This window comes from Carassius carassius, chromosome 48 (assembly GCF_963082965.1).
Source record: "Carassius carassius chromosome 48, fCarCar2.1, whole genome shotgun sequence".
Lineage (NCBI taxonomy): Eukaryota > Metazoa > Chordata > Actinopteri > Cypriniformes > Cyprinidae > Carassius > Carassius carassius.
The window spans coordinates 23,125,185-23,269,363 of record NC_081802.1 but is presented as its reverse complement, the minus strand read 5'-3'; the positions used below and the strand labels follow the sequence as shown (position 1 = coordinate 23,269,363).

At 38.6% G+C, this 144,179-nt stretch overlaps 1 protein-coding gene, 1 long non-coding RNA gene and 5 pseudogenes across 2 annotated transcripts; 1 reads left to right on the top strand and 6 right to left on the bottom strand.

The window, feature by feature from the left end:
* Window positions 1-35,447: 35,447 nt before the first annotated feature.
* LOC132132021 (5S ribosomal RNA) lies at window positions 35,448-35,566 on the bottom strand (annotated as a pseudogene).
* A 5,345-nt stretch (window positions 35,567-40,911) lies between these two features.
* LOC132132018 (5S ribosomal RNA) lies at window positions 40,912-41,030 on the top strand (annotated as a pseudogene).
* Window positions 41,031-65,694: 24,664 nt separating this feature from the next.
* LOC132132001 (5S ribosomal RNA) lies at window positions 65,695-65,813 on the bottom strand (annotated as a pseudogene).
* Window positions 65,814-66,033: 220 nt separating this feature from the next.
* On the bottom strand, window positions 66,034-66,152 carry LOC132132015 (5S ribosomal RNA; annotated as a pseudogene).
* A 4,859-nt stretch (window positions 66,153-71,011) lies between these two features.
* On the bottom strand, window positions 71,012-74,108 carry LOC132131316 (sterile alpha motif domain-containing protein 3-like). The gene is made up of 4 exons (XM_059543341.1): window positions 73,119-74,108; window positions 72,772-72,930; window positions 71,467-71,556; window positions 71,012-71,326 (listed from the first exon to the last, which is right to left on the bottom strand). The coding sequence occupies exons 1-4, from the start codon at window positions 74,088-74,090 to the stop codon at window positions 71,012-71,014; spliced, it is 1,536 nt and encodes a 511-aa protein (XP_059399324.1). The 5' UTR covers window positions 74,091-74,108.
* Window positions 74,109-103,112: 29,004 nt separating this feature from the next.
* Window positions 103,113-103,830, bottom strand: LOC132131133 (uncharacterized). Its single transcript, XR_009428851.1, has 3 exons — window positions 103,681-103,830; window positions 103,561-103,632; window positions 103,113-103,271 (listed from the first exon to the last, which is right to left on the bottom strand). It is a non-coding gene; the product is annotated as an uncharacterized LOC132131133 (long non-coding RNA).
* Window positions 103,831-136,029: 32,199 nt separating this feature from the next.
* LOC132132012 (5S ribosomal RNA) lies at window positions 136,030-136,148 on the bottom strand (annotated as a pseudogene).
* Window positions 136,149-144,179: the final 8,031 nt, after the last annotated feature.

Below are 144,179 nucleotides of genomic sequence, written 5' to 3'. Positions count from 1 at the left end.
TTTCGAGCATGTTTAGGCTCTCAAAAATGCGATTCATCTTAGAGAAGAATAATAATAATAAAAATAATAATAATAATAATAATAAATGGAGCAATTCCAAGAGGGTCCTCACACCATCGGTGCTCGGGCCCTAATTAAAGCTGCAAGCAGCGATGAACGGGCCCTCGCACCCGGGCTCACCGGCAGCGAGTGGCTTTAGTAAATAGGTGAACGGTGAGAAATATGCATTTAAACTCATAAATATAAGTGGAATATATCAATGTTTATTCCATATATGTGCCAATCTTTCTGTTGCCAGCAGGTGGTGCTATCATTATAGTGGAATATTGGCCTTCAGATGTGTTCAGGCCAGGACTCTTATCGAACATGCAGAGTCTGGGGAAGATCGAACATTTTATGCCTGAGTTACAACAACTTCTCTTGCTGTGGCGAGACATCAAATTTTGTCATGGGGCCATGGACACGCCCTTTAACAAAAACTGAAGATCTCCGCAATTTAACATTGCACAGGCCTTTAGATTAGACTGACCACAAAAAATACATTAATGTCAAAAGATTTCTAGGAGTAGTTTGTCACAGCGTAAAACATGTCACTTCCTGTTGCCAGCAGGTGGCACTATGACTATAACTGAATATGGGCATGTAGATCTGTTAAGGGCAGAAGTCTTATCTAACATGTGAAGTTTGGGGCAGATTGGACATTGTATGTCTGAGTTTCAGCAACTTCCTTTTTCATGGCGAAACATCAAAATTTGCCAGGCCGCCATGGACACGCCCTTTAACGAAACCTCAAGATCTTCGCAATTTAACATCGCGAAGGCCTTTAGATTTAACTGACCAAGTTTGGTGTTGATCTGAATAAATCTCTAGGAGGAGTTTGTTAAAGTACAACCCCTGAAAATGGCAAAAACAACGCCAATTTTGCAGAGAAAATTTCTAAATAACCGACTTCCTGTTGGGATTCGGATTTCATACCAAGAGACTTTTTTGTAGGTATTGGTGTGTTACATGTGTGTACCGATTTTTGTACATGTACGTGAAACATAGCTTGAGGCGCACTCCGTTGAAAGTGTATATGCACTCAGTTGAAAGTGTATAGGTGGAGCTATCGAGCCATTTTGCCACACCCAATGGAATATTGGCCTTCAGATCTGTTCAGGCCAGGACCCTTATCACACATGTGAAGTTTGCGCAAGATCGGACATTTAATGCCTGAGTTATAACATGTTTTATTCCCATTGCGACACATCGAACTTCGTCACGGCGCCATGGACACGCCTTTTAACGAAAACTCAAGATCTTCACAACTAAACATCACACAGGTCTTTAGATTAGACTGACCACAAAAATAACATTGATGTCATAAAATTTCAAGGAGTAGTTTGTCGCAGCGTAAAACATGTCACTTCCTGTTGCCAGCAGGTGGCGCTATGACTATAACTGAATATGGGCATGTAGATCTGTTAAGGGCAGAAGTCTTATCTAACATGTGAAGTTTGGGGCAGATTGGACATTGTATGTCTGAGTTACAGCAACTTCCTTTTTCATGGCGAAACATCGAAATTTGTCAGGCCGCCATGGACACGCCCTTTAACGAAAACTCAAAATCTTCGCAATTTAACATCGCAAAGGCCTTTAGATTAGGCATACCAACTTTGGTGTTGATCTGAATGAATCTCTAGGAGGAGTTCGTTAAAATACTATGCATGGAAATGACAAAAATGACACAAAATTTGCTCATAAAATAAAATATAACCGACTTCCTGTTGGGTTTCGGATTTTGCTCCAAGAGACTTTTTTGTAGGTATTGGAGAGATACATGTGTATACTGATTTTCATACATGTACATGAAACGTAGCTCGTGGCGCACACCGTTGAAAGTGTATAGGTGGCGCTGTCGAGCCATTTTGCCACACCCGATGGAATATTGGCCTACAGATGTGTTCAGGCGAGGACTCTTATCACACATGTGAAGTTTGGGAAAGATCGGACATTTTATGCCTGAGTTATAACATCTTTTATTCCCATGGCGAGACTTTTAATTTTGTCATGGCGCCATGGACACGCCCCTTAACGAAAACTCAAGATCTTCACAATTTAACATTGCACAGGCCTTTAGATTAGACTGACCATAAAACAGACATTGATGTCAAAAGATTTCTAGGAGTAGTGTGTCGAAGTGTAAAATATGTCACTTCCTGTTGCCTATAGGTGGCGCTATGTCTATAACTGAATATGGGCATGTAAATATGTTCAGGTCAGGAGTCTTATTAAACATGTGAAGTTTTGGGCACATTGGACATTGTATGTCTGAGTTATAGCAACTTCATTTTTCATGGCGAATCATCGAAATTCGCCAGGCCGCCACGGACACGCCCTTTAACGAAAACTCAAAATCTTCGCAATTTAACATCGCAAAGGCCTTTAGATTAGGCATACCAACTTTGGTGTTGATCTGAATGAATCTCTAGGAGGAGTTCGTTAAAATACAACGCATGGAACTGACAAAAATGACACAAAATTTGCTCATAAAATTAAAAATAACCGACTTCCTGTTGGGTATCGGATTTTGCTCCAAGAGACTTTTTTTTAGGTATTGGAGAGATACATGTGTATACCGATTTTCATAAATGTACGTGAAACGTAGCTCGAGGCGCACACCGTTGAACGTGTATAGGTGGTGCTGTCGAGCCATTTTGCCACTCCCACATCAGACGTAAATTTTCGCCAGTTCAGAGGTGTGTGCAAAGTTTCATGACTTTTCGAGCATGTTTAGGCTCTCAAACATGCGATTCATCTTGGAGAATAATAATAATAATAATAATAATAATAATAATAATTAAAGCTGCAAGCAGCGATGAACGGGCCCTTGCACCCGGGCTCACCGCCAGCGAGAGGCTTTAGTAAATTGGCGAACGGCGAGATATATGCATTTAAAGTCGTAAATATAAGTGGAATATGTCAAAATCATTTATATGTGCCAGTCTTCTTGTTGCCAGCAGGTGGCGCTATCATTATAATGGAATATTGGCCTTCAGATGTGTTCAGGCCAGGACTCTTATCACAAATGTGAAGTTTGGGGAAGATCGGACATTTTATGCCTGAGTTACAACAACTTCTTTTCCTGTGGCAAGACATCAAATTTTGTCATGGTGCCATGGACGCACCCTTTAACAAAAACTCAAGATTGCCACAATTTAACATTACACCGGCCTTTAGATTAGACTGACCACAAAAATACATTAATGTCAAAAAATCTCTAGTAGTTTGTCTCAGCGTAAAATATGTCACTTCCTGTTGCCAGCAGGTGGCGCTATGACCATAATTGAATATGGGCATGTAGATCTGTTAAGGGCAGAAGTCTTATCTAACATGCGAAGTTTGGGGCAGATTGGACATTGTATGTCTGAGTTACAGCAACTTCCTTTTTCATGGCGAAACATCGAAATTTGCCAGGCCGCCATGGACACTCCCTTTAACGAAATCTCAAGATCTTCCCAATTTAACTTCGCAAAGGCCTTTAGATGTAACTGACCAAGTTTGATGTTGATCTGAATAAATCTCTAGGAGGAGTTCGTTAAAGTACAACCCCTGAAAATGCCAAAAACAACACCAATTTTGCACAGAACATTCTAAATAACTGACTTCCTGTTTGGATTCGGATTTCGTACCAAGAGACTTTTTCGTAGATATTGGTGTGTTACATGTTTGTTCCGATTTTTGTACATGTACGTGAAACATAGCTTGAGGCGCACTCCGTTGAATGTGTATATGCACTCAGTTGAAAGTGTATAGGTGGCGCTATCGAGCCATTTTGCCACACCCAATGGAATATTGGCCTTCAGATCTGTTCAGGCCAGGACCCTTATCACACATGTGAAGTTTGGGCAAGATCGGACATTTTATGCCTGAGTTATAACATCTTTTATTCCCATGGCGACACATCGAACTTCGTCACAGCGCCATGGACACGCCTTTTAACGAAAACTCAAGATCTTCACAACTAAACATCACACAGGTCTTTAGATTAGACTGACCACAAAAATAACATCGATGTCATAAAATGTCTAGGAGTAGTGTGTCGAAGTGTAAAATATGTCACTTCCTGTTGCCTATAGGTGGCGCTATGACTATAACTGAATATGGGCATGTAAATATGTTCAGGTCAGGAGTCTTATTAAACATGTGAAGTTTTGGGCACATTGGACATTGTATGTCTGAGTTATAGCAACTTCATTTTTCATGGCGAATCATCGAAATTTGTCAGGCCGCCATGGACACGCCCTTTAACGAAACCTCAAGTCCTTCGCAATTTAACATCGCAAATGGCTTTAGATTACACTGACCAAGTTTGGTGTTCATCTGAATAAATCTCTAGGAGGAGTTCGTTAAAGTACAACCCCTGAAAATGGCAAAAACAACACCAATTTTGCAGGGAAAATTCAAAATAACCGACTTCCTGTTGGGATTAGGATTTCGTACCAAGAGACTTTTTTGTAGGTATTGGTGTGTTACATGTGTGTACCAATTTTTGTACATGTACGTGAAACATAGCTCGAGGTGCACTCCGTTGAAAGTGTATAGGTGGCGCTATCGAGCCATTTTGCCACACCCGATGGAATATTGGCCTTCAGATCTGTTCAGGCCAGGACTTTTATCACACTTGTGAAGTTTGGGGAAGATCGGACATTTTATGCCTGAGTTATAACATCTTTTATTCCCATGGCGAGACTTTGAATTTTGTCACGGCGCCATGAAAACGCCCCTTAACGAAAACTCAAGATCTTCACAATTTAACATTGCACAGGCCTTTAGATTATACTGAACATAAAAAAGACATTGATGTCAAAAAATTTCTAGGAGTAGTCTGTCGAAGTGTAAAATATGTCACTTCCTGTTGCCTATAGGTGGCGCTATGACTATAACTGAATATGGGCATGTAAATATGTTCAGGTCAGGAGTCTTATTAAACATGTGAAGTTTTGGGCACATTGGACATTGTATGTCTGAGTTATAGCAACTTCATTTTTCATGGCGAATCATCGAAATTTGCCAGGCAGCCACGAACACGCCCTATAACGAAAACTCAAAATCTTCGCAATTTAACATCGCAAAGGCCTTTAGATTAGGCATACCAACTTTGGTGTTGATCTGAATTAATCTCTAGGAGGAGTTCGTTAAAATACAACGCATGGAAATGGCAAAAATGACACAAAATTTGCTCATAATATTAAAAATAACCGACTTCCTGTTGGGTTTAGAATTTTGCTCTAAGAGACTTTTTTGTAGGTATTGGAGAGTTATATGTGTGTACCGATTTTCATACATGTACGTGAAACATAGCTCGAGGCGCACACCGTTGAACATGTATAGGTGGCGCTGTCGAGCCATTTTGCCACACCCACTTCTGAAACCCATATCAGATGTACATTTTAGCCGGTTCTGAGGTGTGTGCAAAGTTTCATGACTTTTTGAGTATGTTTAGGCCTTCAAAAATGCGATTCATTCTGGAGAAGAATAATAATAATAATAATTAAAGCTGCAAGCAGCGATGAACGGGCCCTCGCACCCGGGCTCACCGGCAGCGAGTGGCTTTAGTAAATAGGTGAACGGTGAGAAATATGCATTTAAACTCATAAATATAAGTAGAATATATCAATGTTTATTCCATATATGTTCCAATCTTCCTGTTGCCAGCAGGTGGCGCTATCATTATAATGGAATATTGGCCTTCAGATGTGTTCAGGGCTGCACTCTTATCGAACATGTGAAGTTTGGGGAAGATCAAACATTTTATGCCTGAGTTACAACAACTTCTCTTGCTGTGGCGAGACATCAAATTTTGTCATTTTTGCCATGGACACGCTCTTTAACAAAAACTCAAGATTGCCACAATTTAACATTACACAGGCCTTTAGATTAGACTGACCACAATCATAGATTAATGTCAAAAAATCTCTTGGAGTAGTTTGTCTCAGCGTAAAATATGTCACTTCCTGTTGCCAGCAGGTGGCACTATGACTATAATTGAATATGGGCATGTAGATCTGTTAAGGGCAGAAGTCTTATCTAACATGCGAAGTTTGGGGCAGATTGGACAATGTATGTCTGAGTTACAGCAACTTCCTTTTTCATGGCGAAACATCGAAATTTGTCAGGCCGCCATGGACACTCCCTTTAACGAAATCTCAAGATCTTCCCAATTTAACATCGCAAAGGCCTTTAGATTTAACTGACCAAGTTTGATGTTGATCTGAATAAATCTCTAGGAGGAGTTCGTTAAAGTACAACCCCTGAAAATGCCAAAAACAACACCAATTTTGCAGAGAAAATTCTAAATAACTGACTTCCTGTTTGGATTCGGATTTTGTACCAAGAGACTTTTTCGTAGATATAGGTGTGTTACATGTGTGTACCGATTTTTGTACATGTACGTGAAACATAGCTCGAGGTGCACTCCGTTGAAAGTGTATAGGTGGCGCTATCGAGCCATTTTGCCACACCCAATGGAATATTGGCCTTCAGATCTGTTCAGGCCAGGACCCTTATCACACATGTGAAGTTTGGGCAAGATCGGACATTTTATGCCTGAGTTATAACATCTTTTATTCCCATGGCGACACATCAAACTTCGTCACGGCGCCATGGACACGTCTTTTAACGAAAACTCAAGATCTTCACAACTAAACATCACACAGGTCTTTAGATTAGACTGACCACAAAAATAACATTGATGTCATAAAATTTCTAGGAGTAGTTTGTCGCAGTGTAAAATATTTAACTTCCTGTTGCCAATAGGTGGCGCTATGACTATAACTGAATATTGGCATGTAGATCTGTTCAGGTCAAGAGTCTTATCCAACATGTGAAGTTTGGGGCAGATTGGATATTGTATGTCTGAGTTACAGCAACTTCCTTTTTCATGGCAAAACATCGAAATTTGTCAGGCCGCCATGGACACGCCCTTTAACGAAACCTCAAGTCCTTCGCAATTTAACATCGCAAAGGCCTTTAGATTTAACTGACCAAGTTTGGTGTTCATCCGAATAAATCTCTAGGAGGAGTTCGTTAAAGTGCAACCCCTGAAAATGGCAAAAACAATGCCAATTTTGCAGGGAAATTTTAAAATAACTGACTTCCTGTTGTGATTAGGATTTCGTACCAAGAGACTTTTTTGTAGGTACTGGTGTGTTACATGTGTGTACCGATTTTTGTACATGGACTTTAAACGGAGCTCGAGGCGCGCTATGTTGAAAGTGTTTAGGTGGCGCTATCGAGACATTTTGCCACACCCGATGGAATATTGGCCTACAGATGTGTTCAGGCCAGGACTATTATCACACATGTGTAGTTTGGGTAAGATCGGACATTTTATGCCTGAGTTATAACATATTTTATTCCCTTGGCGAGACATCGAACTTCGTCATGGCGCCATGGACACGCCTTTTAACGAAAACTCAAGATCTTCACAATTTAACATCGCACAGGCCTTTAGATTAGACTGACCACAAAAAAGACATTGATGTCATAAAAGTTCTAGGAGTAGTTAGTCGCAGTGTAAAATATGTCACTTCCTGTTGCCTATAGGTGGCGCTATGACTATAACTGAATATGGGCATGTCAAGCTGTTCAGGTCAGGAGTCTTATTAAACATATGAAGTTTTGGACACATTGGACATTGTATGTGTGAGTTATAGCAACTTCATTTTTCATGGCGAATCATCGAAATTCGCCAGGCCGCCACGGACACGCCCTTTAACGAAAACTCAAAATCTTCACAATTTAACATCGCAAAGGCCTTTAGATTAGGCATACCAACTTTGGTGTTGATCTGAATTAATCTCTAGGAGGAGTTCGTTAAAATACAACGCATGGAAATGACAAAAATGACACAAAATTTGCTCATAAAATTAAAAATAACCGACTTCCTGTTGGGTTTCGGATTTTGCTCCAAGAGACTTTTTTGTAGGTATTGGAGAGATACATGTGTATACCAATTTTCATATATGTACGTGAAACGTAGCTCGAGGCGCACACCGTTGAATGTGTATAGGTGGCGCTGTCGAGCCATTTTGCCACACCCACTTCTGAAACCCATATCAGACGTAAATTTTCGCCAGTTCTGAGGTGTGTGCAAAGTTTCATGACTTTTTGAGCATGTTTAGGCTCTCAAAAATTCGATTCATCTTAGAGAATAATAATAATAATAATAATAATAATAATAATTAAAGCTGCAAGCAGCGATGAACGGGCCCTCGCACCTGGGCTCACCGGCAGCGAGTGGCTTTAGTAAATAGGTGAACGGTGAGAAATATGCATTTAAACTCATAAATATAAGTGGAATATATCAATGTTTATTCCATATATGTGCCAATCTTTCTGTTGCCAGCAGGTGGCGCTATCATTATAGTGGAAAATTGGCCTTCAGATGTGTTCAGGCCAGGACTCTTATCGAACATGCAGAGTCTGGGGAAGATCGAACATTTTATGCCTGAGTTACAACAACTTCTCTTGCTGTGGCGAGACATCAAATTTTGTCATGGCGCCATGGACACGCCCTTTAACAAAAACTGAAGATCTCCACAATTTAACATTGCACAGGCCTTTAGATTAGACTGACCACAAAAAAATACATTAATTTCAAAAAATTTCTAGGAGTAGTTTGTCGCAGCGTAAAACATGTCACTTCCTGTTGCCAGCAGGTGGCACTATGACTATAACTGAATATGGGCATGTAGATCTGTTAAGGGCAGAAGTCTTATCTAACATGTGAAGTTTGGGGCAGATTGGACATTGTATGTCTGAGTTACAGCAACTTCCTTTTTCATGGCGAAACATCGAAATTTGTCAGGCCGCCATGGACACTCCCTTTAACGAAACCTCAAGATCTTCCCAATTTACCTTCGCAAAGGCCTTTAGATTTAACTGACCAAGTTTGATGTTGATCTGAATAAATCTCTAGGAGGAGTTCGTTAAAGTACAACCCCTGAAAATGCCAAAAACAACACCAATTTTGCAGAGAAAATTCTAAATAACTGACTTCCTGTTTGGATTCGGATTTTGTACCAAGAGACTTTTTCGTAGATATTGGTGTGTTACATGTGTGTACCGATTTTTGTACATGTACGTGAAACATAGCTTGAGGCGCACTCCGTTAAAAGTGTATATGCACTCTGTTGAAAATGTATAGGTGGCGCTATCGAGGCATTTTGCCACACCCAATGGAATATTGGCCTTCAGATCTGTTCAGGCCAGGACCCTTATCACACATGTGAAGTTTGGGCAAGATCGGACATTTTATGCCTGAGTTATAACATCTTTTATTCCCATGGCGACACATCAAACTTCGTCACGGCGCCATGGACACGCCTTTTAACGAAAACTCAAGATCTTCACAACTAAACATCACACAGGTCTTTAGATTAGACTGACCACAAAAATAACATTGATGTCATAAAATTTCTAGGAGTAGTTTGTCGCAGTGTAAAATATTTCACTTCCTGTTGCCAATAGGTGGCGCTATGACTATAACTGAATATTGGCATGTAGATCTGTTCAGGTCAAAAGTCTTATCCAACATGTGAAGTTTGGGGCAGATTGGACATTGTATGTCTGAGTTACAGCAACTTCCTTTTTCATGGCGAAACATCGAAATTTGTCAGGCCGCCATGGACACGCCCTTTAACGAAACCTCAAGTCCTTCACAATTTAACATCGCAAATGGCTTTAGATTACACTGACCAAGTTTGGTGTTCATCTGAATAAATCTCTAGGAGGAGTTCGTTAAAGTACAACCCCTGAAAATGGCAAAAACAACGCCAATTTTGCAGGGAAATTTCAAAATAACCGACTTCCTGTTGGGATTAGGATTTCGTACCAAGAGACTTTTTTGTAGGTACTGGTGTGTTACATGTGTGTACCGATTTTTGTACATGTACTTGAAACGGAGCTCGAGGCGCGCTATGTTGAAAGTGTATAGGTGGCGCTATCGAGCCATTTTGCCACACCCGATGGAATATTGGCCTACAGATGTGTTCAGGCCAGGACTCTTATCACACATGTGAAGTTTGGGGAAGATCGGACATTTTATGCCTGAGTTATAACATATTATATTCCCTTGGCGAGACATCGAACTTCTTCATTGCGCCATGGACACGCCTTTTAACGAAAACTCAAGATCTTCACAATTTAACATCGCACAGGCCTTTAGATTAGACTGACCATAAAAAAGACATTGATGTCATAAAATTTCTAGGAGTAGTTAGTCGCAGTGTAAAATATGTCACTTCCTGTTGCCTATAGGTGGCGCTATGACTATAACTGAATATGGGCATGTGTATCTGTTCAGGTCAGGAGTCTTATTAAACATGTGAAGTTTTGGACACATTGGACATTGTATGTCTGAGTTATAGCAACTTCATTTTTCATGGCGAATCATCGAAATTCGCCAGGCCACCACGGACACGCCCTTTAACGAAAACTCAAAATCATCGCAATTTAACATCGCAAAGGCCTTTAGATTAGGCATACCAACTTTGGTGTTGATCTTAATTAATCTCTAGGAGGAGTTCGTTAAAATACAACGCATGGAAATGACAAAAATGACACAAAATTTGCTCATAAAATTAAAAATAACCGACTTCCTTTTGGGTTTCGGATTTTGCTTCAAGAGACTTTTTTGTAGGTATTGGAGAGAAACATGTGTATACCAATTTTCATACATGTACGTGAAACGTAGCTTGAGGCGCACACTGTTGAACGTGTATAGGTGGCGCTGTCGAGCCATTTTGCCACACCCACTTCTGAAACCCATATCAGACGTAAATTTTCGCCAGTTCTGAGGTGTGTGCAAAGTTTCATGACTTTTCGAGCATGTTTAGGCTCTCAAAAATGCGATTCATCTTAGAGAAGAATAATAATAATAATAATTAAAGCTGCAAGCAGCGATGAACGGGCCCTCGCACCCGGGCTCACCGCCAGCGAGAGGCTTTAGTAAATTGGCGAACGGTGAGATATATGCATTTAAAGTCGTAAATATAAGTGGAATATGTCAAAATCATTTATATGTGCCAGTCTTCCTGTTGCCAGCAGGTGGCGCTATCATTATAATGGAATATTGGCCTTCAGATGTGTTCAGGGCTGCACTCTTAACGAACATGTGGAGTTTGGGGAAGATTGAACATTTTATGCCTGAGTTACTACAACAACTCTTGCTGTGGCGAGACATCAAATTTTGTCATGGCGCCATGGACACGCCCTTTAACAAAAACTGAAGATCTCCACAATTTAACATTGCACAGGCCTTTAGATTAGAACTGACAACAAAAATACATTAATGTCAAAAGATTTCTAGGAGTAGTTTGTCGCAGCGTAAAACATGTCACTTCCTGTTGCCAGCAGGTGGCGTTATGACTATAACTGAATATGGGCATGTAGATCTGTTAAGAGCAGAAGTCTTATCTAACATGTGAAGATTGGGGCAGATTGGACATTGTATGTCTGAGTTACAGCAACTTCCTTTTTCATGGCGAAACATCGAAATTTGTCAGGCCGCCATTGACACGCCCTTTAACGAAACCTCAAGATCTTCGCAATTTAACATCGCAAAGGCCTTTAGATTTAACTGACCAAGTTTGGTGTTGATCTGAATAAATCTCTCTAGGAGGAGTTCGTTAAAGTACAACCCCTGAAAATGCCAAAAACAACACCAATTTTGCAGAGAAAATTCTAAATAACTGACTTCCTGTTTGGATTCGGATTTTGTACCAAGAGACTTTTTCGTAGATATTGGTGTGTTACATGTGTGTACCGATTTTTGTACATGTACGTGAAACATAGCTTGAGGCGCACTCCGTTAAAAGTGTATATGCACTCTGTTGAAAATGTATAGGTGGCGCTATCGAGCCATTTTGCCACACCCAATGGAATATTGGCCTTCAGATCTGTTCAGGCCAGGACCCTTATCACACATGTGAAGTTTGGGCAAGATCGGACATTTTATGCCTGAGTTATAACATCTTTTATTCCCATGGCGACACATCGAACTTCGTCACGGCGTCATGGACACGCCTTTAACGAAAACTCAAGATCTTCACAACTAAACATCACACAGGTCTTTAGATTAGACTGACCACAAAAATAACATTGATGTCATAAAATTTCTAGGAGTAGTTTGTCGCAGTGTAAAATATTTCACTTCCTGTTGCCAATAGGTGGTGCTATGACTATAACTGAATATTGGCATGTAGATCTGTTCAGGTCAAGAGTCTTATCCAACATGTGAAGTTTGGGGCAGATTGGACTTTGTATGTCTGAGTTACAGCAACTTCCTTTTTCATGGCGAAACATCGAAATTTGTCAGGCCGCCATGGACACGCCCTTTAACAAGACCTCAAGTCCTTCGCAATTTAACATCGCAAATGGCTTTAGATTACACTGACCAAGTTTGGTGTTCATCCGAATAAATCTCTAGGAGGAGTTCGTTAAAGTACAACCCCTGAAAATGGCAAAAACAACGCCAATTTTGCAGGGAAATTTCAAAATAACCGACTTCCTGTTGGGATTCCTATTAGGATTTCGTACCAAGAGACTTTTTTGTAGGTACTGGTGTGTTACATGTGTGTACCGATTTTTGTACATGTACTTGAAACGGAGCTCGAGGCGCGCTATGTTGAAAGTGTATAGGTGGCGCTATCGAGCCATTTTGCCACACCCTATGGAATATTGGCCTACAGATGTGTTCAGGCCAGGACTCTTATCACACATGTGAAGTTTGGGCAAGATCGGACATTTTATGCCTGAGTTATAACATCTTTTATTCCCTTTGCGAGACATCGAACTTCGTCATGGCGCCATGGACACGCCTTTTAACGAAAACTCAAGATCTTCACAATTTAACATCGCACAGGCCTTTAGATTAGACTGACCACAACAAAGACATTGATGTCATAAAGTTTCTAGGAGTAGTTAGTCGCAGTGTAAAATATGTCACTTCCTGTTGCCTATAGGTGGCGCTATGACTATAACTGAATATGGGCATGTCAATCTGTTCAGGTCAGGAGTCTTATTAAACATGTGAAGTTTTGGACACATTGGACATTGTATGTCTGAGTTATAGCAACTTCTTTTTTCATGGCGAATCATCGAAATTCGCCAGGCCGCCACGGACACGCCCTTTAACGAAAACTCAAAATCTTCGCAATTTAACATCGCAAAGGCCTTTAGATTAGGCATACCAACTTTGGTGTTGATCTGAATTAATCTCTAGGAGGAGTTCGTTAAAATACAACGCATGGAAATGACAAAAATGACACAAAATTTGCTCATAAAATTAAAAATAACCGACTTCCTGTTGGGTTTTGGATTTTGCTCCAAGATATTTTTTTGTAGTTATTGGAGAGTTACATGTGTGTACCGATTTTCATACATGTACGTGAAACATAGCTCGAGGCGCACACCGTTGAACGTGTATAGGTGGCGCTGTCGAGCCATTTTGCCACACCCACTTCTGAAACCCATATCAGATGTACATTTTCGCCGGTTCTGAGGTGTGTGCAAAGTTTCATGACTTTTTGAGTATGTTTAGGCCCTCAAAAATGCGATTCATCCTGGAGAATAATAATAATAATAATAATAAAAATAATAATAATAATAATAATAATAATAATAATAATAATAAATGGAGCAATTCCAAGAGGGTCCTCACACCATCGGTGATCGGGCCCTAATAATAATAATAATAATAAAAAACGGAGCAATTCCAAGAGGGTCCTCACACCATCGGTGCTCGGGCCCTAATTAAAGCTGCAAGCAGCGATGAACGGGCCCTCGCACCCGGGCTCACCGGCAGCGAGTGGCTCTAGTAAATAGGTGAACGGTGAGAAATATGCGTTTAAACTCATAAATATAAGTAGAATATATCCATGTTTATTCCATATATGTGCAAATCTTGCTGTTGCCAGCAGGTGGCGTTATCACTATAATGGAATATTGGCCTTCAGATGTGTTCAGGGCTGCACTCTTATCGAACATGTGAAGTTTGGGGAAGATCAAACATTTTATGCCCGAGTTACAACAACTTCTCTTGCTGTGGCGAGACATCAAATTGTGTCATTTTTGCCATGGACACGCTCTTCAACAAAAACTCAAGATTGCCACAATTTAACAGTACACAGGCCTTTAGATTAGACTGACCACAAAAATACATTAATGTCAAAAAATCTCTAGGAGTAGTTTGTCTCAGCGTAAAATATGTCACTTCCTGTTGCCAGCAGGTCGCGCTATGACTATAATTGAATATGGGCATGTAGATCTGTTAAGGGCAGAAGTCTTATCTAACATTCAAAGTTTGGGGCAGATTGGACATTGTATGTCTGAGTTACAGCAACTTCCTTTTTCATGGCGAAACATCGAAATTTGTCAGGCCGCCATGGACACTCCCTTTAACGAAACCTCAAGATCTTCCCAATTTAACTTCGCAAAGACCTTTAGATTTAACTGACCAAGTTTGATGTTGATCTGAATAAATCTCTAGGAGGAGTTCGTTAAAGTACAACCCCTGAAAATGCCAAAAACAACACCAATTTTGCAGAAAAAATTCTAAATAACTCACTTCCTGTTTGGATTCGGATTTTGTACCAAGAGACTTTTTCGTAGATATTGGTGTGGTACATGTGTGTACCGATTTTTGTACATGTACGTGAAACATACCTTGAGGCGCACTCCGTTAAAAGTGTATATGCACTCTGTTGAAAATGTATAGGTGGCGTTATCGAGCCATTTTGCCACACCCAATGGAATATTGGCCTTCAGATCTGTTCAGGCCAGGACCCTTATCACACATGTGAAGTTTGGGCAAGATCGGACATTTTATGCCTGAGTTATAACATCTTTTATTCCCATGGCGACACATCAAACTTCGTCACGGCGCCATGGACACGCCTTTTAACGAAAACTCAAGATCTTCACAACTAAACATCACACAGGTCTTTAGATTAGACTGACCACAAAAATAACATTGATTTCATAAAATTTCTAGGAGTAGTTTGTCGCAGTGTAAAATATTTCACTTCCTGTTGCCAATAGGTGGCGCTATGACTATAACTGAATATTGGCATGTAGATCTGTTCAGGTCAAGAGTCTTATCCAACATGTAAAGTTTGGGGCAGATTGGACATTGTATGTCTGAGTTACAGCAACTTCCTTTTTCATGGCGAAACATCGAAATTTGTCAGGCCGCCATGGACACGCCCTTTAACGAAACCTCAAGTCCTTCGCAATTTAACATCGCAAATGGCTTTAGATTACACTGACCAAGTTTGGTGTTCATCCGAATAAATCTCTAGGAGGAGTTCGTTAAAGTACAACCCCTGAAAATGGCAAAAACAACACTATTTTGCAGAGAAATTTCAAAATAACCGACTTCCTGTTGGGATTAGGATTTCGTACCAAGATACTTTTTTGTAGGTACTGGTGTGTTACATGTGTGTACCGATTTTTGTACATGGACTTTAAACGGAGCTCGAGGCGCACACCGTTGAACGTGTATAGGTGGCGCTGTCGAGCCATTTTGCCACACCCACATCAGACGTAAATTTTCGCCAGTTCTGAGGTGTGTGCAAAGTTTCATGACTTTTCGAGCATGTTTAGGCTCTCAAAAATGCGATTCATCTTAGAGAATAATAATAATAATAATAATAATAATAATAATAATAATAATAATAATAATAATAATAATAATAAATGGAGCAATTCCAAGAGGGTCCTCACACCATCGGTGCTCGGGCCCTAATAATAATAATAATAATAATAATAATAATAATAATAAACGGAGCAATTCCAAGAGGGTCCTCACACCATCGGTGCTCGGGCCCTAATAATAAACGGAGCAATTCCAAGAGGGTCCTCACTCCTCGGTGCTCGGGCCCTAATTAAAGCTGCAAGCAGCGATGAACGGGCCCTCGCACCCGGGCTCACCGGCAGCGAGTGGCTTTAGTAAATAGGTGAACGGTGAGAAATATGCATTTAAACTCATAAATATAATTAGAATATATCAATGTTTATTCCATTTATGTTCCAATCTTCCTGTTGCCAGCAGGTGGCGCTATCATTATAATGGAATATTGGCCTTCAGATGTGTTCAGGGCTGCACTCTTATCGAACATGTGAAGTTTGGGGAAGATCAAACATTTTATGCCTGAGTTACAACAACTTCTCTTGCTGTGGCGAGACATCAAATTTTGTCATTTTTGCCATGGACACGCTCTTTAACAAAAACTCAAGATTGCCACAATTTAACATTACACAGGCCTTTAGATTAGACTGACCACAAAAATACATTAATGTCAAAAAATCTCTAGGAGTAGTTTATCTCAGTGTAAAATATGTCACTTCCTGTTGCCAGCAGGTGGCGCTATGACTATAATTGAATATGGGCATGTAGATCTGTTAAGGGCAGAAGTCTTATCTAACATGCAAAGTTTAGGGCAGATTGGACATTGTATGTCTGAGTTACAGCAACTTCCTTTTCATGGCGAAACATCAAAATTTGTCAGGCCGCCATGGACACTCCCTTTAACGAAATCTCAAGATCTTCCCAATTTAACATCGCAAAGGCCTTTAGATTTAACTGACCAAGTTTGATGCTGATCTGAATAAATCTCTAGGAGGAGTTCGTTAAAGTACAACCCCTGAAAATGCCAAAAACAACACCAATTTTGCAGAGACCATTCTAAATAACTGACTTCCTGTTTGGATTCGGATTTCGTACCAAGAGACTTTTTCGTAGATATTGGTGTGTTACATGTGTGTACCGATTTTTGTACATGTACGTGAAACATAGCTTGATGCGCACTCCATTGAAAGTGTATATGCACTCAGTTGAAAGTGTATAGGTGGCGCTATCAAGCCATTTTGCCACACCCAATGGAATATTGGCCTTCAGATCTGTTCAGGCCAGGACCCTTATCACACATGTGAAGTTAGGGGAAGATCGGACATTTTATACCTGAGTTATAACATCTTTTATTCCCATGGCGAGACTTTGAATTTTGTCACGGCGCCATGGACACGCCCCTTAACGAAAACTCAAGATCTTCACAATTTAACATTGCACAGGCCTTTAGATTATAAAAAAGACATTGATGTCAATAAATTTCTAGGAGTAGTCTGTCGAAGTGTAAAATATGTCACTTCCTGTTGCCTATAGGTGGCGCTATGACTATAACTGAATATGGGCATGTCAATCTGTTCAGGTCAGGAGTCTTATTAAACATGTGAAGTTTTGGACACATTGGACATTGTATGTCTGAGTTATAGCAACTTCATTTTTCATGGCGAATCATCGAAATTCGCCAGGCCGCCACGGACACGCCCTTTAACGAAAACTCAAAATCTTCGCAATTTAACATCGCAAAGGCCTTTAGATTAGGCATACCAACTTTGGTGTTGATCTGAATTAATCTCTAGGAGGAGTTCGTTAAAATACAACGCATGGAAATGACAAAAATGACACAAAATTTGCTCATAAAATTAAAAATAACCGACTTCCTGTTGGGTTTCGGATTATGCTCCAAGAGACTTTTTTGTAGGTATTGGAGAGATACATGTGTATACCAATTTTCATATATGTACGTGAAATGTAGCTCGAGGCGCACACCGTTGAACGTGTATAGGTGGCGCTGTCGAGCCATTTTGCCACACCCACTTCTGAAACCCATATCAGACGTAAATTTTCGCCAGTTCTGAGGTGTGTGCAAAGTTTCATGACTGTGAGCATGTTTAGGCTCTCAAAAATGCGATTCATCTTAGAGAATAATAATAATAATAATAATAATAATAATAATAATAATTAAAGCTGCAAGCAGCGATGAACGGGCCCTCGCACCCGGGCTCACCAGCAGCGAGTGGCTCTAGTAAATAGGTGAACGGTGAGAAATATGCGTTTAAACTCATAAATATAAGTAGAATATATCAATGTTTATTCCATATATGTGCCAATCTTCCTGTTGCTAGCAGGTGGCACTATCATTATAATGAAATATTGGCCTTCAGATGTGTTCAGGGCTGCACTCTTATCGAACATGTGAAGTTTGGGAAAGATCAAACATTTTATGCCTGAGTTACAACAACTTCTCTTGCTGTGGCGAGACATAAAATTTTGTCATTTTTGCCATGGACACGCTCTTTAACAAAAACTCAAGATTGCCACAATTTAACATTACACAGGCCTTTAGATTAGACTGACCACAAAAAAAAAAAAAAACATTAATGTCAAAAAATCTCTAGGAGTAGTTTGTCTCAGTGTAAAATATGTCACTTTCTTTTGCCAGCAGGTGGCGCTATGACTATAATTGAATATGGGCATGTAGATCTATTAAGAGCAGAAGTCTTATCTAACATGCAAAGTTTGGGGCAGATTGGACATTGTATGTCTGAGTTACAGCAACTTCCTTTTTCATGGCGAAACATCGAAATTTGTCAGACCGCCATGGACACTCTCTTTAACGAAACCTCAAGATCTTCCCAATTTAACTTTGCAAAGGCCTTTAGATTAAACTGACCAAGTTTGATGTTGATCTAAACAAATCTCTAGGAGGAGTTCGTTAAAGTACAACCCCTGAAAATGCCAAAAACAACACCAATTTTGCAGAGAAAATTCTAAATAGCTGACTTCCTGTTTGGATTCGGATTTCGTACCAAGAGACTTTTTCGTAGATATTGGTGTGTTACATGTGTGTACCGATTTTTGTACATGTACGTGAAACATAGCTTGAGGCGCACTCCGTTGAAAGTGTATATGCACTCAGTTCAAAGTGTATAGGTGGCGCTATCGAGCAATTTTGCCACACCCAATGGAATTTTGGCCTTCAGATCTGTTCAGGCCAGGACCCTTATCACACATGTGAAGTTTGGGCAAGATCGGACATTTTATGCCTGAGTTATAACATCTTTTATTCCCATGGCGACACATCAAATTCGTCACGGCGCCATGGACACGCCTTTTAACGAAAACTCAAGATCTTCACAACTAAACACCACACAGGTCTTTAGATTAGACTGAAAACAAAAATAACATTGATGTCATAAAATTTCTAGGAGTAGTTTGTCGAAGTGTAAAATATTTCACTTCCTGTTGCCAATAGGTGGCGCTATGACTATAACTGAATATTGGCATGTAGATCTGTTCAGGTCAAGAGTCTTATCCAACATGTGAAGTTTGGGGCAGATTGGACATTGTATGTCGGAGTTACAGCAACTTCCTTTTTCATGGCGAAACATCGAAATTTGTCAGGCCGCCATGGACACGCCCTTTAACGAAACCTCAAGTCCTTCGCAATTTAACATCGCAAATGGCTTTAAATTACACTGACCAAGTTTGGTGTTCATCTGAATAAATCTCTAGGAGGAGTTCGTTAAAGTACAACCCCTGAAAATGGCAAAAACAACACCAATTTTGCAGGGAAAATTCAAAATAACCGACTTCCTGTTGGGATTAGGATTTCGTACCAAGAGACTTTTTTGTAGGTATTGGTGTGTTACATGTGTGTACCAATTTTTGTACATGTACGTGAAACATAGCTCGAGGTGCACTCCGTTGAAAGTGTATAGGTGGCGCTATCGAGCCATTTTGCCACACCCGATGGAATATTGGCCTTCAGATCTGTTCAGGCCAGGACTTTTATCACACATGTGAAGTTTGGGGAAGTTCGGACATTTTATGCCTGAGTTATAACATCTTTTATTCCCATGGCGAGACTTTGAATTTTGTCACGGCGCCTTGGACACGCCCCTTAACGAAAACTCAAGATCTTCGCAATTTAACATCGCAAAGGCCTTTAGATTACGCATACCAACTTTGGTGTTGATCTGAATTAATCTCTAGGAGGAGTTCGTTAAAATACAACGCATGGAAATGACAAAAATGACACAAAATTTGCTCATAAAATTAAAAATAACCGACTTCCTGTTGGGTTTCGGATTTTGCTGCAAGAGAATTTTTTGTAGGTATTGGATAGATACATGTGTATACCAATTTTCATACATGTACGTGAAACGTTGCTCGAGACGCACACTGTTGAACGTGTATAGGTGGCGCTGTCGAGCCATTTTGCCACACCCACTTCTGAAACCCATATCAGACGTAAATTTTCGCCAGTTCTGAGCTGTGTGCAAAGTTTCATGACTTTTCGAGCATGTTTAGGCTCTCAAAAATGCGATTCATCTTAGAGAATAATAATAATAATTATAATAATAATAATAATAATAATAATAATAATAAACGGAGCAATTCCAAGAGGGTCCTCACACCATCGGTGCTCGGGCCCTAATAATAATAATAATAATAATAAACGGAGCAATTCCAAGAGGGTCCTCACACCATCGGTGCTCGGGCCCTAATAATTAAAGCTGCAAGCAGCGATGAACGGGCCCTCGCACCCGGGCTCACCGGCAGCGAGTGGCTTTAGTAAATAGGTGAACGGTGAGAAATATGCATTTAAACTCATAAATATAAGTAGAATATATCAATGTTTATTCCATATATGTTCCAATCTTCCTGTTGCCAGCAGGTGGCACTATCATTATAATGGAATATTGGCCTTCAGATGTGTTCAGGGCTGCACTCTTATCGAACATGTGAAGTTTGGGGAAGATCAAACATTTTATGCCTGAGTTACAACAACTTCTCTTGCTGTGGCGAGACATCAAATTTTGTCATTTTTGCCATGGACACGCTCTTTAACAAAAACTCAAGATTGCCACAATTTAACATTACACAGGCCTTTAGATTAGACTGACCACAAAAATACATTAATGTCAAAAAATCTCTAGGAGTAGTTTGTCTCAGCATAAAATATGACACTTCCTGCTGCCAGCAGGTGGCGCTATGACTATAATTGAATATGGGCATGTAGATATGTTAAGGGCAGAAGTCTTATCTAACATGCAAAGTTTGGGGCAGATTGGACATTGTATGTCTGAGTTACAGCAACTTCCTTTTTCATGACGAAACATCGAAATTTGTCAGGCCGCCATGGACACTCCCTTTAACGAAATCTCAAGATCTTCCCAATTTAACATCGCAAAGTCCTTTAGATTTAACTGACCAAGTTTGATGCTGATCTGTATAAATCTCTAGGAGGAGTTCGTTAAAGTACAACCCCTGAAAATGCCAAAAACAACACCAATTTTGCAGAGAACATTCTAAATAACTGACTTCCTGTTTGGATTCGGATTTCGTACCAAGAGACTTTTCGTAGATATTGGTGTGTTACATGTGTGTACCGATTTTTGTACATGTACGTGAAACATAGCTTGATGCGCACTCCATTGAAAGTGTATATGCACTCTGTTAAAAGTGTATAGGTGGCGCTATCGAGCCATTTTGCCACACCCAATGGAATATTGGCCTTCAAATCTGTTCAGGCCAGGACCCTTATCACACATGTGAAGTTTGGGCAAGATCGGACATTTTATGCCTGAGTTATAACATCTTTTATTCCCTAGGCGACACATCAAACTTCGTCACGGTGCCATGGACACGCCTTTTAACAAAAACTCAAGATTGCCACAATTTAACATTACAAAGGCCTTTAGATTAGACTGACCACAAAAATACATTAATGTCAAAAAATCTCTAGGAGTAGTTTGTCTCAGCGTAAAATAAGTCACTTCCTGTTGCCAGCAGGTGGTGCTATGACTATAATTGAATATGGGCATGTAGATCTGTTAAGGGCAGAAGTCTTATCTAACATGCAAAGTTTGGGGCAGATTGGACATTGTATGTCTGCGTTACAGCAACTTCCTTTTTCATGGCGAAACATCGAAATTTGTCAGGCCGCCATGGACACTCCCTTCAACGAAATCTCAAGATCTATCCAATTTAACATCGCAAAGGCCTTTAGAATTAACTGACCAAGTTTGATGCTGATCTGAATAAATCTCTAGGAGGAGTTCGTTAAAGTACAACCCCTGAAAATGCTAAAAACAACAATTTTGCAGAGAACATTGTAAATAACGGACTTCCTGTTTGGATTCGGATTTCGTACCAAGAGACTTTTTCGTAGATATTGGTGTGTAACATGCGTGTACCGATTTTTGTACATGTACGTGAAACATAGCTTGAGGCGTACTCCGTTGAAAGTGTATATGCCATCAGTTGAAAGTGTATAGGTGGCGCTATAGAGCCATTTTGCCACACCCAATGGAATTTTGGCCTTTAGATCTGTTCAGGCCAGGACCCTTATCACACATGTGAAGTTTGGGCAAGATCGGACATTTTATGCCTGAGTTATAACATCTTTTATTCCCATGGCGACACATCGAACTTCGTCACGGCGCCATGGACACGCCTTTTAACGAAAACTCATGATCTTCACAACTAAACATCACACAGGTCTTTAGATTAGACTGACCACAAAAATAACATTGATGTCATAAAATTTCTAGGAGTAGTTTGTCGCAGTGTAAAATATTTCACTTCCTGTTGCCAATAGGTGGCGCTATGACTATAACTGAATATTGGCATGTAGATCTGTTCAGGTCAATAGTCTTATCCAACATGTGAAGTTTGGGGCAGATTGGACATTGTATGTCTGAGTTACAGCAACTTCCTTTTTCATGGCGAAACATCGAAATTTGTCAGGCCGCCATGGACACGCCCTTTAACGAAACCTCAATTCCTTCGCAATTTAACATCGCAAATGGCTTTAGATTACACTGACCAAGTTTGGTGTTCATCTGAATAAATCTCTAGGAGGAGTTCGTTAAAGTACAATCCCTGAAAATGGCAAAAACAACACCAATTTTGCAGGGAAAATTTAAAATAACCGACTTCCTGTTGGGATTAGGATATCGTACCAAGACACTTTTTTGTAGGTTTTGGTGTGTTACATGTGTGTACCAATTTTTGTACATGTACGTGAAACATAGCTCGAGGCGCACTCCATTGAAAGTGTATAGGTGGCGCTATCGAGCCATTTTGCCACACCCGATGGAATATTGGCCTTCAGATCTGTTCAGGCCAGGACTTTTATCACAAATGTGAAGTTTTGGGAAGATCGGACATTTTATGCCTGAGTTATAACATCTTTTATTCCAATGGCGAGACTTTGATGTTTGTCACGGCGCCATGGACACACCCCTTAACGAAAACTCAAGATTGCCACAATTTAACATTACACAGGCCTTTAGATTAGACTGACCACAAATATACATTAATGTCAAAAAATCTCTAGGAGTAGTTTGTCTCAGCGTAAAATATGTCACTTCCTGTTGCCAGCAGGTGGCGCTATGACTATAATTGAATATGGGCATGTAGATCTGTTAAGGGCAGAAGTCTTATCTAACATGTGAAGTTTGGGGCAGATTGGACATTGTATGTCTGAGTTACAGCAACTTCCTTTTTCATGGCGAAACATCGAAATTTGCCAGGCCACCATGGACACTCCCTTTAACGAAATCTCAAGATCTTCCCAATTTAACTTCGCAAAGGCCTTTAGATTTAACTGACCAAGTTTGGTGTTGATTTGAATAAATCTCTAGGAGGAGTTCGTTAAAGTACAAAAAATGAATGTTTTTTGAACATTCCAAATGAAAATGCCAAAAACAACACCAATTTTGCAGAAAAAAACCTAAATAACTGACTTCCTTTTTGGATTCGGATTTCGTACCAAGAGACTTTTTCGTAGATATTGGTGTGTTACATGTGTGTACCGATTTTTGTACATGTACGTGAAACATAGCTTGAGGCGCACTCCGTTGAAAGTGTATATGCACTCAGTTGAAAGTGTATAGGTGGCGCTATCGAGCCATTTTGCCACACCCAATGGAATTTTGGCCTTCAGATCTGTTCAGGCCAGGACTCTTATCACACATGTGAAGTTTGGGCAAGATCGGACATTTTATGCCTGAGTTATAACATCTTTAATTCACATGGCGACACATCGAACTTCGTCATGGCGCCATGGACACGCCTTTTAAGGAAAACTCAAGATCTTCAAAACTAAACATCACACAGGTCTTTAGATTAGACTGACCACAAAAATAACATTGATGTCATAAAATTTCTAGGAGTAATTTGTCGCAGTGTAAAATATTTCCCTTCCTGTTGCCAATAGGTGGCGCTATGACTATAACTGAATATGGGCATGTAAATATGTTCAGGTCAGGAGTCGTATTAAACATGTGAAGTTTTGGGCAGATTGGACATTGTTTCTCTGAGTTATAACAACTTCCTTTTTCACGGCGAAACATCGAAATTTGTCAGGCCGCCATGGACACACCCTTTAACGAAACCTCAAGTCCTTCGCAATTCAACATCACAAAGGCCGTTACATTAGGCATACCAACTTTGGTGTTGATCTGAATGAATCTCTAGGAGGAGTTCATTAAAATACAACGCATGGAAATGACAAAAATGACACAAAATTTGCTCATAAAATTAAAAATAACCGACTTCCTGTTGGGTTTCGGATTTCGTACCAATAGACTTTTTTGTAGGTACTGGTTTCTTACATGTGTGTACCGATTTTTGTACATGTACTTGAAACGGAGCTCGAGGCGCGCTATGTTGAAAGTGTATAGGTGGCGCTATCGAGCCATTTTGCCACACCCGATGGAATATTGGCCTACAGATGTGTTCAGGCCAGGACTATTATCACACATGTGAAGTTTGGGGAAGATCGGACATTTTATGCCTGAGTTATTACATATTTTATTCCCTTGGCGAGACATCGAACTTCGTCATGGCGCCATGGACACGCCTTTTAACGAAAACTCAAGATCTTCACAATTTAACATCGCACAGGCCTTTAGATTAGACTGACCACAAAAAAGACATTGATGTCATAAAATTTCTAGGAGTAGTCTGTCGAAGTGTAAAATATGCCACTTCCTGTTGCCTATAGGTGGCGCTATGACTATAACTGAATATGGGCATGTCAATCTGTTCAGGTCAGGAGTCTTATTAAACATGTGAAGTTTTGGACACATTGGACATTGTATGTGTGAGTTATAGCAACTTCATTTTTCATGGCGAATCATCGAAATTCGCCAGGCCGCCACGGACACGCCCTTTAACGAAAACTCAAAATCTTCGCAATTTAACATCGCAAAGGCCTTTAGATTAGGCATACCAACTTTGGTGTTGATCTGAATTAATCTCTAGGAGGAGTTCGTTAAAATACAACGCATGGAAATGACAAAAATGACACAAAATTTGCTCATAAAATTAAAAATAACCGACTTCCTGTTGGGTTTCGGATTTTGCTCCAAGAGACTTTTTTGTAGGTATTGGAGAGATACATGTGTATACCAATTTTCATATATGTACGTGAAACGTAGCTCGAGGCGCACACCGTTGAACGTGTATAGGTGGCGCTGTCGAGCCATTTTGCCACACCCACTTGTGAAACCCATATCAGACGTAAATTTTCGCCAGTTCTGAGGTGTGTGCAAAGTTTCATGACTTTTCGAGCATGTTTAGGCTCTCAAAAATGCGATTCATCTTAGAGAATAATAATAATAATAATAATAATAATAATAATAATAATAATAATAATAATAATAATAATAATAAACTGAGCAATTCCAAGAGGGTCCTCACACCATCGGTGCTCGGGCCCTAATAATAATAAACGGAGCAATTCCAAGAGGGTCCTCACACCATCGGTGCTCGGGCCCTAATAATAATAATAAACGGAGCAATTCCAAGAGGGTCCTCACACCATCGGTGCTCGGGCCCTAATAATAATAATAATAATAATAATAATAAACGGAGCAATTCCAAGAGGGTCCTCACACCATCGGTGCTCGGGCCCTAATAATAAACGGAGCAATTCCAAGAGGGTCCTCACACCATCGGGCCCTAATAATAATAATAATAATAATAATAATAATAATAATAATAATAATAATAATAATAATAATAATAAACAAAGCAGATACAAGAGGGTCCTCGCACCTCGGTGCTCGGGCCCTAAATATTGGGGATCTGGGTAGGTGTGGATTTTAATAAAGCAGATGTTTTTAACTGGGAGGGAGTTTTAAAAGGAATTGAAAGAAGACTGAGATTTTGGAAATTAAGAAATGTAACATTAAAGGGGTAAGTATTGGTGATAAATGCGTTAATGCTTTCTAAAATTTGGTATGTGCTGAGTGTAACCTCATTGCCCTCTGAGTATTTTAAAAGAATAAACGAAAGTGTTTTAGATTTTTTTATGGGGAAAGGGAAGAATGAAAATAGCTTATAATACACTTATTGGAGGAACTGAAATGGGAGGACTGGGGCTTTTAGATCCCCTTCTAAGGATGAAAACTTTAAGGATCAAAGTAGTGAACAATTTTGTTGATGTAAAGAGAAAAGCAATGTGGAAAAATGTAATGGATTTTTTTATAAAAAAATGTGGATATTTTAACATGGAAAATAATGTATTGTGGATGAAAACCAAAAAAGATATGTTGAAAGGGTTACCAAAATTCTATGAGGAAGTTTTAGAAGCATGGGGAGAATTTTTAGATAATGTATTAATTATACCAAAAGGAAGAGCACAATTGCTAGAACAACCATTATTTTTTAAATCAAAATATCACAAGGGAGGGAACTATGATTTATTATAAGAAATGGTGGGATGTAGGTATAAGGCAAATAAAAGATGTGTTGTATGAAGTAATAGAAGGATATCTTCCGTTGCAAGCAATTGTTGATACAATATTTGAAAAAGAAGGAAAGGTTGGAAAAGGAACACTGGTTAAACAATATGATGTTTTGAAGAAAGCTATACCAAATGAATGGTTGGAAAGAATTGAAAAGAATGAAGAAGGAGATGAGGAAGGCATGCCTAAATTGTATTTAAAAAAGAAAAATGGGGATAATAGGTTATTTATTGAATGTAAAGTGAGAGAAATGTATTTGTTGTTTAGAGAAATGGCTTTTATCAAACCTGTGGCAAATAATCTTTGGAAAGAAAGATATGAGGATTTAAGTGAAGGTGAGATATGGATGAATGTAGGAATGAAGTATATGGACCCAACTCTAGAGAATTTTAACTTTTTATTGAAGCATAATTGTATGTTAACAGAAATGAGGTTACAAAAAATTGGGATAGAAAGCGATGCAAAGTGTAGAGTATGTAAAAAATGTGAAGGACTATTGCATTTGTTTATATATTGTGAAAAATTGAGAGTTTTTATGGGAAAAATAAAAAATATAGTGAAGTCAATGTTGAAAGACAAATATGATGAAGACATGACAGAAAACAAGTAGGAAAATTGTTTTTATTTGGTTTTAATGGTAAAGAATGCAATGTGTTAGTTTTAATTTTTTTGATAACAATTGCAAAACATGCAATATGGTTGAGAAGAAACATAGCAAAATATGAGAAACGAGAAGTTTATGTATGGATTATGTTTAAGAATAAAATGCAATTTACTGTAAAGCTGTTGAGGGAATATTTTTAATGAACGATAAAGAGGATGATTTTATTCAAATGTTTGTTGAAGGAAACACTATGTTAGAGTATAAAATAGATGGTGTAACTTGGACATGGGAGAAATTTGAATGATCTTTATTGTTTTTGTTATTGTCTCTTTTGTTTGTTATGGTTCTGTGGAAAATGTGTACAATGTTTTTAATGTAATCTTTTAAATTTGTTAATAAAAAAAAAAATAAAAAAATCTCGTCTGATCTCGGAAGCTAAGCAGGTTTGGGCCTGGTTAGTACTTGGATGGGAGACCGCCTGGGAATACTAGGTGCTGTAAGCATTTAAAAAAAAAAAAAAAAATTCTCGACTGCCATGCGGGAGTATGTGATGAACTGATATGGACAAAAGTATCTCTGCGCAAAGAGGTCAATATAAAAAGTGAGAGGCGTTAACTTCTGTGGCCACCAGCTCCATTAAGAACTACAGTGCATCTCAGCCTCCTGGACTGCACCAGATTTGTCAATTCTTGCTGGGAGATATTCCCCCGCTCTTCCACCAAGCCACTGTCCATCTGTGAACCTGTAGCACTGTCTTAGGGATCTCACATTACTGACCTTGCACTTTATTCCACTTTCATTCAGGTCAGCATTGACCCTGGACATATTTCTTCTGGTGTTTTTCAGAGACAACAAACTGGTCAGTTTACTGTCATTAGTTAATTTAACCCTGACCTTTCTTGCCTGCCGCCTGCTTATTGCATTCAGGAGTTTTTCACAGCTGAATGAAAAAGCACGTACAGACTGGATTATGAGAAATCCTACCACGGCACACTCAAAACAAGCTCCTTCAAGCCAATTACGCTTCAGTTTCATTTTAAAGAACTGCACTTCTGAAGTAACAAGACTCACTGCTTTGCACTGGCCGGGAATCAAACCCAGGTCTCTCAAGTCGAACGCAACAATTCTGCCACTGAACCACCAATGCATAAAGCTCAGCTTGTGACACTTCAGGGCATTCTTTAAGCAGATGATCTGGGCTCATGCACAGCTTACAGGTCTTCACCTGGTGGCTGTGCATCACCCTAAAGTACTGCGGCCCTTCTGCTGTTTCCTGCTTTGTGCTGTAGGGCAATGATGCCACCTCCTTGGGGAATCTCACTTTTAAAAACCTTGTTCCATCCTTTATTCCAGTGCCCGGGTAGCATCTAGACGGGCAGGTGCATGAAGGAAACAACATAATCTCTATTTTGCAGTTTCTTTATCTCACAGTTCACTCCTTTAATTAACAATCCCTCAGTCAGTTCATCACATGTTTCTTCTTTTTCCATTGTCAGTTCATATTCCTTTCCTTCTCTTGGCCTTAGTGCTAATATTTTACCATATCCACATTTTTCCGTCACCGCTTTAATAATATCCACAGCTCTCACCTCATTTATGTTCTCCACATTCACAATCATAGTTTCCTCCTTTAAGTATTTCCTTTCACCAAATTTATCTCTTGCATCTTGTTTTTTACCGTGTCCTGCTCGTTGTCGATACTCCAGTCCAGGGTCGTTTGCCATGCGTGTCTCTCCAGCCAGTCCAGTGTGGTTTGCCATGCGTGTCTCTCCAGCCAGTCCAGTGTGGTTTGCCATGCGTGTCTCTCCAGCCAGTCCAGTGTGGTTTGCCATGCGTGTCTCTCCAGCCAGTCCAGTGTGGTTTGCCATGCGTGTCTCTCCAGCCAGTCCAGTGTGGTTTGCCATACGTGTCTTTCCAGCCATTCCAGTGTCGTTTGCCATGCGTATCTCTCCAGCCAGTCCTGTGTCGTTTGCCAATAATCTTAAAATGCACATTATCTAAAAATTTTCCCCATGCTCTCATCAGTTCTTTATAAAATTCTGGCAGCCCCTCCGTCATCCAATTTTTTTTTTCATCCATAAAATGTTGTCCCCCAGATTAAAATGACTACACTTGTTTAAAAAATGCCCCATTGTTCTTTTCCATGCTGCTTTATTTTCTTCGTCTAGATATTTGCTTATGATTTTCACCCTTAAACTGTTCTTTCTTTGCTCCACGTCCATTAGCCCTAGCCCCCCCTTTCCCCACTGCTCCTATTAAAGTGTTATATGCAATTCTCGGTGGCTTTCCTTCCCAAAAAATTCTAAAAAACATTTTTTTCAACCTTTTTTCTGTCCACAACGGCATTGAAGCCACATATAAAATATGCCATAACTTAGAAACCATTAAAACATTCAAAATTAAAACCCTACCCTTCAAAGTTAAGGACATTAATCTCCAAAAATTCAACCTTCTCTCGATCCCTCCTAACATCTCCTCCCACATAATTCCTTCTGCTTTGGTTTCATCCCTCCCCATTAAAACACCTAAAATCTTTATTTCATTCATTTCCTTAAAATTAAAGTGCCCAGTTAAAACCTCACTTCCCCTGAATCTCATGTATACCAGCCTGATCTCACAATCAAAACATACATATTTAGACCTAAATTAAAACTGTCCAATACGTATGTGCCTTTACGTATTTACAGTGTCATTTACGTATTATCTGGACGTAATTACAGGTTCGACACGTATCGAAATTTACATAAAAACAACCTCAAATTTGTACAGATAGAACGTGGCTCTATGGCTCTCACCAGCATAGCAATGTCCTTGTTCTTTTCTGTCTGGCCTGGAATTCGATGCAAATGCCATTTCTTCAGCATCTTCACATGAAATATTTGAAGAGGCTGGTTTCTTTAGGGAATTTCGACCTGATAGGTCACCGGACCTACCTTCTTCTTTATCTGGTACGGGCCTTGCGACTTTGCTAACAGCTTATTGTCAGATGTTGGAAGCAACAATAGGACATCCTCACCTGGTTCAAAGCTTCGTGATCTAGCCATCTTGTCGTACCAGTGTTTCTGCTGTACTTGGGACTTTACCAGGTTTTCTCTTGCCAAGGCAGTATTCTGTTGAAGTTTCTCCCTCATTTTCATCACGTACTTGAGGATGTTCATTCTCTTTGGGTTGTCTGTTGCCTCCCAGCTCTCTTTCAGTACATCTAGAGGACCTCTTACTTGGTGGGCGTATAGCAGTTCAAACGGCGAGAATCCTGTAGAAGCCTGGGGTACTTCACGGTAGGCGAAAAGGAGGTACGGCAGCCATTTATCCCAGTCCTTGCCAGAGTCTGAAACAAACTTCTTTAACATATTCTTTAGAGTCTGATTGAACCTTTCAACAAGACCATCAGTCTGAGGGTGATATGGGGTTGTTCGTACTCTCTTAATGCCCAATAGCTGATAAACTTGATGCAGTGTGTGACTCATAAAGTTAGTGCCCTGGTCTGTCAGAACCTCTTTTGGTATTCCTACTTGCGAAAAGAATTTTAACAAGGCTGAAGCTATTTGCTTAGCAGTAACATCTCTTAAGGGATATGCTTCAGGGTACCTTGTGGCATAATCTGAGATTACTAGAATAAACCTGTTCCCTGTCTGGCTTCTCTCAACTGGTCCAACAACATTCACTCCTATTCTCTCAAAAGGAACATCAATCACAGGCAAAGGGATTAGTTTTGCAATGGCAGGAGTCCAACCCACAGTGAGTTGGCAATCGGGACATGTCTGGCAGTATTCTTTAATGTCTGTGTACATTCTGTGCCAATAAAATATTTTAGAGATTCTCAAACATGTCTTTGCGAACCCTAAATGACCTGACCATGGAAAGGAATGACCTAACTGCAACACCTCACTTCTTTGTGCTTTAGGTACAACTAGCCGAAGATCCCCCTCCTTAGTTTGCTTATACAGGAGTTCATGTTTTAACACAAAGGGATCATCAAGTAAAACATCAGCGTCATCCTTCTGCTTAACCTGTTCAAGACATGTGGCAAGGGTTGGGTCTCCCCTTTGCAGCTGGGCTAGACCATTGGGAATCACACTGTCTGACTCACATAATTCAGGTTCAGCAACATCCTCGTTAGCATGTTCTGAGGTGTCAATAAACCCTGATACCCAATCTCTACGTTGTTGTAACCTGTTGTCTTTTGTTGGTCCTGACTCCCTCTCAATATCCACAGAACTAAAAGGCAAGGTTTGCAATGGATTATCTGGGTATGGGTTGAGTTTTGTCTGTACTACTTGCTTTGACTGAGCCCTTATCTGTGCCAAGGAGTATGGGATAGGGAAGAGTCTCAGCAATTCCAACCTTCATCAAATAAGACTGATTTAAGACCTCTATATACACTTCTGCTGTAGGCAATGGAGTGTTGTCTCCATGTACACAACAAACAGTAACCGTCTCTACATCATTCCAGTTTTGTCTGGGCACAAATCTGCTCTGTACTAATGTATATGTACAACTAGTACCTACCAAGGCTAAAACTGGTCTACCATTTAACAAGACAGATCTAACTGGCTGTGAGTTGCATTTCCCGGGGGATGACTGAACTGGATGAGGGACATAACAAAGGCTTGCTGTTTTGGGTTTCTTCAGGGGGCAAAGAGGTCTAGTATGTCCTGGCTGACCACAATCATAACATACAACATCATCCTTAACTACACTCTGTGAAGTTACATGCGGAGTAGTGGCTTTACTTTGAGGGAGTCTTAGGATCCTGTCTTGAGAGTTTGAACCCCCCCCAAATCCCACAGACTTACCCCTGATCGAAGTGAGGATTCCAGCATAGCAAAAGTGTCCTGTTCCTTTTCAGGCTGTGATATATGCCTCCGCCAGTCTGGCAGTCTCAGCAGCAGTCATTGGATCATGCTCCTTGACCCAAGTCCGCACGTCTGGGTACAAGACCCTTAGTGCCTCCATAATATCCTCTTTATTGCTGCTGGCGTAGTGCACCCACTTGCAAAACAGGTCTTTCAGTCTGATGTAAAGCTCAAGTGGTGACTCATCCCCAGGGGTGTTTAAGTTACGGAACCTCAGTCTATAAGTTTCTGCATTGATTTCATACTTTTTCAGTATTGCGGTCTTAACAACATCATAGTCTTGTGTACGTGAAGGGTCCATTGCAACAAACGCCGATCTGGCCTTACGGTATGAGGTGAATTGCCCAGTCTTCTTTAGGCCACTGGTACACCTCTGCCAGTCTCTCAAATGTCAGCAAATAGTGCTCAATATCATCAGAGTCCTCCAGTCTCGCAAGCCGTGGCTCCCGGTCTAACACCCTCGGCACTGGTTTGTCGCACCTTGCTCCATGACTGATACGTTCCACGTCCAGTTGCATCTGCGTGACTTGGTGAATGAGCACTTTAAAATTTTGTTCTCGTCGAATTGTCTCTCTCTCTTGTCGATCGTCCCGATCCTTTTGATATTCCATAAAGGACTTGAACATCTGCGCCAGAGCCGTAACGCCAGAGCCGTAACAGCAGTATCAGCTCCAACCCCAAAAACCATTTTAGAGTGCACTCCACTTTCATCTGGATCATCCTCGACTTCACTCTGGTCCACATCTGGCCTTGTTTTTTCATCAGGCTGATTCCTTGTCTTTGGTGGCATTGTAAAAACAATAATGTCCACATCACCTCAGCGGTACAAAAAAAAACTTCTGACACCAACTGTAACAGAGACAGTGGTGTGCCAACTGCTACATGGTGTTCAAGCAGTGGCGGCACCCCTGCTCTGGATGTACCGGCCCATGGAGCCGTGAAAAAAAATGAAGTGACATGCTGATAAAGTTAAAAAGTTGGTGTTTATTCCAAAATGTGAAAAACAAAGATTTTCCAAAAGAATGCAAATGATATTTACAGTGTAACTCAAAAAGTATAAAAAAAAAAATATATATAAATAAATAAATAAATATATATATATATATATATATATATATATATATATATATATATATATATATATATATATAGAGAGAGAGAGAGAGAGAGAGAGAGAGAGAGGAAAAAACTGTTATAGACCCAACTGCTATAGAACTGCTATAGACCCAAAAATCAAGCAAGCAACTTCATTGACTCACTCTACGAGCCTCCTTACCAGACTGAGAGAAACACTTAAAAAGTATAAGCCCCTCCCACTAGGACTAAACCATTAAATAATTGATGGTAACAAATAAGTTCAAGAAAGACAAAACAATTAAATAGCGATTTAACTGTAACAAAGGCATAACTATTAGAACCAAAAAATATACAGAAATATACAACCATTTCAAACCACACCAACTAAATTCATTATTACGGTTTACCAAAGCATCAAACAAACACCAATCTCCCCCTCCAGCATGAGACCAATTAAGTGTGCCTTCTTTTGGCGGGAAACAGGTATTTAAAAATGGTGGCAATGTGGTGCCCGGGTTTCTCTGTTTGTTATGAGGAAATGTTCCAGTACGTAAGTATGATTGTTTACTTTATGTAAGTGGATGATTGAAAACAATAAACGTTTAACATGCCAACCGGTCTTGTTTGTATTCTCAACCATACACAAATGAACATAATTGTAAGGATGAAAGAACCTGAGATACTTTGATCTCCTGAGAAACAGACAATACAAACATACACGGGCATCTTCGAGACACCCCACAGAGTGGAGGAGCAGGAGACCTCCTCCCCTTCTTGCCATTTGTTTCATTTTAAATCCCTTCACCCATTCTTCCTTCTACTCAGTCTGCTCAAAATGATTACATGAAAATGTCAATGCAAGTGAACTAACAGTCATGTCTGGTATCATTTGAAATGTCTCAGTGCAACTGGTAAAATGGTCTCAATCTCACAAAAGTAGATTAGAAGATAATACAGATCCGAAGAGTCAAGAGATATCTTGATTACTGTGATGGGAGTGCCCTTTCCTAGGGTCCTCCATGTAAATTACCCTTTATTCCCTTTGAGTTGTAAAACCACCCAGGCTTGGGACCTGAGTTAATGCAAATTCCAATTGTTTGTTCCTGTCTCCCTCTCGGGGGATGTTTTGTCTTGGTCTGAGGTATTTAAACGATTACAGCAAGAGGATCAGGGCGATTTCTGTAGCCAGAAAGCCCGTAGTGTGTTGTGTGTCTCTTCACTTCATACTATGTATTTTCTAAGGTCAGGTATGCATATTTTACTTTTAGATTCATCTTTGAGAATTTGATGTTTTGTATTGATATGATTTGATGTGTTTCAATTGGATATGTAATTGGCAGAATACATATTTACCTGACTGATAATACATTGTTACATTTGATTTTATTCTGTTTTACTCTGAAATTATTGACTCTAGTAGATTACGTTGAATCCTTGTTAGCGACATGAGCACCCGAATGAACAAGTTAATATAAACTAAAGAGTTTAACCAGAATAATCATATGTCAGAAGAATAGGCCTACTAATTAGAAACAGACGTACCACCAATTTGCATTCCAACCTAAATTCGAGGTCATATTAAAATGGAGTCAGATTAAATAATAATACAATGGAGTCAGATTAAATGATAAAATGGAGTCAGATTTGAGTTTAACCTAAAATGAATAACTCTATGCGCTGAAAGACCGAACACACAGGAAACCTTCATCCAGCACCGGATACCTTCCTTGGGCCGAGTGCGTGGACCTTACATAATAAACTTATTGACTCACAAAGTGTTAACCTAAAAAAAATGGTGAGAACAAAACAAATATGTGTTGTTGTATGAAAAGTGTATGTATGCCTAGTGTGTTGTGTTCTAAGTCTTAGTGCCAAAGTCTCTAGTCACAGTGGCCCACTGTGACAAGGCCCAAACCTGCTTTGCCTCTGAAATCAGGCAGAGACTCTTTTTTTTGGAAGATTATTATATAATTTGTGATAAATTCCAAAAGTTTACAGCACCTGGTATTCGCAGGTGGTCTCCCTTCCAAGTACTAACCAGGCCCAAACTTGCTTTGTCTCTGAAATCTGGCAGAGACTCTTTTTTTTGTAAGATTATTCTATAATTTGTGAAAAAAGTCTAAAATTTTACAGCACCTTGTATTCCCAGGCGGCCTCCCTTCCAAGTACTAACCAGGCCCAAACCTGCTTTGCCTCTGAAATCTGGCAGAGAGGTTTTTTTTTTTACGATTATTATATAATTAGTGAAAAAATCCAAAAGTTTACAGCACCTGGTATTCCCAAGCGGTCTCCCATCCAAGAACTAACCAGGCCCAAACCTACTTAGTTTCCGAGATCAGACAAGACCAGGCATAGTCAGGTTGGTTTGGCCGTAAGCGAAGGCTGCTTCTTCTTCTTCTTCTTCTTCTTCTTCTTCTTCTTCTTTGGGATTTTACGGCAGCCGGCATCCAAAAAAAAGGTGCATTGCTGCCATCTACGGGGCTAATATCTCATCGTACTATATTCGGCTATAAAGCCCAGTGTCTAATAAAAAAATTTTTTTGTTTTCCCCTCCTACTTGACCCTATTTCTAAAATACTTTTCAAAGACACTTCTTTTAAACCAAATTCACACAATTCTCTAATAAGAACTTGCCTTTGGAGATCATAATTTTTACAATATATCAAAACATGTTGTACCGTCTCAGATTCCTTACATGAACACAAGCCACTCTGGTGTTTTACTAAAATAAATAAAGTGCTGTTTAGCAACGTGTGACCTATCCTCATTCTGGAAAATATCACCTGCTCTTTACGTTTCATTCCTTCTCTTTTAAAAACATTAACTGAGTCACTTACCCTACATAGACAATGAAAATAAGTGCCTCCCTTTGTTTTCTTGTTCCCAGATCTGTTGCCATTTTAAAATTGTTTCCTGCCACACAATACTTTTACCCTCCCCCTTGGATAAGTTTATATTAACATCTATATTTTCCTTTTGAGCAGCTTCTTTGGCCAACTTGTCAACCTTTTCATTTGTTACAATACCTACATGAGCTGGGACCCATATGAATGATATTTCTACTCCTCTAATTTTCACATCTCTAATTGCCAAAAGAATATCATACACAAGATCTTGCCGACTCTTTGATGATCCTTTCTCAGTACTATTAATAGCTGACACAGAGTCACTACATATTAACACTTTTTGATTTTGAATCTGTTCAGTCCATTGTACTGCCATTAAGATTGCATATAATTCAACTGTAAATACACTTAGAAAATTTGATGTTCTCTTAAAAGCTTGAACATTCCACCTCTGAACAACAAAAGCTGCTCCTGTAGCACCCGTTTCTTGATCCTTAGACCCATCAGTGAAAATTAATATGTATTCCTGATATCTTTCTCTTATATGATGCTGGAACTCATGTACCAAATTTGACTCTGGATTTTTTAACTTAATCCCAAGTATCTCTAAGTTAGTCTTTGGAACCTCCATCTGCCATAAAGGAACTGAAGGCCACAGTACTCCTGGACAAAAATTCTTATCATGTATAGACATTTCCTGTGCCAATGCCTCACCCGTCCATCCAAAACTAGGAAGTCTTGCCACCTCTCTCTCCCAGCTTGACTGAAATGCTATTTTAACTGGATGATCAATCCTTTGACCCATCAAGTTGATCCAATAATTAGCCTGCAGCTGCTTTCTTCTTAAAAAGAGTGGCATTTCTCCTATTTCTACCTGTAATGAACATACTGGAGAAGATCGCACAGCTCCTGTACATATTCTTAATGCTTTAGCTTGGACTATATCTAACTCAGCTAAAACTGACTTGGCTGCAGATCCATAAACCAAACACCCATATTCAATTCTTGCTCTGATTAAATATATATAAATTTGCTTCAAAGAACCTACATCTGCTCCCCATTCTGTTCCAGCCAGACATCTCATTAAATTCATTACCTTTTTACATTTCTCTATTACTTTTACTTTTCTTTTTATATTTCTCTGTTACTTACATGGACTCACTCCATGTAAGTCTAGTGTCAAAGACCACCCCAAGAAATTTAAAACTTTTAACCCTTTCCAAATTCCTACCATACAACTCCAATTGTATACTTTCATCAACTTTCTTCCTAGTAAAAAACATAACCTTAGTCTTCTCAATAGAAAATCTAAAACCCCATTTCCTTCCCCACTCCTCCACTATGGTTAGAGCTTCCTGTACCTTCTTCACAGTATACTTCACATTTCTCCCCTTTTTCCATATGCTACCATCATCTGCAAATAGTGACTTTCCAATTTCTGGCTGAACATTAGAAAAAACATCATTAATCATTATGTTGAACAATAATGGACTAATGACACTACCTTGAGGTGTCCCATTTTCTACCAAACATCTTCTAGATGTTTCCATCCCAATTTTCACCTGGATACTTCTATTATTTAAAAAGTCCATTACCCAGTTAAACATATTTCCCTTAACTCCAAGCATATGCATTTTGATTAAAAGACCCTCTACCCATAACATGTCGTACGCTTTTTCCACATCTAAAAATACTGCCACAACAGTCTCTTTTTTAAACTGTGCTTTTCTTATTTCATCCTCAAGACATATAATAGAATCAATAGTGCTTCTTCCCTTTCTAAAACCACTCTGACAACTAACCATCAGCCCCCTTTCTTCCATGAAGTGCATTAACCTTTCATTCACCAATCTTTCCATTAACTTACCTAAGTGAGAAGTCAACGCTATTGGTCTATAGCTCACTGGATTACTAGGATCTTTTCCCGGTTTTCTTATTGGAATAATAACTGCCTCCTTCCATCCTGCTGGAATCTTTCCTTCCTCCCAAACTTTATTAAATACACTTAAAACCTTCTGAATTCCCTTCTCACTCAACTTTCTTAACATGCTATAACAAATTTCATCTTTACCAGGAGCTGAATTCCTACACTTATCCAACGCATTTCTTAACTCTCTCATTGTGAATGGAACATTATATTTATCCTTTATTTTTCCCTTCTTTTGAATAACCCCAGCATATAAACTCCTTGTTTCTTCCCTACCCCTTCTTTCTTCTTCTGATAAATTACTGGAACTATGTACCTTTCTCAGTGTATTCACCATCATTTCTGCTTTCTCTAGGTTTGTTATAGCCACCCGTTCACCATCTAAAAGGATTGGATAATTCCAATCTCTTCTATTACCGTCCATTTTCTTGATCATTTGCCACACATTATTTATACTAATATTACTTCCAATTGAGCTACAATATTCTCTCCAGTATGATCTTTTTCTTTGCCTTATGGTCTTTCTCACCATTGCTTGTGCCTGCTTATATTCAATCAAATGTTGAAAGTTATGAGTTCTTTTTAACCTTCTAAAAGCTCTGTTCCTTTCCCTAACTACCTCATCACATTTAACATTCCACCATGGAACCACTTTTCTTTTGAACTTTTTGGTATTGTATCCACTGCAGCCATATAAATACTTTGTCTCAACTCAATTCAATCACCTTCCCATTATTATCTGTTTTCCCCCCTCCCCACAGTGTATTATGAGCATTAAAATCACCACACCATACCACATTATGCCTATCATGGCCTTCTATTTCCTCTAGTTCACTTAATTCTAGCTGTTTACAAGGGTTATAATAATTTATTACTACTATTTTCTTTTTGTCTGCCCATACTTCCATTACCACATATTCTTGCTCCTTTCCTGTACCCAACACCCTACAAGGTACACCCTTCTTTACAAAAGTAGCACAACCCCCACCATTTCCTTGCTCTCTGTCTCGTCTGCTAACAATATAATTAGCTAACACAAAATCAAATCTAGGTTTTAACCACGTTTCTTGAATACACATTACATCTGGTTTTACACTTCTACTCTCTATAAACTGTTTAAAATCTTGTCCATTTGCCAACAAACTCCTTGCATTCCATTGTAGAATGAGCATAATAAATAAGATCATCCTTTACCTGCTTCTTGGCTTGAATGTACAATAAGACAGTCCCTGATTTCTTTCTTTTCTCCTGTTCTCTAAGTTCTTGCCTCTGAATCCATACATTCCCTGTTGTTATTTCTCTTCTATCATTTCCTTCATTAATCCCCTTTGTTTGCTCCACTCTTTTAATTGCTTCTGCGTAAGGAACTCTTTCCTTCCTTTTCACATTCTGAATCTCAGTCTCCCTTCTCATTACTTCACATCCCCAGTAGGCCGCACTGTGTCCTCCTCCACAGTTACAACATTTAGGTCTAACCCCCTCTCCACATTCCCCATAATCATGCTCCCCACCACATCTAGCACACCTTTTAATCCCTTTACACAGATTAGCAACATGACCAAACTTCGGACACTTGTAACATCTTGTTGGTTTATGAGTAAACTCTCTTACTCTATATCTCATATACCCAAAGTGTAATTCTGTAGGCAATTATTTTGAGCTAAATTGTATCAACACTGACTCAGATTCTTTTTTCTCAACCCCCTTGGTTAAACGCTTTGCGCTCTGAACAAAATCATATTTTTCTTTTAAGTTTTTGACCAGTTCCTTCATCTCAACTGCTAAAGGAATCCCATAAATCACTCCTTTACTTCCTTGTTGTTCACCTACTTTCACCACTTTTACTACCACTACTTTCCCAACCGTTTGCAGTTTTAAAGCTCTTCCCACCTGCTCTTCAGAGATACATCCAATTAGTAAATTACCATCATTTAGAACTCTAGCATATTTAACCTCGCCAACCTGATTTTTAATTATTTTCGTCAATTTTAATGGATCCAAATTCTTCACTCCTGGCTCTTCAAACCTCACAACAACATTCCAATTCTCATCACCGTCTTTCAATCCTCTACTCCGCTTTGCTTTATTTCTCCTCCTTGTCTGCCAATTCCCTTCATCTTGTTCCAAATCATCCATACTACAACAACTATCTTCCTGACTGTTTGCCATGATAGAGAATATAAGCAAGCGTATCGTATACCGGACCTATACAGGCCGTCGGCCGATACTCCCGCTAAATACCCTCTACTCACAAACAAACCTCACTGAACAAACAAATTAAACTGTGAATAACTAGTCAACAAGACCAACGACACAGCAAAACAAAAACAGCTAGTCAGCTCCTACTGCCTCGTTTTCAGCGTCCTCTGTCCGCCTCCCCTTCCCGGCACCAAAGCGAAGGCTGCTGCAAAGAGAGGGCTATTTAAAGATCAGCCACTCTAATCGGTAGAGCATTTTATAAGAAGGGAAGAAAATGCAAAAGCTTAAAGCAACTGGCTTTTCCAGGCGGTCTAACATCCAAGTACTAAGCAGGCCCAAACCTGCTTTGCCTCTGAAATCAGGCAGAGACTCTTTTTTTTTTTTTTTTGTAAGATTATTATATAATTTGTGATAAACTCCAAAAGTTTACAGCACTTGGTATTCGCAGGTGGTCTCCCTTCCAAGTACTAACCAGGCCCAAACTTGGTTTGTCTCTGAAATCTGGCAGAGACTCTTTTTTTTTGTAAGATTATTCTATAATTTGTGAAAATAATCTAAAATTTTACAGCACCTTGTATTCCCAGGCGGCCTCCCTTCCAAGTACTAACCAGGCCCAAACCTGCTTTGTAAACTTTTTTTTAAAGCAAAGAGAAGCTTAATTAAGCTTTGGCATTTTCTTCCATTCTTATAAAATGCTCTACCGATTAGAGTGGCTAATCTTTAAATAGCCTTCTCTTTGCAGCCGCCTTCGCTTACCGCCAAACCAACCTGGCTAAGCCTGGTCTTGTCTGATCTCGGAAGCTAAGCAGGTTTGGGTCTGGTTAGTTCTTGGATGGGAGAACGCCTGGGAATACCAGGTGCTGTAAACTTTTGGATTTTTTCACTAATTATATAATAATCTAAAAAAAAAGTGTCTCTGCCCGATTTCAGAGGCAAAGCAGGTTTGGGCCTGGTTAATACTTGGATGTTAGACCACCTGGAAAGCCAGTTGCTTTAAGCTTTTGCATTTTCTTCCCTTCTTAAGAAAGGGATATTAAGAAACTGCAAAACAGAGACTATGTTGTCTCTTTCATGCATCTGCCTGTCTACCTTGCTGATGAAGAGATTTTAAATAAACTGGAGGTTTGGGGGGTTTCCCCAATTTCAAAAATAAAGCGGCGTGTTTATTCGGGCACCAGCATTGAGGATGGGACAAGATATATAAAGGCGCGGTTTCCGAAAGAGGTGGCCTCCCTACCCTACAGCACAAAAATAGAAACGGCAGAGGGTCCACAATACTTTCGGGTGATGCACAGCCATCAGGTGAAGACTTGTCGGCTGTGCATGAGCCCAGACCATGTGGTGAAGGACTGCCCGGAGTTTAAGTGCCATAAATGCGAGGAAAGAGGCCACTTCGCGAGAAACTGCAACGCTGTGACGTGCCCGGAGTGCAATTTGGTTTTAAATAAGTGTGAGTGTTGGATGCAGGGTGAGGAGGAGGAGCAGCAGGTGGGCGGGCAGGTGCATGAAAGTGAAAATGAGCAGCGAGACGATGGAGAAAGTGTACGAGATGAAGGACTGGAATTAAATAAGAATATAGAACATCAGAAAGAGTGTAACGAACCGATCATACTAACACAACAGGATGGTGGAATTTGGACACAGATGGATTTGACTGACAGTTTGCAAAATGCTTTGGATAATGTGGAACTGGATGATAAAAGGAATAAAGTACTGAGTGATGCACAACAGGAGGGAATTTTATGCACACCGATGGATGTGACGGACAGTGTGCAAAAGGAGATGGACCCTGTGGAACTTAATTATGAGAGTAATGAGAATGTTTCTGCTACAAAAAAAAATGAACAAGGACAAGAAAATGAGGAAACGCAAGGGAAATCATCAAAAAGAAGAAGATCTGTAAAGGTAATACCCAATTTATATAATGCAAGAAAAAGAGTGCTTAAAGAAGAGGGTATTGAGTGTACAAATAAGTATGAGTTGCTAAAGGGTTTGGAGGAGATGGACTGAGATGATGGATCTTATGTATGTTTTTATATGTTTTATGCTGTTAAGAATAGTGACTTTTAATGCTAGAGGGCTGTCAGACATAGGACAATTTGAAAAAGTGAAAGAAATGTGTAAAGGAGAAGATGTGATTTTATTACAAGAAACTACCTGGAGGGAAGAGTACATGACTGAAATAAGGAAAAGGTGGAGCGGAGAGATTTTATATAACAATGGTGATGGGAGGCTTGGAAGAGGAGTTGCAGTTTTAATAAAAGAAAACAGTGGGGTATCATGTAAAACAATATATAATGACGTAGATGGGAAATGTATTGCGGTTGAAATGGAGTATGAGGAGAAAAAAGTTATTGTAGTTAATATTCATGCACCGACTGTAGAGAATGAAAAAAAGGAATATTTTAATGTATTAAGAGAATTTCTAAAGAAACATAAAGAAGTTATTATGATGGGTGATTTTAATACCGTTTTCAGTAAATTAGAAATGGGAGAGGGAATGGTTTTTAAAAATGATAAAGGAAGAAAAGAACTGAAATTATTAATGGAAGAAAATAATATAATTGATGTATGGAGAGAAAGAAACGAAAAAAAGAAAGAATATTCAAGGAGGCAATTAGTGGGTAATTTTATGCGTAAAACAAGGATTGATTTTATTTTATGTACAAGGAACATTGAAGGATTTATCGGTAATATTAAATATGAAGAATCAAGCTTAAGTGACCATAAACCAATTTTTATGCAAGTAGACTGGAGTTCAGTGAAAAGAGGGCCGGGGGTATGGGTTTTAAATGCAGAGGTTTTGAAGAATGAGGACTATGTGTTAAGTATTAAAGAAAAGGAGAATGGAATGTACAGCGAAGATAAAAGGATATGGTGGGAAAATGTTAAATATTTAGTTAAAAAATTCACAATAAAGTACAGTAAATTAATACAGATATGTAAGAGGAAGAAGGAGAGCGAAATAAGTGGAAAATTGGAAAATGAATTAAATGAGAATGGGAAAGATATACAAAAAATAAAAGAATTGGAGGGAATATTGAAAGAAATGAAAGAGGAAAAATATGAAGGGGCAAGACTAAGAAGTAAAGCTAAATATACTGTGGAGGGAGAAAAATGTACAAATTTTTTTTTGATTTAGAAAAAATAAGAGGGAAGGCTGGAATGATTAAAGAAATAAGAGGGAAAAATGGTGTAGTGGTGGAAACTAATGAGGAAATATTAAAAGAAATAAAAGCATACTATGAGAACCTGTTAAGTACTGAGGGGGTGGTGGAAGAAGAGAAACTGGAGTTACTGAAGCGAATAAAAGCGACAGTAGGAGAAGTAGACAAAAAAGAGTGTGATGAAGAGACAAGAGAAGAAGAGATTAAAAGAGCAATAAGTGAATTAAACAAAAAGAAAAGTCCAGGTGTAGATGGTTTGGGGATTGAATTTTATAAAATTTGTTAAAGATTTTTTAACTAGCATTTTAAAAGAAGTATATGTAGAGGTGTTTAAGAAAGGAGAATTAAAACAAAAAATGGGAATGGGTTTAATGAAATTGATATACAAGAGAAAAGGAGAGAAGACGGATTTAAAGAACTACAGACCGATTACAATGCTGAATTCTGATTTAAAGATTTTATCTAAAATTTTAGCCAACAGATTGAAAGAAGTCATGCCGAGTATAATTAAAACTAACCAAGTGTACGGAGTGAAAGGGAGAGACACTCCAATTTTATGAAATGGATTAGGATTTTATACAAAGGCGCAATAACAAAAATTAAATGTAATGGGGGTTTTAACACAGTGTTTTAAAATTACAAGATCAATAAGACAAGGATGTCCGTTGTCAGCTCTTTTATATTCTTTAGTTGTGGAACCTTTGGGATTGGCTGTAAAACATGAAGAGGGGATAAAAGGGATAGGCATCGAGGGAGGGGAAAGTAAAATTTTTCAGTACGCGGATGACACAACATTATTGTTAAAAAATCTGAAGAGTGTGGGAAATGCAATGCAAATTGTACAAAAGTATTGTAGGGGATCAGGAGCTAAAGTAAATGAGGACAAAACGCTGTATATGAGATTTGGAGGGGCACCGGTTTTAACAGAACATTTTACTTTTAAGGAAACTAAAGAAATGAAGATTTTAGATGTTTTAATGGGGAGGGATGAAAAGAAAGCAGAAGAAACTATGTGGGAAGAAGCTTTAGGAGGGATTGAAAGAAGATTGAATTTTTGGAGAATGAGAACATTAGCTTTGAAAGGGAAGGTTTTAGTTCTTAATGTTTTAATGGTTTCGAAATTGTGGTATATTTTATATGTGTCATCTATGCCGTTGTGGACAGAAAAAAAGGCTGAAAAAATGTTTTTTAGATTTTTTATGGGAAGGGAAGCCACCAAGAATAGCACACAACACTTTAATAGGAGCAGTGAAGAAGGGAGGACTGGGGTTAATGGATGTGGAACAAAGAAAGAACAGCTTGAGAGTGAAAATAATAAAAAAGTACTTGGATGAAGAAAACAAAGTGGCATGGAAGAGAACAATGGGGAATTTTTTAAGTAAGTGTAGTAATTTTAATTTGGGGGACAACATTTTATGGATGAAAGTAAAAAAATGGATGACGGAGGGGCTGCCAGATTTTTATAAAGAACTCATGGGGGCATGGGGCAAATCTTTTACGAATGAGCATTTTAAGCCACAAGGCAGAGAGAACATTTTAAATCAGCCTTTATTCTTAAACAACTGCATTTTAAGTCAAGGGAAGGAGGTTTTTTTAAGAAGTGGTGGGATGTGGGAATCACGAAAGTCAGAGATGTTTTATATGAATTCAAAGAGGGGTTTTTACCAGCATAGGCGCCGATTTATGTTTTTCTCCGTGAGTGCTCAAGGGCGCACGCCATTTAAAAAAATAAAAAATAGACTAGGCTATTCAAAAAATATTGCATTTCAGAACCTTAGGCTAATGGACAGCGGCCGATACAAACAAACACAACAGCGTCACTTCTCAAAAATACAAACAGGATTGGAGATGAAAAGTTTAACTGACACGTAACCGCTAATGCGTTCAGCTTCTTGGGAAATTAATGTTTTGTAAATATTGATTAAAAAACTATTGCGAAAGGACAGCGTTTCCATTAACCGATTGTTGCGACTAAAATAATGAGTTTCTGGGAATGTCTACCTCATTTATGTTTCGAGGTTTGTTTTGATAGTGGCATGGCTTTTCTTTGAGGTTTCGAATCCATTATTCATATAGTATTATAGTATAATAAATTTTATGTATTTAACAAAGAACTCGTATTCTGTCCAAAAGTAGGCTACTTTTGTGTCCATTAGTTTTTCCTCTTTTAAACCGTATAAAGGCCTATACTTGAGCAGAAAAATGTTCCCATTTAAACCCTGTTACGAACTTTAAGGAGTCTAGGGAATGTACCGTAACATTTACATATTAACGTACTGCTGGGTATGAAATGAGGTGGAAGAACATGACAGACAAAACTTTGAAAGAGAAAAAATACTGGACGTTTATTCACAAAAAGCCAAAGCCACTAGATCCAGTAAAATAACAATAATAATGTGCGCTATGTACAAGGTGAAAATGTAAACAAACAAACAATAAAATGGGAAAGAACGAAAGCGGCGCCAAAGGAAAGAACAAAATATAAGAAAACAATCCTTAATCTAAACCTAATCTAACCAAAGCAAAATGTAGAAAATAAACCGAAATCTTTAGTGCATCCGGCACCTTAACTAAACTGTCTAACAAAAACAGAAATACAATGTGTGGCGCTCACTTCTTACCTAGTGTGTCTATACAATATGTACAGTGTATATCGCGAAATACTGACCTGCGTTCTCTTCCCTCTGTACTACCAGCTGTTACTCAAGGTCTCATAGCGAACGAATAACATAGACAACACATCAAGATCAAAGCACATAGCTTATTATCTGAGAGGGCACTTGTGGTGGATGTCGATATATCAATATTAATAGGTTTGGCTTTTTTTATAACAAATCTGTCCATTTTAGTCTGATTAATGATTAGTGATTACGGAAAGCAGTAAATGATTACATACTCGCACGGCACTGTATAGTGGGGGATGGGACGTTTTCAGAAACGCTGTGATTGGTGGATAGGATATGGAACATGCATGCGACTGGTTATGTCACTGTCACTGACAACAACATAACCAATCACAGTGTGGCAGACGCTTCATAGCGCCAACTGCAATGTTTAATTTTAAATAAATGTAGCCTACTGGCAGTCTGGCACACGTGGGTGCTCATTTTCCGTGGGTGCTCTCTATTTTCCGTGGGTGCTCGAGCCCCGGAGCACCCACGGTATCGGCGCCTATGTTTACCAGTGCAATACATTGAGGATGTGATGGAGGAGGCAAAGGAGGATTATAGCAGACGAGAGATAACAAATAAGTATGACGTAATTAAGAATGCAATACCTCAAGAGTGGATAAAGAGAATTGACAACATGGAAGAAGAGAAACCTGGGAAAGATGTGTATGTGAGGCTGGGGGAAAAATTGTGTGCTTTTAATGAATGTACTGTGAAAATATTTTATTGTGTTTTTAGAGTTACTGTTTTTAAGAAACCTGTTGTAAACGAATACTGGATACGGATGTTCAATGATGTAAAAGAAGAGAATATATGGGGGAACATGAATGGTAAAATTGTACAGAGGAAACTGGAGAATATGGAGTATTTTATCAGGAACAAAGCAGTGTTCACAGATGTGATTTTAAACAAAATTGGGATGGAGGAAAGTGCCACATGTAAAGTATGCCAAGATGCAGATGAAGGGTTTTTACACTTGTTTTTATATTGTGAGGAGCTGAAAACTTTTAATGAGAGATGTAAAAACATGATTTTACATGATTTTGAGAGGAGTTGAAATTGGGAAATTTGAATGGGAAAAGGTGTTCATGTTGGGAATTAATGAAAATTGTAAAAACAAGAAGATCATTAATTTACTTGTGATGTTGATGAAAAGTGCGGTATGGGAAAGAAGAGTAGTGGTGAAAAAGGAAAATGTTTTAATTGATGTGTGGAAAATGTTTAGGAGAAAAGTTGAGAAATATGTTGAATGTCTGTTTTATTATTTTAAGTTGGAGGGAACAATGAATCTTTTTAATTATGTTTTTACTCAGGAGGTCTTAAAGGTTTTAAATGACCTGGGGATGGAATTGTCATTTTTAAAAGATTAAACTATTTAATGAGTGTTTTTTTTTAAGTTATTATTTCTAAGAGGTCTGACAGCCCAAAATTTTAAGAGTGTTTATGTTAAAGAAAGCATATTATGTATATTGGTATGTTAATAATTGATATGTATGTTTGAATTAATTAATTTCTTTAATAAAAAAAAAAAAAAAAAAAAAAAGGCTATGCCCGATCTCGTCTGATCTCGGAAGCTAAGCAGGTTTGGTCCTGGTTAGTTCTTGGATGGGAGAACGCCTGGGAATGCCAGGTGATGTAAACCTTTGGGTTTTTTCACTAATTATTTAATAATCTAAAAAAAAAAAAAGAGTCTCAGCCAGATTTCAGAGGCAAAGCAGGTTTGGGCCTGGTTAATACTTGGAAGGGAGGCCGCCTGGGAATACAATGTGCTGTAAACCTTTAGATTTTTTTCACAAATTATAGAATAATCTTACAAAAAAAAAGAGTGTAATGGCCTTCCCCTTTAATTTGTTTTGCTTGGCGTCACCACTAGATGGCGAAATACCCTTATTGTATATAAGGGAGAGGAAACGAAGCAAGAGTATTTTCATGTTTGTTCTTGAGCTAACAAGCTTGAGAAAAATGGTTTAAGCTTTAGTATCTCTTTGGCAAGCAGAGCGAGGTATGTTAGTTTGTTTTCTATGTATTTCTTTGGTGTCATTTGTTGTTTAATTTGAACAATGTTAAATGTGTAGTGAATGTTTGTTTGCTTGTTTGTTTTTGAGTTTATTTTGCTTTGATATTTATGTATTGTTTTTGTCTTCTTTGTAGTTTTACGGTGCCACCATGCTGTGATACTATAATAGTGCTATGAAGTTAATGTGTAAACACAGTGTTGTGATGCATGGAGAACATTTGCAACAAAGAATTGAGACAACGATCACTTCAGCAATGATTTTAAAATTGCATCTTAAAATAAATATGTTTCTTTTCTAAAAATGTTTCTTTTCTATGAGCTGAAGGGCCGCTACAAAGAGTCTCTGCCAGATTTCAGACGCAAAGCAGGTTTGGGCCTGGTTAATACTTGGATGTTAGACTGACTGGAAAAGCCAGATGCTTTAAGCTTTTGCATTTTCTTCCCTTCTTATTAAATGCTCTACCGATTAGAGTGGCTGATCTTTAAATAGCCCTCTCTTTGCAGCAGCCTTCGTTTACGGCCATACCAACCTGATGGCGCTAGAGAGCTACAGGAAGTGTTTGGCTGCAGTTGGGAGAGGAAGGCTCTCCTCCATTTTGTGTTTTTCTATTTGTGGTTGTTTTGTTTGTTTTGTGAATCTGTGTTTTTTTTTGTGGCATTTTTTTCTTTTTTGAAAACCACCTAACAGCAGCATATCGCTGTCTGGAGGGTGGTTGATCATTTTTTTCTCCAAAATGGACGGATTATATGGTAACGACTCGGAACTGGCTGGAGAGACTCGAATGGCAAATGACAATGGACTGGCTTTAGGAACACGCACGGCAAACGACACTGGACTGGAGAAGCGACAAAGAGCTGGAAATGGAAAAGATCAAGAAGCAAGGAAAAGATTTGGTGAAAGAAAATATTTAAAGGAGGCAACAGTGATCGTGAGTACAGAGAATGTGATTGGTGTGAGAGGAGAGGATATAATTAAAGCAATCTCAGAAAAAATTGGAAGTGGAAAGTTGTTGGCTGTAAGACCCAGACAAGGCAAAGAATATGAACTGACATTGGAACAGGAAGAAATGTCTGACATTTTAATCAATGGATTGACAATAAAGGGAGTGGACTGTAAGTAAAAAAAGTAAAAAAAAATGCAAAATAAAGATTACGTTGTTTCCTTCATGCACCTGCCTGTCTACCTGGAGGATAAGGAAATTTTGGACAAATTGGAAGGATGGGGGGTATCCCCCTTATCTAAAATCAAAAGAAGGTGCTATCCGGGCACTGACATTGAAGACGGTACAAGATTTGTAAAGGTAAGGTTTCCCAAAGAAGTGACATCACTCCCTTATAGCACAAAGATGGAAACAGCAGAAGGCCCGCAGTACTTTAGGGTGATGCACAGCCACCAGGTGAAGACTTGTAGGCTGTGCATGAGCCAGGGCCGGCCCTGACCAATTTGCTGCCCTAGGCAAGATTTTACCTGGCGCCCCATGCATCACAGCCCATTTCACCCTGTCATTGTGTTCATGATTTAGCATATATATATATATATATATATATATATATATATTAGTGCTGTCAACGTTAACGCGTTAACGCATGCGATTAATTTTTGTCTGGTTTAACGTGTCAAAATATTTAACGCAATTAACGCAGCATCCGTATTTTCTGCCATCCGTTGGCTAGCTTTACATTATATGATCACGCTCTTATTCATTTAAATGCTTTTAAACATTTCAAGCGCGGCAAGACAAAAGAGAATGCGCTGTCTGTGAATGCCCTTATGTGACACATACACACGTACACACACACACACACACACACACATACACACACACACATACACACACATGCATAGACAGGGCGCCAGAATCCAGTTCTCTTAAGCGTTTGAACTAACAATAAACATCCCAAAGTGCCAGTTTTGTCGATTATCCTCATAAGAGCAATCTTAAATGATTTATATAAAGTCTAAAATGAACAAAAAGAGTTGTGAGAGAATGAGGCGAGATCCATAGACCGTATATAAACGGTGAGATCCACGTGTCTTTCTGCTCTTAAAGGGACAGCAGCCAATAATGCTTCCTGTCAGTAAAGTTAAAGAACAAAGGGAACAGAGAAAATGACTCGCTGCTCTTGACTAAATAACTTTTGTAGCTTTAATAAGAATTAACTATTTAATGTATAGTTTATGCAGTGCAGACTATACATATGCATATATAGACTATATGACTGTGACTATGCATATAACTTTATTAAATTTATGTATATTTCCTAACTGTTAAGACAGGAAGGGCAGGAGTAAACATGACATTTATTATGGGTTTATGTTAGCATTGTTTTAAGTTTACTTAAATTAAAAACTGTTATAGTTTTGAAGCCTAATAATAAATGTAAAAATTAAAAAAAAAAAAAAAAATCAGTAGCTGTATTAATATCAGAAATACTGGCCTTCATTCATAAAAAGATGTCATTTAAACAAGTATTTAAATTTAACTGTGAAATTATTACATCAAAAAATATATTAAAAACGTACAAAAACATTTCTTTTTTTATTGCGATTAATTGCGATTAATCACAGAAACAATGTGTGATTAATCTAGTTAAAGTTTTTAATCGATTGACAGCACTAATATATATATATATATATATATATATCTATACACACACACACACACACACATTACAGAAGAACTGTTTCCAACACTCATAATAAATCCTCATATTAGAATGATTTCTAAAGGATCATGTGATAAACCGGATGTTACACTGAAGAATGGAGTAATGATGCTGAAAATTCAGCTTTGCATCACAGAAATAAAAGATTATTTAAAGTATAATAAATTGAAAACAAATTATTTTAAATTGTAATAATATATCACAATATTACATTTTTTTCTGTATTTTTGATCAAATAAATGCAGGCTTGATGAGCAGAAGAAACTTCTTTCAAAAACATTAAAAATAGTAATGTTTCCAAACTTTTGGCCTGTACTTTATCCCCCCAAAACTGCACAGCTGTAGAGTAAAACATTAATAAAAAAGTGATAATAAAAAATGCGTCTTAAAACTGACATGATTGTACAAAATCACAGTCTGGGGACTCAGAACTCAGAACAACTGCTAACATTAAGTTTAAGGTAAAAATAACTGCCATGAAATTATAGTATCTTACTCCTATGCAATAAATTGTTCATTCACTGCATCTCTTTACCTCTGTCTTTATCCTCTTCTCTTCTTTTTGGCACTGTATCTATCGCAGACTATGCTCATTTATAATGTGTCATGTAAATTTGGCCCTCCGTCACAATCAGGAAACTTTCACCGTGTCTAGAACTGGCGCAAGCTGCCAGGCCCGTTTCTACGAGCTGTGTGTTAACAAAAGCAGTGCTATCTACATTGGATGCGGCGTCGGGCACGCTACACAACAAATTACCAACAACTGATCGTGCGCGCGCTCTGTTTCTGACGCACTTCAAGCACTCGATGGGCGGGGGAAGATTGAAGAGCCGGACTTTTTTTTTTTTTTTTGCTTTATTTGGTAGTATTTCGAATTAATGGTTTTTAAATAGTAGCCTTTTATAAAAAAAAATGTAAAAAAAAAAAAAAAAAAAAAATTCACTCGTTCACTCATTCTGGCGCCCCTATGGATGAGTGGCGCCCTTAGCATTTGCCTATACTGCCTATGCCGCGGGCCGGCCCTGGCATGAGCCCAGAACATCTACTGAAAGAGTGCCCAGAATTCAAGTGCTGTCAGGTGTCCGGATTGCCAAGAAATTTTAAATAAATGTGAATGCTGGATGGAGGGAGTGGTAGGTGGAAGGGAAGAACAGGTGGACAGACAGGTGCATGAAGGAAACAATGATGAAGAAGGACATTGTGATGAAAGACAAGAAGAGGACAAATTACACTTTTGCTAGAAACATGCTAGCAACATGCCAATCATGCTAGCAACATGCTAGTCGCATGCTAATCATGCTTGAAACATTTTAACAGCATGCTAGTCATGCTAGAAACATGCTAGCAACATGCTAATCATGCTAGAAACATGCTAACAACATGCTAATCATGCTAAAATCATGGTAGCAACATGTTAGTCGCATGCTAATCATGCTAGAAACATGTTAGCGACATGCTAGCAACATGCTAATCATGCTAGAGACATGCTAGCGACATGCTAGCAACATGCTAATCATGCTAAAATCATGCTAGAAACATGATAACGACATGCTAACAATATGCTAATCATGCTAGAAATATGCTAGCAACATGCTAATCATGTTAAAATCATGCTAGCAACAAGCTAGTCGCATGCTTGTCATGCTAGCAACATGCTAATCATGCTCGCAACATGCTAGTCGAATGCTAATCATGCTAGAAAAATGCTAACAACATGCTAGTCGCATGCTAGAAACATGCTAATCATGCTAGAAACATGCTAGCGACATGTTAGCAATATGCTAATCATGCTAGAAACATGCTAGCAACATGCTAATCATGGTAAAATCATGCTAGCAACATGCTAATCATGTTAGAAACATGTTATCAACATGCTCATTATGCTAGAAACATACTAACGACATGCTAGCAATATGCTAATCATGCTAGAAATATGCTAGCAACATGCTAATCATGGTAAAATCATGCTAGCAACATGGTAGTCGCATGCTAATCATGCTAGAAACATGCTAACAACATGTTAATCATGCTTAAATCATGATAGCAACATACTAATCATGTTAGCAAACATGCTAGTCGAATGCTAATCATGCTAGAAACATGTTAACAACATGCTAGCAACATGTTAATAATGCTAGAAACATGCTAGCGACACGCTAGCCACATGCTAATCATGCTAGAAACATGCTAGCAACATGCTAATCATACTAAAATCATGCTAGCAACATGCTAGTCGCATGCTAGTCATGCTAGAAAAATGCTAACAACATGTTAATCATGTTAAAATCATGCTAGCAACATGCTAATCGCATGCTAATCATGCTAGAAAATGTTAACAACATACTAGTCACATGCTAGTAATGCTAGAAACATGCTAGTCGCATGCTAATCATGCTAGAAACATGCTAGCATCATGTTAATAATGCTAAAATAATGCTAGCAAAATGCTAGTCGCATGCTAGAAACATGCTAGCAACATGCTAATCATGCTAGCAACATGCTAGTCGCATGCTAGTCATGCTAGAAACATGATAACAACATGCTAATCATTCTAGCAACATGCTAGTCGCATGCTAGTCATGCAAGAAACATGCTAGAAACATGCTAGCAACATGCTAATCATGCTAGCAACATGCTAATCATGCCAAAATCATGCTAGCAACATGTTAGTCACATGCTAATCATTCTAGAAACATGCTAGCAACATGCTAATCATGCTAGGGACATGCTAGCGACATGCTAGCAACATGCTAATCATGCTAAATTCATGCTAGCAACATGCTAGTTGCATACTAGTCATGCTAGCAACATCCTATTAACATGCTAATCATGTTATTAACATACTAGTCTCATGCTAGTCATGGTAGAAACATGCTAGCGACATGCTAACAAAATGTTAATCATGCTAAGGACATGTTAGCGACATGCTAGCAACATGTTAGTCACATGCTAATCATGCTAGAAACATGCTAGTGACATGCTAGCATTATGCTAATCATGCTAAGGACATGCTAATGACATGCTAATCATGCTAAAATCATGCTAGCAACATGCTAGTCGCATGCTAGTCATGCTAGAAACATCCTAGCAACATGCTAATCATGTTAGCAACATAATAGTTGCATGCTAGTCATGGTAGAAACATGCTAATCATGCTAGAAACATGTTAGCGACATGCTAGCCATATGCTAATCATGCTAGCAACATGTTAGTTGCATGCTAATCATGCTAGAAACATGATAGCGACATGCTAGCAAAATGTTATTCGTATGCTAATCATGCTAGAAACATGCTAGCCACATGCTAGTCGCATGCTAATCATGTTAGAAACATGTTAACAACATGCTAGCAACATGTTAATCATGCTGGAAAAACATGCTAACGACATTCTAATCATGGTAAAATCATGCTAGCAACATGCTAGTCGCATGCTTGTCATGCTAGAAACATGCTATCAACATGTTAATCATGCTAGAAACATGCTAGCAACATGCTAGTCACATGCTAATCATGCTAGTTGCATGCTAATCATGCTAGAAACATGCTAGCATCATGCTTATCATGCTAAAATCATGCTAGCAACATGCTAGAAACATGCTAATCATGTTAGAAACAAGCTAATGACATGCTAGTCGCATGCTAATCATGCTAGCAACATGCTAGTTGAATGCTAATCATGCTAGAAACATGTTAACAACATGCTAGCAACATGTTAATCAAGCTAGAAACATGCTAGCAACATGCTAATCATTGTAAAATCATGCTAGTCGCATGCTAGTCATGCTAGGAACATGCTAGCATCATGCTAAAATCATGCTAGCAACATGCTAGTCGCATGCTAGTCATGCTAGAAACATGCTAATCATGCTAACGACATGCTAGTCGCATGCTAGTCATGCTAGAAACATGCTAGCAACATGCTAGCGACATGCTACCAACATGCTAATCATGCAAGAAACATGCTAATCATGCTAAAATCATGCTAGCAACATGATAGGCGCATGCTAATCATGCTATAAACATTCTAGCAACATGCTAATCATGCTAGAAGAATGCTAATCATGCTAGAAACATGATAGCAACATGCTAATCATGCTAAAATTATGCTAGAAACATGCTAGTCGCATGCTAATCATGCTAGAAACATGCTAGCAACATGCTAATCATGCTAGAAACATGCTAGTCGCATGCTAATCATGCTAAAAACATGCTAGCAACATGCTAATCATGCTAAAATCATGCTACCAAAATGCTAGTCGCATGCTAGTCATGCTAGAAACATGCTAATCATGCTAACAACGTGCTAGCAACATGCTACTAACTTGCTAATCATGCTAGTGACATGTCTAGTCACTTGCTAATTATGTTAGCGACATGCTAGCAACATGCTAATCATGCTAGAAAAATGCTAGTCAAATGCTAATCATGCTAGAAACATGCTAATCATGCTAGCAACTTGTTAGTCGCATACTAATCATGCTAGAAACATGCTAGAGACATGCTAGTAACTTCTTAATCATACTAGCGACATGGCTAGTCACTTGCTAATCATGCTAGCGACATGCTAGTCACTTGTTAATCACTGTCTATTTTAAACTTTTTAAACTTTTAAATCTTTTTAAACTTTTCACATTTTCAAACTTTTCAAACTTTTTTATCTAGTTTGAATTGTTTTTTTTTAAAAATCTATTCCCTTAAAATCTGATAAAACATTTTCACATTCCCTAAACTAAACCCCATTCTTTTATCTTGATTAACAAAATACACTTCAGTCTTTCCTTCCTCTTTTTCTTCCTTCTGTATTTCATTTATCCACGCTTTTGGTATTGCACTTTTCATTTCTTTATATTGCTTCTTTACATTGTTTATGTCATACTCTTCTTTGGCTTCTTCCAACTCATCAATAATTACTTGCACTGGTAAAAAAAAAAACTCTCTTATCTCATACATAATATCCCTTAATCTTGCAATCCCAACCTCCCACCATTTTTTTTTAATATTTATTTCCCACTTTTCACAATATGCTTATTAAAAAACAATGGTTGGTTTAAAATTTTGGTTTGGTTTAAAAAAACTTCTTTATAAAAATCTGGTATTCTTTCAAACATCCATGTTTTCATTTTCATCCATAAAACACTGTCCCCTAGTTTCACGTTACCACATTTGTCCAAATAGTATTTCATTGTATCTTTCCATTCTCCTTGTTCTTGATCACCTATATACTTTTTCACAACTTTAATTCTCATACTTTTCTTTTTTAATTCTACATCAGATAATCCCATTCCTCCTTTATCAGCCTGTCCTATCAGAGTGTTATAAGCAACTCTTGGGGGTTTCTTCTCCCAAATAAAATCTAAAACACATATTTTTATTCTTACTTCCACCCATCTTGGCATTGCGCTCACCATTAAAATATACCACATTTTGGATAACATTAAAGCATTAACCACTAAAATTTTCCCTTTCAAACTTAAAAATCTTCCCCTCCAAAAAATTAATCTCCTTTCCATTTCCCCCAACAACTTTTCAAACATTCTTTCTCTTGCCCCTTTCTTGTCTTTTCCTAAAGTCACACCCAAAATTTTTGTTTCCTTCACCTCCTCAAAATTAAAAACTCCTCCTAAATTTGGTACCTTTCCAAACTTCATGTACACAGTTTTTTCTTCATTAACTCTTGCACCTGTACCTTTACCATACCTCTCTACATTTCTCATTACCTCCTTCATACTGTCTAAGTCTTTTAAAATCAGTGTTGTGTCATCTGCATATTGGAATATCTTTTTCTCTTCTTTACCTTCTTCCATTTTAATACCTTGAATGCTTTTAATTTCTTAATCATTAAACCTAAAGGTTCTGCTACCAAAGTATATAGCTGTGCAGAGAGTGGACATCCTTGTCTTATTGACCTTGTTATTTTAAAAGGTTCTGTTAAGAAACCATTACACGTCACTCTTGTCATTATGTTGTTATATAAAATTTTTATCCATTCGTTAAAATTTTTTCCAAACCCAAAACGTTCTAAAATTGCAAATAAAACACCATGTTCTACCCTAACAAAAGCCTTTTCAAAATCTAAATTAACAACATATCCATCCTTCTGTGTTTCATTTAAATAGCTTATTATGTCTCTTACACCACTCGTCATATCAGCAATATCTCCCCTTCTTACACCATATGCCCGATTAGTCACTATAATTTTGGGTAAAACATTTTTCATTCTGTTTGCAAGGATTTTAGCTAGTATTTTTAAATCTGTGTTTAACATTGTCATTGGCCTAAAATTACTCAAATTATTTTTACTTCCTTTCCATTTACAAATTAATTTCATCAACCCTATACTCATCCTCTGATCCATTTCTCTTTTATTAAAATCTCCTAATATACTTGTGACGGTGGATTAAGGAAAGTCTGGAAGCAGATGCGAGTTAACAGATTTAATGGGCTGAGAGGAATACAAATACACAAACAAACAAAGATGCTGAGGAGACGACATGAGGAATCCGGATGATGGCGGAGAGAGGGTGAGTAGTCCGGTTGATGACGGCGAGTAGGCAGCAGGAGAGGATGGCACAGGAACTGCGGGGAATAGAGCCGAAGGTAAGTGTCCGTGGCTGAGTGAACGTGCGGAGAGTGGATGAGGTTCTAGGGAAAACACAGACATCCAACGCATACAACACTAAAGCCAGACGAACAGGGTAACCACATCAAACAAGTAACAACGATCTCACAAACACAAGACGTGAGACAAGCCAATATATAGTGGATGAGTAATGAGTGGCAGCTGTTGCTGATGACAATTAACGGAGACGCCCACAAGCTAATCAGTGCAGACGCGAAACACACAGATTTCACCACAAAGTGCAAACACCCCGAGATCACGGTTTACCAACCGTGACAGGTCCCCACCCCCCCCCCCCCCCCCCCCTCTAAGAACTCCTCCTGGAGTTCCCAGAAGGGCCTACCTGCTGATTGTCATCATCAATAAGGGAGTGATCCAATATGTCCCTAGCAGGTACCCAATTCCTCTCCTCCAGACCGTAACCTTCCAAGTCCACCAGATACTGGAATCCTCGTCCCCTCCGTCTCGAGTCCAGAATACAATTAACCGAATATGTCGGTTCCCCATCTACAAGACGCGGCGGCGGGGGAACCGGAGTAGGCGGATTAATACTTGCATAAAACACGGGTTTAATTTTGGACACATGAAAGGCGGGGTGTATCCTCTTGTACGCAGGAGGTAGTTTGAGGCGGACTGTCACCGGACTAATGATCTTGGTGATAGTGAATGGGCCGATAAATTTGGGAGCTAATTTATTAGACACTGATCACAGAGGAATGTTACTGGTAGAAAGCCACACTTTTTGACCCACGACGTAAACGGGAGGCTTTGACCGGTGGCGATCGGCCTTGGCCTTAGTGCGCTCCCTCACCCAGAGCAGAGTCTCGCGGGCTCTGGTCCAGGTGCGGTGACACCTTTGGACAAACGCGTGAGCGGAGGGAACCTCGACTTCAGATTCCAGACTAGGAAAGGGTGGTGGCTGGTACCCTACACTACACTGAAATGGAGAGAGGCCCATAGCTGACAATGGCAACGAATTGTGGGCGTACTCCACCATAGAAAGTTGTTGACTCCAGGAAGAAGGATTCTTTGAGACCAAACATCGCAACGTCCTCTCTAAATCTTGGTTGGCTCGCTCAGATTGTCCGTTGCTTTGGGGATAATAACCCGAAGACAAGCTAACGGACGCTCCTAACAATTTGCAAAACTCTTTCCAAAATTTGGATATAAACTGAGATACCCTGTCCGAAACCACGTCTACCAGGAGGCCATGAAGCCGAAAGACGTGATCTAGAACAGTGACCGCTGCCTCCTTGGCTGTCGGTAATTTGGGCAAGGGAATGAAATGTGCCGCCTTCGAGAACCGGTCCACTACGGTCAAAACGACCGTCATGCCATTAGAGGGCGGCAGGGCGGTAACAAAATCTAGAGCGATGTGGGACCAGGGTCTCGAAGGGACAGACAGCGGTTGAAGAAGCCCATCAGGAGGTCGGTTAGATGACTTACCACTGGCACAAACTGAGCAAGCCAAAACAAAATCGCGGGCGTCGCGAGCCATCTGTAGCCACCAGAATCGTTGTCTAACTAACCCATTAGTTTTACTTATCCCTGGGTGACAAGCCACATTAGAACAATGAGCCCACTGGACAACTTCAGACCTTAACTCCTCCGGCACAAATAAACGGTTCGGTGGGCAACCGGACGGAGGCGTTACCCCTTCTAAGGCCGTCTTGACCTTCGACTCGACCTCCCATACGAATGCTGAGACCACTAATTTCTCAGGTAAAATACACTCGGGAGTCACCGGATGGGCGGAGGGATCAAAAAGACGTGATAAAGAGTCGGGTTTGACATTCTTGGAACCCGGGCGGTACGATAGGGTTAATTCAAAACGACCAAAAAAAAGTGCCCACCGAGCCTGCCTGGAATTGAGTCTTTTGGCAGTTCTAATGTATTTTAAGTTCTTATGATCGGTCCAAACAATAAAGGGAACCCCTGAACCCTCCAACCAGTGACGCCATTCCTCTAATGATAATTTGACCGCCAACAACTCTCTATTGCCAATGTCATAATTACGTTCGGCAGGAGATAGTCGATGTGAGAAAAACGCGCAAGGATGTACCTTATCGTCCGAAGCAGCACGTTGGGACAACACTGCTCCTACCCCCACCTCTGATGCATTGACCTCCACCACGAACTGCCATGTGGGATCAGGGGCCACAAGGATGGGAGCCGAAACGAAGCGGTTCTTGAGGTTAGTGAACGCAGCCTCAGCTGCGTCCGACCACCTGAACGGAGTACTGGGAGAGTTCAAGGCTATCAGAGGTGAGGCTAGTTGGCTGAAATTACGTATGAAACGCCGATCGAAATTGGCGAACCCCAGAAACCGCTGTAGGACCTAACGGGAATCTGGAGATGGCCAATCTATCACAGCCTTAACCTTGTCAGGGTCCATACATATTCCCTCGGACGAGACAATATACCCTAGGAAGGGAACAGACTGTGCATGGAATACGCATTTCTCCGCCTTGACAAAAAGCCCATTCTCAAGTAACCTCTGGAACACTCGTCTGACGTGTTCAACGTGTTCCTGGAGAGATGAAGAAAAGATCAGTATGTCATCCAGGTAAACATAGATAAACTGATCTACCATATCTCTCAACACGTCATTCACGGATGCTTGGAAAACCCCGGGCGAGTTGGAGAGCCCGAACGGCATGACCAAGTACTCAAAGTGCCCTCTAGGGGTATTAAAGGCGGTTTTCCATTCACCCCCCCTCCTGATGCGGACCAAATGATAAGCATTGCGTAAATCCAATTTTGTGAATATGTATGCTCCCTGCAACCTCTCGAAAGCTGAAGTCATGAGTGGTAAAGGATAGGTATTCTTAATAGTGATGTTGTTCAGCAGTAATCAATGCAAGGTCGCAGAGAACCATCCTTCTTACCCTCAAAAAAGAACCCCGTCCCCGCTGGAGAAGAGGAAGGACGGATGAACCCAGAGGCTAAGGAATCAGAAATGTATTTCTCCATGGCCTCCCTCTCAGGAATAGAAAGAGAGTATAACTTGATACTAAGTCTGTGGCACAGTCGTAGGGACGATGCGGAGGGAGAGAAGCAGCACGGGACTTACTGAACACTTCCTTCAGGTCCAGATACTCAACGGGCACGTTTGGCAGAACCATGTTCTCCTTATGAAAGACAGAAACAGGGACAACAGAACAAGCAGAAACCAGACAAGACTCATGACATCTTTCACTCCACAATGTGACAGTGTTAGAACCCCATTCCACTCGTGGATTATGCTTGGATAACCAGGGGTGACCTAAAACAATGGGAGCAACAGGGGAGTCCATGAGAAAAAAGGATATGGTTTCTTGATGGTTTCCAGATGTGAGCAGTGTGATGGGTTCTGTATGGTGTGTGATGTGAGGCAGTTCCTGGCCGTTGAGTGCGGTGACATGGATGGGGAGAGACACAGGAAGAACAGGAATGTTCAGGTGATGTGCAAGTGAAGAATCAATGAAATTACCTTTGGCTCCGGAGTCCAGAAGGGCGTGACACTCGTGATGTTGATTCTTCCACCGCAGTTTCACCGGAAGCAGGGTCGATGATGTAGGTGAGGACTTCTCAGCGGAGATCCCACCCGATAGTAGCCTCAAGTTTTCTATCGGGCTAGCTCTTTTACCGGGCATGAGTAGGTGTTATGAGCAGAGCCTCCACAGTACGAACACAGTCCTTGGGACCTCCGCCGTTCCCTCTCCCTCCGGGACAGCCGAGCTCTACCCATCTGCATGGGCTCATGGTCGTCGACAGAACCAACCGTGTTCTCTCGACTCAAGCGCCCCCTAACAGGAGAGATGGTAGATCTTGAAGGACTGGGTTGGCGGCCCAGGCGATTAATCCGTGCATCAAATCATAGAGCCAGTTCAATGAGTCCGTTGAGAGTGGGGGGCAGCTCGAGGAGGTAGATCTCTTGCTGAACACGGTCGGATAACCCATGCAGGAATCTATTCCACTGCGCCGCCTCGTTCCACTGGCACGCGGCCGCCAGGGTGCGGAACTCGATGGAGTAGTCGGTTACTGAGGAAGAGCCTTGACGGAGTTCTGAGAGTCGATGAGCGGATTCCCTGCCGGTTGCGGCCCGGTTGAAAACTCTCCTCATTTCCTCAGAGAGGGCGTGGAACGAGGCACAACACGGGTGTTGGTTTTCCCACACCGCCGTCCCCCATAAGGCCGCCTTGCCAGACAATAATGTGAGCGTGAACGCTACTTTAGAATTCTTAGTAGCGAAGGTGCGGGGCTGTAGGGCGAAATGCATTGAACACTTAGTTAAGAAAGTTCTACAAAACGCTGGCTCACCCGCATAGTTCTCTGGTGCCGGAAGTAGCGGCTCAGGCCAGAAGTGGTCCTGGGGAATCTCCCGGGGTACGGACGGCGCAGGCGGTGCGATGGGAGCAGTGGGAGACGTTAGTTGATGGATCTGCTGGGTGAGCTCGGACACCTGTGCCACCAGCGCTTGGACAGCACGTCCGGTGTTCGAGATGCTCTCCTGCTGCTGATCCATTCTTTTGGCGCTGTGATACATGAAATCCGTGAGTGTATTGGTGCTCGCTGCTTCCATGGTGGTGAGATCGTTATGTGACGGTGGATTAAGGAAAGTCTAGAAGCAGATGCGAGTTAACAGATTTAATGGGCTGAGAGGAATACAAATACACAAGCAAACAAAGATGCTGAGGAGACGACACTTCGTGGTGGTGGGAAGGAGGTGAGGAATCCGGATGATGGCGGAGAGAGGGTGAGTAGTCCGGATGATGGCGGCGAGTAGGCTGCAGGAGAGGATGGCACAGGAACTGCGGGGAATAGAGCCGAAGGTAAGTGTCCGTGGCTGAATGAACGTGCGGAGAGTGGATAAGGTTCTAGGGAAAACACAGACATCCAACGCATACAACACTAAAGCCAGACGAACAGGGTAACCACATCAAACAAGTAACAACGATCTCACAAACACAAGACGTGAGACAAGCCAATATAAAATGGATGAGTAATGAGTGGCATCTGTTGCTGATGACAATTAACGGAGACGCCCACAAGCTAATCAGTGCAGACGCGAAACACACAGATTTCACCACAAAGTGCAAACACCCTGAGATCACGGTTTACCAGCCGTGACAATACTTCCTTTAAAATCCCACTTATCTTCTCTTGAAAAACTTTATAAAATTAATTTACTATCCCATCTGTCCCCGGGCTTTTGTTCCCTTTTCAAACTATTGATAGCTTGTACAATATCCTCTTCACTAATTTCTTTATAACATTCCTCTTTATCTCCTCTACTTACTTTAGCTGTAACACTCTCTAATAACTGACTCTTCTCTTTTTCGTCGATTCCTTTTGTTTTAAAAAGCCCCTCATAATACTCTTTCACTTCTGTTAAAATTCCACTTATATCTTTCACTATTTATCCTTTTTTATTTTGTAATTCTTTTATTAACTTTGCTTTGCCTCAAACTTTGTACATTTTTCTCCTGCAATTGTGTTTTTTGCCTTGCTCCTTATAATTGCTCCTTTACACTTTTCTTCCTCAATTTTCCGTAACTCTTCCTCCAAAAGTATTATCTGTTTTATCTTTAATTCACTTTTATTTGTCTCTTCTCTGAGTTTTTTCCTTATTTCCAGCTCCTTTGCTTTTTTAACTTTCTGTACCAGTTTGCTATAGTTTATAGAATATTTTCTTATTTCATACTTTACATTTTGCCACCATAATCGTTTATCTTCAAAGTACATTCCGTCCTCTTTTTCTTGGTCTAATATTTCCTCAATTCTTATTCTATAACTTTCACATGTGAAAATTTCTGAATTTAGTATCCACACTCCAGGCCCTTTTTTTTCTTTACTAAAATCAATATTCCATAAAAGCATTTTGTGATCACTCAAGCTGGTATCCTTATAACAAATGTCCCCCAGAAAATATTCCATATCCCTTTCACTTAACATAAAATCGATTCTTGTCTGACACATAAAATTCCCAACCAGTTGTCTTCTGGAAAAGTCTCTTTTCCTTTCATTGTTTTCCCTCCAAACATCTATCAAATTTCTCTCCTCCATCATTTCTTTTAACTCTTTCCTTACCATATCTGTTCTAAAAACCATCCCATCTGCCATGTCCATCTTACTAAAAACAGTATTAAAATCCCCAACTAAAATTACTTTTTTATATGTCTTTTATATATATTTTATATTTTTATATGTCTTTATAAAAATCCTTAATCCCTCAAAAAAACACTTTTTTTCTCCCTCTTGAGTGGGTGCATGCAAATTAATTATCACAAATTCATTATCATCTTTCTTAATATTAATCCCAACACATTTGCTTTTTTGTCATTATAGACATCATATGAATTAATTTCAACGTTTTCCTTTATTAAAATGGCTACCCCCCTTCCTATCCTTCCATCACCATTATTATAAAACATTTGTCCTTTCCATTTCTTTTTCACATCCTCAATCATTTCGTCTTTCCAGTTTGTTTCTTGTAAAATTATAACATCCTGTTTTTTGCATATTTCTTTTACCATCTCAAATTTCTTTACACTCATTAAACCTCTTGCATTTAAACTCACAAAGTTTAAATCCATACCAATAAAAAATAAACATTTAAAACCATTCATCTTCAGTCTCTCTCACAATCTTGTTCTTGTACCAATCCCAACTTCTTTTTGTCTATTTCAGTCATCTTTTTCTTTGGATTTGGATTTGGCTTTACCTTCATTGATTTTCTTCTTATCATTTTTCCAACCTTTTCTCTTTCTTTCCTTGCCTCCTGTTGTTCCATATCCAGTTCCTCCACCTTGTCACTCCCCTCTTCATCATTTACTTCCTTGTCATTTGCAACATTCTGTTCCTCTCCCTCCGCTGTATCATCCTCCATTCTGTCTACTTCTCCGTCCTGGTGACTTTGGTCCTTCAACTTCTGATTTTCCATATATTCTATTTGCTTTTGTTGTTTGTTTTCCATCGGTTCAAAAGTCTCTGTGGTTTCTGCAAGCTCATCTTGCACCTGCCTATCCATACTTTGTTGCTCTTCTGATTCCTTCTTGTTACCTTCCATCCAGCATTCACATATGTTAAGAGGTTTGCCACTGTCTGGACATTCAATTGCTGTACAGTCTCTGGAGAAATGTCCTTGATCTTTACATTTAAAACATTTGATCTCAGGAAAGTCTATGTTCTGGACTTAAACACAATCTACAAGTTTTGACCTGCCTACTGTGTATTATCCTGAAGTACTGTGAGCCTTCAGTTGTCTCAAACCTTGTACTGTATGGCAATGATGCCACCTCCTTTGGGCACTTGACCTTAACAAATCTTGTCCCATCCTCTATCTCTGTTCCTGGATAAAACCTCCTCCTTATCTCTGTTATGGGAGTAACTCCCCATTCTTCCAATTTCAAGGTTATGTCGTCATCATCTAGATACACAGGCAGATGCATGAACGAGACTACATATTCTCTGTCCTGGAGTTTTTTAACATCACATATTTGTCCTTTAATTTGCAAACCATTTAACAGTCCATAACAAACTTCCTCCATTTCAAAAGTCACTTCACATTGTTTATTAGTCTTTGGTCTTACTGCAATCATTTTTTCCATGCTTACTTTTTCCTTTATTTATTTTATTTCCTTAAGCACTTTACTGATGTCAATTATTGCTGTAGCTTATTTTGAATAGATCCTTTGTTTCTTCATTTCTTTCGCCATCATCCCTTCTCCTTGTCTTAATCCTTTTCCTTGGTCAATTGCATTAACTTGTTTCAAATTCGTTGCCAGTTGTGAAACAAGCAGTTGATCCATTTCACTCTTTCTGAATAAAAAATAAAAAATTAAACCACTCCCCAGACAGCATGAAGCTGCTGGTTTGTGGTTTAAAACTTATTAAATAGATAAAGAAAAACTCCTCTTACAATTCAGTCTTTCAAACAAACAATACAAGAGTTAGCTTCCGTCCTTTCTACACATACTTGCACTGCCTGGATTGTACCACTACAATGAACAGGAGTGCACAGGTAGGTATGGCCGTAAGCGAAGGCTGCTGCAAAGAGAAGGCTATTTAAAGATCAGCCACTCTAATCGGTAGAGCATTTTATAAGAAGGGAAGAAAATGCAAAAGCTTAAAGCAACTGGCTTTCCCATGTGGTCTCCCTTCCAAGTACTAACCAGGCCCAAACCTGCTTTGCCTCTGAAATCTGGCAGAGACTCTTTTTTTTTCTTTTTTTTTTTTTAAAGATTATTATATAATTTGTGATAAATTCCAAAAGTTTACAGCACCTGGTATTCCCAGGCGGTCTCCCTTCCAAGTACTAACCAGGCCCAAACCTGCTTTGCCTCTGAAATCTGGCAGAGACTCTTTTTTTTTTTTTTTAAGATTATTATATAATAAGTGAAAAAATCCAAAAGTTTACAGCACCTGGTATTCTCAGGTGGTCTCCCATCCAAGAACTAACCAGGCCCAAACCTGCTTAGCTTCCGAGATCAGACAAGACCTGGCATAGCCAGTTTGGTTTGGCCGTAAGCCAAGATGCTGCAAAGAGAGGGCTATTTAAAGATCAGCCACTCTAATCGGTAGAGCATTTTATAAGAAGGGAAGAAAATGCAAAAGCTTAAAGCAACTGGCTTTTCCAGGCGGCCTAACATCCAAGTATTAACCAGGCCCAAACCTGCTTTGCCTCTGAAATCTGGCAGAGACTCTTTTTTTTTTGTAAGATTATTTTATAATTTGTGAAAAAATTCAAAAAGTTTACAGCACCTGGTATTCCCCGGCGGTCTCCCATCCAAGAACTAACCAGGCCCAAACATTTTTAGCTTCCGAGATCAGACAAGACCAGGCATAGCCAGGTTGGTTTGGCCATAAGCGAGGGCTGCTGCAAAGAGAGTGATATTTGAAGATCAGCCACTCTAATCGGTAGAGCATTTTATAAGAAGGGAAGAAAATGCAAAAGCTTAAAGCAACTGGCTTTCCCATGTGGTCTCCCTTCCAAGTACTAACCAGGCCCAAACCTGCTTTGCCTCTAAAATCTGGAAGAGAATCTTTTTTTTTTTTTAAGATTATTTTATAATTTATGAAAAAAATCTAAAAGTTTACAGCACCTGGTATTCCCCGGCGGTCTCCCATCCAAGAACTAACCAGGCCCAAACCTGCTTAGCTTCCAAGGTCAGACAAGACCAGGCATAGCCTTTTTTTTATTAAAGAAATTAATCAATTCAAACATACATATCAATTATTAACATACAAAGATATATAATATGCTTTCTTTAACATAAACACTCCTAGAATTTTGGGCTGTCAGACATCTTACAAATAATAATTAAAAAAGCACATATTACATTAATCTTTTAAAAATGGCAATTCCATCCCCAGGTCATTTAAAACCTTTAAGACCTCCTGAGTAAAAACATAATTTAAAAAATCCATTGTTCCCTCCAACTTAAAATAATAAAACAGACATTCAACATATCTCAACTTTTCTCCTAAACATTTTCCACACATCAATTAAAACATTTTCCTTTTTCACCACTACTCTTCTTTCCCATACCGCACTTTTCATCAACATCACAAGTAAATTAATGATCTTCTTGTTTTTACAATTTTCATTAATTCCCAACATGAACACCTTTTCCCACTCAAATTTCCCAATTTCAACTCCTCTCAAAATCATGTAAAATCATGTTTTTACATCTCTCATTAAAAGTTTTCAGCTCCTCACAATATAAAAACAAGTGTAAAAACCCTTCATCTGCATCTTGGCATACTTAACATGTGGCACTTCCCTCCATCCCAATTTTGTTTAAAATCACATCTGTGAACACTGCTTTGTTCCTGATAAAATACTCCATATTCTCCAGTTTCCTCTGTACAATTTTACCATTCATGTTCCCCCATATATTCTCTTCTTTTACATCATTGAACATCCGTATCCAGTATTCGTTTACAACAGGTTTCTTAAAAACAGTAACTCTAAAAACACAATAAAACATTTTCACAGTACATTCATTAAAAGCACCCAGTTTTTCCTCCAGCCTCACATACACATCTTTCCCAGGTTTCTCTTCTTCCATGTTGTCAATTCTCTTTATCCACTCTTAATTAAATCATATTTGTTTGTAATCTCTTGTCTGCTATAATCCTCCTTTGCCTCCTCCATCACATCCACAATGTATTGCACTGGTAAAAACCCCTCTTTGAATTCATATAAAACATCTCTGACTTTCGTGATTCCCACATCCCACCACTTCTTAAAAAAACCTCCTTCCCTTGACTTAAAATGCAGTTGTTTAAGAATAAAGGCTGATTTAAAATGTTCTCTCTGCCTTGTGGCTTAAAATGCACATTAGTTAAAAATTTGCCCCATGCCCCCATCAGTTCTTTATAAAAATCTGGCAGCCCCTCCGTCATACAATTTTTGACTTTCATCCATAAAATGTTGTCCCCCAAATTAAGATTACTACACTTAAAAAAATGCCCCATTGTTCTCTTCCATGCTACTTCGTTTTCTTCATCCAAGTACTTTTTTATTATTTTCACTCTCAAGCTGTTCTTTCTTTGTTCCACATCCATTAACCCCAGTCCTCCCTTCTTCACTGCTCCTATTAAAGTGTTGTGTGCTATTCTTGGTGGCTTCCCTTGCCATAAAAGATTTAAACAACATTTTTTCAGCATTTTTTCTACCCACAACGGCATTTATGGCACATATAAAATATACCACAATTTAGAAACCATTAAAACATTAAGAACTAAAACCTTCCCTTTCAAAGCTAATGTTCTCATTCTCTGAAAATTCAATCTTCTTTCAATCCCTCCTAATGCTTCTTCCCACATTGTTTCTTCTGCTTTTTTTTCATCCCTCCCCATTAAAACATCTAAAATCTTCATTTCTTTAGTTTCCTTAAAAGTAAAATGTTCTGTTAAAACCGGTGCCCCTCCAAATCTCATATACAGCGTTTTGTCCTCATTTACTTTAGCTCCTGATCCCCTACAATACTTTTGTACAATTTGCATTGCATTTTCCACACTCTTCAGATCTTTTAACAATAACGTTGTGTCATCCGCGTACTGAAAAATTTTACTTTCCCCTCCCTCGATGCCTATCCCTTTTATCCCCTCTTCATGTTTTACAGCCAATCCCAAAGGTTCCACAACTAAAGAATATAAAAGAGCTGACAACAGACATCCTTTTAATCTGTTGGCTAAAATTTTAGATAAAATCTTTAAATCAGTATTCAGCATTGTAATCGGTCTGTAGTTTTTTAAATCTGTCTTCTCTCCTTTTCTCTTGTATATCAATTTCATTAAACCCATTCCCATTCTTTGATTTAATTCTCCTTTCTTAAACACATCTACATATACTTCTTTTAAAATGCTAGTTAAAGAATCTTTAAAAACGATATAAAATTCACTCCCCAGACCATCTACACCTGGACTTTTCTTTTTGTTTAATTCACTTATTGCTCTTTTAATCTCTTCTTCTCTTATCTCTTCATCACACTCTTTTTTGTCTACTTCTCCTACTGTCGCTTTTATTCGCTTCAGTAACTCCAGTTTCTCTTCTTCCACCACCCCCTCAGTACTTAACAGGTTCTCATAGTATGCTTTTATTTCTTTTAATATTTCCTCATTCGTTTCCACCACTACACCATTTTTTCCTCTTATTTCTTTAATCATTCCAGCCTTCCCTCTTATTTTTTCTAAATCAAAAAAAAAATTTGTACATTTTTCACCCTCCACAGTATATTTAGCTTTCCTTCTTAGTCTTTTTGTGTGGCTTACATAGCTTTGTGCTAGTAGCCATTTTGTGCCTTGGACTACACTACATGGACTTTTATTTTGGCTCATCCACTAGCAACTAGCCACAGGAAACAATTGTAACAATGTTTAAGCACTATTTGCAGCAAAGCAGGTGGCTTTCTCATAGCTGCTACCAGCTAGCTACCACTAGCTGCGGTTACAGCTATCACTGCTTGTCGCCACCAGCTACTGCCTTTACCATCAAGCTGCTGCCTGCTTTAAACTCTTTTATCAGGCTCTGCCTACCTCAGCTGTGGCCCTCACATCCTTACTACCTCACTGCCTGCCTACTAAGGACTCAGCTCCCCCCATCCCACCAGTTTATCGTCTGCTGCAGCCTTAGTAGCTACAGCTTCAGCTGGTTGAACCAACCGACTGTCATCGGCTACAGCCACAGTTGCCTCCATCTTTGGGCGGTTATCTGTTTAAAGTCTCAGCTGCATCTTCCACAGTTGGACTTATCGTCTGCTACGGCATCAGCTGCCTCCGTCACTGGTCTGGTCGTCAGTTGCCTTACACTGTAAAAAATGATTTGTTGACAGAACTTGACTTGGTCAAGTCATCTTATTGCATTGACTCAGTTAAGTTTAGCCAACATTAGGAGTTAAGTTCACTCAACTTATATGGATTTGTTGAAATAACTTGCAGTAAATTGGGCCAACGTACTGTATCAATTAATAAGCATTTAGATTTTTTTGTTAAGTCAACTTAAAAACATATTGGTTGAACTTAATTTTTCATGTTTTCACAACCATTAACCAAGTCTAATTGACATAAAATAGTAATTTTTCATCAACATCACAACTTAACTTTTTGAGTTTACTAGACTTCATTGCTTGCTTTGACAAGAAGTTCTAGATATCTACCTGGAACCAGATTTTTAAATGAAATCAAGACAGCTGCAAAATTTAAACTCTCAGCATTTATTTTTTAAACAGATGCACTGCACCCAAAAACTATTAGCTTGCAAAGATATGAAAACATCACAAGAAAAACCCTCACATATATTCAGCTCACACAAGCATGTGCAAACTTCTTTATGCACAGACCCATTCTTAGAGAATAGTACAAATAACTCTCCTTGTCACTATCAGATATTTTCATTGCAGGAACAGGAGTACATGAAGAATTCACTATAAGCTGTTTAACAACTTCAAATAAAATAGTGTCTTCAATTCCCAATCAAACGTCAAACATGACAAGGAAAGAGAAGCAGGACAAGGGAACAATTCTTTTTAGAATACCAATGTTAAAATATACAGCTCACAGAAACACGTGCAAACTTCTCTATGCACAGACCCATTTTAAGGCCAAAATAGTACAAATAACTCTCCTTGTCATTATCAGATATTTTCCTTACAGGAACAAGTGTACATGAAGAATTCACAATAAAAGCGGTGTTGAAAAAATTCACATTAAACTGTCTAAAAACAGTGTCTTCAATTGTAATTCGTAGAAACATGACAAGGAAAGAGAAGCAGGACAAGGTAACAAGAAAACAGTCTGTTTGAAAAAAAAAAAAAAAATCTAGAATACCAATGTTAAAATATATAGCTTAAAGAAACACGTGCAAACTTCTCTATGCACAGACCCATTTTAGAGCCAAAATAGTACAATAGTACAATAGTATAACTCTCCTTGTCATTATCAGATACTTTCCTTACAGGAACAAGAGTACATGAAGAATTCACTATAAAGCTGTGTTTAACAACTTAAAATAAAATAATGTCTTCAATTCCCAATCAAACGTCAAACATCAGAAGGAAAGAGAAGCAGGACAAGGTAACAAGAAACAGTCTGTTTGAAAAACAATTCAAAAAATACCAATGTTACACTTAAAACAATGAAATCTAAAATAACAATGATCTTAATATTTAAAACAGTGTAACAGTTTAAGTGCTAATAGTAGCAAGAAGGAGAAAATAGTTTCTTATCTCAGCAACTTGCTCTTCAAAGAGTGAACTCTTGCGGTGCATGAGTCTGATCCAACTCCAATGAACAGGCACTGTATCACTTCAAAAGTGAATTTTAATTCCTTTGGGTTGTCAAGGTTTAATGCATACACCAGGCCCATTAGGTTCAGAAAAGCATTAGGTATGTCACTCAGGTGACGCATCACCACTTCTTCCTCAATCACCAGGGCAACGTCATTGTAGAATTCTGGGAGAGGCTCAATCACATTTTCCACAACCACTAGGATTCCGATCACCACACCCTTGATCACATCCTCTTCACGGTCACTGGGCTTTGTAGAATGAAAACAAAATTAAGGTACTATTACTTAAAACCAATTTCACAATCAATTTAAAAAGTCCCCACACCCCTGCAAATTAAGAGATCTAATGTTCAATTTTCCCTTGTTTAGCCTTAAAGGTTTCACCTTACCTCACATATCTTCATGAATTTAGAAGGAGTCTCTCGCATATACCACGGTAGGCCAAGCAATGCTGCAGTCCTCATTCTTTGGTTTGTTGTCTGTAAAATATAGAATGATTAAAGTACCTGCTTTATTGGTTCAATCCTTTGTTTTTCTTTTCATTTATCCTTTCGCCCCCTCCCTGTCTTGAAAAATAAAAACATTAGTTTAAATTTAATAGTGGATGTAACCAGCTCATGTCACTTAACCAGGAGTGTCTAAGGCTGCTTTCACACTGGGATCGTTTGTTGCGGTCTTATGGACTCCGAGCCCGAGCGCGATTGTTTCCGGTGACCCCCGCAGCATTGCTCTGGTTTCACACTCAACTGGATTCTATCAAACCCTGGTGCGTTATTACGTCATCACAAACGTGCATGACGCATGATAGAAAACAGAACGTGGGTCAATATATAGTTTTTTTTTTTATTAATTCAGTGCTATTATGCGCAGCTGAGTGAACAACACAGGTTTACTGTGTGTGTGATGCATAAGGTGGTTTTCTGCTGCTTGCAAACAAACTCTTTTGAGGAGACAGTGGATTTACAAATTTGTTGTCCTGATTCCACACGCTATGCACGAACACACTGAAGGCTAACTCTTGCTCGTATTCAAGGCAAATCATCAACACTATCATCCCTTACATGTATTCTATTTAACTAAATGCATCATAATAAGCTTTAAACGCATGCGCAGGTCACATTACTTCCTGAACAAGTGCGCACCCGAGTCCGTGTTGCTTTCCTCCAGGTAGTCTTGGCTTCGGTACCCCAGTGCACACCCGAGTCCACATGACAAAATCATAATGTGAACGCTGTCATGTGGACTCTGGTGTGCACTGGGGTACCGAAGCCAAGACTACCTGGAGGAAGTGGTCTTTGTTCGAACCGTGCCGTGGTTCGGGTGAATGTGAAAGCAACACGGACTCGGGTGCGCACTTTTTCAGGAAGTTCTTCTGTCATGCCATTTGATCAAAAGACTGGTAAGAACCAATGAGGCTTCATATTTATGTAGTAGCTAATACAATAAAACATCATTGTAAACAAAGACTGACATTTTTATGTTTTCATCATACAAAGACATTGTATGATTTCAGAAGACTTTGAATATGACATGGAAATTGAATATGTTACTTTTTAGATGCTTACTCTGAAGTCATTGTATGAAAAGATGTCGCTATCAATAGGTTTATGATGCGAGTAGTGAGTAAGTGAGTAAATTATCACAGAATTGTCATTTTGTGGAGAGAAAGACTGCTTTAAAATAAATTGACTCACATTCTTATCAAGGCTCTCCAGTATTGAAGTGATTTCTGGAATGTCCTCATAACGCTTTGATCGGAATAACTGTATCAGCTTTGATAGATGACCATCTAGGCCTTCCAAAAAGGACTTGCTCAGATCCTTTGACACAAGCCTGGTGAATTCTTTGCTGATCTATAAAAACATAAATACATTTACAAATTGAACAAAGGGACAGTCTTAAAACATTAACAAGTTAAAAAAAAATCACTCAACATAATCTTAGGATATTAAGTTTGCCCATATCTTTCTAATAGAACAGCACAACTTTCACAGCCCAAGATTTTCTGATTAAAGCACATAGAAACAAATAAACAATTTACCTGTCTCTCAGTGAAAATTGCTGGCCATCGGATTTTCATTTGTGACACTGGTGGCTCGTCATCAACGACTTCTTGCCTTCTCAAAGAATACGTGCTGCTCATAGCAGCATCAACAAATGTAATGTCTGGAGTCCTCTTCATCATCTCCACAGCCATTTGCTCTCTTTCCTTTTCTAGACTTTCCCGGTCTTTGCCCTGAGGTAGATCTGGTAGAAAATTAGTTTCACAGCATCTTGGTTTCTTGACTTTGTTTCGCTTTCCTCTTGTCTCCCCAAGACCTCTCCTTTCAGAATTCACTTTCAGTTCCTGACAACCAGCATCTCTCAGCTTTTGTCTGTAGTTGCCCATTTTAAACTTCAAACTAATTTTCCACCCATACCACCCAGATGTGGAGCTTGGCTCTTTGAGACAGGGGTGTTTTTCAATTAAGGCAGCCGCTACACTCTCAATCTCTTCATTCCCAGGATAGGCTTTGTATGAGTATATATTTTCTGCGAGTTTCTCAAGAATTTCAATCTTAATGTCTCTGGGAATTGACAGAAGTGTTCCATCCTTTCGAAATGCCTCATTACCTTGTCTTAGCCTCAGCTCCACATCATAAGTAAAAACAGGGATGGGAAAGGTGGTTGGCCATGGCTGCGAACGGGCGGCAGATAACTCTGAATGGATGCTGGGTGAAGAAGTTGATGGAGATGAAGATTCACCTAAAATTGTAGTGTCTAAACTGGAGTCTGACAATGTATCTGGAAAGGTGAAAAGGACCTTCAGTGTCACCTTGTCTTTGGGCAGATCAGCTACGCAGGTAAGGTTACAGAAATCATGGAAGTCTTCATCTTCATATTGAAGGTCAAAAGAATCTTTCAGCTGGAGCTTGCTTTTGAGTTCAAGCTTGAGGCCATTAACAGAATCTGGAACAGGATCAAGTCTAACTTTTTGAATGTTCTGTGGGGAGATGATCACGCGGAACAACATTTTGAAGTAGGAATAGAAAATTCCAGGGTTTCTCTCCAACTGGGTAAAAAGATGTTATTAATTTGATTGATGATTACATATTTTAATGTGAACACCTAAAAAAAAATCAAATGTACCTTAGTGAAGCAAGAAGGTTTTTGGTGTGATATTTAACTTGCCAGCTCTGACATAAGGATAAAGTGGATGGTATCCATTAAGCTCCTGGTGTTCCACAACCTGCAGTTCAGAAGTGCAATAACTCGTTAGCTCATAACTTCGCAAATGCTCTATGTACCAGGCTTTGAAGGGTTTGAGGATGAATGACACTTTGTTGTTCACAATTATCATTTTAACAATCTCGCCAAAGTCGGGCAGTCCACTGGTGAACCCTACAGACAAAAACATTCCCTCCGAGTACTTGGTACCATAGATGCATGCATGGGTTGAAAGAAGTACAGTGTTTATGTTTCCATATTTATGCTCAATGGCCTGCCTCACTGAACGTTCAAGTGTGTCAGGTGAAACGACAGCAACGCGTCCTACTTCTAGATCAGGTTTGAAAACACTTGGCAAATCCAAGAAGTAAGCCAAAGCAAGCTGATGCTTTTTGGCCTGAGTAAACAAGACATTCTTGAAGTTTTTACTATCATGTACAACTCTCTTAAAGAATTTGTGCTTCCCCTCAAAGCGAATAGTCCAAAAATCTGTAAGAGGCCCAAATCGACGAATCATCTCAGGATAGTGTTCCAAGAAGTGATGTTTGGGGAGAATATGGAAATCTGGGAAACACTGTTTGAGCAAGCACCTGTGTTCTGAGATTTTGGACTCCAAGTAGCACAATGTCTCATCAGAAAATTGTCCAGTAGCTAGGAGCTCAACAATATCTTTCAGATCTAGTAAGATTTGCCAAGTTTTGTCTCCTTCTGGTACTCTGTGACCCATCATCAATGGCAGTAGCCTTAACAGAGTCCAGTTTTCATGGCAGTTTCCACCAATTGAATGTTTTGACACAAAAGTCTTTGAAATTTGTTGTGGTTTGTTTGTTTTGTCAGTAAACTTGAAAGGAAAAGATTTGATGACAGCGTTAAGGTCATCTAATGTGAAGTACCTTTTGGAAATAAAGGACTTTATGCAAAGACTTAACTCTGTTGGTACTATACCTTCAAACAGGTCGTGCATAAAATCGGGAGGAAACCCTTGAACTGTGTGGAAATAATTCAGTTTCTCAAGAACACAGTCTCTCTTTACTCCATTCAGGGAAACCAGTGAATTCATCTTCAATTCATCAAGGGTTTGTTTGTGAGTTTCAATCGTCCTGAGTGGAAACACCCCCTCTCTGACTTCATGCAAGTCAATATCCTTGCGACTAGCTAGGCAAAATCTGCAGAATTTATCTACATTAAAATTTTCTTGGAAGCCAGCTAGCGAGTGGGCCCCCAAGTTGTCCGCTGACACATACAACACAGAACCCTTGACACTTGTTCCCAGTTTTTGAACATACAATCCTTCCTCTTCAAGGACTTGAATGTCCTTAATGAGTGGTTGAAAAATGGCATCATAGCCATAAATCTTTACATCACTGCTATTACACAGACAAGCCAGATAAATTGATTGTACCGAAGACCTACACTGTGCTGGCAAGTTTGATATTAACCAATACACTGCACAGACCTTATGCTTTTTTTTGGATGTGCCCAGTGGGTTACATACCTCATAGTCATCTATATACACCCCAAGTGCAATGTTTAGACTCTCTGAGGAGAGCAAAGGATTCCCTTTGCAGCACAGTCCATCTCTGTATGTTTTAATCTGACCGGACTGGTCAGCAGTTTCCTGCAGGATTTTATCCAAAATGTCATCACAGTTCAACAACTCAGTCAAAACTTCCAAAATTGGAATATAAACAAACTTTCTTTGGGAGGACGATTCTAACAAATATTCAACTGGCTCAATTACTTTGAAGTTGTCCTTGTAATAATTGATTCTTTTGTATTCGGTTGCAAAAGGGCCACTCTTTGAAATGGAAGTTAGGGGATTTGTTTTTTCAACTATCTCAGCTAAGGCAGCAGTCAATTCATTGGTTAATAAACAATTGTGCTTAACCAATACACTTTCAATTATTTTTAGAGTGAACTCTTGCACAATTGAATAAACACTGCAAAGCTCATTTACAATTTCCTGTGTGGTGGCCTTTGAGACGTGTAAAGTTGTTTGCATGCGAAGTAACAGTGATGCTACTTTGTGTTTTATCAAATCCTGTAGGTCTTCAACATCTATGTCACTATCTACTGTTGAGCAATCCGGGCTGAATGAATGGGTTTCGGAGTCTGCACTTTCAGGGTTTGAATCATCAGGAATGCAAGTTTGATATAAGTCTGTTCGAAAATCTTGAAAAGTGCTGTGGTGATGATTCCTACTTTTGTGAGCACGGAAAGTGCTGCACACACTGCTCTGGAAACTACAGTTTTGAAACGGGCACGTCACTGACTCTTTCTTTTTAATGTGTGTTGTAAGATGAGCAAAATACTGTGAAATACTGCAAGCCTCTGAAAAATTACACAGGTCACAGTTCACATTTGATGTTGCTTTAAGCAATTTTGAGGAGGCTTGAAGACATTGACTATGTTCGCAGGTTAAATGCTTCTTCAGAGACAGTTCACTCCTAAATGTGCATACACAATCTTTATAGATGCATGGGAGTGGACAGTGACTTGCCTGATGACAGTGTTTAAGCTTGTAGTGTGTGATTAGGGCACGCTGGTTGGGCGAGGAAAATCTGCAAATCTTGCAACACCACCTCATTGATTTCTGCTTCCACTCTGCTTGCACTATACCGATCCTGCAAATAAAAAAATAAAAAAGTAAAACTCCATCCAAGTACACATATACATGTTACATACAGAAATATTCACTGAACATAGGGCTGCACAACTATTCAAATATCTAATTGTGATTACGGATGCCACGATAATGTAATTGTTTAAACAAGAACGCAAAACAATAGGAACTACCAGTGACGTAAGTGTACTCTGAAATAAAAAGTCCCTCACCTGTCAGCCGTTATACTGCGCTAGTAGCGCAGTGCGCACACTCTTTAATTGCACCCTGTGTATTACTTCACTACATAAGAAACTATGAGCATGCAACGTTGATACATTGTAAATTAGAAAGTCTCAAAATAAAAAGTAAAATACCACGTTACTACTAGGACGCCGTGTTAGCTAAAAAAGATTTGCTTGCAGGTATGATGTTCATTCTATTAATCAGGAGTTTCCGTCTTGTATTAACAGTTTTAGTAAGTATAGTGTATTTACCATGGTAAGTATTGTTTCCATAACCCAAAAATACCAATTTATGTTCACTTTGTCTTATTTTGTATATAGCCTGATAATAACTTTGTATTTTAAAAGACTGTGGTAAATCCAACATTGTTTTAACAAAACTAGTTTGGGACTGCTATTAAATAGCTTAACCTTGTTAAGTGTTTATTTATCAGTATTAGTCATATTCTTACAATTTATGTTTATGTTAAGTAAAGGGGGACAGTACTTGTTTAAGTCTACAATTTTTGTGTAAACAAATTTATTATAATAGGCATAAAAAATTACCATGGAAAAATTTGGGTGCCATGGGCAAACGAGTTGAGAACCACTGTGATAAAGCTAGGCTATCCAAAACATCATTCAATAATTTGTCATTAATAATCACCCATTACAATTTTAAGGGAATAATCGACAATTAGGCTATGATTTTTTGTCACAATAGTGCAGCCCTAAAACATCTTACTGCCCAAATACAATTATGAGGAACTAAAAAAATTAAAACTTCTTATTTCTATTTCTGGTGATACATTTAATGTTACACTAATGATGTTGCTAATAAAATTGAGCAGTGCTGTAAATATAGCTTTTATTAGGCTATGTGAAAATGTTTTATATAAATAACGTAATCCTGAAATTCATGATTCTTCAGGGCTTCACAGGTAACACAATCGGCATAAAAGTTGATTCATGTGATTATGAACTACAAAAAGTTGACATTATACTAATACAAAATCATGGCAAGTTACCTAGGCCTACAGAAGACGCACCATTTGCACGTGCTCAAAAACATTATGCTATGTCATTTGAAAAAAAATAACAACTGGGCATTAAACAGAAGTAAATCAAGCATTTTTATTCGTAATGGTAAACATAAATATGGACTCGCGGCGGAGCTTCAGATATTAACGTTACTGGTCATTCTGTGTTTCTAACGATAATGAGATCCGATCAAGAACACGCTAAAAAGTAATTTATATGTACACTTTTTTATCTATTTACCAACATTAACGTATACTAGTGAAAGACGACTTCTCTTTCTGCTCACGTCTCGACAGCAGCTCGGTGTCTAACACACTGTATAGCTAGAAAAAATGTGCGTGCCAGTGCGTGTAGCTCCTGATTAACGTTACAAATCAAGTTGTCTTAGTTTGTCAAATGTGATAGCATGAAATCAATACGCGGTCGGTGAGCGCAAATGAAACAAGCCTAATTTTTACATGAAAGAAAGAACAAATCAGGGTATACTTACTATAAAAATCCATCTGTAGTCATTCAAATAAGAGCTCCGTCGTCTTTTTCCTCGCATCAGCAACTCATGTCGTGATCTCGTCTTCTCGTGTAGAAAATGGCGATGGCGCGTTCTGGCTCAAATTCGTTAAAATAGTACGTCATCATGACGTAGAGTTTCTGGCACATGCGCAGAAAATATAAAATTGAAAGAACCTATGTTTTGTTGTTATATGAACACGTTATTTTAAGTTTTCCATTTCCCTTCAAGTTGAGGTTGTTATAACTCATCCTATTGTGTAGTAAGACGCTGCAAGTTGACAGGACATGATTTTACTTTTCCACCTGACTAAAACTCAGAATCACTTTTTACAGTGTAGGTGCTGCTTTCTCCACCACCGCACTTGTCGTCTGCTAAGGTCTCCGCTGGTTTTATCGCTGGAATTGTCGTCTGCTACAGCCTTGGTTTGCCTTTCACCACTATCAGGCTGTCACCGGCTACATCCTCAGCTGTCTCCAATACTGGACGGACGTCTGTTTCAGCCTCAGCTGCCTTTCACCACCACCTAGCTATAGTCTTGTTTCAACCTAACGGTCTTCTGTTAACTCCTAATTAACTATTTCTATTTCACCTTTTGTTATGCAAAGCTGTCTGTCTAGTGTTTTAAAAAAAAGACACTTTTTTATCCTTCTGATCCCCCTTAATAGTGGGGTTGTACATTTACAGTCAGAAAATGATTTCATCAAAAGGGAGTTCCCTTATGTAGTCTCAAGACCTGAAATCTTTTCCATGGTCCAATTTAAATTACAGGGGCCAAGTCATTCATTTATGTTTGTTTATAAGGCTAAACATCTACTCCACGTTCACTGCCTCTCCATTTTGAAGGATTGGTTTATTGTCTCTGCAGACTCAATTCCTGTATTTTTTTCTATCATTAAATTCTAGATCTGGGACTTTCTGCTGCAAATCAGCTAAGTCTAGACTCCTTGTTATTATTTTATTACTAATCTCTGGAAATGTTCAGCCTAATCCGGGTCCTGATAGCCTTACGATATGTGATACACCTGAAGATTTTAAATCAAGGTCTGGCCTGGGTATTATTCATCTCAATGTTTGGAGTTTAATGTCCAAACTGGATATGGTCATTTTATGGGTCAAGTCTGATGCTGACATTGTAGTTTTATCTGAAACCTGGCTGACTAAATCTGTCCTTGATAAAGATATTGGCATCGATGGGTATAATGTGTATCATTCAGATCGCCCCAAAAGAGGGGGAGGTGTTGCTTTTTACATCAAATCCAAATTTAATTCTAGTTTGGTGCTCTCAAAATCGGTGTGTAAACAATTTGAGTTTTTGGCCTTGGACCTTGAAGTCTCAAAAGACCACCAAATTAGGTTGGTTGGTTGGTTGTTATAGAACTCAATCTGCATCAAATGACTCTTCATCTACATTAATCAAATTTGTTAAGTCAAGTTATTTGTAATGACACTATTGTTGTTGGTGATCTGAACTGGGACTGGCTAAGGCCAATATCGGATGCTTTTAAAGAGCAGTGTGACAGTTTAAATTTGACTCAATTAATTAACACTCCTACTCGGCCAAATCCTAAATGTCCGGAGAAATCATCACTCATTGATTTAATCCTGACCAATGTCCCTTTTAAGTTCTCTGTAATAGGTGTTTTTGCTAATGATGTGAGTGATCACTGTGTAATTGCTGCTGTCAGAGGTACTAAGTCTGCACCTCGTATTGTTAAAAGGCGAAATATGAAAATGTTTGTTGAGCAGGGTTTTTTTATATGATTTATTTTATTTTGACTGGAGTAGAATTGCCTTGATTGATGATGTGGAATTAGCCCTGACTTTTTTTCAAAACAGTTTTCTTGATATTCTGAACAGACATGCACCTATTCGTAAATTTAGAATTAAGGGTCGGGACAATCCCTGGTTTACTCCTGAGATTTCTAATTTGCTCCACGAAAGAAATGTAGCCTGGGCAAAAGCAAGGAGTTCAGATACTGATGCTGACTGGGTTGTGTTCAGACGGTTGCGAAGCAGTTTCACTTCACTTTTCAGAAAAGCTAAAGCTGAATTTTATTTATCTGAAACTACAGAGAATCTAAATAACCCAAAAAAAATTCTGGAAAACTATTAAGTCATTATCTTCATCAACTAAACCAACAGGCTTTCCTTTGTCTTTAGTTAAGAATGGTGTATCTATATCTGACAAAGTAGAAATGTTAAATTGTTTTAATGAGCATTTCATATCATCTGGACTTTTGTTTAATTCTGTTGCCCCCATAGTGTCTTTAAATGACACCTTTATTACTGCCGACAAAACTTTCAGTTTTAGCTCTTTCTCTGTTGCTGATGTTCATAAAGCCTTGAAACAATTGAATCCTCGAAAACCTGCGGGCCCCGATCACTTAGAACCTTTCTTTTTGAAATTGGCTGCAGATATACTAGCTGAACCTCTGACTCATCTTTTTAATCTTTCACTGGTCACAAACAAAATTCCCAAGGTATGGAAGTCTGCTTATGTTTTACCACTCTTGAAAGGAGGTGACCCTACCTTGCCAAATAATTACAGACCCATCTCCAAACTTTCAGCTTTGGCTAAAGTGTTGGAAAATTTAGTTGGTGAACAAGTGAAAGAGTATTTAAATGCTCAGTTTTATCTAAGCATCAATCTGGTTTTAGGAAAAAACAGCACTACCACTCTATAAAAGTAATTATTGATATAGTCAAAGCGCTTGATGATAAGAAACACTGTGTGTCTATGTTCATTGATTTGTCCAAAGCATTTGACACTGTTTACCATAGTATACTAGTTCAGAGACTGATCAGTATAGGTATGTCTCAGCACTCTGTGGGCTGGTTTATCAACTACCTCGCTGATAGGACTCAAGCTACACAAGTTGATGGCCTAACGTCAAACATGCATTTATCTGTAAAGGGGTCCCGCAGGGCTCCATTCTTGGGCCACTTTTATTTACTATTTATATAAACTGTCTTGGGGAAAATGTCCAACATGCATCTTTCCATTTTTTTTAGCAGATGATACAGTCATTTATTGTTGTGCTGCTACCATTAGGAAGGCCTATGAATACTTGCATCTGCTTTCGATAGAGTGCAAGCACAGCTTTGACATTTAAAGCTTGTGCTTAATGCAGAGAAGACCAAAGTAATGGTCTTTTCAAACTCAAGGAAAAATGAGTTAGACCTGAATATTGTTACTTATCAGGGTAAAACAATTAAGGTAGTTTCATCTTATAAATATTTAGGATTTTTAATTGATGATCACCTTTCTTTTAAGCCTCATATACAGAATTTAGTAAAAAAGTTGAAATTGAATCTAGGTTTTTTCTTTCGGAACAAATCTTGTTTTACTTATTCTGCCAGAAAAAGGTTAGTCGAGGCTAAATTTCTCTCAATGATTGGATTATGGAGATCTGTTGTATATGAATGCCCCATCAAAGTGTCTTCAGATGTTGGATACTGTGTTTCATGGAACATTAAGGTTTATTTCAAATTGTAGACCCCTCACTCATCACTGTACACTTTACTCCACAGTGAATTTGCCCTCTCTGTCAAATCGCCGGCTTACTCACTGTAAGGGAAACAAGTCAATTTAGCTCAAAGGGAATCATTTAAGATTTTAAAGGGAATTTGAACAGAATCACTGTTTCACGGCTGAACACTGAGACGCCCTGCGATTCACTGAACGAGCCATTTAACATCAAATCTGCGCTGGATATTAATATCCAAAGTATAGCAAAAACACTATCAATTAGCACAGTAACAAGATCGGCAGTTTAAGACATTAACTTGTAAGCACAAAACACAAGATACTTCTCTTTTCAATATGAATAAGGCTTTATTAGATAAATCTAAGACATATAAACTAATCTAACACACAAACGCACGCACGCACACATTCACACAAGTTGCAGGAAGATCGAAAGTTAGGGAAAGATGAGTTTAAGAGAATGGAAATATGGAATCCCAAGTTTACAGCAATACGTTAAATTGCATAGACATGAACAGCCATCAATCACTTAATCAACCCTCGCATTGAGTTCCTCAATGAGGTTAAAATTATATTAGATACACCAGCACAAATGTCTGAAGGTACATTGCCTGTGTAAAGTTGTCGCTGATTGGCTGGAAGTTCAGTAGTCGCTGAAGTGGTCTTGGGAAGGCCCGTGGTGGGGCGTTGGCTGAAGGTGCAGAGTTGTGTGCGCTGGTTGAAGTTGAACGTGCAGACGAGGTCAGACGGCATTACAAAACTTAACTCAGAACACGAAACTCTCAAACGAAAAAAAGAAAAGAAATAAAGTTTGACGAGACTAGGTGGTGTTCCTTCTCATCGTGGCTAAGTAGCAGCAGGCGTGCAGGCTAAAGCACGCTGGAACCGCGCTCAAAGAACAGTGATGACAAACAGCATGGCTAAAATCTAAAGCTAAGAAGCAAAGCTAAAAGCAGGCATGACTGATAGCAAAAGCTAAACGCTAGAGACTAAAAGCAGACATGACTAATAGCAGAAGCAAAGTTAGAGACTAAAAGCAGGCATGACTAGTAGCAGAAGCAAAGCTAGAGACTAAAAGCCAGATTTTATGGTGTCCTGGGTATTTAAACTGGCCTGTTGGCCACACCTCAAAAGTTGTCTTGACCAATCAGATATAGTCTTGGCTGGGGGGTATCATAAATCATATGTTTATCTTACCAAGCATGTGGTCCGAATTTTCCCGCTCTTACAGGGTCTAATTTTGGACATGATTCCTATGACACAAAAATGATACATTTGACAAATTTTTGATTGTCTGGACTAATTCAAGCAAGCAGATTAGATTACATAGGTACTAGACATGACTATGTATCCTTAAGCTATCCCATAGTTATTAAAAGACATACACAATAAGTGATTATAACGTGATAGTCAAATGTGTGGGTTACACATTAATGAATGTGGAGTGAAGCGATGGACTGATTCGTTTATAAGTCTTTTTGAGTTCATTCTGGTCCATATATATGTACAAAAGACAGTTTATTTGCCATTCTCTTGACAAAGACTTCTATGGAGACCAGAGGTTCAAAGCCCCCTTCCCCCTTAGGAATTTCAGTCTGGTTCTGTTAGGTGGGGGAAGTCCATGGAAGTGTTTAACTCTGGGTTTACATGTGATGTCCAGCGTTGCATTTCCATTACGAACAACAAATTTGACACCAAATTTCTCTCCTTCGAATTGAAATTGTAAATAATTGTTCTAGTGGTGTTAATGTTGAAAGCTGTTCTGTGAACGAGTTGGTTGCTCATCTTGCTTGGGACTTGTGGCACAGAATGTTTTATGACTTCCTGAGGAATTCGGCTCGTGTTTCAAACACAGCCCTGATCGACTCTTTAATTTGTCTGGTTCGAGTCATTTCTGCTACATATCCCCCTTTCGATCGGCGAGGTGTTTAGCTGAAGACATCGTCGATCGCTGGAGAAACAAAGGCAGAAGAAGCGGACAAATACAGCAAACATCAAGACAACACCTCCATGACAGTTACTGTACTGGTGCAGGCATCAGGTTATTTAGGTACACGTGGTTAAGTTCAATTAGTCAATGTAGTTTAGCACATTGAGGATAGTTTTGTTGAGGATTGTTTTATTTTGATTCATCAATCAAATTTGTGTTTAACTTTGTTTGGCTCTTCTAGGTTGTCTTACTTTACACGTTTACCGTTAGTTTTCTAGTAATCTCATTTTCAATTAAATGAATTGACCTATCATGCATGGAGCTCTCTGGCTGGTGGATATTAGGTGTTCAGAGTCAATCCTAATATTCAATTCAATTCAATTCAAGTTTATTTGTATAGCGCTTTTTACAATACAAATCGTTACAAAGCAACTTTACAGAAAATTATGTTTCTACAATATTTAGTAGTAGCTAGTAGTTTGTGCACGTTTGACAGGATTTTAGAAAAAATAAAAAATAATAATAATAATACAAGACGTAGTCAGCTAGACGATGAACTATCAATATTATTAATTAATAGTTATTATATGATGCAGTCACACATGTAGCAATAATTGTTAGTTCTGTTTGTTGATTCAAGGTTAGGATCATCTGGGGTCCTCTGAGGGTCAGCATCATCTCTTCTCAGGTGTTCTGGATCCAGACTGGAGCTTGTGTAAATCCTAATTACAAACCATAGAAACAAAATAGAGACATCATTAGCATAGCTGCTGATCCAACAAAGTAAAATTAGTTTAACTCAAGCTAAAGAATAAAAATGCACATTTGATCAGATGCAACTACACTCACAATTTAAAAGATACATTATTCGTATGCTTGGCGAAAGAGATGTGTTTGTAATCTAGATTTAGAGAGTGTGTCTGAACCCCGAACATTATCAGGAAGGCTATTCCAGAGTTTGGGAGCCAAATGTGAAAAAGCTCTACCTCCTTTAGTGGACTTTGCTATCCTAGGAACTACCAAAAGTCCGGCGTTTTTTGACCTTAGGGTGCGTGATGGGTTGTAGCGTGGTAGAAGGCTAGTTAGGTACGCAGGAGCTAAACCATTTAGGGCCTTATAGGTAAGTAATGATAATTTGTAACTGATACGGAACTTAATAGGTAGCCAGTGCAGAGACTGTAAAATTGGGGTAATATGATCATATTTTCTTGACCTCGTAAGGACTCTAGCTGCTGCATTTTGGACTACCTGTAGCTTGTTTATTGACGAAGCAGGACAACCACCTAGAAAATCTAGGTGGTTGCAATCTACAAGATTCTGTGTGGTGTTTTTTGGTCCAATAATTAATATCTCTGTCTTATCCGAATTTAATTGGAGAAAATTATTTGTCATCCAATCTTTTACATTTTTAACACACTCTGTTAGCTTAGATAATTGGGAAGTTTCATCTGGTCTCGTTGAGATATATAGCTGTGTATCATCAGCATAACAGTGGAAGCTAATTCCGTATTTTCTAATAATATTACCAAGGGGCAACATGTATATTGCAAATAGAAGGGGACCTAGGACGGATCCTTGTGGCACTCCATATTTTACTGATGATAAATGAGATGACACCCCATTTAAGTAAACAAAATGGTAGCGATCGGACAGGTAGGATCTAAACCATCTTAGAGCCTGCCCTTGAATACCTGTATAGTTTTGTAATCGATCTATGAGTATGTCATGATCTATGGTGTCGAATGCAGCACTAAGATCAAGTAAGACTAGAAATAAGATGCAGCCTTGATCTGACGCAAGGAGCAGGTCATTTGTAATTTTAACAAGTGCAGTTTCTGTGCTATGGTGGGGCCTAAAACCTGACTGAAATTCTTCATACAGATCATTTTTATGCAGGAAGGTGCTCAATTGAGCAGACACAACTTTTTCTAAAATTTTAGACATAAATGGAAGATTTGAAATAGGCCTATAATTTACCAGTACACTAGGATCTAGTTTTGGTTTCTTAATAAGAGGCTTGATAACCGCCAGCTTGAATGGTTTTGTGACGTGACCTAAAGATGACGACGAGTTAATGATATTGAGAAGCGGTTCTTCGGCTACAGGTAACAGCTCTTTTAGTAATTTAGTGGGTAAAGGATCTAATAAACATGTTGTTGGTTTAGATACAGTGATAAGTTTATTTAGCTCTTCCTGTCCTATATTTGTAAAGCACTGCAGTTTATCTTTGGGTGCAATGGATGAAACTGAAGTGTTAGACGCTGTAGAATCTACATTCGCTATTGTATTTCTAATGTTATCTATTTTATCAGTGAAGAAATTCATAAACTCATTACTATTTAACGTTGGTGGAATATTTGAATCAGGTGGCATCTGGTAATTTGTTAATTTAGCCACTGTGCTAAATAAAAATCTTGGATTGTTTTGGTTATTTTCAATGAGTTTGTGGATATGCTCTGCCCTAGCAGTTTTTAGAGCCTGTCTATAGCTGGACATACCGTTTTTCCATGCAATTCTAAAAACTTCCAAGTTAGTTTTCCTCCATTTGCGTTCAGGACTACGAGTTACTTTCTTGAGAGAGTGAGTATTACTGTTATACCATGGCACGGTACGTTTTTCTCTAACCTTTTTCAATTTGATGGGGGCAACAGCTTCTAATGTATTAGAGAAAATAGTGCCCATGTTGTCAGTAATTTCGTCTAATTCATGTGTATTTTTGGGTACAAATAGCAGTTGAGATAGATCAGGCAGGTTATTTGCGAATCTTTCTTTGGTGGCTGGAACAATAGTTCTGCCCAGACGGTAACGCTGAGACATATAGTTAATATCAGTTATACGCAGCATGCACGATACAAGGAAATGGTCTGTAATATCATCACTTTGGGGTACAATATCTATAGCAGTAAGATCGATTCCATGCTATATAATTAAATCTAGTGTATGATTAAAACGATGAGTGGGCCCGGTGACATTTTGCTTGACTCCAAAGGAGTTTATTAGGTCAGTAAACGCAAGTCCTAATGTATCATTTGCATTATCAATGTGAATATTAAAATCTCCCATGATTAGCGCCTTATCAATTGTAACTAGAAGGTCTGAGAGGAAATCTGCAAATTCTTTTAGGAATTCTGTACACGGCCCTGGTGGTCTATACACAGTAGCCAGAGCAAGAGATACATTATATTTCTTTTGCATGTCTGAAAGTGTAACATTAAGCAGAAGTATTTCAAAAGAGTTAAACCTGTATCCTGTTTTCTGGGTAACATTGAGAATATCACTATATATTGTTGCAACACCTCCGCCACGACCAGTCTGACGGGGCTCATGCTTATAACAGTAGTTCGGTGGAGTAGACTCATTTAGACCAAAATAATCATTTGGTTTTAGTCAGGTTTCAGTCAAGCAGAGTACATCAAAACTATTTTCTGTGATCATTTCATTTACAATAACTGCTTTGGGTGTGAGTGATCTAATATTTATGAGCCCAAACTTTAAAAATTGTTTTTGTTCATTTACTTTACATTTTTCTGGTTTAATTACGATAAGATTTTTTCTAGATTCTACATTATATTTTGACCTCACTATTCGGGGAACAGACACAGTCTTAATAGTTTTTACAGCGCAAGTACTTTTATCATTTAAGCGGGTGGAACAAAACTCATCATAATAGTTATTAGAGAATTGTCTTACTAGTCACATGGAGCGAAGTGTCCTGGAGATGTTGTCAGAGAGCAGCTCCGCTCCGACTCTGCTGGGATGTAATCCATCAGCGCGAAACAGCCTAGGACGCTCCCAGAAAAGATTCCAGTTATTAACAAATAGCAGTTTCTGTTCTTTACACCATGACAACAACCATTCATTTAAAGCAAAAAGTCTACTGTCCTCGTCGATACGTGGGCAGTGGTCCTGACACGACGATCGTTGCCGCGGGCGTCGTGCTGCGAACCAGACCTTTGACCCCTGCAGGGTGTCTAGGTGTTTCACCTACTCAGGAAAGAGGGGAAGGCGAAGGATAGGTAAAAGAAGAACAAAACAAAAACAAAGCTGCTGTTTGTTTTCCGAGCATGGGTTAACTACTATTGAGCTAGGATGTCAGGTGCAGCTAGTGTGTCATGAACCTTAACTTAGTGTCAGGTGTTCTACCTATTGTGGGGATGGCTGCACGTTTCTCCATGGTGGGTATGTGTAACTTTTTTACGCTAAAAGTTGCATATTCTACCTGTGGGAAGAATACGTTTGTTGAATGTGTTATCAGTAGATGTGGTTACCTCTGGGTGTAGGTAATGTTGTGTGTGTGTGGTCAGATCTGTTCAAGTCTGTGTTGTCTCCCCCTTTTTCTAGTATGTCACTGAAGACTGACTCTCTGCAACCTTGGCTTGGATGAGGGCGTGTCCATGGTCTAATGGGGGTCAGTCCAGCAAGGCAGGAAGTTCTTTAGCAGACAGTCGGAGGCAGTTTGGCATGGCTGTGTGAAGCTGGGTAGCAAAACTTTGTCTCCTATGTTGCATTCTTCTTGTGGTGCCTTCTTGCTGTAGCAGACTTTCTGACCTTCTGTGCTCTGGTGGTTGCTGTTGCACAGACAGGGAATGTGGTTCTTGGAGTTGGAGTTCATTTGACAGTTTGTTAGTGACTGAGGTGATGTCCTTTGGTACCTCAGATTTTTCATCAATGGTTGGCCGTGAAAGACTTGTTCGTTCTGGGTCGTTGTTGAACAGGTGCTTGTCATCTCTGATGTGGTGCACCAGGTGACCACCGGCCTTCCGTTCTGTCGCTGGTCACAGCGAGCACGACTCAACTTTGCGGTCATATGCATGTGAATTGTCTTGAAGGAACTCTCTCTGTTGTTTCATGACTTGTTCCATGTCTTCTGATGGTAAGCTGTCATGTTCTTGTGCATACTCAGCACTGTGCATGTCTGAGTGGTGCTGAGGTGGGTTTTGTTGTCGCTTACCCACCCGTGTTGCTCTTGGATGAGTCAGGTGATTACCTTTGGATATCTGGTTAGGTTTCCAGATGTTATCCTTTTGGTTTCTTGAGAAGCGTGGCTGGTCCCATGGATTTTTCCAGCAGTTCGGCTGAAAACGGTCGTGGATATGGGCGTCACGCTCTCTGTGCTCTTGATGAAAGCCTCTGGCGTTGTGATGCCACTGGGTGTCGTCCAGTGCAAGGCTTGAGTCTTTGTTGACAGAGTTCAAGAGTGTGGAGGTTCTGTTACCTTTCTTTGAGGCCATCTTCTGTTTGTTATAGGCCTTCTGTGTAAGGTCACACAACTGTTGGATGGTCATGGAGTTCGGACAGGCCATGACACCTAGATGGTGACTGACTCCAGGGTGCAGATTCTTTAGGAAGAGGGTTTTGAAGTTCACATCCTCTTCAAGGTCAGGGTTGTTGTGTGCACCAAAGTAGGCTTGTCGGAGTCGGTTGTAGAAAGCTTGTGGAGTCTCTTGTCGACCTTGTTTGGTTTCCAAGGCGGTCAACAGTCCATGTTCAGACTCTGGGTCTGTAAACTCTTTAATCAGGACCTCACGAAGTCGCTGGTAGTTTGACTTGGTTTGACTGGGCTGTCGATCTAGAAAGTTTCATACCTCGGGACTGGACGTGGCTCTAAGGAGGTATAACCAGTCTCTGTCAGTCACATGAGGTCTCATTTCCAGATGAAATTCAATATCTTGCAGGTAAGCCTGGATGTCTTGGCCCTCTGTGGAGTTCGGGTTGAACCTGCTGATGTTTTTAGACAGTTTGTTAAGGTCTTTGATGGTCATCCCGTGTGCAGCTCCAAGGTCTTGGACGGGAGGTTTTCTTTCGTTGGCAGGAAAGGGTTGTGTGGTGAAGGCAGGTGAGGTTTTGGGTTGTGGCCCTTCGCTCCTTTCATCATATGCCAGTTCTTTGACGTGGGACTCTGTTCTGCTCAGCAGTGATGAGGCTAGTAGATGTTTCTCTTTTCTTGGCTCTTGTTTCTGCTTGTAAGCATTTTGGAGTTCTTTTCTAACCATGTAGAGCTCATCGTTGGTATCGTCTAGTTGTTGGGTCAGATTGTCCGTTTCAGTTCTGTACCTTTCAAGGTGTTCTTCCAAAGCACTAATTTCAGAATTCTTGTTGCTGATGTCGATCTTGGCTTTCTCTAGTAGCTGTTTGGCATACTGGAGTCTGTTTACCAGGTCTTTCTGAGCAGCCGTTGTATGTTGCTGGTCGAGCTGAGCTGCTGCCAGGGCTGCTTGGAGCTTAACATGTTCCGTTATTTCCTGCTCCCTCTCGCTGGGTGCTTTGAGTTGATCTTGAACTTTCACTTCCAGCTTGTCTATGCGACGTTGAGCACGTGTCAGCTCCTCTTGAAGATGGGTGATGTGCTTGTCGCTCAGTTTCAGCTGGGTTGTGAAGGCATAGCTTAGTGAGCTTGTGATCTTGAGTAGCTCCTTGTGGTTGTTGTTCTGGCTTGAATCTTGTGTCAGGAATCTTCTCAGGATTAGGATTATTATTAAAAATAATAACAGTTCAAATGTCTTTGGAGTGAGGCTGTCTGTCATGTCTGTCATGCCAAGTGTTCAAATCTTCCCCATGGGCAATGGGGTCTGCAGTCTGCGGCATGTTGGCACGCTAGGGAGAAGAGGGACTGACTATGTGTTGTGGGACAACTAAGTGTTGTATCAGTGATTGTGAACCACTAGTGAAGTGTGGTGATGACTGTGTTGGTCTCAGGGTGTCTAAGTAGACTAGAGATGCGAAGACTTTGTTACTCTAATGAGGAAGAGGAAAAGAGAGAAAGAGGTGAAAAACAAATTCAATGACAAGCAAAAATTTATGTTTTTCAAATTAGGAAATTTATTTTTTTTAATTAAATGTTATCAAAAAAGTAAACAATATTATTATATTTCTTGTTTTGGACAAAAGAATACAATAATAATGCTGATATCTCTTTCCTTAGTCTGACAAGATTGACACCGTACACCTTACAGTTGGACCGCTCACCAGGGAGGCTGCGAGGGCGACAGTTGTTCAACACGTATCTCTATTAAATAGATCTCAACGTTGGATGAGATGCTAAAACTTGGATTGCGTTTCCAAATGTAGGGAGGTTAGGAAGAACAAAGGAGAGGTTGATTACAATCAAAATTCATAAGGATGATTCGTCGTCTTTGGCACGATTGTGTATTTAATTCACTTAGAATTGATTGATTGTTCTTACATGTCCTACAAATGTAAAAAGAGAAGAGGAAAGTAAAGGAGAGAGGACGGAGATGGTAAGTCTCAGTAGCGGTTATCTCAACTATAAGGAGAGCGTTGTTTTAGTTGCTAAACAACTAATCAAACAAAATAAACTTTAAGTGAAAGAGAGTTGTCTTTCTAATTTATTTGAACTCGTAGTGAGGGATAACAATGTCTCCGTTAGGGCTCAGGTGTGTCGTTCCCAAGCTAGGGTAAAGAAATGGTAAGAAAAAGTAAAATTATAAAAAATAATAAATGGGCAAAATATGCAAAAATGAAATTAGAGGAAATCAATAAGTAAAACAATAGTGGTTAAGTGTATAACCAAAACAGGAAGAGGGGTTAAACGCAATCAAATAAGTAAAGGTCTGAATAGCATATATTCAGATGGGTAATAATTAACTTAGAGCAATAAAAGAGAAAGAGACTAACAAGTGTTAGTTAAGATGTTTAAAGGGTTAAATCACGTTGCCCAAACACACACTATTCATCCACTGGATGGTAATGCTAACTGCTAACCTTTGAGGCTACTGGCTTTAGAATAGACTTCAATGTAAATACAATGGTTTCATTAGCTAAGCAACACCGTGGAGTTTGTTTACACTAGTTTCGATGCGCTGCGCGTTCGCAGTGCAATGTTGCTCCGGAAGTATGTTAAGGCTTCCGTGTCACGGTCGTCACTGTGGCAACCAAAACACACTCGAGTGAATTAACTTTAGCACATGAATTGTTGCATTGGACGTACATTTAAACATATAACATGAAATGTCGGCTCATTTCAACACTGTACACATTACAACACCGCTTTTAGTTGGTTTTGCGATGTGGCACTTAAACTTTCAGTTCGTATTAAATTTAAAAATTAAAAAAAAATTAAAATTTAGAGTTAAATTGATCTTGTTTCAAATAGCAGCTTCCTGCTGTAGTTAAGGGAACACAGTGATGGCGATCTGAATCTCCGTGCCAGTTTTTCTGGGCACAAACACAAAAGGTTTCCTTCACTGTTGGTACACAGTTAAAACTTACTTGATCAAGCTTTTAAAACACTCCCATTCAAATTACTCTCGGACACACGTAGTGTTACGCGAGATTGCATTCACTTTGTGAACGGACACAGACAGGCAAACATTATTCTCTAATGTTAAACTTGGGGGAGTCAAATATCAAATTTGATTCGGCAGTGGAACACGCACTGGTAATCAAACTATGAATACTGAGGCTTGATACATAGATTGAAGAACACGCTCAAAACTATTCTTTATTCGCCGATTTATATCCCTTTGAATCACAGCAGTTTAGCTTTTGAGAGGCACTGGAACACGCAGTGAAATCAAATCAGCTATAAGCAAGGCCTTACAAAAATGAGGAACACGCTCAATTTCTACCTTATTGTACGATCTCAGATGTTTACTTTTAAGTTCACTTACTGCTGTTAACAATGGAGAAGCGGACTCGAGTTACACTCCCATCTGCTTTCATTCATCTAAGCGGTCGCGCGCTGCTTACGTCACGGGTCACACACACACAAACACACACACACGTCTCGCTAGCTTCTCATCTTTAATCCGCGGCAAAATAAAAGATTAAATAACTTGGTTTATGCTCACAATTTAGATTGAACTGCCCGCATTCTCCACCATAAATATGTAAGGGAAACAGGTCAAAAGTTGTCTTGACCAATCAGATATAGTCTTGGCTGGGGGGTATCATAAATCATGTTTATCTTACCAAGCATGTGGTCCGAATTTTCCAGCTCTTGCAGGGTCTAATTTTGGACATGATTCCTATGACACAAAAATGATACATTTGACAAATTTTTGATTGTCTGGACTAATTCAAGCAAGCAGATTCGATTACATAGATACTAGACATGACTATGTATCCTTAAGCTATCCCATAGTTATTAAAAGACATACACAATAAGTGATTATAACATGATAGTCAAATGTGTGGGTTACACATAAATGAATATGGAGTGAAGCGATGGATTGATTCATTTATAAGTCTTTTTGAGTTCATTCTGGTCCATATATATGTACAAAAGACAGTTTATTTGCCATTCTCTTGACAAAGACTTCTGTGGAGACGAGAGGTTCAAAGCCCCCTTCCCCCTTAGGAATTTCAGTCTGGTTCTGTTAGGTGGGGGGAGGTCAATGGAAGTGTTTAACTCTCATGGGTTTACATGTGATGTCCAGCGTTGCATTTCCATTACGAACAACAAATTTGACACCAAATTTCTCTCCTTCAAATTGAAATTGTAAATAATTGTTCTAGTGGTATTAATGTTGAAAGCTGTTCTGTGAACGAGTTGGTTGCTCATCTTGCTTGGGACTTGTGGCACAGAATGTTTTATGACTTTCTGAGGAATTCGGCTCGTGTTTCAAACACAGCCCTGATCGACTCTTTAATTTGTCTGGTTCGAGTCATTTCTGCTACATCACCTTTATATTTTTATTTATAAGGGAATCATAGGCAGGCTACCATGCTACATATCCGAATTTCTTTCTTTTACTCAGAGTACTTATGGTTTACGGTCCCAGAAAATTCTCTCATTGAATGTACCTCAAGCCCGGACAGAGTTTTTTAAAAAGGCTTTCATGTTTATTGCTCCTTCAACTTGGAATGACCTACAGAAAACACTTAAATTACAGTGTCTAGTTTCCTTGAATGATTTTAAACGTTATGTTAAATCTATAGAACATGAGTCCATCTACATGTGTAAATGTTTTAAGTAATGGCATTTTTATTTAACTGAAATGTACTGGAGTAGTCCTTTTGCCTTTTTGTGTTCGTTTTGTGATTGTGTGATCTAATTTGTTCTGCTATCTTGTATAATATATTCATCTTCCCCAACCACTAAACCCAGTGGTTCAGCAACTATACTTTACAATAATGCAGATAAAGGACACCCTTGTCTTACTGATCTTGTTATACTAAATACATCAGTTAAAAACCCATTACACTTTATACAACTAATTCCACCTTTGTATAAAACTCTAATCCATCTTATAAAATTATTCCCAAAACCAAAATGCTCTAAAAGTTCAAATAAAAAAATCATATTCTACCCTATCAAATGCTTTTTCCAAATCTAAACTAATTATGTATCCTTCTTTATTATTTTTTCTCTTATATTACTAACTGTATCACTAATTTCTCTCCCTGTTATTAATTAAGATTGATTTGTTGTTATTATTCCAGGTAGAACCTTCTTGAACCGATTTGCTAACATTTTTGCAAGAATTTTAAAATCTGTATTTAACATTGATATAGGTCTATAGTTCTTTAAATTAGCTGAATCACCTCTTTTTATCTTAAATTAGCTTTACCAATCCTACTCTCATCAATTGGCTTGCCTCCCCTCTATCATACATTTCCTCATAAACGTCTTTTATGGGGGATTAAAATATCCTCAAAAACTCTATAAAATTCACTAGTCAAACCATCTGCTCCAGGACTCTTCCCATTGTTTAACTGTACTATTGCTGTCTCTATTTGTTTCCTCTATATGCATCCTTCATTTTCTTCTTCCCTATTGTAATGATGAGACAGATACGTTCGGATCCATGTGCAGAACTTTAATGATGAGAATGGTCAGACAGGCAATGATCAGTAACGGCGTCAGGTATGTAGGGATAACCAGAATCGATAACAGAAAGAGGCAGATGTCGGGGGCAAGCAGCAGAGAATCAGAGTCGGTATAAACAATCCAAAGGTCAGGTACAGAAGGAAAACACAAGGAAAACGCTCGGAAATGTCAGACTGGCTAAACAAGACTTCGCAGAGAGTGGAAGTGAGTGTGCTGCTTTTATGTGTGTGTAAATGAGGTGCAGGTGTGGCAGGGTGATTGTGATGCAGTGACTCATGGGGAATGTAGTTCGGGTGTGGTGCAACAGATGAGAGGTGCTAGAGTCCGAGTGACATCTGGTGGTTGATGTGGAATGGTCCTGATTGGAGTGACCTCCAGACCCTGACTCTGGAGGGTCCATGAGCACCTGACTCGACTTTGGAGGGTCAACCGGAACCTGACTCAACTCCGGGAAATCAACAGGGACCTGATCAACGGTGAGCTGACTAGACTCATGAAGTTTAACTGTGGTTTTACTTGACTCATGGGTGTTAATGGTGACTTGGCCTGACTCTGGACGGTCAGCGGAGACTTGTCTAGACTAATGAAGTTTAACTGTTGTTTCACTTGACTCTTGTGTGTTAGTGGTGGCTTGACCTGACTCTGGAAAGTCGACCGTGGCTGCCATCTTGCACTGGGCTGGTGGCCATCTTGTGCAGCGGCGCTGAGCTGGCAGCCATCTTGCACAGCGGCGCTGGGCTGGCGGCCATTTTGTGCAGTGGCGCTGGGCTGGCGGCCATCTTGTGCAGCGGCGCTGGGCTGGCGGCCATCTTATGCAGAAGCTCAGGTACAGGGACCACCGAACGGATAGGAGCTGGATACCTTGGAGAAGTGACCTCCTCAAGTGTAAAGGGAGAGCCACAAAACTGCAATACAAAGTCAATAAACTGTCCCAGGGCCCAGCTAGGGTCTTCTTCTGGTAAACTTAAGCTTATCTTAGCGTCAAGACCACTCCAGAAACAGTCCTTTACCAGATCCTCATCCCCAGGCAAAAGGTGACTATACTGGATGAATTCCTCCACAAAGAACTCAATTGGTCGGCCATCTTGAAAAATGGAGCAAAGCACACCTACAGGGTTGAATGAACTTTTAGCTGGCTCCATACCTGGTCTTGGGTTCAATAAAGCTGCTGGATCCTGGTTTGGCGAAGTCTTCTGTAATGATGAGACAGAGACGTTCGGATCCATGTGCAGAACTTTAAATGATGAGAATGAGAAATCTGGCCTGACGGTGCACAGGCTTCTTTACACTGAACAACAGTCTGCTTACCATTCTGCTTTGAATACTGCACGTAAGAGCTACTATTCAAGCATCATTGGTAACGCTGCAACAAATTCTAAATCGCTGTTTAAGACTGTTGACAATCTTCTCAAACCGACTAAGGCCGTTGTTCATTCTTCTGTTGAACAGTGCAATAAGTTTCTTCATTATTTCACTGGTAAGGTTGAGGATATATATAGCACTTTAAATACCATCACTCCTCTTGAGCTAGTTAATATCCAGCCTTCAAACTTCCCAACTACTACCTTTTCAAACTTTGAAATGGTCGGAGATGATTTTATTATAAGTACAGTGAAGTCCATGAACTCTACAACCAGTATTTTAGATCCGGTTCCCTGCTTGGTCATCATGAACTGCCTTGCATCAATCTGCCCTTTTATGACTTCAATTGTGAACTTGTCATTGACCTCTGAAATTGTTCCTCCAGAACTAAAAATAGCTGCCATTACACCAGTCCCTAAGAAGACTGGTTGTGATGTATCTGATTTATCCAATTACAGGCCGATTTCTAACCTCCCATTCTTGGCTAAAGTTCTTGAGCGTGTTGTGGCTGTTCAGTTAAATAATCACCTAGCTCTGAATAGTCTCTTTGAACCTTTTCAATCTGGGTTCAGAAGAGGGCAAAGTACTGAAACCGCTTTAATTAGGGTCATAAATGATCTTCTTATCACGGCGGATTCAGGTGCATACAGTATTTTGGTCTTGTTAGACCTCAGTGCTGCTTTTGACACTATATGTCACTCTCTTCTGCTTGACAGGCTGGAAAATTGGTTGGGTCTTTCTGGAGCTGTCCTCAATTGGTTTCGGTCTTATTTAACGAATCGTGCCCAGTTTGTTGGCTTGGGTAACAATAAATCAGATACCGTGCCTGTTCGACAGGGAGTTCCTCAGGGTTCAGTATTGGGTCCAATATTATTTAATATTTATATGCTTCCACTTGGGCAGATCATTAGGAAACATGGTCTTGGGTATCACTGCTATGCTGATGATACGCAGATTTACATCACCACTAGTCCTGATGTCCATTGCTCATTAATAGCGTTGCGTGGTTGTTTAGCAGAGATCAGTAACTGGATGCATAACAACTTCCTGAAGCTGAATGGGTCCAAAACTGAACTGATGCGGATTGGTACAGTGGCAGCCACTCGTAAGGCCGAGCAGATCAGTTTGATTGTTGATTCCTGCACGGTAATCCCTACTTCACAGGTGCAAAATCTTGGTGTCATTTTTGATTCACAATTATCATTTGAAGCACACATAAAACACATCTCTAAAACTGCATTTTTCCACCTGAGAAACATAGCTCGACTTAGACCTTTTCTCTCTTTTGCAGACACAGAAAGGCTTATACATGCCTTCATAACAACTAGGTTAGATTATTGTAATGCCTTGTTCTCTGGCCTTCCAGTTAAATCATTGAGCAAGCTTCAGTATATACAAAATTCTGCCGCTCGTGTGCTCACTTGTACTTCTCCTCGTGAACACATTACACCGGTTCTTTCACAATTACACTGGCTTCCCGTAAATGCGAGAATTGATTTTAAAATTCTTATTTTAACATACAAGGCACTTCATGGGACTGCACCTGAGTATCTTTGTGAATTTTTAACCATTTCTATATTGGGGGTTACCTTTATGGATCTTCTTCTCTGTATTCTTTCCTTTCCCATTTCATTAGATTCCTCGTTGTCTCCTTTTCCCAAATCCTCTTCTGTTTCCAAGTTCTTTTGTACTGCTTCCTGTTCCTCCGTCATTGTTTGCATTGTCTCTAGTGATGTTTAACAACCCATTCTCACTCCAAAGGCGTCAAAAACCGAAGCATGGTCAAGCGCCCCTAGTGTCACTTTTATGACGCCAAATGTGCCTCTCGGCGTCGAAATATCAACGCACTACGACCAGGGTTCTAAATTAACTTTTTTGTTCACCAGCCAATGTGGCTGGTAACTTTCTAAAGTTACCAGCCAATCAGAATTTCCACTAGCCATTTTTTTTTTCGGTAAAAATAACAAATTATGAGTGCCACTGAATGCATTTGATCATTTTATTAACATTGTTTAATTAATTAATAAAAACACATATAAAGTACAATGCATACAACAAAATATACACTGACTCAAATTTTAAATTATTAGTTCCCACCACGAAATTGCTTGTTTTGTTTTTTCTTTCGCGTAACTTACATGTGGCAATGCTGACAAAGCATTACGACATTCTTGTGATCAAACACAAGCCATTCATGACCCGTCAGCCTTTTGGCATTAAATTTTCTTTTCTTTGTTTCTCTGTCCGTAATACAGAGCCCCGCACGTCACCTGTAGGAGAAAAAAATCAATCCGTGGCGACGGTTTTGCAATCCGTCCCCTAAGTTTATAAACCGTACTGACAAATTCATAAACTGTTCCCTCGATTTAACAAATCGTGCCCACGGATTAACAAACCGTACTCACGAATTCATAATCCGTGCGCACGCTTTCGCAATCCATTCCCACGGATTTGTAAACCGGCACGCATTTGTGGCGCCGCCCCCACCGGCAGATTCATTTTTGTTTATTAAACATTATTTTTCATAGTATCCAACGAGACCACGATAAGCATTCACAAAATAGTCTTCTTTTTAGCGTTTATTTTACATTAATCAACAATAGGATAAAACAGCCGCCTGTGTTTTATTGCCAAAAAAATAAACACTAAAAAGAAGAAAATAAGGGTAAAAAGCAATACAAAACAAATAATATACCGGTTATGTTTTCATTCCTTTTCTCTCTAACTGAATGCAATGTTATTTTTGGCCTAATTATTTAATAATGACATTAACAGTGAAGCATGCATCTAACTCCGGCAGGTGGGGTGGGGTGGGTGGTCGCTTAGTATAATAAAATCACAAAAATAAGTCTTCATGTTAAGAAAGAATTGTACACAAGCATTTCCAAAACTATTTATTTAGAAAAATAAAGCAATTCATTAATTATTTTATGACAAACATTTTTAATGTCTTAATCATTTATTTAGCCTACAAATTAAAATTATAAAAATAACTTTATTTTTATTTTTATCCTTATTATATATTATTGTACAGGTTATGCATAAGAATCTTTTATCCAAAACAACTTACAAAAGAGGAAAAATAATTACTCCGGAGTCAGTCACAATGGCAGGTTTATTGTACAATAATAATCAAGTGCTATTATAAGATTATCACAAATTTAACAAGATTTTGATGCACATCTTTCTTATTAAATCTTTGTATTCCACCTCGTACTACACTTGATAGAGAATCACTTAAGACACTTTGCTGTAGACCCATTCCACATAATAATATTCATTAAAACTGTATGTTAACACGTAGGAGCTTACAAATCCATGGGAACGGATTGCGAAAGTGTGCGCGCAGGTTATGAATTCGTGGGTACAGATTAAAAAACCGAGGGTGCGGTTTACAAAATCTGAGCGCACGGATTGGAAATTCGTGGGCACGGTTTGTTAAACCGAAGGAACAGTTTATGAATTCGTGAGTACGGTTTATAAACTGAGGGGACGGATTGCAAAACCGTCGCCACGGATTGATTGTTTTTTCTCCTACAGGTGACGTGCGGGGCTCCGTAATATCCTCATCCCCTGCCTCATTCCTCTTTTCGCCCCCAGAAATCTGTCCCAACCACCGCCGCATTTAGTTTAATCTTATTTTTTTTTCTTTAATAGCTAACTCCCTCCTCTTTCAGTCTATGTTCCCTGCTCTGGCTCCATTCGTTCTTCTTCCTTGTGTTTTCTGATGGACGCTCTATTCGTTTCCATGTTTTTTCGCGCTGGTTTAACTGCAAACTGCTTGCAGCCAATGGGCATATGAAACGTCATCACGTAGCATTACAGCACAGTTTTCATGGGAAATGTAGGAAGTGCTGCCAGGGGGATAATTGACCGAGAACAGACCCTCATGCCATGGATCACCAGCCAAACTGGCTAGTAAGTTTTAATTAACACCCGCCAAAATTAATTTTAACCCGCATTTGGCGGGTTGGCGGGTGTTAATTTAGAACCCTGACTACGACCTTCATTGCTTTCAGTGGGAAACTTTTGGCGTCAGAATTTCGACGAGAGGACATGAGATGTTTATCGCTATATGAAATCACGTTCAAGATGTCTCATTCAGCACACATCGCGATACTTGCCATCAGTTCCACAGTTTGGGTGAGTAGTCGTAAATACACTCTTTTAATGCCTTTTATAAAATGTATTCTGTCTTCTTTATTAATCAGATTAGCGCCATATGTTTAATTGCTGTATTATATCGGTCATCCGCGGCTGTCTTTGAGTTTCATTGCGTAAATGAACACAGCTGCCAATTAGTGTGATTAAACTCTATCTGTCACGTGACGTGCCATAGACCTTCGATCCGTTTTATATTAATTTCAGGTTCAATGATGTAAGTTGTATTTGTAGTAAAATCATGGTAATCACAACACTTACAATAGTAATAAATTAAATGTGAAGTTAAAACACTGTAAACGGGACATTTACCATGTTTTTACCACAGTAACTGTAGTTTTACTATGGTATATTAGTAATCAATACAATAGAGATCGCTAACACATGTGACCAACTGGGCGGCAATGTCATCAGAACGCAAAGAATTATGGGTATGTTTGGCCAGTTAACATGGTCTGGCATAGCAGGCTAGTGTTCTGGCATGAAAAATTAGAGTGAAAAACAAAATATAATCCTACAAAATGCAGCGGGCTAAAGAAAACATTGTCAGACCATACCGCCTAAAACTAAATCCTAATGCAAAGATGAGATATGACGAGAAAAATAAAGAGAATCAAAGGACTCGATCCTTACAAGCAAAGCGACTGGTCAAGGTAACACCTTCCAGCCCAAAAGATGGTCACTTGAAAAGGCTGTGTTGTGGTGCTTTTACAGACAGCCTGAAGAGCTTGATGACATGTTTGCTTTGCGATAATCAGAACTGTCCTATACAGTGGTTCCATTTAGACTGTGTGGGACTCAGCAGCGCACCAGCCAGAGAAGAGTCATGTGTCTATGACTTATCACCCACAACCTACCTCATACATCTTCAGTTTCTCATCATTTCTATGGACTCTTTATAATGTAAATGTATTTATCTAAATGTATTTACATGTTAATTATTCATCTAAATGTAATTACATGTTAAATATGTAAAGAAACTGAAATTAAGTTGGTTGTTACTACTGTAGTGTGTGGCTGATGTAGATGTCACTCATTGGTTATGTCAAATCAGGAAACGCGTATTTAAGTAGGCTGTAACACCCGCCCTATTGTGTTGTCATTCCGGCTCGACGTGCTGCAGGAAAAGGTATGTGTAAAGAGTTTGTGGTAGATCTATTTTCTTAGGATATGACTATTAAATATTCTCTGTTGGTGCTGGTATAGACTGGGAGGTAGCATGCAAATCAGTTGGACCACTTGATACAGGAGCAGATAGGTTGGAGTTGGCTGGTTATTTAGGTGAGTGGCGTTCACGTGGGTTTAATGTTGGTGTGCGTGCGTTTATTATGTGTATCATTGCAGCATTCTGTGGCATGGGTCGTTTAGTGGCGTCTGCGCACCAGCTGCAGTTCACTGGCGTCTGTGCACCAGCTACAGGTCACCTAGGTAAACAGAATCATCATCGTCGGTTGGGCGTGACGTGCTGCAATATTTGGCAGTAGTGCGAGCGGCCCATCCAGCGCTGTCGTCTCGCTTGGATTTTTGATTTTTTTTCCTTTTGTTTCCAGTTTATCTGGTTTGTGTCGTCTGTCTTAAAAATGCAATGGTGAATTGATGTGTAGTTTCTCCTTGTTCTCGTCTTAATGATGCTTGTCTGGTTGTTATTGTATGTGTCTGTGACTTAAGTTGATTGATTTAATATTTTGTTTTGTCTTTTTGTTAAAGACTAAAAGGAGTTATCCTCCTGTGTCCGTAGATTTATTGTGTTTATTTCCTTTTTACCTTTTTATGATTTTGATGACGTTATTGGGGACGCTGGATTTTGGGGCTGTGTAAGTCCAGCTAACTGTTCTATCTTGACCCTATTTATTGTTTTGTATTAGCTTACACCGCTAGTGGTGTAAAATTGTTTGTTGTATTTATATATATATATTTTTTTATTTCCATACAGGAGCTGAGGGCCACTCACGTGGGTGTCCTGGGGCTGTGGTAGTGGGGTCTCCCATTCACTTGAGAGTGCTGTATTTCACTTGTGTGGTGTGATGAGGTATGAGTATGGAGTGAGCTTTTTCTTTTGCTTTTCTTGTAGGCCACTTCCAGCCGGGGGTGTCCAAAGTAGATGTCCTTCAGCCCTGTATGGTCATGTTGATGAATGTGTTCTTTTATTGTTTTCTTTGGTAATTTACCGTTGCTGTGACTGATATATCAACTTTTGATTTATTTCTTTGTCAATTATTGTGTGCATGTTGAATGAGTATTTTTTTCTAATGCTCCGTTGGGGGGTGGTTTTATAGTGTGAGGTTTTTTTGTAATAAAGTATCTTTTTGTAGAACCCATGACTCTGCCCAGTTACTTGCTGAAAACGAACCTGTGTGCTTCGAATAAGAGAAAAGCCGGTGGCTTGGAATTCATTCTTAGGGTGCAAGTCCCTAGGTGGCGTAGTTGACAACCAAAAATTATATTAACTATTTCTTTAGGTTAGGCTGACTTCCGCCTTGTCGTTAACCGTTCGGTCACACTACTATTTAAGTTATGTAATTGTGTTTGCAACCAAAGAACACTGATTTTGCACAATTCTTCCTTAATACAGATAAAGGAGGCAGAATTTTATTCAATCTTTGTGTATTTTATTTACAGACATGGCTAAAAAACATTACATGTGAGAAGAACCTTTTGGAAAACAAAAAAACATTTACATATTAGATGTGAGCATGGTGTATAATTCTAACATGACGCCTTCACAACAATACTTGGACACATATTGGTCAAAAGCACAGCACACAACCACAATTTTATCCAGCGAAGTCTTCAGCTCAGTCTCATGAGTGGTGTGGACAGTGCCCGGCGATGCAGGTGGATTCACAGGACCTTCCATCTAAGGTGCAGGTGTAGTGTCTGACAGTAACAATATAAAGAAATTGCGTCATATCACAAACTCTATTCCTAAGGAATCCATTTATTTGATTAAAAAAATGACTTTTCTATTTTAATATATTTTAAACTAATTTATTCCTGTAATCAAAGCAGGATCACACAGTCACCAAATAAATTGCAATGTAGGCTAGATGTACAACATTTAAAACTGATTAACGTTACGCTTTAGTACATTGGTAACTTAAGCTAATTTTCTAGCCATTTCATGCTAGTTAACAGTTAACATTTACAGAGAGTAATTGTAACTTACCTTTGTGAAAATGCTTTGAACACAAAATCATGTGTGGTGGAGTTATCGAAGGTAATCTTGGCCTCCTTACCACTGCTATCCATGGCATTCGTCGACTGTTTGTCATCTCTGAAACATGACTTGTACTATTATTTTTCCACGCTGGAAAACGATAAAAGGATATTCCGTTCTTAAGCTTTATGCCACTTCTATCGTGAGAACGACTATTGCAGTTTATAACACAGCAGGTAGACGGTATCTTGAACACTGCGTTCTTCCCTCCATGCAAAGAAGTCTTGGCGCCTAATGTTTGTGCCGCGGATTCCCAAAATGCTTTGCGTTCACCACTGGGAATACGTCATGATGACGACACATTAGGGATCTCTATAATCACCAAACCAGCTATGTTTGTATCATTGTAATGTTAGTGTTTTTATGTGCTTTTATATGACAGATATCACAGTAATCATATGTTCTGTACCATGTTTTTAATACCTTTTAATGTAAATCCAAAAAAAAACAAATTAAAAATAAATAAATAATAAAAAAATGTATTTTTCCATCTTGCAGTTCATTCATATCAGTTTATATCTAAATATTTTGCTCACAGATCATTATTAACATTCTGTATATAATTCAATTGTATTTTGTCTCCCCTTTTTTATTATTTTTATTTTTAGCTGAAAAAACGTAAAGGCAGTCAGCCCAGTGGTGTTTCTGAAGAGTTATTCCTTCAGAAATGGAGAAGACAGAAAGCTGCGGAGGCAGACATTTGCAGCAGTAAGTCTGTGATAGTTTGTCCCTTTTATCAAACATTCCTGCTGTTATCATTTGTACAGCATTTGTTGTTTCTTAAACTTTTGCACTGTCCAAATACCCACACTTGCCATCTTTGCACTTGACCACTTGATTACTTATTTGACGTCTTTCCTGTATTTGGCCTAGTGTTCAAGTGAGCATGAAGACCACAAGTGTGTGTCGAACTTTTCATGACCTGATGACTGTGTTTCCCAATCCTGATCCTGGAGAACCCCAACACTGCACGGTTTTGGTGTCTCTCTTATCTGACAAACACACTTTTGAGGTCTTGGAGTCTTCACTGATGAGCTGATGAGTTGAATCAGGTGTGTTTGATCAGGGAGACATCTCAAATGTGCAGTGTTGGGGTTCTCCAGGAGCACGATTGGGAGCCACTGCCTTATGGGACACTTATGTGTTTACAGAGATTTTTAATATCCAATTATCAATATTTCACATACTGTACATTGGACAGCTTTCTGTGACCTCTTGTGAGATCTCAGCAAAAAGTCTGACGATTTATACCAAAACACGATGCATGATGTCTTATCAAAGTCTTAAAAATGAACCCTAAACACAGTCGCACATCACAGTCTTAATAATTCAGTTTAACACTTGTATGATATTGTACAAGCCCCAGGACTGTCTCATCTGACACTATCAAAATAATTCATATGACTATAGCTTTCTATTAATTACTTGCTTTTAATAATGCATGCATTTAACATTTAATTATACAGCATCTTTACAGAGGCTGCTTTTATGGTCTAAACAAAACCCAGTGTAATGTACAAGTTGCACGTAATTAATAATATTTCCTTCCTTTCTGTCTTACAGGTTTGTTTGCAGATAATGCTGTTCTTCTTTTTCAGGTCTACAATATCGAGCTCAACAGCTCTTTTAAGAGCCAACCCTCACAAAACTTCCTAAGAACTAAAAAAGCTATTACTGAGTCTCAGTGAATCTTGCCATGACCAGCTCTTCCCAGGTACATTTGTTTAGAGTTTTTTTGAATCAACATTTACTCATCAAATGCTCTGGTCTGAATCTTATTTTAAATTAACTTAATTATATGTTTAATGAGCAATATTAATTGCACTCAGAGTAAGTAGAGATAATCTTGTTTCACAGAAGAGAAGGAAGACCAAGGAAATGATTTGCTCAGGATGAGGAATAAAGAAGGCCATCTTGTGCTCAAACAAACAAAAGTCCACTGGTATGTGTGTGTTGAAGCAATGCTGTGTTATACAACATTTTATGATGATCTCTCACAGAACTGTTCATGTCAGCCTTATTTTTTTATACTATTACAATTACAGCATGTTAGCAAAGTGTGACTGGACATTTTTAATCTTATGTTTTTAAAACACACCACCTGTTTTAAAAGCAGACAAGTATCATGAAATTGGTTTAGTTGATATAAACACCAATTGACATTATTTCATTGTTTTGTTAATGTTGTGTTATAAATTATGGATTGATAGTTGATTGGTTTGAAGCCAGGCCTTACATTGCACAGACTAAAACACATATGTGTAAGGTCCAGGCACTTGGCCCAAGGAAGGTATCCGATGCTGGATGAAGGTTTCCTAAGTGTTCGGTCTTTAAGTGCGTAGAGTTATTCATTTTAGGTTAAACTCAAATCTGACTCCAGTTTATTATTTAATCTGACTCCATTTTAGTATGACCTCGAATTTAGGTTGAAATGCGAATTGGTTGTATGCCTTTTTAATTAATATTCTTCTGACATTTGATTATTCTAGTTAACTCTTTATTTTTACATTAACTCGTTAATTCGGGTGCTCATGTTGCTAACAAGGATACAACATAATCTACTAGTCAATAATTGCTGAGTAAAACAGAATAGAATCAAATGTAACAATTTATTATCAGTCAGGTAAATATGTATTCTGCCAATTACATATCCAATTGAAACACATCAAATCATATCAATACAAAACATCAAATTCTCAAAGATGAATCTAAAAGTAAAATATGCATACCTGACCTTAGAAAATACATAGTATGAAGTGAAGAGACACACAACACACTACGGGCTTTCTGGCTACAGAAATCGCCCTGATCCTTTTGCTGCAATCCTTTAAATACCTCAGACCAAGACAAACATCCCCCGAGATGAAGACAGAAACTCACAATTTGAATTTGATTAAGTCAGGTCCCAGACCAGGGTAGTTTACACCTCAATGGGAACAGAAGGTAATTTACATGGAAGACCCTGGAAAAGGGCACTGTCATTACAGTAATCAAAATATCTCTTAACTCTTAGGATCTGTATTATCTTTTAATCTACTTTTCTAAGATTGAGACCATTGTACCAGTTGCCCTGAGACAATTCAAATGACACCAAACATGACTGTAAATATCACTTGCATTAATGCAGAATATTATACTATTGGCAATTCTGAGTGAAACTAAGTGGAGGGAGTGTGATGGTGAGGTGTGAACTGCTAGGTGTGGTGCGTCTCCGATGGCACCGTTACTTATGATGGAGGGTATTCAAGAGAGTGTTCAAATTTTAAATTATCAGGAAAGTCCTTTGTTTTCTTAGGGAAAAGTTGTCCCTCAGTCCAGACGGTCCGGCTCTAGTCTTACATTTGTGAGAGAAGTCAGGAACTTTGGAGAAAGATTCTAGAGGAAAAAAGACACATTAAATGCAACAATAGATTAATTCTAGAGGCAAAAACTCCAGTCTCTGAGAACTACACATGCTAATGGAGTCTCATGAGCAAGTCCTTTGCCTCTGTAACTTTTTCTTAATTCTTGCAGAATTAAATTTTTATTGCAGTATTTTAATTTGTACGGATGATCTCATCAGCCAAATGAGGGGTTTTGACCAAGTGATGCTCTTGAAAGGAGTGAAAGAAGAGGATGAGAGATCCTCTGGCTGAGAACAAGCTACACCACATCAGTGCTAGATATCAAACACAAACTGTTTCCAGACACGAGAGAAGAAGATCACGATGGGGAGATGAAACCAGTTTAGATGTGATGATAAGGAATCATTATTTTCTGAAACAGTATCACATGTCTTATAGGTATCACATGATCTGTATCACAGTTGACTGGATGGGATTGTGTGACTTTTAAGGACATTTCATCACTCATCTGTGTGAACTGATTAATATATGAGGTTAATGTATTTTTGATGATAATTATTTTCCTTGAATCTTATTTGTCTTGATGCTACTTTATCAACTTTATAGTCTATGCTTCAATAAAATGAATATGGTGAATATTGTGTTCTGAAGATTCTTGGAAAATAAATAATTTTACTAGTTAAGCTCATATGTGTTTATTTTAGACTTGGAAAAACTACATATTAATTATTGGGATTATTTTTTACTTAAGACATAAACATTTTTGATCGGATTAATAACATATGGGACATCAGTACACCAGAAAGTTATTTTTTACATTTTAGTAACAAATATGCAAATTTTTTGTGAAATAAAAGGAGTTACGAGATTAATTATTTTGCATTACAAGATGGTGCCATGGGCTTTATTGTTACAAACACTTGAGGGATAACTGAGAATGTAGCAGGAATGATCAACGTGGATCTTGTACTGTATTCAAACCAAGAGCAAGCACATTACTGATGAAAAGCACGTGAGGAGCAAGATAAGGGGGTGAGGAGGACATTTTTACACTGATTTTTGCTAATTATTTTATATATATATATATATATATATATATATATATATATATATACTCAGATATGGATGACTGTGTATCAATATCTCCTTTACTAAAACTCCTGATGAGAACTGATGCTTTTTTTAATGATAAAAGCATTAGGAAGACACCAAGTAAAGTTTACTGTATGAAGCTTGAAAAAGAGAACACAATGCTTTATCAATACGAAAAATACTAATTTTAACTATTGTTTTCATCACTGGTTCTGTAATGTATTCATTATGAGCTTATAACTAAAACAAAGTTACTTCTTCTGCAAAAATCAAACCACTGCAAAGTCTAATCACTGATCCAGGGACCATTTCTGTGTGTGTGGGGAATAATTAAAGAGTTAAAGAGGAGAGTCCTTGTGCATGATGAAGAACTACAGTGTTATCTGCAAACAATCATGTAAGACAGAAAGGAAGGAAATATTAAATTACTTCAACTTATACATTACACTGGGTTTTGTTTAGACCATAAAAGCAGCCTCTGTAAAGATGCTGTATAATTAAATGTTAAATGCATCCATTATTGAAAGCAAGTAATTAATAGCAAGCTATAGTCATATGAATTCTTTTGATAGTGTCAGATGAGACAATATCATACAAGTGTTAAAATGAATTATTAAGACTGTGATGTGTGACTGTGTTTAGGGTTCATTTATAAGACTTTGACCCTGTCCAGATACCCACACTTGCAGTCTTGGCCACTTGAGAGTGTGTGTACGTGACAGTGTGTGCACAAGACTGTCCCCGGTCTTAATAATGCGTCCTTAACACACACTAAACCTCTCCAATACTGCTCTGGAGCACTATACAACGCTTAGTGTATCCCATCATGCATCATGTTTTGGTATAAATCGTCAGACTTTTTGCAGAGATCTCACAAGAGGTCACAGAAAGCTGTCCAATGTACAGTATGTGAAATATTGATAATTAGATATTAAAAATCTCTGTAAACACATAAGTGTCCCATAAGGCAGTGGCTCCCAATCGTGCTCCTGGAGAACCCCAACACTGCACATTTGAGATGTCTCCCTGATCAAACACACCTGATTCAACTCGTCAGCTCATCAGTGAAGACTCCAAGACCTCAAAAGTGTGTTTGTCAGATAAGAGAGACACCAAAACCGTGCAGTGTTGGGGTTCTCCAGGATCAGGATTGGGAAACACAGTCATCAGGTCATGAAAAGTTCGACACACACTTGTGGTCTTCATGCTCACTTGAACACTAGGCCAAATACAGGAAAGACGTCAAATAAGTAATCAAGTGGTCAAGTGCAAAGATGGCAAGTGTGGGTATTTGGACAGTGCAAAAGTTTAAGAAACAACAAATGCTGTACAAATGATAACAGCAGGAATGTTTGATAAAAGGGACAAACTATCACAGACTTACTGCTGCAAATGTCTGCCTCCGCAGCTTCTGCCTTCTCCATTTCTGAAGGAATAACTCTTCAGAAACACCACTGGGCTGACTGCCTTTACGTTTTTTCAGCTAAAAATAAAAATAATAAAAAAGGGGAGACAAAATACAATTGAATTATATACAGAATGTTAATAATGATCTGTGAGCAAAATATTTAGATATAAACTGATATGAATGAACTGCAAGATGAATTTTTTTTTTTATTATTATTATTATTATTATTTTTTTTTGGATTTACATTAAAAAGTATTAAAAGCATGGTACAGAAGATATGATTACTGTGATCTGTCATATAAAAGCACATAAAAACACTAACATTACAGTGATACAAACATAGCTGGCTTGGTGATTATTGTATTGATTACTAATATACCATAGTAAAACTACAGTTATTGTGGTAAAAACATGGTAAATGTCCCGTTTACTGTGTTTCAACTTCACATTTCATTTATTACTATTGTAAGTGTCGTGATTACCATGATTTTACTACAAATACAACTTACATCATTGAACCTGAAATTAATATAAAACGGATCGAAGGTCTATGGCACGTCACGTGACAGATAGAGTTTAATCACACTAATTAGCAGCTGTGTTCATGTATTTAAACACAATGAAACTCAAAGACAGCCGCGGATGACCGATATAATACAGCAATTAAACATATGGCGCTAATCTGATTAATAAAGAAGACAGAATACATTTTATAAAAGGCATTAAAAGAGTGTATTTACGACTACTCACCCAAACTGTGGAACTGATGGCAAGTATCACGATGTGTGCTGAATGAGACATCTTGAACGTGATTTCATATAGCGATAAACATCTCGTGTCCTCTCGTCGAAATTCTGACGCCAAAAGTTTCCCACTGAAAGCAATGAAGGTCGTAGTGCGTCAATATTTCGACGCCGAGAGGCACATTTGGGGTCATAAAAGTGACGCTAGGGGCGCTTGACCATGCTTCGGTTTTTGACGCCTTTGGAGTGAGAATGGGGTGTATTTGAATGTCACTTTCCATTTGTCCATCATTGTTCTTTTCTTTCTGATGCTCCACTTCATTTGTGGCTGTCCATCAAGCCATTACGTTCTTCGTCCTCCATCCTTTACAGTGGACGTATATCCTTTTCTGTTGAGTCCTGAATTACCTTCCATCCTTGTCCTTCTACACTCAAAATTTCAGTCTCTTTTATTTGGTTGTCATCTCCTTCTTCTTCTTCATTCTCCATCCAACACTCACACTTCACCAATGCACGTTTACAATCTGGGCACTTTACAGCATTGCAGTTACGAGCATAATGTCCCTGCTCTTCACACTCATGACACATCAAATCAGGGCAGTCTTTGAAGACATGGCCAGGATCCATGCATAGCCTACAGATTTTCGTCTGCCTATCATGCATGATCCTGAAGTATTGCGGTCCTTCGGCCGTTTCAAATTTGGTACTATAGGGCAGGGATACCACCTCTTTTGAAAATCGGACTTTAATGAAAAACTAAAAATGTTAAAACACTTGAAAAAGGCCATAAAACACATAAAGAACAATGGTTCCCGGGATTTTTGAGAACTGGAGCTTGTAGCCTAGAATTTTTCTTTCTAAATGATGTGAAAATCATCTTGTTTACTCACTCACAGAAAACAATATATTGATTTAAATTTTTCTAAGACACTTTTTGTTGGTAAAAGTCATATGCGAGTAGGCGTCAACTACCATGAATATCATTGTGATTTACACCTGAGAAGACAAAGGCCTGCATAATGAGCTGCATAATGAGCTGCATAATGAGCCGCATAATGAGCCATTCAGTCATCTGTGCCACTGTGAGTGAGGAGTTACAAGAGAGAATGTGAGAACAAAATAAATCTATATAATTTTATGTTTGTAGTTTATTTAGAATATATTTAATTATCCCACAACATAATTTAATATCCACTTGGGGGAGCAGTTAAACAGTTTATCAGGAACAATCAAAGCTGACTTTCAAACTAATTTTTTGGCATCATTACTCCAGTCACACAATCCTTCAGGAATCCTTTTAACAATCTTATTTTCTACAAAAAAAAAAAAAAAACATTTGTTGTTATTATTATCATCATTATTATTAATGTTGAAAAGAGCTGAGAATATTTTTCTGGGTTTTTAGGGGGAATAAATTGAAAGTAAAGCATTGTTTTTACATTTGTTACAGTTATCTATTTGTTACATTTATATTATTTACATCAAGCTTTTGAATGGTATAGTATTGTATATTGTTATTGAAACTTCATAATGTTTCACTTGATTATACATTTAGTCAGGAATTATAGTTTGGAAAAAGTCTTTGGAAAAAGTCTAACTAGTAAAATGTTTACACGTAATGTGAAAACTAGTACAAGTATATAAATAAATAAAAAGAGACTTACTCATGTTTATGATCTCTGCTGAATAAAGTGCTTCATTCTTTTTTTTTCTGAGAAAATCCATTTCTCAAATCCTCAACCACATGACATCTTTTTGGGGTGAATTATGTCTTATTCCTCTCATCGCGAAGCAAACAGTAAAATAAAAGAACTTGAAGAACAGTCTCGCTGCTTTTTCTTCTGTTATGGGTGTTTTCAAGCCAATCATATGGATTACTTTATCACAGAATATCTGTTTTCGGCTGCACTTGTTTAGTTTAAAAATAGACATGTCAAGCTTTCTATAGATATCTCTCTCATGTCTTTTCATTGAGTATTCACGGAGTTACAGTTAATTTTAATTCAACCTGGTCTCACAGAATTCCGTGAAATGTCCACGGGCCCTTAACTCAAAATCTGTGAAACCATCACGGAATTGCCCTAAATTCCGTGACGTGGCCACGGATATATCCCCAACCCAAAGTCAAAGTCAAAGTCAGAGTCACCTTTATTTATATAGCGCTTTAAACAAAATACATTGCGTCAAAGCAACTGAACAACATTCATTAGGAAAACAGTGTCAATAATGCAAAATGATAGTTAAAGGCAGTTCATCATTGGATTCAGTGATGTCATCTCTGTTCAGTTAAATAGTGTCTGTGCATTTATTTGCAATCAAGTCAACGATATCACTGTAGATGAAGTGTCCCCAACTAAGCAAGCCAGAGGCGACAGCGGCAAGGAACCGAAACTCCATCGGTGACAGAATGGAGAAAAAAACCTTGGGAGAAACCAGGCTCAGTTGGGGGGCCAGTTCTCCTCTGACCAGACGAAACCAGTAGTTCAATTCCAGGCTGCAGCAAAGTCAGATTGTGCAGAAGAATCATCTGTTTCCTGTGGTCTTGTCCTGGTGCTCCTCTGAGACAAGGTCTTTACAGGGGATCTGTATCTGGGGCTCTAGTTGTCCTGGTCTCCGCTGTCTTTCAGGGATGTAGAGGTCCTTTCTAGGTGCTGATCCACCATCTGGTCTGGATACGTACTGGATCCAGGTGACTGCAGTGACCCTCTGATCTGGACACAGACTGGATCTGGTGGCCACGTTGACCTCGGAACAAGAGAGAAACAGACAAATATTAGCGTAGATGCCATTCTTCTAATGATGTAGCAAGTACATAGGGTGTTATGTGAAGTGTTTCCGGTTCCGGTTTACCTAATTAATGCAGCCTAAAAATCCTTTAACGGATTTGGATAATAAAAGCATATTAGTATGTTATGTGTATGCCAGGTTAAAGAGATGGGTCTTTAATCTAGATTTAAACTGCAAGAGTGTGTCTGCCTCCCGAACAATGTTAGGTAGGTTATTCCAGAGTTTAGGAGCCAAATAGGAAAAGGATCTGCCGCCCGCAGTTGATTTTGATATTCTAGGTATTATCAAATTGCCTTAATTTGGGAACGTAGCGGACGTAGAGGATTATAATGTAAAGGGAGCTCATTCAAATACTGAGGTGCTAAACCATTCAGGGCTTTATAGGTAATAAGCAATATTTTAAAATCTATAAATTTTCAATGACACTGACCTTCCGTGGTCCACACACGGATACCCGTTTCAATGACGGAGTACAGAACTCGCTCAACGGACGTGCTTTCTCATTTGGAAACGCAACATTTGAAGTATTTTTTTCTTTTCCAATGCCATAATGACGTTAACCAGACAGTTATTGTAGTTATTGCATTGTCCTGTCATCATAAAAATTCACTTTGATTCTGTTAGCCTAACTAAAATCTGTGATACGAGCACGGAGTGAGTCTGTGCTGAGATCACGGATAACTCTAACGCAAGTCAATGGCACTCATCTTCCATGGTCCACACACAGATACCCAGTCTCACGGCAGTTTGTGATTTGGTCACGTAATTCAATCTATTTATTCGTGGCAGGGACACGTTTATTTCGTTATTTTCGTGATTGCAGCACGTTTTCTAAACTAATGCATTTCAATTGGAGGCATCTTTCGTGCATCAGCACGATACTTTCCTGATTAATTTTTTTTTTTTTTCCCACAGGACAACAGAAGAAACTCACTGAAACCTTTTTTTTTAAATCGGAGCTTAACTTACGGTAACAAAACTGAGCAACATACTGTATTGCTGGTGACAAAAACACATATTAAAACTTTTTTTGCTGTAAAATGTGCAATGGCTCTTTTTTACTTTTTTTATTGATTTTTATTTTTTTCATATGCCTAGATTTTTTTTAAATTACATAATTCAATATCAAGTCCTTGACACATAACTGTAACACATTTTCACATTTAGAAACAATATAGTTTAAAAAAAAGAACCAAAATAAATAAATAAATAAACTAGCATCTTTTTTTTTTTTTTTACTTTAGACTCTAAAGTTAAAAGTTTTTATTAAGGTTATTGTAAAGGCTGCTTAAAAATGGTGTCGCTGATGAGCCGCTGATCGCTGTCAGATTCTGTGATATGAATGTCCGCGTTGGATTGTGGCTAATGGGCTTAGAATGAGCCCCGCTCGGCCCGTGTTCTGGCTTACTGTAATATTTCACTGGTAATAAGACCGAAATAATAGGCTATAATTAAAATAAAGAAATGAATGAATACAATGATATCATCTAAATAAATGTTGATAGATGTAGCCTTATAGTTTAAAAAATATCAATAAACAGCAAATCAACACAGCTTTGAAATAATAACCGAAAAAGACCTAAATAATAATAATACATAATTAATATACAGCGCCGCCACTCCCACCACGCGCAGTGCGTCAACCCATTCTCACTCCCAAAGCGAGCTTGGTCAAGCGCCTCTAGCGTCACTGACATGAGATGTTTATCGCTATGAAATCACGTTCAAGAAGTCTCATTCAGCACACATCGCGATACTTGCCATCAGTTTACAAGAGCCGCAGGTTGGGTTAGTAGTAAATATGCTATTTTAATGCCTGTTATAAAATGTATTCTGTCTTCTTTATTAATCAGATGAGCGCCTTATGTTTACTCTCTGTATTACATCGGTCATCCGAGGCTGTCTTTGAGTTTCATTGTGTTTAACTAAATGAACACAGCTGCTAACTGGGGTGATTAAACTCTACCTGTCACGTGACGTGCCATAGACCTGGGATCCGTTTTATATTCATTTCAGGTTCAAAGATGGAAGTTGTATTTGTAGTAAAATCATGGTAACCATGACACCTACAATAGTAGGTAAAACCCAGTAAACAAGACATTTACCATGTTTTTTACCACAGTAACTGTAGTTTTACTATGGTTTCGTGATAGCACAATAATCACCAAAATAACTATAGTTGTACCACTGTAATGATAGGGTTTTAATGTGCTTTTATATGACATATTTCACAGTAATCACATTTACTGTACCATGCTTGTAATACCTTTTTAATGTAAATCCAAAAAAAAAAAAAAAAAAAAATTTCCATCTTGCAGTTCATTCATATTAGTTTATATCTTAAATATTTTGCTCACAGATCATTATTAACATTCTGTATATAATTCTGTTTTATTTTCTTTCCCCTTGTATTTATTTTTCAGCTGAAAGACGTTCGTTTCAACTTTGCATTTTAAAATAAACTTCTAAATGTCTTTTCAATAGTCCCTAATAAAGATGACAATTTAATTTGTGGTGCTTCTAATTAAGTGATAAAAAGAAGTTACAAATGATGTACAAAATAAATATACTTAAGTTGAAACGAACTTTGTCATGTTAAGATCGACACACACTTGTGATCTTCATGTTCACTTGGGCCAAATAAAGGAAATGTGCAAAGATGGCAAGTATGGGTATTTGGACCGTACAACAGTTTAAGAAACAACAGATGCTGTGCAAATGATAACAGCAGGAATGTTTGATAAAAGGGACAAACTATCACAGTCACAGACCAACCTGCCTCTGCAGCTTTCTGTCTTCTCCATTTCTGAAGGAATACCTCTCCACAAACACCACTGGGGTGACTGCTTCCTTTACGTCTTTCAGCTGAAAAATAAATACAAGGGGAAAGAAAATAAAACAGAAAAAACAGGTTTTACCTACTATTGTAGGTGTCATGGTTACCATGATTTTACTACAAATACAACTTCCATCTTTGAACCTGAAATGAATATAAAACGGATCCCAGGTCTATGGCACGTCACGTGACAGGTAGAGTTTAATCACCCCAGTTAGCAGCTGTGTTCATTTAGTTAAACACAATGAAACTCAAAGACAGCCTCGGATGACCGATGTAATACAGAGAGTAAACATAAGGCGCTCATCTGATTAATAAAGAAGACAGAATACATTTTATAACAGGCATTAAAATAGCATATTTACTACTAACCCAACCTGCGGCTCTTGTAAACTGATGGCAAGTATCGCGATGTGTGCTGAATGAGACTTCTTGAACGTGATTTCATAGCGATAAACATCTCATGTCAGTGACGCTAGAGGCGCTTGACCAAGCTCGCTTTGGGAGTGAATGGGTTGACGCACTGCGCGTGGTGGGAGTGGCGGCGCTGTATATTAATTATGTATTATTATTATTTAGGTCTTTTTCGGTTATTATTTCGAAGCTGTGTTGATTTGCTGTTTATTGATATTTTTTAAACTATAAGGCTACATCTATCAACATTTATTTAGATGATATCATTGTATTCATTCATTTCTTTATTTTAATTATAGCCTATTATTTCGGTCTTATTACCGGTGAAATATTACAGTAAGCCAGAACACGGGCCGAGCGGGGCTCATTCTAAGCCCATTAGCCACAATCCAACGCGGACATTCATATCACAGAATCTGACAGCGATCAGCGGCTCATCAGCAACACCATTTTTAAGCAGCCTTTACAATAACCTTAATAAAAACTTTTAACTTTAGAGTCTAAAGTAAAAAAAAAAAAAAAAAAAAAAAAGATGCTAGTTTATTTATTTATTTATTTTGGTTCTTTTTTTTAAACTATATTGTTTCTAAATGTGAAAATGTGTTACAGTTATGTGTCAAGGACTTAATATTGAATTATGTAATTTAAAAAAAATCTAGGCATATGAAAAAAATAAAAATCAATAAAAAAAGTAAAAAAGAACCATTGCACATTTTACAGCAAAAAAAGTTTTAATATGTGTTTTTGTCACCAGCAATACAGTATGTTGCTCAGTTTTGTTACCGTAAGTTAAGCTCCGATTTAAAAAAAAAGGTTTCAGTGAGTTTCTTCTGTTGTCCTGTGGGAAAAAAAAAAAATTAATCAGGAAAGTATCGTGCTGATGCACGAAAGATGCCTCCAATTGAAATGCATTAGTTTAGAAAACGTGCTGCAATCACGAAAATAACGAAATAAACGTGTCCCTGCCACGAATAAATAGATTGAATTACGTGACCAAATCACAAACTGCCGTGAGACTGGGTATCTGTGTGTGGACCATGGAAGATGAGTGCCATTGACTTGCGTTAGAGTTATCCGTGATCTCAGCACAGACTCACTCCGTGCTCGTATCACAGATTTTAGTTAGGCTAACAGAATCAAAGTGAATTTTTATGATGACAGGACAATGCAATAACTACAATAACTGTCTGGTTAACGTCATTATGGCATTGGAAAAGAAAAAAATACTTCAAATGTTGCGTTTCCAAATGAGAAAGCACGTCCGTTGAGCGAGTTCTGTACTCCGTCATTGAAACGGGTATCCGTGTGTGGACCACGGAAGGTCAGTGTCATTGACTTGCGTTGGAGATATATCCGTGGCCGGTTTCACGGATTTTGAGTTAAGGGCCCGTGGACATTTCACGGAATTCTGTGAGACCAGGTTGTTTTAATGACGTGTTTGTAAAAGAAGATCAGCGCAGACAAAGGCTGCAGACAGCACACCTTGTTTGTTATCTTTATTTTATAAGTGCACAAAGTTTTGTTGTTATTATGTCTGTATCCAAAAAAAAGTAGACCCTTTACAGATTCGATTGATGTATTGCTCTTATCTGTACGACTAAAACTGAAAGTGTAATTTAAGTTCTTTTCGGGATTATCAGGAGAAAATGACTCAAAACGCGTATCCGCGTTAATCGAATTCAGAGGGTTAAGGTATCTTGTTCCATCAGCTATTCTTGTGGCAGGGTAGTATCGCCTTTTAATGTCTGATGTTGGGGCTACGCCCCACATTTCCAACGTTGAAATAATGTCTTTATTATCGATGTATGCTGGTAAGTGCATAAAAGAAACAATACATTCTCTTGTCTGCAATTTCCTGATTTCACACATCTTCTCTTTTATCATTAAACCATCCATTAAATCATCACACATATGTTCATCCTCCAAAGTCAGTTCATATTCTCTATCTGGTCTTGGTCTTACGGCCAACAGCTTTCCAAATCCAATCTTTGCAGTCACAGCCTCTATAATGTCCTCCACCTTTCAAATTCCAATATCATTTGCCATTTGTTGTCCACATTCTTCCTTTCATGTTTCTCTTGCCATATCCTTATTCATTACCGTTAATCCATCCATTTTTGACAATAAAAAAAAGACTCCCCCCAGCAGCTTTAACTGCTGGGCAGTCCAACTAGAAAAATTATAAGAGACAAAAAAAGAAATAATAATATTCCCAGGTGGTCTCCCATTCAAGTACTAACCGGGCCCAAACCTGCTTAGCTTCCGAGATCAGACAAGACCAGGCATAGCTAGGTTGGTATGGCCGTAAGCTAAGGCTGCTGCAAAGAGAAGGCTATTTAAAGATCAGCCACTCTAATCGGTAGAGTATTTTATAAGAAGGGAAGAAAATGCAAAAGCTTAAAGCAACTGGCTTTTCCAGGCGGCCTAACATCCAAGTACTAACCAGGCCCAAACCTGCTTTGACTCTGAAATTGGGCAGAGACTCTTTTTTTTTTTGTAAGATTATTATATAATTTGTGATAAATTCCAAAAGCTTACAGCACCTGGTATTCGCAGGTGGTCTCCCATCCAAGAACTAACCAGGCCGACACCTGCTTAGCTTCCGAGATCAGACAAGATCAGGCATAGCTTTATTTATTTATTTATTTATTTTTATTCACAGTCAAAATACAAGTTGTGTACATTAAAGCTGTTACAGGGAGATTTTCATCACAATAGCATTTTTCCAAAATATGCATAACACTAAAAAACAAAAACATCTAAAATCACAAATTCATCAAATTCATTAATCTTCTCTTGGCATATAAAAGTGCTTTTTTTAATTTAAAAATTAAAATTCACCATATTGTCTTTACATTTTAGAAACACGCTCATTTTCTTTTCTTTTTCTCCTTCCTTAATAATTTCATCCAGCCATTGTCCTGGGATTGCTTTTTTTAATTGTTCGTATTATGTTTTTAAAACATTTAAATTAAAGTCCTCCTTCTCCTCATCCATTGCATCTATGATCACTTGAAGTGGTAAAAATCCCTCTTTAAATTCCCATAAAACATCCCTCACCTTTACAAACCCCACTTGCAACCACTTCTTAAAATAGATATCATACTCTTGCATCTTTATTTTTCCATTTAAAAATAGAGGTTGATTTAAAATCATTTCCCTCCCCTCCGGATTAAAATCCACCTCTGTTAAAAAAGCCTCCAAGCGCTTAAAACCTCTTTGTAAAATCGTGGGATCCCCTCCATCATCAAATTCTTAAGCTTCATCTATAAAACATTTTCCCCCAAATTAAAATTCCCACATTTATTTAAATAAAAAGCCATCAATCTCTTCCAGTCTGCTCTGTTTGTATCATCCAAATATTTTCTTACCACCTTTACTCTCATGCTTTTCATTTTTTGTTCTACAGCCACCAAACCCATCCCTCCCTCCCCCGATTTCCCAATCAGTGTAAAATATGCAATTCTTGGAGGCTTTTTGTCCCATAAAAATTCTAAAACACATTTCTTTATTCTCTTAAAAACCCAGTCTGCCAATGGCATCACATGTAATGTATACCACATTCTAGATAACATTAGCATGTTTACAACTAAATTTTTCCCCCTTAAACTTAAAAACCTGCTTCTCCAGAAAATCAGTCATCTTTCCATCCCTCCCACCGTCTCTTCCCACATACTGTCCATAGCCTCCTTTTCATTCTTTGCTACAAATATTCCTAAAATCTTTATTTCTTGCACCTCCGTAAACTTACAGATCCCTGTAAGAACCTCTGCCCTTCCATATTTCATGTATACAGTTTTTTCTTCATTTATTTTTGCACCCGAACCCTCACAATACAGTTTTGTTTTCTCCATCACTCTTTTAACACTTTCTACATTTTAAACCACAATTGTCGTGTCATCAGCATATTGAAATATTTTCTTGAATTCTTCTCCCTCTTCCATTTGTATTCCATTTATTCTTTTTTCTCTATTTATTAAAAGCCCTAAAGGTTCTGCTACCAAAGAGTACAACTGTGCCGACAATGGACACCCCTGTCTTATGGATCTTAAAACTTTAAAAGGTTGAGTTAAAAAACCGTTGCATTTTACTTTTGTAAAAATATCCCTGTATAAAACCGAAATCCATTTTATAAAATTATTCCCAAACCCAAATTCCTTTAAAACTGCAAATAAAAAGCCATGTTCAACTCTGTCAAAAGCCTTTTCGAAATCCATACTAATAACATAAGCTCTTTTGCCTTTTTCTTTTATATACCCTACTATATCTCTAATGCTGCTAGTAACATCTGCTATATCTCTCGCCTTTACTCCATACACTTGGTTTGTTTCTATTATATTTAGCATGACATTTTTTTATCTGTTTGTTAAGACCTTGGCTAAAATTTTAAAATCAGTGTTTAGCATTGTAATGGGTCTAAAATTTTTCAGCTCAGTTTTATCTCCTTTTTTCTTGTATATTATTTTCATTAATCCTAGCCCCATTCTTGGGCTTACTCTTTCTTTTTTTAAAACTTCTTCAAAAATTTCATGTAAAATCACGCTTACTTCTTCTTTAAAAACTTTGTAAAACTCACTTCCAATACCATCTACTCCGGGGCTTTTCCTCACTCTTAAATGATTTATGGCATGTATGATCTCTTCAGTTTCTATTTCTCTTTCACATATTTTTTTATCCTCTTCACCAACTTTCCTTGTTATCTGTTGCAACAAAATGTTCCTTTTTTCCTCATCTCCCCCCTCCGACTTAAAAAGTTCTTCATAAAATGATTTCACTTCTTTTAAAATCCCCTCTGTATCTGAGACCACCTGTCCATTCCTACTTTTAAGTTCTTTAATTGTTTCCGCTCTCCCCCTGCTTTTCTCAAGATGAAAAAAGAATCTGTTACATTTTTCCCCTTCCACCGTATATTTTGCTTTGCTTCTCAACATTGCCCCCTTGCATTTCTCCTCTTCTATTTTTCTCACCGTATTTTCTATTTCAATTACTTTTTGCACATCTACATTTTTATTTAACTCCTCTTTTAGAGTTCTCCTTATTTCTCTCTCCTTGGTTCTTTTAACCTTTTGTAATAAATTACAGTAGTGCATAGAATATTTCTTAATATCATACTTAACATTTTCCCACCTTTGCCTTTTGTCTTCCATATACATCTGGTCTTTTTCCCTCCCATCTAATATAATTTCAATCTCTTTTTTAAAACTTTAATTCTTTAAAACCTCAGTGTTTAAAATGCACACCTCAGGTCCCTTTGTTTGTCTTTTAAAATCCATCGTCATTAAAACCATTTTGTGATCGCTTAAGGTCGTTTCTTCGTAAAATATTCCATCAATGAAACATTCAAGATTTCTGGTACTTAAAAAATAGTCTATTCTGGTTTGGCACATAAAATTCCCCACCAACTGTCTTCTTGAAAATTCCTTTTTTTTTCCATTTCTTTCCCGCCACACATCAATCATATTTTTCTCTTCCATCAATGACCTTAGTTCTTATCTACCCCCATCCGATTTAAAAACCATTCCATTTGCCATATGCATTTTACTAAACACAGTGTTAAAATCCCCTGCAATCACCACCTTCCCCCATTTTTCAATTACATCAGCTAAAACATTAAAGTATATTTTCTTTTCTTTTTCTCCATTGGGAGCGTGCACGTTCACTAAAACAAAATTGTCTTCTTCCATTTCAATTTCTACCACCATACATTTTCCTTTTTTATCATTATATATAAGTTTTGTCTTTATACCTCTGTCTTTTCTTATTAAAACCGCCACTCCTCCTCCCATTTTTTTCCTCTTCATTATTAACAAGTAATTCCCCTTCCCATCTTTTTCTAATATCCTCCATAACATTCTCTTTCCAGTTTGTCTCTTGCAATAAAATCACATCTTCATTTCGACACAATTCCTTCACCTTTTCAAATTTATAAACATTCATTAATCCTCTAGCTTTAAAAGTCACAATTTTCAGCACCATAAAATAAAATAAAAGCCATAAAATTTGTCCTTGCCATAAAACTAATTTTACTTTGTTGGATCAGCAGCTATGCTAATGATGTCTCTATTTTGTCTCTATGTTTTGCCACGGGATGTAACTAGGATTAACACAAGCTCCAGTCTGGATCCAGAACACCTGAGAAGAGATGATGCTGACCCTCAGAGGACCCCAGATGATGCTAACCCTGAATCAACAAACATAACTAACAATTATTGCTACATGTGTGACTGCATCATATAATAATTATTAATTAATAATATTAATAATGTTCATCATCTTGCTGACTACGTCTTGTATTATTTTTTTCTAAAAATCCTGTCAAACGTGCACAAACTGACAGTCACCACCATAAGCTACTACTAAATATTGTAGAAACATAATTTTCTGTAAAGTTGCTTTGTAACGATTTGTATTGTAAAAAGCGCTATACAAATAAACTTGAATTGAATTGAATTGAATAAAATCCCCATATTGTCAGTTCATTCCCTCTCCTTCCTTTACCGTTTCCCCACTGTCCTGTTTTTCCTCACATCCTTGTTTTAATACTTTTCTTTTGGCTTTCTCTAAATTTGGTGTTACCTTAGTTTGTCTTCTTCTTTTATTGATTCCTGTAGTGCCGGCATCGTCGATGCATTCACATCGTCGATGCATTCAGTGTTTTCTCTACTTCCTGTTGGCCTTCTGTAGCTAATCGTAGCTCGGTGTAGCTGTTTTTATTTTTTCTCTAGAATCTCTATCTTACTATCACTCTCTGTTTTTTAAAGTGGTAAAATATAACTTAATTCACACCATATTTCTGATATTATCGATCAATCTTATCAGATTAACTATGATCGTTCACTTTTATTTTATATCCGTGAGTGCAGTACACCTGCAAAGCGTTAGCACTCGTTAGCTTGTCATTAGCGTTTTCATTCGAACCTATCACTGTTTTCTTTTCTCCTCTCCTCTCTCTCGCTTCAGTTTTTCACAAGTTCATCAAACAACCGCAGAAAGAATATTTCATCAAGCACGGTGAGTAATGGCTTCTCCCGTCATTGTTTCTTGCACCTCTTGCCACATGTACAGTTTATCTATCTCTGTCGCTGATGAGGGATTCACATGTGATAAATGCAGGGAAATAGGCTGACAGAGAAGATTTCAGAATTAGAGACACGCATCCAAACTTTAATTGAGGACAGTAAGAATGTTAGGGCTCTAGATACGGCTTTGGATGCGTCTAGCTCATCCAAATTCCTATACATTGTTCGGTTCCGGAAACAGAGCCCCTGACGCAGGGCAACTGGGTGACGGTGAGGCAGCATAGTCGTGGGTCAAAACACCGCTCTTCTAGTCCGATCAAAACATTTAACAGGTTCTCCCCACTCAGTGATGCACCCACTGAGAAACTTGATGAAAGTGCTCTAGTTATTGGTGATTCTATTGTACGGAAAGTGAATATAGAGACACCAGCCACCATAGTCAAATGTTTACTGGGAGCCAGAGCGCCTGACATCTTGGCAAATTTAAAAGTGCTGGCTAATGCTAAACGTAAATACAGTAAGATTGTTATTCATGCCGGCGCTAATGATGTTCGACTTCGCCAGTCGGAGATCACTAAAAATAACATTAAAGAGGTGTGTGAACTTGCAAGCACGATGTCAGACACTGTAATATTCTCTGGTCCCCTCCCTGCTTACCGTGGTGATGAGATGCATAGCAGACTGTCCTCACTCAATGGCTGGATGTCTAAGTGGTGCCCACAGAATAACATAGGTTTCATAGACAATTGGACGAGCTTTTGGGGCAGACCTGACCTGTTGAAAAGAGATGGTCTTCATCCCTCCTGGGGTGGCGCCACTCTTCTCTCTAGAAATATGGCAAATAGTCTTAGTGTTTATACTTGACTAACTGGGGCCCAGGTCAGGAAGCAGACAGACTGGCTAAACCGACCATCTGCTAGCTGCCTCCCGTCACAGAGGTCAGTTAATTCTCAGCACATAGAGACCTTTTCACCTAGATATCACACTATAGAGACTGTGTCTGTTCCCCGAACTAGAAAATACAAAAAACGTCCAAACCAAGTTAAGATTAACAATTTAATTGAGGTTCAACAAATAAAAAACAGAAGCAATATGGATAAACAAATGATAAAGCTTGGCTTATTGAATATCAGATCCCTTTCTACGAAAACACTTTTGTAAATAATATGAACACTGATCATAATATAGATGTACTCTGTTTGACAGAAACCTGGCTAAAACCTGATGATTACATTATTTTAAATGAGTCCACCCCCCAAGATTACTGTTATAAACATGAGCCGCGTCTAAAAGGCAAAGGTGGAGGTGTTGCTTCAATTTATAACAAAGTTTTCAGGATTTCTCAGAGGGCAGGCTTCAAGTATAACTCGTTTGAAGTAATGGTGCTTCATATAACATTATCCAGAGAAACAAATGTTAATGATAAATCCCCTGTTATGTTTGTACTGGCTACTGTATACAGGCCACCAGGGCACCATACAGACTTTATTAAAGAGGTGATTTTACATCCGAGTTAGTTCTGGCTGCAGATAAAGTTTTAATAGTTGGTGATTTTAATATCCATGTTGGTAATGAAAAAGATGCATTGGGATCAGCATTTATAGACATTCTGAACTCTATTGGTGTTAGACAACACATTTCAGGACCTACTCATTGTCGAAATCATACTCTAGATTTAATACTGTCATATGGAATTGATGTTGATAGTGTTGAAATTATTCAGCCAAGTGATGATATCTCAGATCATTATTTAGTTCTGTGCAAACTTCATATAGCCAAAATTGTAAATTCTACTTCTTGTTACAAGTATGGAAGAACCATCACTTCTACCACAAAAGACTGCTTTTTAAGTTATCTTCCTGATGTATCCAAATTCCTTAGCATATCCAAAACCTCAGAACAACTTGATGATGTAACAGAAACTATGGACTCTCTCTTTTTTAGCACTTTAAATAAAGTTGCTCCTTTACGCTTAAGGAAGGTTAAGGAAAACAGTTTGACACCATGGTATAATGAGCATACTCGCACCCTAAAGAGAGCAGCCCGAAAAATGGAGCGCAGCTGGAGGAAAACCAAACTAGAGGTATTTCGTATTGCTTGGCGGGAAAGTAACCTATCCTACAGAAAAGCATTAAAAACTGCTAGATCCGATTACTTTTCTTCTCTTTTAGAAGAAAACAAACATAACCCCAGGTATTTATTCAATACAGTGGCTAAATTAACGAAAAAATAAAGCCTCAACAAGTGTTGACATTTCCCAACACCACAGCAGTAATGAGTTTATGAACTACTTTACTTCTAAAATTGATACTATTAGAGATAAAATTGCAACCATTCAGCCGTCAGCTACAGTATCACATCAGGTAGTGCACTATAGACCCCCTGAGGAACAGTTCCACTCATTATCTACTATAGGAGAGGAAGAATTGTATAAACTTGTTAAATCATCTAAACCAACAACATGTATGTTAGACCCTATACCATCTAAGCTCCTAAAAGAGGTGCTTCCAGAAGTCATAGATCCTCTTCTGACTATTATTAATTCCTCATTGTCATTAGGATATGTCCCCAAAACCTTCAAACTGGCTGTTATTAAGCCTCTCATCAAAAAACCACAACTTGACCCCAAAGAACTAGTTAATTATAGACCAATCTCGAATCTCCCTTTTCTGTCCAAGATACTAGAAAAGGTGGTATCCTCACAATTATATTCCTTCTTAGAGAAAAATGGTATATGTGAGGATTTCCAGTCAGGATTTAGACCGTATCATAGTACTGAGACTAAATGATCTGCTCTTATCATCTGATCGTGGGTGTATCTCTCTATTAGTTTTATTGGATCTTAGTGCTGCGTTTGACACAATTGACCACAACATTCTTTTGCATAGACTTGAACACTTTGTTGGCATCAGTGGAAGTGCATTAGCATGGTTTAAATCATACTTATATGACCACCATCAGTTCGTAGCAGTGAATGAAGATGTATCATATCGATCACAAGTGCAGTATGGAGTACCTCAAGGCTCAGTACTAGGGCCGCTACTCTTCACGCTTTATATGTTACCCTTGGGAGATATCATCAGGAAACGTGGTGTGAGCTTTCACTGTTATGCTGATGATACTCAGCTCTATATTTCTTCGCGGCCTGGTGAAACACACCAATTTGAAAAACTAATGTAATGCATTGTCAATATAAAAAACTGGATGACGAGTAATTTCTTACTGCTAAATTCTGAAAAAAACAGAGGTGTTAATTATAGGACCTAAAAACTCCGCTTGTAATAACCTAGAACACTGTCTAAGACTTGATGTCAATTCTCTGTCAAACTCTGTCAATTCTTCGTCATCAGTTAGGAACCTAGGTGTGCTATTTGATCACAATCTTGCCTTAGAAAGCCATGTTTCTAGCATTTGTAAAACTGCACTTTTCCATCTCAAAAATATATCTAAATTATGGCCTTTGCTCTCAATGTCAAATGCAGAAATGTTAATCCATGCATTTATGACCTCAAGGTTAGATTATTGTAATGCTTTATTGGGTGGTTGTTCTGCACGCTTAGTAAACAAACTACAGCTAGTCCAAAATGCAGCAGCAAGAGTTCTTACTAGAACCAGGAAGTATGACCATATTAGCCCGGTCCTGTCAACACTGCACTGGCTCCCTATCAAGCATCGCATAGATTTTAAAATATTGCTTATTACTTATAAACCCCTGAATGGTTTAGCACCTCAGTATTTGAATGAGCTCCTTTTACATTATAATCCTCTACGTCCGCTACGTTCTCAAAACTCAGGCAATTTGATAATACCTAGAATATCAAAATCAACTGCGGACGGCAGATCCTTTTCCTATTTGGCGCCTAAACTCTGGAATAACCTACCTAACATTGTTCGGGAGGCAGACACACTCTTGCAGTTTAAATCTAGATTAAAGACCCATCTCTTTAACCTGGCTTACACATAGCATGCTAATATGCTTTTAATATCCAAATCCGTTAAAGGATTTTTAGGCTGCATTAATTAGGTAAACCGGAACCGGAAACACTTCCCATAACACCCTATGTACTTGCTACGTCATTAGAAGAATGGCATCTATGCTAATATTTGTCTGTTTCTCTCTTATTACGAGGTCACCGTAACTACCAGATCCAGTCTGTATCCAGATCAGAGGGTCACTGCAGTCACCCGGATCCAGTACGTATCCAGACCAGATGGTGGATCAGCACCTAGAAAGGACCTCTATTGCCCTGAAAGACAGCGGAGACCAGGACAACTAGAGCCCCAGATACAGATCCCCTGTAAAGACCTTGTCTCAGAGGACCACCAGGACAAGACCACAGGAAACAGATGATTCTTCTGCATAATCTGAGTTTGCTGCAGCCTGGAATTGAACTACTGGTTTCGTCTGGTCAGAGGAGAACTGGCCCCCCAACTGAGCCTGGTTTCTCCCAAGGTTTTCTTCTCCATTCTGTCACCGATGGAGTTTCGGTTCCTTGCCGCTGTCGCCTCTGGCTTGCTTAGTTGGGGTCACTTCATCTACAGCGATATCGTTGACTTGATTGCAAATAAATGCACAGACACTATATAACTGAACAGAGATGACATCACTGAATTCAATGATGAACTGCCTTTAACTATCATTTTGCATTATTGACACACTGTTTTCCTAATGAATGTTGTTCAGTTGCTTTTATGCAATGTATTTTGTTTAAAGCGCTATATAAATAAAGGTGACTTGACTTGACTGTCTTAGGCCATTCTCGCATCCTCGCTGACCCACTCCTGCTCCTCTGTCTCATCCAGTTCAATCTGTAAAGTATCAGTTATTTCCATCAGTGACCCCGTTTCCTCACTGCACTGCGTTAATCCAGTCCTTTCACTTTCCTCTTCAACGTCCGTGCTTGCGGTATCCTCTCTTTGTGTTCCTTCCATGTTCTCGTGTAGCTCCTCTTCACTGTCTTCCTCATGCATCTGCCCGCACCCCTGCTCTTCATCCTGATGTTGTTCTCCGAACCAGCACTCACACTTGTTTAGCACGAGCCTGCAGTCCGGGCACCTCACCGCATTACAGTCCCTCGCGAAGTGTCCCCTTTCCGAGCACTTAAAGCATTTGAAGTCCAGACAGTCCTTCATCATGTGTTCAGGGCTCATACATAACCTACAGGTTCTCACCTGCTGGCTATGTATCACCCTGAAATACTGAGGTCCCTCTTCCGTCTCCATTCTCGTGCTGTAGGGCAGAGAAGCCACCTCTTTTGGAAACCGTACTCTCAGGAATCTCGTTCCATCCTCAATGCGGGTGCCCGGGTAGAATCTCATTTTGATCTGTGAGATAGGAGTCACCCCCCATCCCTCCAGCTTCTTTAAAATATCGTCATCCTCCAGGTAAGCAGGCAGATGCATGAAAGATGCAAAATGCTTATTGTTCAACTTTTTAATTTCACAAGTCTTTCCTTTATTCATGTCAATGTCAATGTCACCTTTATTTATATAGCGCTTTAAACAAAATACATTGCGTCAAAGCAACTGAACAACATTCATTAGGAAAACAGTGTCAATAATGCAAAAATGATAGTTAAAGGCAGTTCAATCAAATTGCCTGAGTTTTGAGAACGTAGCGGACGTAGAGGATTATAATGTAAAAGGAGCTCATTCAAATACTGAGGTGCTAAACCATTCAGGGCTTTATAAGTAATAAGCAATATTTTAAAATCTCTGCGATGCTTGATAGGGAGCCAGTGCAGTGTTGACAGGACCGGGCTAATATGGTCATACTTCCTGGTTCTAGTAAGAACTCTTGCTGCTGCATTTTGGACTAGCTGTAGTTTGTTTACTAAGCGTGCAGAACAACCACCCAATAAAGCATTACAATAATCTAACCTTGAGGTCATAAATGCATGGATTAACATTTCTGCATTTGACATTGAGAGCATAGGCCGTAATTTAGATATATTTTTGAGATGGAAAAATGCAGTTTTACAAATGCTAGAAACGTGGCTTTCTAAGGAAAGATTGCGATCAAGTAGCACACCTAGGTTCCTAACTGATGACGAAGAATTGACAGAGCAACCATCACGTCTTAGACAGTGTTCTAGGTTATTACAAGCAGAGTTTTTAGGTCCTATAATTAACACCTCTGTTTTTTCAGAATTTAGCAGTAAGAAATTACTCGTCATCCAGTTTTTTATATCGACTATGCAATCCATTAGTTTTTCAAATTGGTGTGTTTCACCGGGCTGCGAAGAAATATAGAGCTGAGTATCATCAGCATAACAGTGAAAGCTAACACCATGTTTCCTGATGATATCTCGCAAGGGTAACATATAAAGCGTGAAGAGTAGCGGCCCTAGTACTGAGCCTTGAGGTACTCCATACTGCACTTGTGATCGATAGGATACATCTTCATTCACTGCTACGAACTGATGGCGGTCATATAAGTACGATTTAAACCATGCTAATGCACTTCCACTGATGCCAACAAAGTATTCAAGTCTATGCAAAAGAATGTTGTGGTCAATTGTGTCAAACGCAGCACTAAGATCCAATAAAACTAATAGAGAGATACACCCACGATCAGATGATAAGAGCAGATCATTTAGTCTCAGTACTATGATACGGTCTAAATCCTGACTGGAAATCCTCACATATACCCTTTTTCTCTAAGAAGGAATATAATTGTGTGGATACCACCTTTTCTAGTATCTTGGACAGAAAAGGGAGATTCGAGATTGGTCTATAATTAACTAGTTCTTTGGGGTCAAGTTGTGTTTTTTTGATGAGAGGCTTAATAACAGCCAGTTTGAAGGTTTTGGGGACATGTCCTAATGACAATGAGGAATTAATAATAGTCAGAAGAGGATCTATGACTTCTGGAAGTACCTCTTTCAGGAGCTTAGATGGTATAGGGTCTAACATACATGTTGTTGGTTTAGATGATTTAACAAGTTTATACAATTCTTCCTCTCCTATGGTAGAGAATGAGTGGAACTGTTCCTCAGGGGGTCTATAGTGCACTGTCTGATGTGATACTGTAGCTGACGGCTGAATGGTTGCAATTTTATCTCTAATAGTATCGATTTTAGAAGTAAAGTAGTTCATAAAGTCATTACTGCTGTGGTGTTGGGAAATGTCAACACTTGTTGAGGCTTTATTTTTCGTTAATTTAGCCACTGTATTGAATAAATACCTGGGGTTATGTTTGTTTTCTTCTAAAAGAGAAGAAAAGTAATCGGATCTAGCAGTTTTTAATGCTTTTCTGTAGGATATGTTACTTTCCCGCCAAGCAATACGAAATACCTCTAGTTTGGTTTTCCTCCAGCTGCGCTCCATTTTTCGGGCTGCTCTCTTTAGGGTGCGAGTATGCTCATTATACCATGGTGTCAAACTGTTTTCCTTAACCTTCCTTAAGCGTAAAGGAGCAACTTTATTTAAAGTGCTAGAAAAGAGAGAGTCCATAGTTTCTGTTACATCATGAAGTTGTTCTGAGGTTTTGGATATGCTAAGGAATTTGGATACATCAGGAAGATAACTTAAAAAGCAGTCTTTTGTGTTAGAAGTGATGGTTCTTCCATAGTTGTAACAAGAAGTAGAATTTACAATTTTGGCTATATGAATTTTGCAAAGAACTAAATAATGATCTGAGATATCATCACTTGGCTGAATAATTTCAACACCATCAACATCAATTCCATGTGACAGTATTAAATCTAGAGTATGATTTCGACAATGAGTAGGTCCTGAAACGTGTTGTCTAACACCAATAGAGTTCAGAATGTCTATAAATGCTGATCCCAATGCATCGTTTTCATTATCAACATGGATATTAAAATCACCAACTATTAAAACTTTATCTGCAGCCAGAACTAACTCGGATGTAAAATCACCAAACTCTTTAATAAAGTCTGTTTGGTGCCCTGGTGGCCTGTATACAGTAGCCAGTACAAACATAACAGGGGATTTATCATTAACATTTGTTTCTTTGGATAATGTTATATGAAGTACCATTACTTCAAACGAGTTATACTTGTAGCCTGCCCTCTGAGAAATCCTGAAAACGTTGTTATAAATTGAAGCAACACCTCCACCTTTGACTTTTAGACGTGGCTCATGTTTATAACAGTAATCTTGGGGGGTGGACTCATTTAAAATAATGTAATCATCAGGTTTTAGCCAGGTTTCTGTCAAACAGAGTACATCTATATTATGATCAGTGATCATATTATTTACAAAAAGTGTTTTCGTAGAAAGGGATCTGATATTCAATAAGCCAAGCTTTATCATTTGTTTTTATTTGTTGAACCTCAATTAAATTGTTACTCTTAACTTGGTTTGGACGTTTTTTGTATTTTCTAGTTCGGGGAACAGACACAGTCTCTATAGTGTGATATCTAGGTGAAAGAGTCTCTATGTGCTGAGAAATTAACTGACCTCTGTGATGGGAGGCAGCTAGCAGACGGTCGGTTTAGCCAGTCTGTCTGCTTCCTGACCTGGGCCCCAGTTAGTCAAGTATAAACACTAAGACTATTTGCCATATTTCTAGAGAGAAGAGTGGCGCCACCCCAGGAGGGATGAAGACCATCTTTTTTAAACAGGTCAGGTCTGCCCCAAAAGCTCGTCCAATTGTCTATGAAACCTATGTTATTCTGTGGGCACCACTTAGACATCCAGCCATTGAGTGATGACAATCTGCTATGCATCTCATCACCACGGTAAGCAGGGAGGGGACCAGAGCATATTACAGTGTCTGACATCGTGCTTGCAAGTTCACACACCTCTTTAATGTTATTTTTAGTGATCTCCGACTGGCGAAGTCGAACATCATTAGCGCCGGCATGAATAACAATCTTACTGTATTTACGTTTAGCATTAGCCAGCACTTTTAAATTTGCCAAGATGTCAGGCGCTCTGGCTCCCGGTAAACATTTGACTATGGTGGCTGGTGTCTCTATATTCACGTTCCGTACAATAGAATCACCAATAACTAGAGCACTTTCATCAGGTTTCTCAGTGGGTGCATCACTGAGTGGGGAAAACCTGTTTAATGTTTTGATCGGAACAGAAGAGCGGTGTTTTGACCCACGACTATGCTGCCTCACCGTCACCCAGTTGCCCTGCTGCTGGGGCTCTGTTTCCGGAACCGAACAATGTACAGGAATCCCTGAGCTAGACGCATCCAAAGCCGTATCTAGAGCCCTAACTTTTTACTGTCCTCAATTAAAGTTTGGATGCGTGTCTCTAATTCTGAAATCTTTTCTGTCAGCCTAACTATTTCCCTGCATTTATCACATGTGAATCCCTCATCAGCGACAGAGATAGATAAACTGTACATGTGGCAAGAGGTGCAAGAAACAATGATAGGAGAAGCCATTACTCACCGTGCTTGATGAAAATTCTTACTGCGGTTGTTTGATGAACTTGTGAAAAACTGGAGCGAGGGAGAGGAGAAAAGAAAACAGCGATAGGTTCGAATGAAAACGCTAATGACAAGCTAACGAGTGCTAACGCTTTGCAGGTGTACTGCACTCACAGATATAAAATAAAAGTGAACGATCAAAGTTAATCTGATAAGATTGATCGATAATATCAGAAATATTGTTTTAATTAAGTTATATTTTACCACTTTAAAAAACAGAGAGTGATAGTAAGATAAAGATTCTAGAGAAAAAAATACAATAAAAACAGCTACACGGAGCTACGATTAGCTACAGAAGGCCAACAGGAAGTAGAGAAAACACTGTCCAACAGCGACACCCGCAGGCAGGAGTTAAGGCAGGAGTAAAGTTCATCATTCATCAATCCTTCTTCCAGTTTCTGCTATATGAATTTTGCAAAGAACTAAATAATGATCTGAGATATCATCACTTGGCTGAATAATTTCAACACCATCAACATCAATTCCATGTGACAGTATTAAATCTAGAGTATGATTTCGACAATGAGTAGGTCCTGAAACGTGTTGTCTAACACCAATAGAGTTCAGAATGTCTATAAATGCTGATCCCAATGCATCGTTTTCATTATCAACATGGATATTAAAATCACCAACTATTAAAACTTTATCTGCAGCCAGAACTAACTCGGATGTAAAATCACCAAACTCTTTAATAAAGTCTGTTTGGTGCCCTGGTGGCCTGTATACAGTAGCCAGTACAAACATAACAGGGGATTTATCATTAACATTTGTTTCTTTGGATAATGTTATATGAAGTACCATTACTTCAAACGAGTTATACTTGTAGCCTGCCCTCTGAGAAATCCTGAAAACGTTGTTATAAATTGAAGCAACACCTCCACCTTTGACTTTTAGACGTGGCTCATGTTTATAACAGTAATCTTGGGGGGTGGACTCATTTAAAATAATGTAATCATCAGGTTTTAGCCAGGTTTCTGTCAAACAGAGTACATCTATATTATGATCAGTGATCATATTATTTACAAAAAGTGTTTTCGTAGAAAGGGATCTGATATTCAATAAGCCAAGCTTTATCATTTGTTTTTATTTGTTGAACCTCAATTAAATTGTTACTCTTAACTTGGTTTGGACGTTTTTTGTATTTTCTAGTTCGGGGAACAGACACAGTCTCTATAGTGTGATATCTAGGTGAAAGAGTCTCTATGTGCTGAGAAATTAACTGACCTCTGTGATGGGAGGCAGCTAGCAGACGGTCGGTTTAGCCAGTCTGTCTGCTTCCTGACCTGGGCCCCAGTTAGTCAAGTATAAACACTAAGACTATTTGCCATATTTCTAGAGAGAAGAGTGGCGCCACCCCAGGAGGGATGAAGACCATCTTTTTTAAACAGGTCAGGTCTGCCCCAAAAGCTCGTCCAATTGTCTATGAAACCTATGTTATTCTGTGGGCACCACTTAGACATCCAGCCATTGAGTGATGACAATCTGCTATGCATCTCATCACCACGGTAAGCAGGGAGGGGACCAGAGCATATTACAGTGTCTGACATCGTGCTTGCAAGTTCACACACCTCTTTAATGTTATTTTTAGTGATCTCCGACTGGCGAAGTCGAACATCATTAGCGCCGGCATGAATAACAATCTTACTGTATTTACGTTTAGCATTAGCCAGCACTTTTAAATTTGCCAAGATGTCAGGCGCTCTGGCTCCCGGTAAACATTTGACTATGGTGGCTGGTGTCTCTATATTCACGTTCCGTACAATAGAATCACCAATAACTAGAGCACTTTCATCAGGTTTCTCAGTGGGTGCATCACTGAGTGGGGAAAACCTGTTTAATGTTTTGATCGGAACAGAAGAGCGGTGTTTTGACCCACGACTATGCTGCCTCACCGTCACCCAGTTGCCCTGCTGCTGGGGCTCTGTTTCCGGAACCGAACAATGTACAGGAATCCCTGAGCTAGACGCATCCAAAGCCGTATCTAGAGCCCTAACTTTTTACTGTCCTCAATTAAAGTTTGGATGCGTGTCTCTAATTCTGAAATCTTTTCTGTCAGCCTAACTATTTCCCTGCATTTATCACATGTGAATCCCTCATCAGCGACAGAGATAGATAAACTGTACATGTGGCAAGAGGTGCAAGAAACAATGATAGGAGAAGCCATTACTCACCGTGCTTGATGAAAATTCTTACTGCGGTTGTTTGATGAACTTGTGAAAAACTGGAGCGAGGGAGAGGAGAAAAGAAAACAGCGATAGGTTCGAATGAAAACGCTAATGACAAGCTAACGAGTGCTAACGCTTTGCAGGTGTACTGCACTCACAGATATAAAATAAAAGTGAACGATCAAAGTTAATCTGATAAGATTGATCGATAATATCAGAAATATTGTTTTAATTAAGTTATATTTTACCACTTTAAAAAACAGAGAGTGATAGTAAGATAAAGATTCTAGAGAAAAAAATACAATAAAAACAGCTACACGGAGCTACGATTAGCTACAGAAGGCCAACAGGAAGTAGAGAAAACACTGTCCAACAGCGACACCCGCAGGCAGGAGTTAAGGCAGGAGTAAAGTTCATCATTCATCAATCCTTCTTCCAGTTTCTCAATATCTTCCTCTTTTTCCAATGTAATTTCATATTGTTTCATCATTTTTGGTCTTACCGCTAGTATGCTAGTCACTTCGATCTTGTCTTTCAATGCTTCTATAATGTCCTCTGCTCTCCCATCTTGTACCTCCGTCATATCAATCACTACCGTTGCTTCCTTTGCATAGATCCGTTTGAGTCGCCTTTCTAGGTAATCCTTTTCTCGTTGTCTTTTATCCAGTCCATTTTCAGTTAGCTGCCTTGTCTGATTTGCCGAATCCATGTCTGTAGCCGTTAATCCGTCCATTTAACAAAAAAAAAAAAACTAAAATGATTCCTCCCAAACAGAAAAGCTGTTGAGAGAACAAATAACAAAAATAACACAAAAAACTAGAAACAAAATACTTATCTTGAACAAAAACAACGCAAAAAAACAACACAAAAGTTTGGGTGAGCCTTTCTCACCTCCCTATAGCCAACACACTTCCTGTTTCTCACTAGCTCTCTCTAGCGCCCTCAGGTTGGTATGGCCATAAGTTAAGGCTGCTGCAAAGAGAAGGCTATTTAAAGATCAGCCACTCTAATCGGTAGAGCATTTTATAAGAAGGGAAGAAAATGCAAAAGCTTAAAGCAACTGGCTTTTCCAGGCGGTCTAACATCCAAGTATTAACCAGGCCCAAACCTGCTTTGCCTCTGAAATCGGACAGAGACTCTTTTATTTTTTTTATTTTTTTTGTAAGATTATTTTATAATTTGTGAAAAAAAATCAAAAAGTTTACAGCACCTGGTATTCCCCAGCAGTCTACCATCCAAGAACTAACCAGGCCCAAACCTGCTTAGCTTCAGAGATCAGACAAGACCAGGCATAGCCAGGTTGGTTTGGCCGTAAGCTAAGACTGCTGCAAAGAGAAGGATATTTAAAGATCAGCCACTCTAATCGGTAGAGCATTTTATAAGAACGGAAGAAAATGCAAAAGCTTAAAGCAACTGGCTTTTCCTGGCGGCCTAACATCCAAGTATTAACCAGGCCCAAACCTGCTTTGCCTCTGAAATCTGGCAGAGACTCTTTTTTTTTTTGTAAGATTATTATATTATCTGTGATCAATTCCAAAAATTTACAGCACCTGGTATTCCCAGGCGGTCTCCCATCCAAGAACTAACCAGGCCCAAACCTGCTTAGCTTCCAAGATCAGACTAGACCAGGCATAGCCAAGCGAAGGCTGCTGCAAAGAGAAGGCTATTTAAAGATCAGCCACTCTAATCAGTAAAGCATTTCATAAGTCAAGTCAAGTCACCTTTATTTATATAGCGCTTTAAACAAAATACATTGCGTCAAAGCAACTGAACAACATTCATTAGGAAAACAGTGTGTCAATAATGCAAAATGATAGTTAAAGGCAGTTCATCATTGAATTCAGTGATGTCATCTCTGTTCAGTTAAATAGTGTCTGTGCATTTATTTGCAATCAAGTCAACGATATCGCTGTAGATGAAGTGACCCCAACTAAGCAAGCCAGAGGCGACAGCGGCAAGGAACCGAAACTCCATCGGTGACAGAATGGAGAAAAAAAACCTTGGGAGAAATCAGGCTCAGTTGAGGGGCCAGTTCTCCTCTGACCAGACGAAACCAGTAGTTTAATTCCAGGCTGCAGCAAAGTCAGATTGTGCAGAAGAATCATCTGTTTCCTGTGGTCTTGTCCTGGTGGTCCTCTGAGACAAGGTCTTTACAGGGGATCTGTATCTGGGGCTCTAGTTGTCCTGGTCTCCGCTGTCTTTCAGAGCAGTAGAGGTCCTTTCTAGGTGCTGATCCACCATCTGGTCTGGATACGTACTGGATCCGGGTGACTGCAGTGACCCTCTGATCTGAATACAGACTGGATCTGGTGGCTACGGTGACCTCGGAACAAGAGAGAAACAGACAAATATTAGCGTAGATGCCATTCTTCTAATGATGTAGCAAGTACATAGGGTGTTATGGGAAGTGTTTCCGGTTCCGGTTTACCTAATTAATGCAGCCTAAAAATCCTTTAACGGATTTGGATATTAAAAGCATATTAGTATGTTATGTGTAAGCCAGGTTAAAGATATGGGTCTTTAATCTAGATTTAAACTGCAAGAGTGTGTCTGCCTCCCGAACAATGTTAGGTAGGTCATTCCAGAGTTTAGGCGCCAAATAGGAAAAGGATCTGCCGCCCGCAGTTGATTTTGATATTCTAGGTATTATCAAATTGCCTGAGTTTTGAGAACGTAGCGGACGTAGAGGATTATAATGTAAAAGGAGCTCATTCAAATACGGAGGTGCTAAACCATTCAGGGCTTTATAAGTATTAAGCAATATTTTAAAATCTATACGATGTTTGATTAGGGAGCCAGTGCAGTGTTGACAGGACCGGGCTAATATGGTCATACTTCCTGGTTCTAGTAAGAACTCTTGCTGCTGCATATTGGATTAGCTGTAGTTTGTTTACTAAGCGTGCAGAACAACCACCCAATAAAGCATTACAATAATCTAACCTTGAGGTCATAAATGCATGGATTAGCATTTCTGCATTTGACATTGAGAGCATAGGCCGTAATTTAGATATATTTTTGAGATGGAGTTTTACAAATGCTAGAAACGTGGCTTTTTAAGGAAAGATTGCGATCAAATAGCACACCTAGGTTCCTAACTGATGACGAAGAATTGACAGAGCAACCATCAAGTCTTAGACAGTGTTCTAGGTTATTACAAGCAGAGTTTTTAGGTCCTATAATTAACACCTCTGTTTTTTCAGAATTTAGCAGTAAGAAATTACTCGTCATCCAGTTTATTATATCGACCATAAGAAGGGAAGAAAATGCAAAAGCTTAAAGCAACTGGCTTTTCCAGGTGGTCTCCCTTCCAAGTACTACCCTTGCGAAAATTAACCATGGTTTTACTACAAATAAAACCAAAAAACCATGGTAACCACAAATTAACCATGGTTTTGCTATATTAACCGTAGTTTAACCATGGTATTTGTAGTAAATCTGTGGTTATACAAATGGTAGTCAACACGCCAAAAAACCATGGGTTACTACAGTTTTACTATAATAAAACCATGGTTAAGGGCCAAACCTGCTTTGCCTCTGAAATCTGGCAGAGACTCTTTTTTTTTTTAAAGATTATTATATAATTTGCGATCAATTCCAAAAGTTTACAGCACCTGGTATTTGAAGGCGGTCTCCTTTCCAAGTACTAACCAGGCCCAAACCTGCTTTGCCTCAGAAATCTGGCAGAGACTCCTTTTTTTTAAGATTATTATATAATTTGTGATCTATTCAAAAAGTTTACAGCAGCTGGTATTCCCAGGCAGTCTCCCATCCAAGAACTAACCAGGCCCAAACCTGCTTAGCTTTAGAGATCAGACAAGACAAGGCATAGCCAGGTTGGTTTGGCCGTAAGCTAAGACTGCTGCAAAGAGAAGGATATTAAAAGATCAGCCACTCTAATCGGTAGAGCATTTTATAAGAACGGAAGAAAATGCAAAAGCTTAAAGCAACTGGCTTTTCCTGGCGGCCTAACATCCAAGTATTAACCAGGCCCAAACCTGCTTTGCCTCTGAAATCTGGCAGATACTTTTTTTTTTTTGTAAGATTATTTTATAATTTGTGAAAAAAAAAAAAAAGTTTACAGCACCTGGTATTCCCCAGCGGTCTCCCATCCAAGAACTAACCAGGCCCAAACCTGCTTAGCTTCCGAGATCAGACAAGACCAGGCATAGCCTTTTTTTTTTAATCTTTTTATTTAACTTTCAATTCAGTTTTTCAATTGCATTATTCCATCCGATTTATTTACATTCCATTCCATTTGTATGATTAATTTTTCAATTGATCTACTTAATTTTGCATAATCATACAGCAATAAAAATAAAGAACATAAATAAAATACACACAAATATGTTTACATTTACTTAACTGACATCAGCCATTCTCAACCAGATTATTACTCTTTACCAATTGAAACATATTTCTTCCCCCACCTTTTGATGTATGAACTTATTCGTAGTCAAAAAAAACTCTTACCCCTCTTTATCTCCATACTTACAAATCAACTCTACATCTCTTTGTATCATTGACTTAAACATATCTTTTACTTTTATTTTTCTCTCTTCGAAATGTGCATAGTTCCTTCTTAGAACAACTGCTAGTCTGGCATGACTCAGAACAAAATTAATTAAACAAATGTCAGCTCTTTTCCTTTTCCCGAAAGTTCCAAATAAAAACAATTTCTCCCATTCCTCCTCGGTCTCAACTTTGACACCCCAGTTTTCTAGTAACAGATTTTTAAGAAAATCAAAAAAATCCACCAATGCTTCACATCTTAAAAAGTAATGTAAAAAACTCTCATGGCCATTACCACAAACATCATAAATGACATTTACCTCATTATTTATTTTGTTTAACACCACATTTGTGTAAATTCTATTATGTCTTATCAGAAAGACATTATTCTCACACTCTATACTGTTGTATTTTATATTTAAGTTTGACCATATTTTTTTCACATCTAAATCTTCAAATACTTTCTTCCACACCTTTTCTGATGCTGGCTCTTTTATAACATTAACTATTAGTCTCCTGTATATATTCTTTACACTCATATTTTTTTATTTATTTTTCTCGCCATTATCATCCACATACATCTCCGGCATACATTTTTCCACGTTAGATACACATTCACGTTCGATCACATTAGTCCACTGCAAAGGTATACTTGATTTAATTTTTCCATATATTTTATTTACTTTCTCTCTGTTCTCCATTCCTTCCAGATCGCACACAGTATAATAAATGCAGTTATTTTTGAGAAATCCTGGAATAACTTCGTACATAATGTCCTTCACTTGTTTTATACCCCCTTCTATAAATTTACATTCATACAATGTTTTATTTTTATGTTTAATCTTTTCATTGAGAAACTGGTAGATTTTTAATCACCTGTATGTCTTCACACTCATACTCTATTTTGGGAAGGAACTGCGATATATTTTTGGTATTCCTCCCGTCATCGATTGCTTAAAGCCCATATACCATCCATTATCCCCCATCCCTCCCACATCATCAATATATTTCCTTAAGAATTCCTTCCACCCATAATCCCATCGCCCTCCCATATATTTTATCACCGTTTTTATTCTCATCGCAGCCCTTTTTATTTCTAGGTCCATCAAGTTTAAGCCTCCCTCCCATCTCTTACCCACCAATGTTTTCTGTGCAATTTTCACACCATTTCCCTCCCATATAAAATCACATACAAGTTTATTTAATTCATTCATCACCCACCCTGGCATTTCCATTACACTCATTACATAAACACAAACTGACAACAGCAGACTATTTACTACTATTACTTTCCCATTTAATTTTAATTTACTCCCTTTCCATGCTGCACTTGCTGTTCTTATTTTATTAATCACCCCAGTCCAGGTCACATCTCTTGCCTCTTTGCTTTCGACCCCTAAATATACCCCTAATACTTTTATATATTTTTCCTCCACTCTTATCCCTACCTCTACTCTCTCTACCTCCCCTATATACATTAATTCAGATTTATCTACATTTATTTTTCCCCCTGATGCCTTCCCAAACCTCTTCACTATCTCTAAAACTCTTTTTACACTGTTTTTGATTGTAGTGTCATCCGCATATTGGTTTATAGTACACATTCCTCCATATGGCAACTCAATACCAACTACTCTTCTATCCCTCTTGATTAGAGTGGCTAGAGGCTCTACTGAAATTGCATATAATAATGCAGACAGGGGACATCCCTGTCTCACTGACCTTCCTATCTTAAACCTGTCTGTTAATACTCCATTTATTTTTATGCAACTTTTTGCCTTCACATATAGTCTCCTTACCCACCCTATCATTCTCATTCCAAATCCAAACTTCTCTAATACCCTAAATAAGTATTTGTGTTCTACCCTATCGAATGCTTTATTCCAATCTATCCCTAGTACTATTCCTCCTTTCTTATCTCGTTTCATGTACTCTGTCACGTCCCTAACTGTCCCTATCGTGTCTGCTATATCCCTGCCTGGTATGCTGTAACTCTGTGTTGGTTGCACTATACTTCCAATCACTTTTTTTACTCTGTTCCCTAAAACTTTAGTCAATATTTTATAATCCACATTTAATCAGGGGCGCCCCCAAGGGGTGGCCAGGGGTGGCTGTGGCCCCTGTGGCCACCCCTAGGATGATTTTCAGTGTGTAACCTACTATAAATTTAAATGCAGAATGTTAATTCGTAATAGTTTAAGAAGTGGGGGAAAAAATAAATAAAAATGCAGCACATGCTGCAGCAACCAAGAAAGATCGCAGATTGGCAGCACCGGAGTAGTCCTCCCCCCGTCGCCCTCCCGTCCAAACAAATCACAGAGTGTGCACATACGTCTAGATGGTTTAGACTGGTTCGCATTCGCATTTGTAGTGCGTTCTTTCACTGGAAATTTAGAATTATCACATTTTTCAAGATATGGGGCAGAAAATTTATAGATCTATATAGTTTATATAATTTCATATAGTTATTATCACACGAAGAGTTACATTTTTCTCTAAAAGTCAGCATAATTACAAGTGTGACATTGCTTTTATACAACAGTTCAAACAAAAATCATTCCAAACACAGCCACTGTTTTGCGTCTCTGAGCAACATGACAGTGATTCGTTCCTGAATAAATCAACCGTTTAAATGATTCGGTTCAATCGCAATGACTCACTTATTAACAGTGACTCGCTGCCACCTACTGGTGGTTTTAATTTCATATTTACGGTACCTTCTTATTTTTTTAATAATTTCGAACATCAGTTTTCAATGTTTTGTTTTTAAAATATCAGAACATTATTTATTAATTTATAACTGCAGGCTAAAGTTACCATGTCCCACAGAGCTGCATTAAACAGTGTGTAAAAACATCTCAATGGCACTTCAGATGCAGCTTCTGTTTTCTCTGCATTGCAAAGATCATTTTTGTTGATACTGATTGCATTTGCTTGGTAACAGCCCAAATGCAAGTATTTGACCTAAAAGATGGTCCACATTTCTAGAAAAAATGGCGTAAAGGTAAAAATAAAAAATTCAGGAGTCATCTGTCAGCACAATTAGAAATAAGATATCAGCACAATTAAAGTGACATTATTGTCTATTTATTGTTATCAATAAAATCCCAGAAATACCAGGGATACCATTTTTTTGTCAATATTGGAAACCCTTAATTATTTTCTCTTTATTTTGGTGTGCCACCCCAAGATTTACTGTGGCCTCATCTGACCACCCCTGTTAAAATTTTCTGGGGGCGCCACTGCATTTAATAGACTGATTGGTCTGTAGTTCTCTATATCCAACCTATTCCCCTTCTTATACACCAAAGCTATCACTCCCTCTACCATTCTATCTTGCACCATCCCTGTTCTTTCCATCTCCTTGAACACTTTAACTAAAATCGGTGCTACCTCTTCTCTATATGTTTTATACCATTCAATACCAATCCCATCACTCCCTGGACTTTTTCCACTTTTCAACCCCCCTATTGCCTCTTCTACTTCCTTCTCGTCTAACTCCCTATCACACCATTCTGCATCCTCCTTATTTAGAATATTTTCTACGCTTTCTAATACTCCATCTATACTTCTCTCATCTACTTCTCCTCTCTTATATAATTCTCCATAGAATTCTTGAACTCTCTCCAAAATCTCTACATAATCTTTGGTTGTTTTGCCCTCTTTTGTATTTATTTCATTTATATATGTTTTACTTTGTCTCCTTTTCTCTAGCCCTAAAAAATACCCTGTACATTTCTCACCCTCTAATGCATATTTTGCCTTGCTTCGTAAAATAGCCCCTCTGCATTTCTCCCTTTCATATTTTTCTAGTGCCATCTTAACCTCTATATATTTTTCCATACTGTATCCTTCTTCATCTTCAGCCTTAATTAACTCCTCTCTCAATCTTTCTCTAAGCATAATTTCCTCCTTCTTCATCTTTCCTCTTCTTTTCTTACTATATTTTATACTAATTAACTTGATTTGATCCTTTATTTCCTCCCATCTCTCCGCTATTGTACCCCTTAATCCACCGTCTCTTGTATACTCATCTGTCTTCTCTTTTTCCCTAAAAATAGATCCTTCATCTGTATCTCTTATTCTTCATCTTCAATATACCCTGCATTCAATATCCACATCCCTCCTCCTACCTCCTCACTCCCTACCTTAATTCTGAACCTTACACTATCGTGATCACTTAAACTATTTACCTGATGTTTTATCCCGTCTATGTATCTAATTATTTCCTCCTCAACTAACACTAAATCTATTCTACTCTGTTTTAATATACCTTCTCTTAACTGCCTTCTAGTAAATTCTCTTTTTTCCGGATTTTCATACCTCCACACATCTATTAACCGTCACGGTTGGTAAACCGTGATCTTGGGGTGTTTGCACTTTGTGGTGAAATCTGTGTGTTTCGCGTCTGCACTGATTAGCTTGTGGGCGTCTCCGTTAATTGTCATAAGCAACAGCTGTCACTCATTACTCATCCCTATATATTGGCTTGTCTCACGTCTTGTGTTTGTGAGATCGTTGTTTAATGTCGGTTACCCTGTTTGTTGGCTTTAGTGTTGTCTGCGTTGGATGTCTGTGTTTTTCCCCAGAACCTCATCCACTCTCCGCACATCCACTCAGCCACGGACACTTACCTTCGGCTCTATTCCCCGCAGTTCCTGTGCCATCCTCTCCTGCTGCCTACTCACCGTCATCATCCGGACTACTCACCTTCTCTCCGTATCGTCTTCTCAGCCTCATTGTTCCTTTGTGTCTTATTGTTCATCTCACTTCATTAAAACTGTTAACTCGCATCTGTTTCCTGACTTTCCTTCACCTTTCCTTTTATATTGAAATCAC

Excerpts from the sequence above, each read along its gene's own strand:
- LOC132131316 (XM_059543341.1), bottom strand. The coding sequence starts at position 74,090 with ATGTTGTTCCGCGTGATCATCTCCCCACAGAACATTCAAAAAGTTAGA. Across the intron at positions 72,931-73,118 it reads CAATTTTCACTGAGAGACAG|ATCAGCAAAGAATTCACCAG; the intron begins GTAAATTGTTTA and ends ATGTTTTTATAG. Across the intron at positions 71,557-72,771 it reads TGGAGAGCCTTGATAAGAAT|ACAACAAACCAAAGAATGAG; the intron begins GTGAGTCAATTT and ends TATATTTTACAG.